Source organism: Rhododendron vialii, chromosome 2a (assembly GCF_030253575.1).
Source record: "Rhododendron vialii isolate Sample 1 chromosome 2a, ASM3025357v1".
Lineage (NCBI taxonomy): Eukaryota > Viridiplantae > Streptophyta > Magnoliopsida > Ericales > Ericaceae > Rhododendron > Rhododendron vialii.
Genome location: NC_080558.1, coordinates 1,600,433 through 1,740,038, shown reverse-complemented (window position 1 = coordinate 1,740,038; position 139,606 = coordinate 1,600,433). Strand labels below are relative to the sequence as shown.

General features: G+C 38.9%; 17 protein-coding genes, 2 long non-coding RNA genes and 1 pseudogene across 38 annotated transcripts in view; 11 read left to right on the top strand and 9 right to left on the bottom strand.

Moving 5' to 3' along the window:
* Positions 1–2,229, top strand: part of LOC131316251 (F-box/kelch-repeat protein At3g06240-like) — a 2,350-nt gene extending 121 nt beyond the window's left edge. Inside the window, exons 1-2 of the mRNA XM_058345560.1 lie at positions 1–289; positions 1,389–2,229. The exon at positions 1–289 is cut by the window's left edge and continues 121 nt beyond it. Of these exons, the coding sequence (XP_058201543.1) occupies positions 1–289; positions 1,389–2,229 (1,130 nt within the window). The remainder of the gene's footprint in view (positions 290–1,388) is intronic.
* A 19,451-nt stretch (positions 2,230–21,680) lies between these two features.
* On the top strand, positions 21,681–23,607 carry LOC131316250 (F-box/kelch-repeat protein At3g06240-like). Its single transcript, XM_058345559.1, has 3 exons — positions 21,681–22,005; positions 22,207–22,502; positions 23,515–23,607. The coding sequence occupies exons 1-3, from the start codon at positions 21,681–21,683 to the stop codon at positions 23,605–23,607; spliced, it is 714 nt and encodes a 237-aa protein (XP_058201542.1).
* Positions 23,608–25,031: 1,424 nt separating this feature from the next.
* On the top strand, positions 25,032–25,712 carry LOC131316249 (F-box/kelch-repeat protein At3g06240-like). Its single transcript, XM_058345558.1, has one exon. It carries the CDS (start codon positions 25,032–25,034, stop codon positions 25,710–25,712), a length of 681 nt encoding a protein of 226 aa, XP_058201541.1.
* Positions 25,713–26,382: 670 nt separating this feature from the next.
* On the bottom strand, positions 26,383–26,863 carry LOC131312455 (agamous-like MADS-box protein AGL80). Its single transcript, XM_058340210.1, has one exon. It carries the CDS (start codon positions 26,861–26,863, stop codon positions 26,405–26,407), a length of 459 nt encoding a protein of 152 aa, XP_058196193.1. The 3' UTR covers positions 26,383–26,404.
* Positions 26,864–29,232: 2,369 nt separating this feature from the next.
* LOC131316248 (receptor-like protein 7) lies at positions 29,233–35,077 on the top strand. Its single transcript, XM_058345557.1, has 4 exons — positions 29,233–29,376; positions 29,768–29,896; positions 31,723–31,926; positions 32,093–35,077. The coding sequence occupies exons 1-4, from the start codon at positions 29,233–29,235 to the stop codon at positions 35,012–35,014; spliced, it is 3,399 nt and encodes a 1,132-aa protein (XP_058201540.1). The 3' UTR covers positions 35,015–35,077.
* Positions 35,078–48,490: 13,413 nt separating this feature from the next.
* LOC131312369 (uncharacterized) lies at positions 48,491–54,010 on the bottom strand. 7 transcript variants are annotated; one of them, XM_058340080.1, is made up of 9 exons: positions 53,883–54,010; positions 53,670–53,745; positions 52,375–52,685; positions 52,058–52,283; positions 51,716–51,963; positions 51,296–51,517; positions 50,484–50,684; positions 50,291–50,397; positions 48,648–48,762 (listed from the first exon to the last, which is right to left on the bottom strand). In XM_058340080.1, exons 3-9 carry the CDS (start codon positions 52,678–52,680, stop codon positions 48,759–48,761), a joined length of 1,314 nt encoding a protein of 437 aa, XP_058196063.1. In that variant the 5' UTR covers positions 52,681–52,685; positions 53,670–53,745; positions 53,883–54,010; the 3' UTR covers positions 48,648–48,758. The 7 variants fall into 7 exon arrangements, with proteins under 7 accessions (XP_058196101.1, XP_058196063.1, XP_058196084.1 ...); XM_058340101.1 differs by lacking the exons at positions 48,648–48,762; positions 50,291–50,397; positions 50,484–50,684 and adding exons at positions 49,859–50,087; positions 50,755–50,939; XM_058340088.1 differs by lacking the exon at positions 48,648–48,762 and having other exon boundaries at positions 49,862–50,397; positions 51,716–51,915.
* Positions 54,011–58,547: 4,537 nt separating this feature from the next.
* LOC131316243 (receptor-like protein 6) lies at positions 58,548–61,571 on the top strand. Its single transcript, XM_058345543.1, has one exon. The coding sequence runs from the start codon at positions 58,548–58,550 to the stop codon at positions 61,569–61,571; it is 3,024 nt and encodes a 1,007-aa protein (XP_058201526.1).
* Positions 61,572–63,100: 1,529 nt separating this feature from the next.
* Positions 63,101–66,710, top strand: LOC131312442 (uncharacterized; annotated as a pseudogene).
* A 1,368-nt stretch (positions 66,711–68,078) lies between these two features.
* Positions 68,079–73,498, top strand: LOC131316239 (receptor-like protein 7). The gene is made up of 5 exons (XM_058345540.1): positions 68,079–68,306; positions 68,473–71,312; positions 72,712–72,812; positions 72,880–72,992; positions 73,277–73,498. The coding sequence occupies exons 1-5, from the start codon at positions 68,079–68,081 to the stop codon at positions 73,496–73,498; spliced, it is 3,504 nt and encodes a 1,167-aa protein (XP_058201523.1).
* A 3,215-nt stretch (positions 73,499–76,713) lies between these two features.
* Positions 76,714–77,823, top strand: LOC131316238 (F-box/kelch-repeat protein At3g06240-like). The gene has a single exon (XM_058345539.1). It carries the CDS (start codon positions 76,714–76,716, stop codon positions 77,821–77,823), a length of 1,110 nt encoding a protein of 369 aa, XP_058201522.1.
* A 573-nt stretch (positions 77,824–78,396) lies between these two features.
* LOC131312447 (agamous-like MADS-box protein AGL80) lies at positions 78,397–78,907 on the bottom strand. The gene has a single exon (XM_058340197.1). The coding sequence runs from the start codon at positions 78,905–78,907 to the stop codon at positions 78,449–78,451; it is 459 nt and encodes a 152-aa protein (XP_058196180.1). The 3' UTR covers positions 78,397–78,448.
* Positions 78,908–79,741: 834 nt separating this feature from the next.
* LOC131312464 (uncharacterized) lies at positions 79,742–81,593 on the bottom strand. Its single transcript, XR_009195881.1, has 3 exons — positions 81,290–81,593; positions 79,953–80,220; positions 79,742–79,857 (listed from the first exon to the last, which is right to left on the bottom strand). It is a non-coding gene; the product is annotated as an uncharacterized LOC131312464 (long non-coding RNA).
* Positions 81,594–82,957: 1,364 nt separating this feature from the next.
* LOC131312407 (uncharacterized) lies at positions 82,958–87,348 on the top strand. Of its 9 annotated transcripts, XR_009195868.1 has the most exons (5): positions 82,964–83,964; positions 84,174–84,295; positions 86,267–86,445; positions 86,589–86,712; positions 86,909–87,348. XR_009195868.1 is itself a non-coding variant. In XM_058340129.1 (4 exons), exons 2-4 carry the CDS (start codon positions 83,692–83,694, stop codon positions 86,529–86,531), a joined length of 660 nt encoding a protein of 219 aa, XP_058196112.1. In that variant the 5' UTR covers positions 82,958–83,067; positions 83,202–83,691; the 3' UTR covers positions 86,532–87,348. The 9 variants fall into 9 exon arrangements, 4 of the variants coding, with proteins under 4 accessions (XP_058196112.1, XP_058196145.1, XP_058196132.1 ...); XM_058340129.1 differs by having other exon boundaries at positions 82,958–83,067; positions 83,202–83,964; positions 86,267–87,348; XR_009195867.1 differs by having other exon boundaries at positions 86,267–86,712.
* Positions 87,349–88,631: 1,283 nt separating this feature from the next.
* LOC131316583 (uncharacterized) lies at positions 88,632–89,620 on the top strand. The gene is made up of 3 exons (XR_009197187.1): positions 88,632–89,106; positions 89,191–89,380; positions 89,481–89,620. It is a non-coding gene; the product is annotated as an uncharacterized LOC131316583 (long non-coding RNA).
* A 1,579-nt stretch (positions 89,621–91,199) lies between these two features.
* Positions 91,200–94,809, bottom strand: LOC131316582 (F-box/LRR-repeat protein At5g02910-like). 3 transcript variants are annotated; one of them, XM_058346001.1, is made up of 4 exons: positions 93,431–93,563; positions 91,912–93,239; positions 91,579–91,764; positions 91,200–91,500 (listed from the first exon to the last, which is right to left on the bottom strand). In XM_058346001.1, exons 1-4 carry the CDS (start codon positions 93,546–93,548, stop codon positions 91,255–91,257), a joined length of 1,878 nt encoding a protein of 625 aa, XP_058201984.1. In that variant the 5' UTR covers positions 93,549–93,563; the 3' UTR covers positions 91,200–91,254. The 3 variants fall into 3 exon arrangements, with proteins under 3 accessions (XP_058201984.1, XP_058201985.1, XP_058201983.1); XM_058346002.1 differs by lacking the exon at positions 93,431–93,563 and adding an exon at positions 94,585–94,809 and having other exon boundaries at positions 91,200–91,764; XM_058346000.1 differs by having other exon boundaries at positions 91,200–91,764.
* Positions 94,810–95,876: 1,067 nt separating this feature from the next.
* Positions 95,877–96,861, top strand: LOC131316229 (F-box/kelch-repeat protein At3g06240-like). Its single transcript, XM_058345533.1, has 3 exons — positions 95,877–96,387; positions 96,475–96,752; positions 96,826–96,861. Exons 1-3 carry the CDS (start codon positions 95,877–95,879, stop codon positions 96,859–96,861), a joined length of 825 nt encoding a protein of 274 aa, XP_058201516.1.
* A 14,807-nt stretch (positions 96,862–111,668) lies between these two features.
* Positions 111,669–118,938, bottom strand: LOC131315854 (protein FAR1-RELATED SEQUENCE 7-like). 3 transcript variants are annotated; one of them, XR_009196920.1, is made up of 4 exons: positions 118,490–118,936; positions 113,209–115,556; positions 112,280–112,347; positions 111,669–112,046 (listed from the first exon to the last, which is right to left on the bottom strand). XR_009196920.1 is itself a non-coding variant. In XM_058345069.1 (4 exons), exon 3 carries the CDS (start codon positions 115,546–115,548, stop codon positions 113,227–113,229), a length of 2,322 nt encoding a protein of 773 aa, XP_058201052.1. In that variant the 5' UTR covers positions 115,549–115,556; positions 115,837–115,964; positions 118,490–118,926; the 3' UTR covers positions 111,669–112,046; positions 113,209–113,226. The 3 variants fall into 3 exon arrangements, 2 of the variants coding, with proteins under 2 accessions (XP_058201052.1, XP_058201051.1); XM_058345069.1 differs by lacking the exon at positions 112,280–112,347 and adding an exon at positions 115,837–115,964 and having other exon boundaries at positions 118,490–118,926; XM_058345068.1 differs by lacking the exon at positions 112,280–112,347 and having other exon boundaries at positions 118,490–118,938.
* A 3,479-nt stretch (positions 118,939–122,417) lies between these two features.
* On the bottom strand, positions 122,418–124,215 carry LOC131316295 (uncharacterized). Its single transcript, XM_058345616.1, has one exon. It carries the CDS (start codon positions 124,011–124,013, stop codon positions 122,640–122,642), a length of 1,374 nt encoding a protein of 457 aa, XP_058201599.1. The 5' UTR covers positions 124,014–124,215; the 3' UTR covers positions 122,418–122,639.
* A 1,992-nt stretch (positions 124,216–126,207) lies between these two features.
* LOC131316203 (uncharacterized) lies at positions 126,208–134,076 on the bottom strand. The gene is made up of 11 exons (XM_058345503.1): positions 133,811–134,076; positions 131,241–131,405; positions 131,038–131,156; positions 130,192–130,266; positions 128,457–128,550; positions 128,286–128,345; positions 128,000–128,065; positions 127,816–127,914; positions 127,168–127,212; positions 126,725–126,827; positions 126,208–126,613 (listed from the first exon to the last, which is right to left on the bottom strand). Exons 1-11 carry the CDS (start codon positions 133,931–133,933, stop codon positions 126,528–126,530), a joined length of 1,035 nt encoding a protein of 344 aa, XP_058201486.1. The 5' UTR covers positions 133,934–134,076; the 3' UTR covers positions 126,208–126,527.
* A 2,299-nt stretch (positions 134,077–136,375) lies between these two features.
* On the bottom strand, positions 136,376–138,500 carry LOC131315899 (uncharacterized). Of its 2 annotated transcripts, none has more exons than XM_058345127.1 (4): positions 138,282–138,500; positions 137,327–137,542; positions 137,199–137,244; positions 136,376–136,610 (listed from the first exon to the last, which is right to left on the bottom strand). In XM_058345127.1, the coding sequence occupies exons 2-4, from the start codon at positions 137,486–137,488 to the stop codon at positions 136,555–136,557; spliced, it is 264 nt and encodes an 87-aa protein (XP_058201110.1). In that variant the 5' UTR covers positions 137,489–137,542; positions 138,282–138,500; the 3' UTR covers positions 136,376–136,554. The 2 variants fall into 2 exon arrangements, with proteins under 2 accessions (XP_058201110.1, XP_058201111.1); XM_058345128.1 differs by having other exon boundaries at positions 137,327–137,534.
* Positions 138,501–139,606: the final 1,106 nt, after the last annotated feature.

The following is a 139,606-nucleotide window of genomic DNA, read 5'->3' as shown; positions in this document are numbered from 1 at the left end:
GCAGAACCCTTCCCCAGGATCTCATCACAGACAATATACTCTCTCGACTATCCGTCAAATCTCTTTGCCGCTTCAAGTGTGTTTCTCCCTTATGGAAATCCATCATCTCCGACCCCCGTTTCGCCAAAACCCACCCCAATCGAACCAAGACCAAAAACTCTAATTATCCTGAACAAAAAATCATTTTCATTTTCCCTCCTGGCTATCTCACCTCGATGGATTACAACGATGTAAATCCGACCTTCACGAAACTTGAGTTTCCCACCGAGGAACAACACGACGCCAAGATGTCACTACAAGAAAAATTTCATTGGGTGACGAATGAAAATCGTCACAAATTGCATATTATTCGTCACATATAATATAGGTGACGAAAAAAAATTTGTCGACTAAAAGTTGTCGAGGATTCCTACCTGGTGACAAAATCTAGTTTTCGTCACCTATAGTGCCTTTTGATGACGAAATATTTTGTCACCAAAAAGTGAATAATTGGTGACGAAATTTTTTTCCTCGCTTATTGTGCTGTTTGACGACGAAAAAAATCATCACCGATGGGTCACATCGGTGACGAAAATTTTCGTCACCAATATAAGAAATCGGTGACGAAATTTTTCGTTGCAAAAAACGTTTTCATATGGGAAAAAAATCCTTCTTTCTTGCTCCTACTGGGTTTCGAACCTGAGTCCCTTGAGTTTTCCGCATAAGCCCCGACCAACTACACCACACACACTTTTCAGCAAATATTTGAAATATCTAATATATAACATATATGTTTAACATGAAAATATATTTCAAATGTAATTTTGAACCTTTAAACATTAAAATTAGCAATTTTGATAAACATGAAAGTTGTAGGTAATTGAGTTATTGTTCAAAACCAATTTGAATTATGTCAATCGGAGTTTTTAGTAAAAAGTTATGTCCAAAATATATTTAGTGACAAAGCGCAATTCATAAATTTCGTCACGAAAGGTACCCATTTAACGACGAAATATTTTTCGTCACTGAAAGCGTTAAAATGGTGATGAAATTATTTTTTGTCACCAAAGTTAAGCATTTGGCGACGAAAAAAATATTTCGTTACTAAATTGGTCTCATTTGCCGATATTTTGTCACCAAATGATTATCTTTGGTGACGAAAAATAATTTCATCACCTTTTTTAAGCTTTTGGTGACGAAAAATGTATTTCGTCACCAAATAGATACCCATTGGTGACGAAAATATTTTTTTTGTCGCTAAACAAGTATAATTGGTGACGAAATTATTTTGTCAAGGAAGTTGTTAAAACAGTGACAAATATATTTTTTCGTCGCCAAATATACTCATTTAGTGACGAAATTAAATTTTGTCGCCACTTTTTCTTCACCAATTTTCATTTTTCTTGTAGTGTGTTGTGGCTCCGGGTTTTGAGTTCTTGCGATGGTTTGCTTCTAGTTTACCGCTGTTACAAATCCATATTCTTGTTGAATCCATCAACTAGAGAATTGAAGAAACCGCCCGTATGTCTATTTGTCCAAAATTCGAATATGCATGTTGTGTACGGTGTGGGTTACGACTCATCGACAGATGATTACAAGGTTGTGATGCTCTCATCCTCATATTACGATCAGAGTGGCACTACGAGCGTGGCTATGTATTCACTAAAAACAAATGCTTGGAGGAGAAGTGAAGATTTCCAGGGTATTGTGAGAAACTCTGGTGGGGTTTTCTTAAATGGATGCCTCCATTTCCTTAGTTGGAACGGGAATGTTTTCAATAGGTTTATTACTGCTTTCGATTTATCAGGTGAGATTTTCAAGGAAATACCGCTGCCTACTTCGTTAGTTACATGCGAGTATAGGTATGATGACTACTATGATCTGTTGGTTCTTGGAGGTTCTCTTTGTTTGGTTAGTGCGAAGGAAAATAAGGTTTGCATGATGAAGGAGTACGGGGTAAGAGAGTCTTGGACTGAATTCACGATGTGTTCTGATTCTTCTGAATTGTTCTTATTGGATGGGGTGAGTATGTTGGCGGAAGACGAATTTTTGTTGTTTCACGTGAATTGCGTCTATGGAGAGAAGCAATTGGTTGTGTATTTGCAATTGGTTGTGTACAATCCACAAAAATTAACAAAGCGGGACATAGCGATTTGCGGCATTCCATGCGCTACAGTTAGATATGGGGGCACCTATGTCGAGAGCCTCGTCTCTCCTTTTCATGCAGGAGGAATTGGGAGGAAATTATGAATGAGAAGCTTCTTTCAGTTTTTTTTTTTTTATAGTTATTATTAGGATGTCCAGGGTGAGTTAATCTTTTGTATGAGTGATAGTTAAAAGGAGATCCATGTATTGTATATTGTGTCTTGTGTGGTCTTTATTGTCATGTTTTACTCTCTCTAGTTCTATTTATTTTTGCACTAAGGATTCACTCCTTTCAATACTTTTCTCTAATTATGATCCTTCTATGTTCCAAAATGGGGCATATCAACGTCCTCGTTTCATTAACTCGAGCCGCTTATTTAATTTGTTGATCACGTAAAAATGAAAATCATCTAACTAGAGGTAGCTACACAATTGATGCATCTACGTTTGTCATAAGAAAGAAAAAACTGTCAAAAACTAGAAAGCGGTTTGTGTCGTGAGCTAAACATTCAAATGTCATTCCTGTGAAATGGCAGTAAGGAAGAAAAACATAAAACTCATTATTATAGCGTTAATGTGGTGATCGAAAAACGACAATCCATCACTAACAATAAAAACAACAACAAAAAATTGTACTTAACGAAGCAATAAACGATAAAAGTCAGGAACCAACAACATTAAACATGTGTGATACTAAAATTGAAATAAATGAAGCTAAGACTCCTAGCACTCGCGCCTCACCGCCGGTGCCGCTTCCCATTTTACTCACCACCATTATGCTTTTATTCAAGAAATTAGATTCTCCTTTCAATAGCCCTTATGTTTTCGCTCAATAGAGAATTTAAATCGTTCAGATCAGACATGTTCAAATACTTGAACCCTTTGCCATTCAAGAACTCAAACATGACATTGGTCATCCCCTTGTGCCAAACTTCCCTATGTTGTTTAGCCACTTGCTCATTTACCCTTGTGAGTTGTTGGCTTACGAAATCTTTTTGATCTATCATTCTTCTGTTTTGCGATGATGAGTTGAACTTCCAATTGTGACGGCCAAACGTCTGGCTCAAGATCATAAGGGCAGAAAATGATTGCGCAAGCATCGACTGCGCACAGGATGCTAAGCTCCTCTGCCTTCTTCATCAAGCCTTTCTTTCTTCTTTTGAAGGTGGATTTCCTTTCAGCATCTTTTGCTATGTATTCAAGGTCCACTTTGGTTCTCGTTATTTCAGAAGGGTAATTTAGGTATAGTACTGAGGTGTAACGTTGTAAATTGTAATTCCAGGAATGAGGATTAAATAGCTGGACAACGTAATTGCATTTTAATTGGAAAAATGCATGTTTTTGACTTTTTTCCGAATTTAAATCAATAAGGCATACCTATATTTTGGATTGATTTAAAATCATTATTAAACTACTATATATGACAAATCCATCACTATCTTTTTACCTCATTTCTTTTTGTTAAGAAAAGGAATGTTACTTATTGTTCAGCTTTTCTATTACGACTTGAACGTGAAATTAGCCACGTTCATAAGACTAGTTAAGTTAAGAAGCTTGATTCGATTTAGGACCCCACATGTAAATTTCGAGCAACAATGCTACTCATATAATATAATGATCCAAACACAACAACTTACATAACATCTTACATACATGTGGGGCCCACACATATTAGTGTGTGTGGAGCCCACATGTATGTGAGAGATTGTGTTTGGTGTTGTGTTTGGATTGTTGTGTGAATATCACTTTTGAATTTCAAGATGATATTGAAGATTACGTACGGTGGCTTCTCGATGCATGGGTACATCCTCTGAGATTAAGAAACCCGGCCAAATCATATCCCATCGGTTTTTGGCAAATGAAATACTACTTCCTCCCTCCCAAGTTTCTTGTTCATTGATGGGTATGCATGCCATTTTTAAATTGTTCATACCTTTCAAACATTATAAAATGATTTTGACCCGAATGGCCAAATGAACATTTCGTTTTAGTGAACCAAGTACAACTCAATTTCTTTATCTACCGGTTTAACCCCAATTTCATACCTTGCCAGCAGCATTTATTTGTAAGTTTCGATGTGTTTATCTCTTATAAAAATAAGTCAATTGAAGAGGCTAATTAAGGGTTGCCTTGGTCAACCACCGCACTACGGCGGTGTTGTGCAGCTTGTTAGACTTTACAGAGGGTGTGCAACTTGTTAGACTTTACAGAGGGCACATCATCATTATGATTGAATTGTTCATTTTGTGACTCTCGATGAGTACATCGTACTTATAATGAAAATTAAGCTTATGGAACATTTGTAGTGCCTGATCGGTGTTAATTTATTTCACAATTATCTTTCTGAATCACTCTAACAATTCATTTCATGTTATCCAACCAGGCGGCCACAAATCTCTGATAAACTTAATTTTCTACAAAGATGATGTACTCAACTATTTTTGCAAAATCATCTGAACACAACACCAAACACAACCCTTCACATATACGCCCACATACATGTGAGGGGTTGTTTTCGGTGTTGTGTTCGGATGATTGTGCATATAGGCATTTTTTATTTCTGATTTAGAGGTGCCTCTTCTATTTTTTTATATAGCAGTATAAAAACGCTGAAGTAGACGACCAAGATGTCCGAAATTGGGACCGTCAACAACCCCATCAGCAGAGTGCAGACACCTTCCACCAGAGATCGTCGCCCACATACTCTATCTCCTACTGGTAAAGTCTCTCTGCCGATGTAAGTGCATGTGTTTCTCCCTCATAAAATTCCCTAATCTCTTCCCCCAACAAACCTCAAAATGTCCTTTTAATTTCTAGCCCTCCCGCTCTCTACTCCGTCGATTTCGCCTCCGCTGATCCGGCAGCAAAAAAGCTTGATTTTCCTCTGGTCGAGCACTCCTACCAGTGGATCGACGTTTCGGGCTCTTTCAACGGCTCGGTTCTAGTTTCTACTGAAGGTAATTCCAACTTCTTATTGAATCCATTGACTAGAGAATGTAAGAAACTTTCAGAATCGCCTTTTGATGACTCCTTTTCGCCTCTTGGGTCTGTTTACACCATAATTTCGTGAACTAGTCGATACTGATCGACTAGGTTAAACCATGACACGTGTTAACCAAACATGGATTAAATTTAAATAAATGTTAGACATATCAAGGAACTGAATGGACTGATCGAACCGATCGACGGTTGAAAGTTTTCTCAACTCGAGACACGTACCTAAATGACAAGTTACAAGTGGATTATGCACGAAGCTAGCAGTTAACAAAGGCTGTTGAAAGAAGCAAATGCAACGTGTGATCATGTGAAGTAATCACCTGCTCAAGAACGTGGAGAAAGAAGAGAGAGAAAATAAGTAACTGCTTGATTCAAGTCGAAGTCACAGCCTATAAATACAAGAACAGAAAATGATTACAACCCCCACTCAATCGCCCAAAGGCTTCTACTTTTTATCTGTACTTTACTTTCCTTGCACTAGGAGTGCTTGTAACGTAATCGTCCACTCGATTGTGTTCTCACAGTCGATTAACTTCTATCTCGAAGAATAATTAATAAAGTCCATTTGTTGTTCTTCTTTCATCTCCATTCACTTCATTAAATTTGCTTCTATAGAAGTCCTGAAATACGGCAAGAAACCAAACTGCACCACCACCACAAACATCCACATTTCCAGCACGCATAACAATTCTCAGTATATCATTGACTGCAAGTGAAAAATAGACAAACAGGGTCATACATTTTGCTACCTGGGTTGGATTATGAATTGTATACGGATGATTACAAGGTTGTGATGCTTTATAACGATCGTTTTGAATCTTACCTTCATTATGACTTTCATGGTGATGCTCGTATAACGTATGTTGCTGTCTATTCACTGAAAATTGATGCTTGGTCTCCAAGCATCAATTTTCAGTGAATAGACAGCAACATTGGAGGAGAATTCAAGAAACCCATTATATCCCTGTGGATGCTGCTACCGGGGTTCACTTTAATGAACGTCTCCATTGGCTGTGTCAGAGGACTGGTGGTTTGGATGGTTGTGTAGTTGTTGCTTTCAATTTATTGGATGAGATTTTCAGGGAAGTGCAGTGGCCTGCTTTGCTTGATGATCACGGGTTTGAGTTTCCTCGGATGGTAGTTCTTGGCGATTGTCTCAGTTTGGTTGTTAGGCAACCTAGTCAACTGGTTGATGTTTGGATGGTGAAGAAATACAGGGTAAGAGAGTCGTGGACCAAATTTACGATTGCTGGTCCTCGAATGAATATATTGGATTTTTCGTATTTGTCAGCAGAAGAAGAATTTGTATCCGAAATATATGGTTGATATTAGATGTTCACGAAGAATATATGCTTGTTGAATCTAACAGAGAGAAACTAGTTGTGTACAATCTGAGAAAAGAAACACTCAGGACAATGGTGGTTTCAGGCCTTCCAACACACTATACAGTCAGGCACAAATACATCGAGACTCTCATCTCGCCTAATCGTGGAGGACGGATTAGGAGATACTTTGAAGCTTCTTCAGGTGAAAGTTCGAAGAGTTATCAGGTATATTTCCAACGTAGAAAAGACTATGTCCCTTCTGTATTTGGTTAACAATTGTATGTATCGTGTATTAAGTGAGTTTCTATATTTTAGGGGTTTTGGAGGTTAGAAATCCTCATATCCCTTGTTGATACTCAGTATCCCTTGTTGATACTCACTCGCGCCAATATCGCTGCCAAGCCTCAAGGGGCCCCTCAGGTCCTGTCTAAAGGCCGTAGCAGACATAAGAGTCTGGGCAAATTATTTGTGTATCTTGGTTGAACCGCGTTATTGTCTCTATTAGATTGGGACCGCGCCAAGCATCCACCTAAATAAATGTAGTTCTCTCCTTAAGGGAGAAATATAGGCTCGCGACCCTTACATGGGTGTTGCAAAGCGATGGGTAGCGCGAGGCTCCCTCGCACAAGAGGCCACGTGTCGCGCGACTGAGGCACCATGTGGCAAACTAGGGTTCGTCGGTCAAATCGTCAACCCCGCAAAGACGAGTGCATGTGTCACATGCTCATTAGATAGTCAAACAGTAAACAATCGCTCCTATTGACCTTTCCTACAAGAGGTAGAGTTCATAGAGAGAAATTGGTCGTGTACAATTCAAAAAATGTCACGCCCTCGATTTTCAACATAATTAAGTAATACATTTCAATAAAAGAGAAACCTTGCATATCATATACGTTACCCAAATGAGTTTCCCTCCTGTTTAATTTACAAACAAGTCCTTAAGTTTAGAAAATTACAACTTTAGTCAAAAGAAAATTCAGTAATAATTAGTTACAAAACCACCTTTAACAAAATGAGATCTTCACAAAGATGACGAAATAACCAGTGATGTCAGCTTCCAAAAGTCTTTTACTGTCAAGCACACAATGCATGCAATCTATTGCTCGGCATCAGAACCTGAAAAGAAAGATTTGGTTGAGCTACACTAGCCCAGTAGAGAATTCTAAGCTCAAGCTATATGTAGTTTGAATGAATCATACACCGAGAATGAATGAACATGGACAGATACGCCTATAGTACAAGTGGCTACCAACAAACTGCAAATTATCGCCTAAGAGTCCTAGACTTCACATCAATGTCACTAGCCGTTTACTTCTTTAACTAGTTATGTTATTAAACTCACATCATTCCACATTTGTCTATAATCAAATCAAAACATCTTATTCTTCTTTGTACGGTAGTACAATCTTTCTCGTGTCCACATTGACCTTCATTAAATCCCTTTATTGCAAAACCTTTCTTTTCTTTTAATCTGGTATTTCCCATCAATCATCACTAGGGTCACCTCGGGTCTAGTTCCCTCAAGCGCATGGTCACCCCGAGTCTTTTTCCTTAACAATAATAATCAGTTGGGGTCACCTCGGGTCTAGTTCCCTCGAGCGTAGGGTCACCCCAAGTCTTTTCCTCCAATAATATGAATCAGTTGGGTCACCTCGGGTCTAGTTCCCTCGAGCGTAGGGTCACCCCGAGTCTTTTCCCTCAATAACGACCACTTGGGTCACCTTTCACACTTTTCACAATCGACATCATTTCATAATCAATTTCATCATCCCTTTGACGGTTATACCATTGAAATTTAATTAATCATTACGCGACTCCACAAATGTACATGTTCATGCCTCCTCTTTTGTTTACATACCCGCATCTTACATGACATACTAGGCCCATACATAAAATCCTACAATACTCTGTCCATTAGTTATTCACTTTCATTCCGCTTCCCATTTCACAAACATCCATTCATTCAATTGAATCCAAAGACCATTTAATCAATCACATGGTAATATAAGACTAACAATCTACCATATCGCATATACTCAAATACACACGTCTTCACCGTACCCCTAAGTACACCCCCGTACCATTACAAGCCACAAATTAACCCACGACTAGACTCTACGATGCCCGATTATCTAGTTTCTATACTCGGAGTCCGTAAAAGCATGTACTAAAGGAATCTAAGAATTTTACGAGTCGAGAGAGAGAACGGATTGCACTACTACTCGTCGAATCCCTAGACATGTTCACTCTAGTCCATTGAATGCCACTCTAAGTGAGAAACGAGTAATACTCACCAAAACACTTAGAAGGATGCGTAAACAAACCCATTAGAGTCAATGAAAAGCTTCGACATGCGAGTTGAAAGATATAAGGAAGCAGCTGAAAGATACTGCAGCAGCTCAAAAAAACAGCTGAAACTCCTGATCTCCTACCGGTAGGCAAGCAAGTCCTACCGGTAGAACTTGAAAATAGAAATGATCTCCTACCGGTAGGCAAGCAACTCCTACCGGTAGAACTTGAAAATAGAAACGCAACCTACCGGTAGGCAAGCAACTCCTACCTGTAGAACTTGAAAACAGAAAGGCCAACATTCAATTGCCTACCGGTAGAACTTGAAAATAGAAACGCAACCTATCGGTAGGCAAGCAACTCCTACCGGTAGAACTTGAAAACAGAAAGGCCAACATTCAAGTTCGTGCTTGACCTACCGGTAGGTAAGGAATTCCTACCGGTAGAAGATTGGTACGTTGAGCAGCTTTTGAGCTGCCGCTATACGTTTGAGCTGGTTGATGAAATTTTTCAAACGTTCTACCGGTAGGTGAAAAGTTCCTACCGGTAGGGAATCGATTTTCTGGTAAAGTAACAATGTTCTACCGGTAGAAAGGACGGGCCTACCGGTAGGAATCCAGGAAAAATAGACAATTCTGACAGCAACTACGAATTTTCAATCCAAACTTAAACACGACATTACAAGCACGATTCATGCACCAAATCACTCATAAAACATATAAAGAGAGGTAGAATTCCCTACCTCAAGTCGAGAAGCGAAAACCAAGTGTTTTGAACAAGCCCTAGCTTCCAGAACCTCAAAATCAGTTGAATACTCCTCTCCGAGCTAGACCCAACTGAATACACGCTCAAGACCACGTACGGAGGGTGGAATGGAGGTCAATCTTCATGAGTTTTGAGATTGGAGGTTGATTTGAGTTGATTTTGAGTGGGAGTGGAGGAGAGCCGAGAGAGGGATGTGTGAGAGTTAGAGAGAGAGCCGAGAGATAGAAATGAGAAAGAGGAAAGCATTCCTCTGGGAATTTTATTGGAAACCAAGGAGAATTTATCTCCTACTTTTCATACCACACTCTCTCACGTGCACCTCTCATACATTTAGCCTTATATCCTTCCACAAATACGTCATTCCATATATCCACACCGTTTATCTCGACAAGCCGTACAATTATATAAAAAAAAAATATAGGCCTAAAATACGGGTCTTTACACCCTACCCTCCTTAAAGAAATTTCGTCCTCGAAATTTGCTAAAACTAATCCAGCTATGCCAAGCAACATATCAACATACTCGAACTGTAGCACTATCCATCACACATTCAATAATTATCGAAGTCTACGTCTAGATTCATATCAAGCAAACCACAACAATCACGCGTATATCTTTCGAACTTCGTACCCCCATTTCCACGTAACCATGCACTAACAACATCGGCTTACCTTTCAACAATGGACTATGCGAATCTAAGGTACGCATCGATTTCTCATCATAGGACACTTGAGCTCCTAATTCAATTTCGGACCTCTCTAACGCATGCAATGGATTTATTTCATACCTCCTCAATTTCCGTATACATAATGCGTCATACATTTTGAAAAAGTTAGGCGGCAACGTCAAATGATTCACAGTTTCTAAACTTTTCTTTATTATACAAATCCTATACACAATTGTCTATCTCACCATAGAGATCTTACCTCCTAAGTATAACCAGATAATCCAATTGACTTTCCGAGACTTCCATCTAGAATGGGCGGTGATCAAGCGCCTCTTCCAAGTGGATTTCACCGGTTGTCGCCTGGGTATCCCAAAACACGCACATAGTGTCCGACACTTAAACTATCTTTTTGGTGAACGCTTCCTTTCTGCCCAAAACGAGACAAACCCCGACGCAACTATACTTTACGAAATTCATGATTTTCCTTCTTCAAATAACATTGGGTGACGTCGACGGTCAGCACAATCCTTTGGTCGGCCCTACGTGGTTGGTAATCTTTGATGATCTTCACCCTTCTCCTTTGAACTTCCAAAAATCGTCGGCGAATATATATACCATCGTACGTCTCGGTACTAAATCCAGTAAATCAACAACATAAGCCTATCCTTCTAAAAGTTGCACGAAATTTTCACTCTAGGTTGAGTAATTCTATATTACGAGAAGGATTCGATTTGTTATCTCAAACGAAATGAATAAGCTACAAAACTCAAGCAGCGTTAATCAAGAATTGGAAGAATGGTAACGAGGCATTTGAAATTTAGAGAGCACCTAGAATCTTTACGGCGGTTCGGCAACAAACTCGAAGTACCTATTTATGCTAACCCAAGAGATTTGAAGTGACAGATCATAAGTCTTTTATTGCTCTACAAGTCAGAGGAGTCAACGGATAACGTTTTTCAAACGAAAGATTTCGATATTAAGAATAAGTACCAGGTAATGAGACTGATCTCTCGCAAACCAATTGATCCAAAATAGGAAATTTCCCATACTAGAAATGAGTAGAACTTTCAACAATTTGAGACTAAGCATTACAAGATGAATCATGTGCCTCCAGAATTGAGGAACCACGACAGAGTAAAATACCACTGAAAGTAATTTCCACAATTGAATTTGTATTGAACGGTGTCAATGAATAGACATCAATAGATATGTCACCACAAGATTTGACTCCAACAATGGAAATTCGAACCAACCAAATAGGCAAGGGCAAACACATAGATACAAAGCAGATATGAGTTCAAACCATATGACTTCTTAGTCATGGGACCACAATGGATGATGGCCCAAGCAGGCAATAATGGGAACAGGGTCTAAATTTTGATAGTGCTAACGAATTTGTATTTCATACGGTACATAGCCAAAGGTTGGGTTCAATAGATTGATGTTGCAAATTAAATACTCATATGGAATAACGGTTACAAGCAAACGACGAAAATGATAATCGCATCAAGGAAATCTAAACTGACCAATGAAAATTTATCTCAAGCAGGATGATGTCAAAATAAGACCTTGAATAGGGAACGAGAAACACTTGTCAAATTTGATAGCAACAGTGTCATAAGATACTTCACTACAAGAATTTAAATATGCCCAAGAAAAGCTAGGAAGGGATCGCATGACAATTGACTCAAATACTAAGAATTATAACAGGTCATCTACACGCTGGATTTCACGGAAGAATAAATTTTGATACAATTCTAACAATATTCAGCTTGGCCAATGAAAGATGGTAATAAAAGAAACAACTCTTCTAAAATCACATTTGAGATGTCACCAATCATCATGGATACAACCAATCCCTGTCCAAATCAAATCAAATCTCGATGTAAGCAATTTAATGAGGTTGAAGGCAACACTTCAATATGGAATGATTAACCTCTAATCTCGGCAAATATGATCTATCGATATTTCTCAACACGCGTGGACCAAGATTTCTTATTTTCTATTCCAAACATGGACAAAAATAGGATTCTCAATGAGTGAAATGCTTCCAAATCAAAAGTATTGTAGAGAATGAGTAGAACAACTGGGAATAAATGATACCTCAAACAAGTGACGCTTCTAAGAGCTAGAGAATAGTACGAAGTGGTAGTTTAGCTACGGAACTGCATCTGTTGTTGTTTCGACGTATGTGTTTCCTGCTGCATTGAGCTTGACTCACCATGCACTCCCAATCCCCGAGGACAATTCCTTGCCATGTGACCACGTTCGCCGCAAGTATAACAAGATCCCCCACGCCATGGACATTGAGAACGAATATGACCAAACTGACGACATCGATAACACACAGTCTGACACTTGAGAAGAGCTCTTGGAGTCTCGATATAAAGAGGTGGCTTAAAGCCCTGCTGGTCCTGAATAAAGTGATCTGATACTCTAGGTTTCTTCCTTCCAGAACTCTCAACACTCTCTGAAGATGATCTTGTGCTAATGACTTGATGCCTAGTTTCTCCCACATTCACACCACCTTGCGCACCTTCCAGTGTCTCGACACCTTTCCCGCACTCAACAATCTCAGGAAACATCGCTTCATCCTTGGTACATTGACCCACTTCATTCTCCCCGTTTGCACTACAGCCCTGGTGCTCACGATCCCTGGTCTCACCACACCTATCTCCACGTCTCAAAGACATCCTACTATGAAAGCATAAGAAATGAAATCATCAACATTAGCCACCTAATTATGTGCTACAGGTCTCCAACCTTTCCAACCGAAGTCAACAATTTTGCGCCACTCTATTGTGATATATATATGCAATGTCACATCGATATACTGACTCTTCATGCAAGCACACATGTGATTTTGTAAAAAGATGCAGCAATTTTTTTTTTTTTTTTTGAACCCATGAGACCAAAAGTCTCCCCACGGTCTCAAGGTATTCTAAACTTACGCTCTGATACCAAGTTGTCACGCCCTCGATTTTCAACATAATTAAGTAATACATTTCAATAAAAGAGAAACCTCGCATATCATATACGTTACCCAAATGAGTTTCCCACCTGTTTAATTTACAAACAAGTCCTTAAGTTTAGAAAATTACAACTTTAGTCAAAAGAAAATTCAGTAATAATTAGTTACAAAACCACCTTTAACAAAATGAGATCTTCACAAAGATGACGAAATAACCAGTGATGTCAGCTTCCAAAAGTCTTTTACTGTCAAGCACACAATGCATGCAATCTATTGCTCGGCATCAGAACCTGAAAAGAAAGATTTGGTTGAGCTACACTAGCCCAGTAGAGAATTCTAAGCTCAAGCTATATGTAGTTTGAATGAATCATACACCGAGAATGAATGAACATGGACAGATACGCCTATAGTACAAGTGGCTACCAACAAACTGCAAATTATCGCCTAAGAGTCCTAGACTTCACATCAATGTCACTAGCCGTTTACTTCTTTAACTAGTTATGTTATTAAACTCACGTCATTCCACATTTGTCTATAATCAAATCAAAACATCTTATTCTTCTTTGTACGGTAGTACAATCTTTCTCGTGTCCACATTGACCTTCATTAAATCCCTTTATTGCAAAACCTTTCTTTTCTTTTAATCTGGTATTTTCCATCAATCATCACTAGGGTCACCTCAGGTCTAGTTCCCTCGAGCGCATGGTCACCCCGAGTCTTTTCCCTTAACAATAATAATCAGTTGGGGTCACCTCGGGTCTAGTTCCCTCGAGCGTAGGGTCACCCCAAGTCTTTTCCTCCAATAATATGAATCAGTTGGGTCACCTCGGGTCTAGTTCCCTCGAGCGTAGGGTCACCCCGAGTCTTTTCCCTCAATAACGACCACTTGGGTCACCTTTCACACTTTTCACAATCGACATCATTTCATAATCAATTTCATCATCCCTTTGACGGTTATACCATTGAAATTTAATTAATCATTACGCGACTCCACAAATGTACATGTTCATGCCTCCTCTTTTGTTTACATACCCGCATCTTACATGACGTACTAGGCCCATACATAAAATCCTACAATACTCTGTCCATTAGTTATTCACTTTCATTCCGCTTCCCATTTCACAAACATCCATTCATTCAATTGAATCCAAAGACCATTTAATCAATCACATGGTAATATAAGACTAACAATTTACCATATCGCATATACTCAAATACACACGTCTTCACCGTACCCCTAAGTACACCCCCGTACCTTTACAAGCCACAAATTAACCCACGACTAGACTCGGAGTCCGTAAAAGCATGTACTAAAGGAATCTAAGAATTTTACGAGTCGAGAGAGAGAACGGATTGCACTACTACTCGTCGAATCCCTAGACATGTTCACTCTAGTCCATTGAATGCCACTCTAAGTGAGAAACGAGTAATACTCACCAAAACACTTAGAAGGATGCGTACACAAACCCATTAGAGTCAATGAAAAGCTTCGACATGCGAGTTGAAAGATATAAGGAAGCAGCTGAAAGATACTGCAGCAGCTCAAAGAAGCAGCTGAAACTCCTGATCTCCTACCGGTAGGCAAGCAAGTCCTACCGGTAGAACTTGAAAATAGAAATGATCTCCTACCGGTAGGCAAGCAACTCCTACCGGTAGAACTTGAAAATAGAAACGCAACCTACCGGTAGGCAAGCAACTCCTACTGGTAGAACTTCAGCTCAAAGAAGCAGCTGAAACTCCTGATCTCCTACCGGTAGGCAAGCAAGTCCTACCGGTAGAACTTGAAAATAGAAATGATCTCCTACCGGTAGGCAAGCAACTCCTACCGGTAGAACTTGAAAATAGAAACGCAACCTACCGGTAGGCAAGCAACTCTTACCGGTAGAACTTGAAAACAGAAAGGCCAACATTCAAGTTCGTGCTTGACCTACCGGTAGGTAAGGAATTCCTACCGGTAGAAGATTGGTACGTTGAGCAGCTTTTGAGTTGCTGCTATACGTTTGAGCTGGTTGATGAAATTTTTCAAACGTTCTACCGGTAGGTAAAAGTTCCTACCGGTAGGGAATCGATTTTCTGGTAAAGTAACAATGTTCTACTGGTAGAAAGGACGGGCCTACCGGTAGGAATCCAGAAAAAACAGATAATTCTGACAGCAACTACGAATTTTCAATCCAAACTTAAACACGACATTACAAGCACGATTCATGCACCAAATCACTCATAAAACATATAAAGAGAGGTAGAATTCCCTACCTCAAGTCGAGAAGCGAAAACCAAGCGTTTTGAACAAGCCCTAGCTTTCAGAACCTCAAAATCAGTTGAATACTCCTCTCCGAGCTAGACCCAACTGAATACACGCTCAAGACCACGTACGGAGGGTGGAATGGAGGTCAATCTTCATGAGTTTTGAGATTGGAGGTTGATTTGAGTTGATTTTGAGTGGGAGTGGAGGAGAGCCGAGAGAGGGATATGTGAGAGTTAGAGAGAGAGCCGAGAGATAGAAATGAGAAAGAGGAAAGCATTCCTCTGGGAATTTTATTGGAAACCAAGGAGAATTTATCTCCTACTTTTCATACCACACTCTCTCACGTGCACCTCTCACACATTTACCCTTATATCCTTCCACAAATACGTCATTCCATATATCCACACCGTTTATCTCGACAAGCCGTACAATTATATAAAAAAAAATATAGGCCTAAAATACGGATCTTTACAAAAAAAGAAACAATGAGGGACGTGGTGGTTTGTGGCATTTCGACTAGATTTACAATTGGGGTCACCTATGTCGAGAGCCTCCTCTCACCTCATCATCAAGGAGGGATTGGGAGGCAATGAAAGAGAAGCTTCTACAAGTATTTTTCCTTTAATCTGTAACGAATAAACGGGTTTTTTTTTTTTTTTTTTTGGCAAATGTGAGATTTGTATTCAACTATGAGGCGAAAGCCTATATAACAGAGAGGGACCCCATGGAGGCAAATGGGCCTCAACAGACCGGACAAATCATTAAAGATGGCAATCATAGCACAATAAGTGTAGCCATATTTCAAAAGTCGCCTAGCGAGATCAGATTCACAGAAAATAAAATTAATATCAAGCATATTAATTAGTATTTGTCTTTAGTGTAGACTTCTCTTTATTTCTTTTTGGGCGCTGCTATTCGCAGCCCTCTATTTACTCTCATAGCTCGGTAAAAATTTTCAATTATACTTGACAGTTAGTTACCGAAATTAAGATATTTTCAGCATCCAATTACTGAAATATAATATTTTTTTCAACAAATGTTTACCGAAAATGCATGTTCGGCAGTTGTTTACCGAAAGTTGAACATATTTTCGATATGTAGTTACCGAAATATAATCTTGTTTTCAACAGCAATTTACCGAAATGTTATTTATGATTTTCAACAACCATTTACCGAAATATAGTGGGCTACGGGAGAAAATATAATCTTGCTTTCGATTTATCAGATGCGAGTATTGTGACTATTATAGCGTGGTGGTTCTTGGAGGTTCACTTTGTTTGGTTGGTGAGCGGGGATACAAGGTTTGCATGATGAAGGAGTACAAGGTAAGAGAGTCTTGGACCAAATTCACGATGTGTTCAGGATTGTCCGTGTTTGATGTGGTGGGTATGTTAGCGGAAGACGAATTCTTGTTGTTTGATACCTATGGAGAGAAGCACTTGGTTGTGTACAATACACAAAAATTCATAGAGCAGGACACAGTGATTTGCGGCATTCCGACTAAATTTAGATATGGGGGCACTTATGTCGAAAGCCTCGTCTCTCCTTTTCATGTAGGAGGAATTGAGAGGAAATTATGAACGAGAAGCTTCTTCAGTTGTTTTTTTTTTTTTAAATACAGATAACTGATAGTTATTAGGATGTCCACGTCTTGTATATTGTGTCTTGTGTGGTCTTTATTGTCATGTTTTACTCCTCTAGTTCTGTTATTTTGTAAATTAATTTGGCTTCTCTGAATGACAATACTTTTATTTCTGCCCAAGAAGATGTTCATGTTCACTTAGGTTATCTTTTTTAACACATCAATGATTTTTTCGAGCAAGCTCAAAAAGCTAGTAACAAGCTAGCTTGATGTTCAGGTTAATTTGGTTGGCTTTGGTATAGAAAATCAATGGAAATAGACCACCAAATCTGACCCCGTTTAAGGATTTAGAATTTTAGATTCTAGTCATTATCTTATTTCTCTCCAATCATTACTCTCTTTTTTTTTCTCTCTCTCCAATCATTATCTATATTTTCAATTATTATTCTATTTCTCTCTACACTTATTACAACAAATCCAAAATTTCAAAACGAACAGGGTTATCAGATGAGGTTGGTTAGGAATAAATTCAACTCTTGTTGAAAGGAAAATTTTGTCTGCTTAAGTATTTATTTTCTTGCACTAGGGATTCTCTCCTTTCAATACTTTTCTCTAATTATGATCCTTCTATGTTCTAAAATGGGGCATATCAACGTCCTTGTTTCTTTAACTCGAGCCTCTTATTTAATTTGTAGATTACGTAAAAACGAAAATCATTGAACTAGATCAAGGTAGCTACACAATTGATGCATCTAGCTACGTTAATCATAAGAAAGAAAAACAGTCAAAAACTAAAAAGCGGTTTGTGTCATGTGCTAGCTAAACATTCGAATGTCATTCATGTGAAATGGCAATAAGGACGAAAAAACGTAAAACTCATTATTATAGCATTAATGCGGTGATCGAAAAACGACAATCAATCACTAACAATAAAAACAACAATAAATTGTACATGTACTTAACGAAGCAAAGCCAATCCGATGGCAGCGGCCATGTTCAACGGCGGAATCCTTCCCCAAGATATCAGTAAATGCAAACTCTCTTTACTATCCGTCAAATCTCTTTACCACTTCAATTGTATATCTCCCCCGTGGAAATCCCTATTCTCCGAACCCCAATTCGCAAAACCCACCCCAATCGAACCAAGATCAAAAACTCTAACTACCCTGAACAGAAAATTATTATCAGTTCGCGCTGTGGCAACCTCTACTCGGTGGATCCCAACAACGTAAATCCGACCTCCACAAAACTTGAATTTCCTACAGTGGAAGCCGAGAAGTGGGTCCAGGTTTTGAGTTCTTGCGATGGTTTGCTTCTAGTTTCCCATATTGACAAATCCATATTCTTGTTGAATCCATCCACTAGAGAATGTAAGAAACTGCCCAAATGTCCATTTGTCCAAAGAAATTATTGGAATGACTGTGTCATGCTGGATATGTATGGTGTGGGTTACGACTCATCGACAGATGATTACAAGGTACTTTGGATGCTCTCATACTTTGATGAAGAGTGCACGGTTGAAGATGTCTATTCACTAAAAACTAATGCTTGGAGGAGAATTGAAGATTTCCAGTGTCGGTTTCTTGGGGGATACTCTGGTGGGGTTTTCTTAAATGGATGTCTCCATTACCTTTGTTGGGATGCAAAACGAAATTGTTCCAAAAGGATTATTGCTTTCGATTTATCAGATGAGGTTTTCAGAGAAGTGCCGCTGCCTGCTTCCGTAAATCACGTGCGCACGTACTATAGGTTGGAGGTTCTCGGGGATTGTCTCTGTTTGGTTAGGCAGCATAATGGCAAAGTTGTAGTTTGGATGAGGGAAGAACACGGGGTAAGAGAGTCGTGGACCAAACTTTCCCTACAATAGATATGCCCGGAATGTCTAGAGTGGAATTGTTGTGTTTGTTGGGGGAAAACGAATATTTGCTTAAAGCCAATGGGGTGATACAAGGTAGAGTTTATGAAGAGACACTGGTTGTGTACGATCCGAAAAAAGAAATGATGAGGGACATGGTGGTTTTTGGCATTCCAATTAAATTTAGATTTGGGGTCACGTGTATGTCGAGAGCCTCATCTCACCTCATCATGGAGGAGGGATTGGGAGGCAATGAAAGAGAAGCTTCTTCCCAGACTTTTGTGAAATAAAGATGACTGGTACATCTTTGGAGTATAATTGCACTGGCTAAGTTCATCTTTTGCTCATCGAAATTGTTAGGACTTGTTTTGGGGATCGGAAATCCTGCATGGCACTTCCTAAAAGGCACCCTGTAGGGCACAATCACAATCCCCGGATCCCCTTGTTTTGGGGCTGCTGTCGACTAATTCATGTTCTAAGAATGGTTTAGGAGCCTTTTTGTTTCAACGATAGGTGCGTATTAGGATGTCCATTTCTTCTACCTTGTGTGCTCTTTACCTAGCCTATACATCTTTGTTGTTATTTTACTCCTCCAATTCTGATATTTTGTACGTATGATTTATCTAAATTATAATAAATGAAGTTCTTTTTGTTTCTGCCAAAAAAAATATGTTCTTCTTTACTTTGTTTATCTTTTCGAGAACCACTGATTATTTGAGTGAATAGCTTAGTTCTTGCCATGTTCGAGCAATCATTTTTTTTTATTTTTTTTTTGAAAATGTCAATCCATTACGAAATGGAAAAGCCCGAAGGCAGACAGATTACATCGCAAAATACAGGATTGAACCAAAACTAACACAAGCTAGACACGAGTACATGCTAACCAAACACTACTACTCTAGGCACCCCTGCCGAAGTAGGCCTGCAACTCGGTTACCGGACTAGGAGCCCGTCTTCGAAAGTGATAGAGAAGTTTCGAGAGAGAAGTCTCGAGGGACAACAGTCCAACCCCAAACTACGCTCGTGATGCAATCTGGTCGGGGACGATATCCAGAAAGCGCTCAAAACACCGGCACACCCATATCTGAAAGCTCAGTGACATTGGCGAACCACCACTACTGACAACCCACTGACACGGGTAGACCACATCAATGCAAGCCTTGCTAACACTCTAAAAGCTCCGGTCAACAACAAACCCTAACCTAAAATTATTATCCCACCACCAACACCCACTGGATCTAAAAGCCTAGATCAGTATAGACCGGACCGAGGACACCGGCCGGTAGAAGACCAGGCCAAATGGCTGGTACAGAAGAAAATAAAAACAAAACCCTAACCCCAGAACTCACCTTATTGCCACATCAAACGCCCGCCGCTTGCCGGACAACCACTCACCACCTTCTAGCTCCGGTCCGAACCAGCATCGCCGGACAGCAAGGACAGAAAGCCCATCACGAGAGCCAGACCACCGGCCAGAAAAACGGAAGGAAGAGAAACAAAAGAGGGGGGGAAGCAGGGAGGAACGAAGACGGGAAAGCTGGGAGGTGGGGGGAGGGGAGAACGACGACGGGGGGAGGAGGGAGGAGGAGGAGGCGGCCCCCCTCCCCCGGATCTAGATCTGGTTAATATCCGATTGAACTGCTTGTCCATCTACTTATAAAAAATGAACGTGAATGATTTTTCAATCGTTTATAATAAATTTTCAATGGTTCATAATAGTAATTAAGTTAAGAAGATTGATTCAATTTACAACCCCACATGCAAATTGGGAAATGATTGAAGGTTACGGTGAGCCAAACCATATCCCATCGATTTCTGGCAAATAAGATACTACGGTAAGAATTAAATGAAAAACTATGTCTTGTTTTTTCGGTTTAAAATGGTACTCATTCCGTTCCTTTTTAAATGTTCACTACAGTTCTGCATGTCATTTTCATTTGTTTATATCCCTTAATGTATATTGTTAAAAATATACAATATGGATTTTGTTCGATACATCTCAATTACTTCTATAACACAATGATTTTAAAAAGGGATGCAAAATTTTAATGGACATTTAAAAATAGACGGAGGAAGAGATGCAGCTTTTTTCATATTTTATGGACCTCTCTCCTAAGAAATTTGAAATGACACTGTCCTCCCGTGTTAGACATATTTTCTATCGTTTTCCTTTCTTTTCACAACTTCTAGTCTTCGAGTGTACAGATTTCTTTAGATTGAGTTAGCTTGTCACCAACATACTTTGACTTGTTTGATTTTAAGACGGTAAATTAAAAAGATTTTTTTTTTTTCATTTTTGTTGGACCTCTATTTTAAGAAATTTGAAATGACAATGTCCTCGCATGCTAATAACCTTTTGATGAATGATTCAAGATGGCAGTCCTTGATGCTTTGTTTTGTTTGGATAACAAAAAAGAAAAGAAATTATCTTGATGAAATGAACCTAAAAGGGAAAAACATATGATCAAAATTACAGAAAAAAAGAAGAAGAAGAAGAAGAACAAAAACTCACTAATGATGAAAAAACTAAGAAACGGTTATCTTTAGTGATGAATGATAATCTCAAAAAGTTTTACAAAAAAGTAAGAAAATATAACTAAAACTAAATGATACCGACTGTCTTTTTTTTAGGCCATTGTGTTTATTGAGTGGTCATGAAATAATTTTTCGTCATCACTGTATTGCTTGCAGAACACGAAATAATTTCCCCACCTCAGCTGAGTTGACTCTCTCTAATCTTTTTTATTTTGGGTTTTGCTCATAACCATCTCCAATTAACGACTCACAATGCCTATAAAATGGATCTCTAACCACCAAGCTCTGGCACTTACCACCACCCTCAAATCCGAAGGCGGCAGCCATGTCCAGCGGCGGAACCCTTCCCCAAGATATCATCAAAGACATAGTCTCTCGACTACCTGTCAAATCTCTTCACCGCTTCAAGTGTACATCTCCCTCGTGGAAATCCCAAATTTCCGACTCCCAATTCGCCAAAACCAACCACAATCGAACCAAGATCAAAAACTCTAAATATGCTGAACAGAAAATTATTATCATTTCGGGCTGTGGCAATCTCTACTCGATGGATCCCAACGACGTAAATCCGACCTCCACAAAACTTGAGTTTCCTACGATGGAACAACACGACACCAAGAAGTGGGTCCAGGTTTTGAGTTCTTGCGAAGGTTTGCTTCTAGTTTCCCGTAGTGATAAATCCATATTCTTGTTGAACCCATCCACTAGAGAATGCACGAAACTGCCCATATGCCCATTTGTCCGAAGGGATTATTGAAATAATTGTGTATTGCTGGATAAGTATGGTGTGGGTTACGACTTATCGACTGATGATTACAAGGTACTTTGGATGCTCTCATACTGTTGTGAAGAGGGCGTAATTGATGACTTTGCGATCGTGGCTGTCTATTCACTAAAAACTAATGCTTGGAGGAGAGTTGAAGATTTCCAGTCTCGGTGTGTTGAGGGAAACTCTGGTGGGGTTTTCTTAAATGGATGTCTCCATTACCTTTGTTGTGATGCACGACATTTTTCCAAAAGGATTATTGCTTTCGATTTATCGGATGAGGTTTTCAGAGAAGTGCCGCGGCTGGCTTGTTTGGATGGTTCCACAAATCACGCGCATGCATACTATAGGTTGGAGATTCTCGGGGATTGTCTCTATTTGGTTTGTCAGCGTAATGGCAAATTTGAAGTTTGGATGAGCGGAGGAAAATATAAACGAAAATCAGTGTAATTTCAAAGCCACTTTTCATTATTTTTAGGAGTGTCTCCATCAATTTTTAGAGTTGTAATATCATTTTCCAAAATAAAAAGAACAAACATATACAACACTCTAAGATGTATACCAAACAAAAGGTCTGATTAATTGTAGTCCCAAGAGGAAATTAGGAGTTATATCTCAGTAACTATAATTATTACCCCACATAATTATATAATATAGCGATAATAGATACTTACTTGTGCAATTGAATAATATTAAAACTGACCTATAAGTTTGCAATGGTCAATGCTTTTTGGTTAACTAAAACCAGCTCTGTTCTAGCTCTTTCGTTTATATATATATATATATATATATATATATATATATATATATATATATATATATATATATATATATACACACACATATAGTCAGTCTCAAATGAGGGAGTCCGCATTTTAGTTAAAATGTGGACCTCCTCATTTCTCCCATTTTCCGATTGAATTTCGATGATCCGAGCCGTTCAATGTGTTCAAAACGTGATTTTAAGGATACCCGCGAGAAATCGGCAAAAAAAATTATCGGAAAGGGCTTCATCCGAGCAGTTTTTGTTTGAACCGTTCGATAAAAAATAAACAAAAATTGCTCGGATGAAGCCTTTCCCGATCATTTTTTTTTTTTGCCAATTTCTCGCGAGTACCCTTAAAATCACGTTCTGAACGCATTGAGCGGCTCGGATCATCGAAATTCGATCGGAAAAGGGAGGTCCGCATTTTATTAAAATGAGGTGGTCCTCATAAGAGCCGGACTCTATATATATATATATAATTTTATGAAGAAACTATCCCATAAATCATGGGTTCTCATAAACCAAAATTTGTTTAGTTGATTGGTTTAGCTAATTACAATAATCATGGGATCTCTTAAATGAAGATTTCGTTTGAGCTTTTCTTTTTATCCTATTTTTGACTTGTAGAACTTTGATACGTATGGAATCAGATTACGTAAGAGGAAGAAGGAGGGATTTAGGCATATTCCCATGTTTGTTGTTCGTAGAGCTGTATATTAGCTTTCCAAATTATATTTCCTTTGACTTTTAAATATTTAAAATTTACTCTACCAAATTAACTAAGATTGTAGTTAATATAATTTGGGAGGGATTGGGAGGCAATGAAAGAGAAGCTTCTTCATGTATTTTTCTTTTAATATATAACGAATAAATGGTTTTTTCACCTCTCTTTTTTGCAAATGTGAGAATTGTATTCAACTGTAAGGCAAAAGCCTACACAACAGAGAGGAACCCCATAAAGGCAAATGGGCCTCAACAGACCAAACAAACCATTAGAGATAACAATTAGAGCACAATAAGAGTAGCAAAATTTCAAAGTCGCCTAACAAGATCAGATTCGCAAAAAATATAATTAATACCAAGCATACTAATTACTCGTAGTATTTGTCTTTAGCGTAGACTTCTCTTTATTCCTTTTTTGTTTGGCCAATGTGATTATTAAATGAATTAATGGTCATGAGACATGGTCAACGCGAGAGAATCTTTGATTACCACGCATTTTACGTGGTCAGTACACTTAATCACGACATTCTGAAATTAAATTATTGGTAGTTTAAAATTTTAGTTTCCGGTCGCCACCGCATTGCTTGCGAAACATGAAATGAGAGAATAAATTATATATACCGGCCTCGGTATAAACTTTAATTTTTTTCAAATTAATTATATATATTACCCCACATCATCAAAACATTGGTTCTAATAAGTAAAACGTGACGACGTGACGCAACGTAATTGATTTGAAGAAATCAAATGCTTACCTATGTAATCTCCATGAAATAATTTTCCAACAGCACCTCTCACTGTAGCTGATCGAGTTGACCCTCTCCAGTCTTTTTTTATTTTGGGTTTTGATCGTAACCATCTCCCATCAACGACTTATTACAATGCTTATAAAAGCATCTCCACCACCAAGCTCTGCCACTTACCACCACCCTCCACAACCACCCAAAAAACTCCTCTCCCATCGATTTGAAACCCAATTGGCGGTCGCCATGTCGAACGGCGGAACCCTTCCCCAGGATCTCATCACAGACAATATACTCTCTCGACTGCCCGTCAAATCTCTTTACCGCTTCAAGTGTGTTTCTTCCTTATGGAAATCCCTCATCTCCGATCCCCGTTTCGCCAAAACCCACCTCAATCAAACCAAAACCAAAAACTCTAATTATCCTGAAAAAAAAATCGTTATCATTTCCCGCTTTGGCAATCTCAACTCGGTGGATTACAACGACGTAAATCCGACCTTCACGAAACTTGAGTTTCCCACCGTGGAACAACACGACGCCGAGTGGTGGGTCGAGGTTTTGAGTTCTTGCGATGGTTTGCTTCTAGTTTCCCGCACTGACAAATCCATATTCTTGTTGAATCCATCCACTAGAGAATGCAAGAAACTGCCCGTATGTCTATTTGTCCAAAAATCGAATATGTATGTTGTGGCGATTGTGTACGGTGTGGGTTACGACTCATCGACAGATGATTACAAGGTTTTGATGCTCTCATCCTCGTATGAAAATCAGTGTGGCACTACGACCGTGGCTGTGTATTCACTAAAAACAAATGCTTGGAGGAGAAGTGAAGATTTCCAGTATCGATCTATTGTGAGAAACTCTAGTGGGGTTTTCTTGAATGGATGCCTCCATTTCCTTAGTTGGAATGGGAATCGTTCCGAAAGGAATATAATAGCTGTCGATTTATCGGGTGAGATTTTCAAGGAAATGCCGCTGCCTACTTCGTTAGTTAGATGCGAGAGTAGGCATTATGACTATTATGATCTGTTGGTTCTTGGAGGTTCTCTTTGTTTGGTTAGTGCGAAGGGAAATAAGGTTTGCATGATGAAGGAGTACGGGGTAAGAGAGTCTTGGACTGAATTCACGATGTGTTCTGAATTGTTCGTATTGAATGGGGTGAGTATGTTGGCGGAAGACGAATTTTTGTTGTTTCACGTCTATGGAGAGAAGCACTTGGTTGTGTACAATCCACAAAAATTCAAAAAGCGGGACATTGCGATTTGCGGCATTCCGAGTGCTAAAGTTAGCTATGGAAGCATCTATGTCGAGAGCCTCGTCTCTCCTTTTCATGTAGGAGGAATTGGGAGAAAATTATGAACGAGAAGCTTCTTCAGTTTTTTTTTTTAAATACAGATGACTGATAGTTATTATTAGGATGTCCAGGGTGAGTTAATCTTTTTTATGAGTGATAGTTAAAAGGATGTCCATGTGTTGTATATTGTGTTTTGTGTGGTCTTTATTGTCATGTTTTACTCTCTCTAGTTCTATTTATTTTTGCACCAAGGATTCTCTCCTTTCAATACTTTTCTCTAATTATGATCCTTCTACATTCCAAAATGGGGCATATCAACGTCCTTGTTTCATTAACTCGAGCCGCTTATTTTTGTAGATCACATAAAAATGAAAATCATCTAACTAGAGGTAGCTACACAATTGATGCATCTACGTTTGTCATAAGAAATAAAAAAACTGTCAAAAACTAGAAAACAGTTTGTGTCGTGAGCTAAACATTCGAATGTCATTCATGTGAAATGGCAGTAAGGAAGAAAAACATAAAACTCATTATTATAGCATTAATGTGGTGATTGAAAAACGACAATCCATCTCTAACAATAACAACTTAACAAATTGTACTTAACGAAGTAATAAACGACAAAAGTCAAGAGCCAACAACATTAAACATGTGTGATACTAAAATTGAAATAAATGAAACTAAGACTCTCAGCACTCGCGCCTCACTGCCGCCGCTTCCCATTTTAGTCACCCCCATTATGCTTTTATTCAAGAAATTAGATTCTCCTTTCAATAGCCCTTATGTTTTGGCTCAACAGAGAATTTAAATCGTTCAGATCAGACATGTTCAAATACTCGAACCCTTTGCCATTCAAGCACTCAAACATGATATTGGTCATCTTCTTGTGCCGAACTTCCCTATGTTGTTTAGCCACTTGCTCATTTACCCTTGTGAGTTGTTGGCTTATGAAATCTTTTTGATCTATCATTCTTCTGTTTTGCCCTAACGGGGACATGTTCCTGAGCTTCGTGATGATGAGTTGAACTTCCAATTGTGACGGCCAAACGTCTGGCTCAAGATCATAAGGGCAGAAAATGATTGCGCAAGCATTGACTGCGCACAGGATGCTAAGCTCCTCCGCCTTCTTCATCAAGCCTTTCTTTCTTCTTTTGAAGGTGGATTTCCTTTCAGCATCTTTTGCTATGTATTCAATGTTCACTTTGGTTCTTGTCATTTCAGAAGGGTAATTTAGGGATATGGCCTGTAAGATAGGTTTATTAGATGGTGTTTATATCTTTCTTAACCCAGTGGCCTTTATATATAGGTATAGTACGTACTGAGGTGTAACGTTGTAAATTGTAATTCCAGGAATGAGGATTAATTAGCTGGACAACGTAATTGCATTTTAATTGGAAAAATGCCTGTTTTTTACTTTTTTCCGAATTTAAATCAATAAGGCATACCTATATTTTGGATTGATTTAAAATCATTATTAAACTACTATATTTGACAAATCCATCACTATCTTTTTACCTCATTTCTTTTTGTTAAGAAAAAGGATTGTTACTTATCGTTCAGCTTGTCTATCACGACTTCAACATGAAATTAGCCACGTTCATAAGACTAGTTAAGTTAAGAAGCTTGATTCGTTTTAGGACCCCACATGTAAATTTCGAGCAACAATGCTACTCATATAATATAATGATCCAAACACAACAACTTACACAACCTCTTACATATATGTGGAGCCCACACATATTAGTGTATGTGAAGCCCATATGTATGTGAGAGATTGTATTTGGTGTTGTGTTTGGATTGTTGTATGAGTATCACTTTTGAATTTCAAGATGATATTGAAGATTACGTATGGTGGCTTCTCGATGGGTACATCCTCTGAGATTAAGAAACCCGGCCAAATCATATCCCATCGGTTTCTGGCAAATGAAATACTACTTCCTCCCTCCCAAGTTTCTTGTTCATTGATGGGTATGCATGCCATTTTTAAATTGCTCATACCTTTCAAACATTATAAAATGATTTTGACCCGAATGGCCAAATGAACATTTCGTTTTAGTGAACCAAGTACAACCCAAGTTCTTTATCTACCGGTTTAACCTCAATTTCATACCTTGCCGGCAGCATTTATTTGTAAGTTTCGATGTGTTTATCTCTTATAAAAATAAGTCAATTGAAGAGGCTAATTAAGGGTTGCCTTGGTCAACCACCGCACTACGGCGGTGTTGTGCAGCTTGTTAGACTTTACAGAGGGTGTGCAACTTGTTAGACTTTACAGAGGGCACATCATCATTATGATTGAATTGTTCATTTTGTGACACTCGATGAGTACATCGTACTTATAATGAAAATTAAGCTTATGGAACATTTGTAGTGCCTGATCGGTGTTAATTTGTTTCTGCGCGACATTTGTTATGAAAATGTTATACCCCTACCTTTTTCCTTTTTCTTTTTCAAATTAGAAAAGCAACCCAGAAATGTAATGATGGTGTCTCCTTACTTCTGAGGGTAATAAGGAAAACCGGAAAATCAAACTATACGAAGCGCAACGATGATGCCCCTTAATAAGTTGAAATTCCCAAAAAAAGGACTAACAATTGGGGACCGAGGCCTTATATAATCAAGGCGAGGACTCAGGAAACTGGTGACATTATTCGCCGACTCAAAATGAAAGAAGAACATTAGTGGTCTTACTTCCAAGACCATGTCCCCTATTGCTAGTTTGGTAGTCCATAAAAGCATATGTTGATAATAAGAAAGTCTAGAGTTTGTCCCCTAGGAAACACAATATTTAACCTGTCAGAACATTCTACAACTTCCCGCGTTCAAAATTTAACCGCAGTCCAATATTAAGACATTCTCTATTCTAATATGAGATTTCACTTTCACAGTTATATAAACTTTTTTTTTTATAGGCAACACAAATTTTATTAAGAAATTTTGACAAAAGGTACATCAAAGTTCTAGAACCTTTGTCAGAGCATCTCCCAAGGTTTGTGCCAAAATGACAAAAGCCAAAGTCAGATTTTGGCATGCTACAATAGCAAAACGCCATAAGTTGGCAGTGTTGCTCCAATGATACAAAACCTCGTTAGGAGTCCAATCCACAAAGGTTCTCCTTGTGTGCGTGTAGACTCAATCCGTTGTGGAGTATCCACATAGTTCACACCATATTGCTTGGGCCCAATATACATTAAATGACTCAAGTTCATTTAAAAGGCTAAGTCTTGTAACTAGTGAGCCACCCAATTGTATATTAAGATCAAACCATTTTTCATTTTTATTTACTGTGGGACTCAAATCCTTCCCACATGTTTTTATATATGTAATTTCTTCTATCTTCCTTGCAGTCGGCTGAGCCAATTGATCGAACCACGAGGGAAGGTGGTTAGGTAGAACAAGATCTTTGGTGCGGACCAGGAGGCCTAGTGACCTAACCAACTGGGCCGGACCGACATGTGGGCTGAACCTGACGATTTAGCCTAGCAGCTTCCGGTTCCGATACGGTTTGCTGTACCGGACGTTACACCATATCGGATAAGGTTGTGGCGCGGACATTGTGACATCGGATAAGGTTGTTGCGTGGACATGGATCGTCAATGCCAGTTCACTCACGTGCAACAAACCGCCTGGCTCAATACGTCAGCCGAGGCGGTTACCGAACGTGCTTGGGCACTTGCTAGCTTGGAGAGCAAGTCTTGGAGGTCTATAAAAGGTACAGGGATAAACCATGTAAGGTACACTCTAGACATCTCACAAACCCTAAGCTCTGTACTTCCTCCTCCAGATGCTTAGTTGGAGTCCCTTTCCGGTCACCTCCGATCAGTAGGGCACTATGTGCAGGACTAGGACATCGAAGCTAGACTAGCCAGGAGATCACTCAAGAGGTTCAGCCAGGAGGAGACCAGATCTAAATGAGAACCCCACATTCCTATGCCTTCATGCAATAACCTTGTAAACAGCCTATACAGTTGCCCAAGTATCTGGTCTCCGACACAAATACTTTGTGTATTTTCAGGAGTCCATGAAAGGTAATATGCAAGGCAGAGAACGGATATATAGCATGCCCTCGTAAGGTCTTGTGAATTTTGAGTAAATGTTTTTTTAGCTTTGGGTGTGGCAGAGCGAAAATGTTCTCCATTGCCACTCGGGTGAAATGATGTTTCTTGCAATTACAATTTCCCGATTGAAGACGCCATTGCCATTCTCTGAATATCGTTTTGTTAGCTTAGTAGAAAATTTGCATCCACTGGTATGCGAATTTTGAGAATATGTGATTAGACAACAAAGTTAACAGCAATATTTTTTGATATTCCACAGGTGTTACGCTGTGGCATTGCTCGAGGACAGAAAGTACTCCACCTTAGCTCCATTTGGTGGTTTTGCATTTGTTGCTGCTTGGGCAAGCTTGCTTTTCTGAGATTTCAATTTGGAGAGTTGGATGAGTTCCATTTGAAAACTCATTTTAAGTGTGAAGAGAGAGCATATATTGTTGTGACCCTGAGAAATGGAACTCATGTAGTCATGTATAAACCTGCCCTTTTAATTCCTTCCTCTATTAACTGTTGCAATTTCTTGTTCAATGTTTTCTGATGTAAATCGCAATAAATTTGTAGCAAGTTTGTTACCCCTTTTGAAGATGTTTCGTGAAATTTATATTCTATTGACTATAGTTCCAATTCTATATATGAAAACTACTATCAATATCAATGGCAATGGGACCAACAACCCATTCTACCCCACTTGTTAAAGTTTTTTTTCACTCTCTAGCCCAGAGCTTCTCTCTTTAAGGGAAAAAAACCCTTGCCTTTTTTTCTCTTCCTTCCCCTCCCTACGCTAGGGTTTTCGCCACCCTTATGCGGCAGCGGGAGGGGAGGCTTTACCCATCATGGGTGTTTCCTTTCCCCGTAAATAATAGTCTCTTTTCTTGCTTTCAATAATCTCTCATGTCCAATGCAAGTCTTTCCTCTCTCGATCTCATATTTGAAAGTTTCTTTGCATTTTTTCTTTTTTTCATTTCTCTTGGCCTCTCCTTAATCATCAAGGTGTCGCTTTGGGTTCGATGGTGGTCTGATGAAAAATCAGATCGGTTGGATCGGCTTAGTTTCCAATCAATTACTCCCTCTGTCCCCTTTTTAAAGTTCAGTATTCCATTTTGGGTTGTCCCTTAGTAAGTGTCCATTTTGTAAAGTTAGAGGGTAAAAGTTGGTACATTTTTCATTTTGCCCCTAAAAGTAGATTCCATTTTGAAAAGTTAGTAAGTAAAAGTGTAATAATGATGTCTCCATAAGAGTTAAGTAGAGAAAGTAGAGGTAAAAGTTGAAATGAAAAATGTAATAATAATGTTTTCTTAATAAGTTGGAATTACGAAATGGGACACTTAAAAGGGGACGGAGGGAGTAATATTTTGGATTGCAAAAGATCTTGCACTATGGAAGTGGAAGTTGTCATCAAAGATATTCGCTGAGGAGTTGATCAGTTAGGATTTGTGATTTTCTTTTTGTTCATAGATCAGCCAATGTAGGTGCTCACACTTTGGCAACTTCATGTGTGCGAGGTTTTGGTATTCATATTTGGAAACTAGACCTCCTAATCCATTATTGGATCCTTTATGGAACGATAATCATCCTTTTCGATGCACTGTTATGCTTTTTTTTTATTAATGAAAGTTTCCTACCAGGTTGACAAAAACAAAAAAAAAAACCACCCACCCATTCTATTATAATTCTTTAGGCTACGGTTCCAGAATGAATTTTTGTGAGAATCAAGTCAAGATGTAATGAACAACACGGCCCAGAAAATTCCCACACTCTACGTGAATTGACTTTAACCCTTCTCCAGTGAACGACAACGAAGAAAAAAAAATGCATACTTAATTACAAGCGCAAAGACCGGGTCAACGCATATTTAGAGCGTTCAAAGAAGTTTATACCACTACAATCTATTTGGTCATGATGAGATTAGACCAACGCTCTACAAGCGTAAAAAGACCGGGTCAATGCACATTTAGAGCGTTCAATGAAGTTCAAACCATTACAATCTATTTGGTCATGATGAGATTAGACCAACGCTCTACAGCTAACGCGACTTGACCTAAAAAAGGTATTGGAGCAACTCCAACGTCGACACCGGGGGAGGGGTCCAACACAATCTCCTCTAGCACTTCAATTTCCTGGTGCTTTGTTCATCCAACAAGTTCAGTGGGTGCACTTGACTTCAAAAGCTAATGGACTTCAGGGGAGGGGTCCATTATTAGAGATATGCCTTTTGAGCACTAGGAGTGTATAAAAGCACATTAAGGGCATTAGCTTTCTCATCCAAGATTTGGTATCTCTTAAGATAGCTACTTATACACATGATGGATTCATCTTTGTTTCTTCACACGTTCCTGATCTTGTGTTGTTTTAATCTTAATAATGTTTTGACTAACTCTTACTCTTCTATGCAGCCACTATGCCATGAAGATGAGAGATCAGCCTTGCTGCAGTTCAAGCATGGCTTTGACATCAAGAAGTTTGCTTCTGGCAACCCTTCTGCTTATCCAAAGGTTGAGTCATGGAAGCTTGACGGAAATGCTAGCGATTGCGGCTCGTGGGATGGTGTGGAGTGTGACCATGACACCGGTCGTGTGATTGGTCTAGACCTCAGGAGTAGCTTCCTTCATGGTTCTATCAACTCCAATAGCAGACTCTTCAGCCTTGTTCACCTTCGGAGGCTGAACCTTGCTGACAATCACTTCAATTATTCTCAAATTCCGACCCGAATTGGAAATCTTTCGAGACTAAGGAGTCTCCAACTCTACAATTCTTGTTTTTCTGGTCAGATCCCCTCTGAGATCTCCTTGCTTTCCCGATTGACTTTCCTAGATTTGTCTGGATTTTTTGACCCATATTCTCCTGAACTTCTTTTGAAACTTGGAAAACCTAGTATGAGAGACCTAGTTCAAAACCTAACCCACCTGAAAGTACTTGACCTCAGTGGGGTGAACGTATCTTCTACAATTCCAGGTGCTTTATCAAATATGACGTCTCTAACAAGTCTTCATCTTCAGAGTTGTTTGCTGTATGGTGAATTCCCAATGGGCATTTTCCATCTACCAAACCTACGGCGTTTAGACCTTAAACTCAATGAAAACCTCATTGGTTACCTTCCTGAATTTCCACACGGTAGTCCGCTTGAGGTATTGATCATTTCGTACACAAGTTTTTCCGGAGTGCTTCCAACTTCAATTGGGAATCCTGATTCCTTAATTGTGTTAGAATTAGATTTCTGCAATTTGTATGGGACTCTTCCACCCTCGCTTGGCAATCTAGCCCAACTCACGTCTCTGTGTGTTTCTGGAAATAATTTTTGGGGACAGATTCCTTCATCAATCGCAAACTTATCAAAACTCACTGAATTAGGACTCGGCGGTGGTGCTTTTGATGCAGGAACCCTATCTTTCCTATTTGGAAAGCTATCAAAACTCACTGCGTTATACTTCATTGGTACAACATTAAATAATGTATTACCACAGTCTCTTGCAAACTTGACCCAGCTATCCGTCTTGGTTCTTAGCAACAATGAGTTACTTGGTGAAATCCCATCTTGGCTTCTGAACCTCACCCAATTAACCTATCTAGACTTTTCAGAAAATCAACTATCCGGCATGTTTCCTAGATCAATCTCTCAACTCAAGCATCTCGAAAGTCTTGATCTTTCTTCAAACAACTTGAGTGGTAAAGTCGAGCTAGACATCTTTCAAAATCTCCAAAACCTTGTTGTATTGCGATTGTCCGGAAATATATTGACGGTGCTAGCAACAAACAGTACAAATGCTACTCTACCAAAATTCATCCGTTTGGGATTGGCGTCATGCGGCTTGAAGGAGTTCCCTGATTTCTTGAGGTTCCAAGACAAATTAGAAGGGCTAAATTTGGCTGATAACGGTCTTCATGGCAAAATACCAACTTGGATGTGGAGCACAAGTAAAGAAACAATGACACATATCAACCTTCATGGAAACTTTCTTACAGGATTTGAGGAGCATCCATATGCCATTCCATGGATATCACTAGAATCCCTAGATTTCAGCTTTAACAAGCTGCAAGGACCACTCCCTCTTCCACCACCGTCTGTCCTTACTCATAGAGTCGCTGGTAATTTATTAACCGGAGAAGTCCCAACATCGTTCTGCCAAAATAGAGCTCTTTTTGCGCTTGACTTGTCAGATAATTACTTAAGTGGGGCCATTCCTCAATGCTTGGCTAGTTCTAGCAGCAATTCTCTGTTGCTGCTCAATCTGAGTAGCAACAATTTTCATGGTACTGTTCCCCATATGTCCATGAGGGAGATCAGGATGATTGACTTGAGTCAAAATCAATTGCATGGGGTGGTACCGCGTTCATTGGCTAATTGTACAATGCTTGAAGTTCTTGTTCTAGGAGATAATCAGATCAATGACACTTTTCCCTTTTGGTTGGGAACTCTCCCTGATTTACAAGTTCTTATTCTCAGATCTAACAGATTCCATGGTGCCATTGAGAATCCTAAGACTAATTTGAAGTTTCCGAAGCTGCGGATCATTGACCTCTCACACAATGGTTTCTCTGGTACATTGCCATCAGAGTACTTCCAGAATTGGAATGCAATGAAACTGGTCACGAAAGAGAATCCAGCATACATGCATGTGTATAAACCACTATTTGTAATCGTCAAAAACGTTATTTACAGATGGCGTTTTACCTATTCAGTAACAATTTCTATTAAAAGGACGAAAAGGTTTTATGAGAAGATCCAAAGTGTGTTTGTAGCTGTTGATCTTTCAAACAACAAATTCAGCGGAGAAATTCCAAAATCCCTTGGAAGTCTCGGTGGACTACAAGCACTAAACATTTCCAATAACAACCTCACTGGCACCATCCCGTCTTTCTTGGCAAATCTGATGGACCTGGAATCTTTGGACCTATCTCAAAACCTGCTCTCAGGACATATCCCTCAGCAGCTAACCAAACTCACTTTCCTCTCAGTCCTAGATGTTTCTCATAACCGTCTCACGGGCCCCATACCTCGAGGTAAACAATTTGATACATTTGATAATAGTTCATATGGTGGGAATATGGGATTGTGTGGTGTCCCCCTAACGATGTTGTGCGGGAATTCAGAAACGTCACCCCCACCACCACCGCGACACAGCTCGCAAGGCGATGGTTCAGAGTTTTCGAGGGGTATCTACTGGATGGTCATAATGATGGGATATGGGAGTGGGCTGATTGTTGGGTTGGTTATTGGGCACACGCTGACCACGAGGTATCATGAACGGTTTGTTGCGATCTTTGAAAGGGCAATGAAAACTCCAAAGAGGCCGAAAAGGAAGGGGCGAAGAAACTAAATCTATTATCAGTGCTTGTACTATACCGTTTGTCCGTGTGTGTTATTAGTTTTCAAGAAGTAATTTTCATTTTCAAGTTTTCTTTCAAGTGATACCTACAACATCGGTTGCATGGTTGTTTATTTAAGAACTACAGCTACTCTATTATTTAGTCTCTGTATTTCTCTTGCTAAGTGATACTAGAGAAATGATGCTGCTACCACCTTTCTGTTGTAGCCCTAGTAACGGAAGGCAATAACACAGAAAAACAAATACCATGAGCCGGTTGTTAACAAGTGTACTTGACAGTATGTGTGGTTAATTAATTGGATATGAATTAATGAGTGCTTAATTAATTCATCCCCAATTTTGGACTAAAAATTTTCAACTAAAAATTAGAATGAGGGATTGTCTGAAAAGTGTCGTAGCAGTGTCCATCGTGACACGCGTTAGTATTATCCACAAGTAAACTTCCTTAATTTCAACTGATATGAAATGCAAATTCAGAAAGATTGTATAGATGTACATGCGGCCATTTATTCTGTACAAAAAAAAAAACCACATCTATTTGCTACAGCAGCCTGGAAAGTCCAAGTGTAAAAAATTTTCGTCCCCTCTCTCACTTTTCTTCTTGGGGTACGAGATCACTGCTTATGTATTCGAAGTGCAATCTTCCATTTTTTAATGGCTCGGATCATCTAATTTTTGGAAGTTCGGATCAATCACTTACACACCCACCGCCCACCACCCACCGCTCCGCCCACCGCACGTTTGCTGGGCCCACTCCGGCCACCGGACGGCCGATCCGAACAGTCCAAAAATTCTATAAAAAAAAACCGAGTGGGCCCCTTCGTGAGAATAAATGGCATCCGACGTGTGTAAGTGCTCGATCCGAACTTCCAAAAATTAGATGATCCGAGCCATTAAAAAATGAAAGATTGGTTCGAGCACTTACACACTTCGGATGCCGTTGATTCTTACTTAGGCCCACTCAGTTTTTTTTTTTAGAATTTTTGAACGGTTCGGATCGGCCGTCCTATGGCCGGAGTGGGCTCGGCGAGCGTGCGGTGGGCGGAGCGGTGGTTGGTGGGCGGTGGGTGTATCATTTTTGTAAACGGACAATGATACACCCACCACCCACCGCTCCGCCCACCGCACGTTTGCCGGGCCCACTCCGGCCACCAGACGGCCGATCCGAACCGTCCAAAATTTCTAAAAAAAAAACCGAGTGGGCTTACGCTAGAATAAATGGCATCCGACGTGTGTAAGTGCTCGATCCGAACTTCCAAAAATTAGATGATCCGAGCCATTAAAAAATGAAAGATTGGTTCGAGCACTTACACACTTCGGATGCCGTTGATTCTTGCATAGACCCACTCGGTTTTTTTTTTTAGAATTTTTGAACGGTTCGGATCGGCTGTCCGGTGGCCGGAGTGGGCTCGGCGAGCGTGCAGTGGGCGGAGCGGTGGTTGGTGGGCGGTGGGTGTATCATTTTCGTTTGGACGATTTCTTCAAGTTGGATGGTCTTTTGTTTTTTATTAAAAATATAATGGCTGCTGATTTTGTCTCTCCTTTATTGTTAACGTCACTTCCCTGTAAGTGTATTTTTGCACCAAAAATATACTTGCAGGGGAATGGCGTTAACAAAAAAAGAAGTGGCAAAATCATTTCTCAATATAATTTATAAAACAGGGAATTAACAATTATGCAAAAGAATAGCAGTTAAGTCCGAGATCATCCACGAAAAGTAAAAAGCTGAATTACAGTACTTAAAATTAATTTTTAATTTAATTCAGAAAGCAAATGAAAATTAGATTTGTGATTGATTTGATTAAACTAATACTCCATCAATTTCGCCAATATAAATCCGATCGCCACAAAGCTTGATTTTCCTATGGGGGAACAACAGAGCACCCCCGAAAATCGAGTCGTTGTATGGAGCTCTTGCAATGGTTTGCTTCTAGTTTCCCATCGACATAGTTTCCGTCAAGGTACGGAACTCTTCTTGTTGAATCCAGCCGCTAGAGAATGTAAGAAACTTCCCACAATACCTTTTGCACTCAATCCGGGTGGTGGGTTCGCCACTACTGTGTGCGGTGTCGGTTACGATCCCTTTACAGATGATTACAAGGTTGTGATGCTTTCTTCCTATTACATTTCACCTAAATCTTCTCGCGATGAAAATACGATTGTTGTTGTCCGTTGATAATTGATTTTGTCACTCCTCTTTTTATTAATACCACTCTCACTCTCTCACAAAACAAATCATTTAAAAAAGACACAAAGAAGAGTGGCATTATCAAAAAGGAGGAGCGGCAAAATCACTCCATCCCCTTGTCTATTCTCTGAAAACTAAAGCTTGGAGGAGAATTGAAGATTCCCGTTATGTCCTGGTGGAAGGTTCTCGTGGGCTTTTCTTGAATGGGCGTCTCCATTGCCGCTGTTGGAGGGGTGATTCTGACCATTCCTTCACATTTGTTGCTTTTGATTTCTCCGACGAGGTTTTAAGGGAAGTGCCGCTGCCTACTTGGTTGGATGATACCGAGAATGACACGTACTATACGTTGGAGGTTCTCGGGGATCGTCTTTGTTTGGTTTTTAGCCACCGTCGCGGCCATGTTGAAGCTTGAATGATAGAGGAATACGGGATAAGAGAATCTTGGATCAAACTTACAATCGATATGCCTGGAATGTCTACAGTGAAATTGTTGTGTTTGTTGGGGGAAAAACGAATATTTGTTGAAAGGCAATGGAGTAATACGAGGTAGAGTTCATAGAGAGAAATTGGTCGTGTACAATTCAAAAAAAGAAACAATGAGGGAACGTGGTGGTTTGTGGCATTTCAACTAGATTTACATTTGGGGTCACCTACGTTGAAAGCCTCCTCTCACCTCATCTTCGAGGAGGGATTGGTTGCAATTAGAGATGGCAAATTGAACTCAGACCCATTAACAAATCCAGACCCATCAATTAGAAAATAGACCCAACCCAACCCATTTATTAGTTGGGTAAGAATGAGTTCAAACCCAACTAACCCATTATTAGTTGGGTCATAATTGGGCATCAATTGGGTCAACTTAAATGACCTAATGGGCAATGAAAGTAACCCACCAAATTCCATCTCTTAATTGGTCTCTTTTGCAATTGGGAAGTGGAGGAGTACCCCCCCCCCCCCCCCCCCCCCCTCTCTCTCTATCCTCTCCGCCCCCTCCCTCTCTCTCCTCTCCCAGGAGCATGGCCTTCTCTCTCTTTTTTATTCAATTGTTTTGTGCTAAATCACACGCGTCCAAAAATATTTTGAATGGTTCGAATTAAAAATCAATTGTGACCGGTAACAATTATTTTGACCAGTCAAAATTGAAAACACATCTCATCCATTAATTGCGCGAATGAACCCGTGAAATTGTGCTCCGCCGTGAATAAATTTCTCTCTTGGTAGTCCCGTAAAGGGTTTGGATTAAAAAATTGACTTATTTTTTTGTCCTTATTCAATTTTTTTTTGCATTTTTTTTGTTTTGTGTCATATTTTTGTGACTTATTAATTTGTTTTGATGAGAGGAATCGGAAAAATAAAAAAATTTGATCGAAACTTATAATTTTTTGAATAAAGACAAAAAAAAATCAATAAGACAAAAAAAATTACTTATTCTCGTCTTTTTGAAAAAATTTATGAGTTTCGATCATAATTTTTCTTTACTTTTCTAATTTTTCGATCATAATTTTTAGTATATATGTAATTGGGTTAATGGGCGGGTCGGGTTTGCTTTAAAATAAATGGGTCGGGTTGGGTATGGGTAATTAGACTCATAGTTAATGGGTCTAAATGGGTCAATGACTCATTAAAGACCTAACCCACTAACAACTTACCCAATTTGACCCAAACCCACCCGTTTGCCACCCCTAGTTGCAATGAAAGAGAAGCTTCTTCATGTATTTTACTATTTTTCCTTTAATCCGTAACAAATAAACGGTTTTTTTTTTTTTTTTTTTTTGCAAATGTGAGAATTGTATTCAATTATAAGGCGAAAGCCTACGCAACAGAAAGGAACCCATAGGGGCAAATGGGCCTCAACAGACCACACAAACCATTAAAGATGGCATGCAATCAGAGCAGCACAGTAAGTATAGCCATATTTCAAAGTCACCTAGCGAGATCAGATTCGCAAAAAATAAAACTAATACCAAACATATTAATTAGTAATTGTCTTTAGTGTAGACTTCTCTTTATTCCTTTTTTGTTTGGCTAATGTGATTATTAAATAATCATGAGACATGGTCAACGTGATAGTTTTTATCACCACGCATTTTACGTGGTCTGCACACTCACGACATTCTGAAATTAAATTACTAGTAGTTTAATATTTAAGTTTCCGTCGCCACCGCATTGCTTGCTGAACATGAAATGAGAGAATAAATTATTTATACCGGTCCCGGTATAAATTTTAATTTCTTTCAAATCAATTAAATTGCTCCATGTCATCAAAATAGTGGTTCGAATAAGTAGAACGTGGTGACGTGGCGCAACGTAATTGATTTGAAGAAAACAAATGCTTACCCGGCGATGTAAAATAATTTAATCTCCATGAAATAATTTTCCAACAGCACCTCTCACTGCAGCAGATCGAGTTGACTTGACCCTCTCCAATCTTTTTTTATTTTGGGTTTTGATCGTAACCATCTCCCATCAACGACTTATTACTATGCTTATAAAAGCATCTCCACCGCCAAGCTCTGCCACTTACCACCACCCTCCACAGAACCACCCAAAAAACTTCTCACCCATCGATTTGAAACCCCATCGGCGGTGGCCATGTCGAATGGCGGAACCCTTCCCCAGGATCTCATCACAGACAATATACTCTCTCGACTACTCGTCAAATCTCTTTACCGCTTCAAGTGTGTTTCTCCCTTATGGAAATCCCTCATCTCCGACCCCCATTTCGCCAAAACCCACCTCAATTGAACCAAGACCAAAAACTCTAAATATCCTGAACAAAAAATCATTATCATTTCCCGCTTTGGCAATCTCAACTCGGTGGATTACAACGACGTAAATCCGACCTCCACAAAACTTAAGGTTCCTTCCGTGGAACAACACAACGACGAGAAGTGGGTCCAGGTTTTGAGTTCTTGCGATGGTTTGCTTCTAGTTTCCCGTAGTGACAAATCCATATTTTTGTTGAATCCATCCACTAGAGAATGTAAGAAACTACCCGTACGTCCATTTGTCCAAAATTCGAATTCGTATGTTGTGCCGAATGTGTATGGACTGGGTTACGACTCATCGACAGATGATTACAAGGTAATTCTGATGCTCTCATCTTTTTATGAAAATCGGTGTAGCATTACGACCTTGGCTGTCTATTCACTAAAAACGAATGCTTGGAGGAGAAGAGAAGATTTTCATCGGTATATTGTGGGAAAATCTAGTGGGGTTTTCTTGAATGGATGCCTCCATTACCTTAGTTGGAATGGGAATGGTTCTAATTTTATTATTACTGAGTTTGATTTATCGGGTGAGATTTTCAAGGAAGTGCCGATGCCTACTTCGTTAGGTAGATGCGAGAGTGGGGATTATGACTATTATGACGTGGTGGTTCTTGGAGGTTCTCTTTGTTCGGTTAGTGAGCGGGGAAATAAGGTTTGCATGATGAAAGACTACGGGGTAAGAGAGCCTTGGACCAAATTCACGATGTGTTTTGGATTGTCCATATTTCATGTGGTGGGTATGTTGGCGGAAGACGAATTTTTGTTGTTTGATACCTATGGAGAGAAGCACTTGGTTGTGTACAATCCACAAAAATTCACAGAGAGGGACATAGTGATTTGCGGCATTCCGACTAAATTTAGATATGGGAGCACCTATGTCGAGAGCCTTGTCTCTCCTTTTCATGTAGGAGGAATTGAGAGGAAATTATGACGAGAAGCTTCTTCAGTTTTTTTTTTTTTTTAAATGTTGATGACTGATATTTATTATTAGGATGGCCAGGGTGAGTTAATCTTTTGTATGAGTGATAGTTAATAGGATGTCCATGTCTTGTATATTGTGTCTTGTGTGGTCTTTATTGTCATGTTTTACTCTCTAGTTCTATTTATTTTTGCACTAGGGATTCTCTCCTTCCAATATTTTTCTCTAATTATTATCCTTCTATGTTTCAAAATGGGGCATATCAATGTCTTCGTTTCATTAACTCGAGCCGCTTATTTAATTTGAAGATCACGTAAAAATGAAAATCATCTAACTAGAGGTAGCTACACAATTGATGCATCTACGTTTGTTATAAGAAAGAAAAAACAATCAAAAACTAGAAAGCGGTTTGTGTCATGTGCTAAACATTCGATTGTCATTCATGTGAAATGGCAGTAAGGAAGAAAAACATAAAACTCATTATTATAGTCGAAAAATGACAAAAGTCAGGAACCAACAACATTAAACATGTGTGATACTAAAATTGAAATAAATGAAACTAAGACTCCTAGCACTCGCGCCTCACTGCCGCCGCTTCCCATTTTACTCACCACCATTATGCTTTTATTCAAGAAATTATATTCTCCTTTCAATAGCCCTTATGTTTTGGCTCAACAGAGAAGTTAAATCGTTCAGGTCAGACATGTTCAAATACTCAAACCCTTTGTCGTTCAAGCACTCAAACATGATATATATTGGTCATCTCCTTGTGCCGAACTTCCCTATGTTGTTTAGCCACTTGCTCATTTACCCTTGTGAGTTGTTGGCTTATGAAATCTTTTTGATCCATCATTCTTCTGTTTCTCTCTAACGGGGACGTGTTCCTGAGCTTCGCGATGATCTGTTGAGCTTCCAATTGTGACGGCCAAACGTCTGGCTCAGGATCATAAGGGCAGAAAATGATTGCGCAAGCATCGACTGCGCACAGGATGCTAAGCTCCTCCACCTTCTTCATCGAGCCTTTCTTTCTTCTTTTGAAGGTGGATTTCCTTTCAGCATCTTTTGCTATGTATTCAAGGTTCACTTTGGTTCCTGTCATTTCAGAAGGGTAATTTAGGGATATGGCCTGTAAGATAGGTTTATTAGATGGTGTTTATATCTTTCTTAAACCCAGCGGCCTTTATATATAGGTATAGTACTGAGGTGTAACGTTGTAAATTGTAATTCCAGGAATGAGGATTAATTAGCTGGACAACGTAATTGCATTTAATTGGAAAAATGCATGTTTTTAACTTTTTTCGAATTTAAATCAATAAGGCATATTTTGAATTGATTTAAAATCATTAAACTACTATATATGATTCGATTTAGGACCCCACATGTAAATTTCGAGATGATATTGAAGATTACGTACGGTGGCTTCTCGATGGGTACATCCTCTGAGATTAAGAAACCCAGCCAAATCATATCCCATCGGTTTCTGGCAAATGAAATACTTCCTCCCTCCCAAATTTCTTGTTCATTGATGAATATGCGTGTCATTTTTAAATTGCTCATACCGTTCAAACATTGTAAAATGATTTTGACCCGAATGGCCAAATGAACATTTCGTTTTAGTGAACCAAGTACAAACAAGTTCTTTATCTACCGGTTTAATCTCAATTTCATACCTTGCCCGTGGCGTTTATTTGTAAGTTTCAATGTGTTTATCTCTTATAAAAATAAGTCAATTGAAGAGGCTCAAGGGTTGCCTTAGTCAGCCACCGCACTACGACAGTGTTGTGCAGCTTGTTAGACTTTACAGAGGGCACATCATCATTATGATTGAATTGTTCATTTTGTGACACTCAATGAGTACGACCCCAAATGTAAATCTAGTCGAAATGCCACAGACCACCATGTCCCTGATTGTTTGTTTTTTTGAATTGTACACTACTTGAGAGTAAGAATTGCGGAAAAAAATACAATATATTCATGCTCCCTTATACTCCATCTTCGATAACATTTATTCGTTAATGAAGGAAAACTACCACTTAAGGTGGTTAGCTTATGCGAATGAGTTGCGTGGCTTTAGGAAGTCTCATGGGTCGAGTTTCTGCAATCATTTTAAGTTAACTATAGTGAGAAGGGAGAGCCCAGAAAAGGGTTAAGTTAACTACAGTGATTATCTTACCTTCAGCGATGGGGATTGGTGGGCTCAATTCTAGTTGTTCAATAATTTTAGAATAAATTTTTGAGTAATCCGTAAATGGTTAGCTCGATCGGATAATTGTACATACTGATCAAATTATCAAACCTCCATTCAAAATTCATGATTCTAGATTCTCAATAAAAAGTTGAATAATTGGGTCAAACTTATATCTACACCGAACCTAATTTTCAAAAGGCTACATGATAAATTATCCTAAAATTAATGAACAGCTTGGATCAATCATATAGTCCTTAAAGTAGGTCTTGTAATTCTTTGCACCCTATAGGTACAACCTCCATCGATACCCATAATCGGACCCTTGTTGGGATAAACATCGAGCACACCATGATGATCCAAAATACTCATTTTGCAGAGATTTGCGGCCGCCTGGTTGGATAACATGAAATAAATTGTTAGAGTGATGATCGGAAAGATAATTGTGAAACAAATTAACACCGATCAAGCACTACAAATGTTCGATAAAGAGAAGTTTCTTCATGTATTTTTCTTTTAATCTGTAACGAATAAAATGGTTTTTTTTTTTTTTTGCAAATGTGAGAATTGTATTCAACTGTGAGGCGAAAGCTGACACAACAGAGAGGAATCTTATGGGGGCAAATGGTCCTCAACAGACCGGACAAACCATTAGAGATGGCAATCAGAGCACAGTAATTGTAGCCATATTTCAAAGTCGCCTAGCGAGATCGGATTCGCAGAAAATAAAACTAATACCAAGCATATTAATTAGTATTTGTCTTTAGTGTTAGACTTCTCTTTATTCCTTTTTTGTTCGGCCAATGTGATTATTAAATGAATTAAAGGTCATGAGACATCGTCAACGTGAGAGTTTTCATTACCATGCATTTTACGTGGTCTGTACGCATAAGTTTTGATTACCACGCATTTAATCACGACATTCTGAAATTAAATTACTAGTAGTTTAATATTTAAGTTTCCGTCGACACCACATTGCTTGCGGAACAAGAAATGAGAGAATAAATTATATATATCAGCTCTGGTATAAATTTTAATTTTTTTCAAATCAATTACATTGCCCCACGTTATCAAAACAGTGGTCCCAATAAATAGAACGTGGCGACGTGACGCAACGCAATTGATTTGAAAAAAACAAATACTTATCCAGCGATGTAAAATAATTTAATCTCCATTAAATAATTTTCCAATAGCTCCTCTCACTGCAGCTGGTCGAGTTGACTTGACCCTCTCCAGTCTTTTTTTATTTTGGGTTTTGATCGTAACCATCTCCCATCAACGACTTATTATGCTTATAAAAGCATCTCCCTGCCACTTACCACCACCCTCCACAACCACCCAAAAAACTCTCCTCTCCCATCAATTTGAAACCCCATCGGCGGTGGCCAAGTCGAACGGCGGATCCCTTCCCCAGGATCTCATCACAGACAATATACTCTCCCGATTACCCGTCAAATCTCTTTACCGCTTCAAGTGTGTTTCTCCCTTATGGAAATCCCTTCCCCAGGATCTCATCACAGACAATTTTTATTTGAGAAATGCTAAGTACAAAGAAAATGGGCAAATAATTGAGCCATTCATATACATGAACGGCTCAGATGCACTGCACACTGAATTGGAGCCATTCATGTACACTTTAAGGGTCAATTCTTTACCTATTTTCTTTGTCCCTAGCACTCCTCTTTTTATTTTGTTTCATATACGAGTTTATTTCTATGAATATTTTTGCTGACATGGGTGTGACATGATAGTGGTTTGAACAAGCAGTGGCATAACTCAAGACCGTTCAACTAGGATTAACACATCTTTGCTTTCGATCATTAGTCAATTGTCAAAAATGATTTCTTCGTTGTCTCTTTAATGTGCAGGAATATTTTCAGAGTCTTCCCGTTTGTCTTTTCCCTTTTTCCGTCTTCCCTGTTTTCCGGGGAAAATTGTTTTTAATAGATAAACGATCATGTCTTTTGAGGACACCATTTCGTGAAGGGTCATTCATGGATCTCTCTCTCTCTCTCTCACGATCATGTCTTTTGAGGACACCATTTCATGAAGGGTCATTCATGGATCTCTCTCTCTCTAGCTCTCTCTCTCTCTCTTGAGAGTGGTAGGGTTATGGCTATTGTAGACACCGATTTGTTTGGATGGGTCATGACTATTCAAAGGCATCCTTCTAATAAACATCCCTATCTAAATATAAATTTCTTTTCTTTTTTTTTTGAAATTCCGTAACTAGCTCACTTCTCCTTGAAGTTATCCCCAGGACTTAGAGCATCCGCATTGTAATAAGCAAATGAGTGTGGATAAGTAAATTTAACAATAATGCTCAAAAAATACTCCACATTGTAATAAGCAAAGTTACAAGTCTTTTAGCAAATAACCAAATTTCACTTATTCCATAATCAAACTTAACAACATTTACCAATAATCAAAACTCAATAATTAAACTCAAAATTCAATAATTCAAAAACACTCCACATTGGAATCGTCTCATCGAAACGAATAATTTAGTGTGGTCGGGTGCTTGATTGGAATTCGTTTGCGATTAGACATATGTGCATTGTGTATTGTGGGGGTTTGTTTTGTTGAGGATGCAAAATAACCAATGTGAAGGTAAAAGTTGTTAAATTTAATTATGAACTAAATGGATAATCAAATGCTGACATGACACATTTTGATTATTGGTTTTGATTATTCCCACTGCGGATGCTCTTAGGCACATACCACATACTAATGTAGATTAGATTTTTTGAAAAATAGTAATTTATTAGTATTTTATTTTACGGTTTTAGTTTTAGTATTTTGTTAGGAATCTTATAATTTAGGATTATTAAATAGAATTATTTAGTTTCTTAATTTAGGTTGAGTCAGTTTTCTATTTTATGTTTTCTTGTTTTACAAAAATTAGGGTTGCTTGCTAATATTTTTATTCCTTTTTAATTCTAGGGTAGCTACTAGTACTATATAATAAGATTGTAGCCATTAGGGCAACAGAGTTGTTTATTGATTAATGAAAAACAAGATTTATCTCATTATTGTGTATTCGTAGAGAAAGTACCTCTAGTTCATGCTTATTCGTGATTGTCTTTGTTGCGCGTTCTTCTATTCCAATTCGCCTCCCTGCATCACATATCACTTTCAAATTAACACATACCACATAAATGGGTATTATACTTATCTATTCACAATTCATGTGAAAAGATGTTGCAACCGTTCACAAAAACTTCTCTCAAGAGAAAAAAAATTCAAAAAAAAAAAAAACTAAATGAAAACCCATTTATTACTTATGTGTTTTGCACACATAAATTCTGGAAATATTATTATTGACTTGGTTGTGACATGAGAATGTTATCAAAACTGGTACGATAACCTTAAGACAGTTGATCTAGGATGGGTTAAGGTGGATCCGTGTCGGGTTGTTCTCCTACTTGTATCGAATAGAACATGCTGTACAAAAGTGATTTTTTCTATTAATTGGTCAAGATCGAGGAAAGAATACACCTAATTGAAATTTTCTAATTCGAAAAAAATGAGTAATTAAATAAAGTATACAAAGATTGATAAACGAAATTTTTGAAAATCTTTTAGAAATTTTCTATTTAGTTTCTAAAAATTAGAGAAATTGACGGATATTGGAATCCTTACTAGATTTCGGAAAAAAAAAACAAGAAGTTCAATTCATTGCATATTGTCACGACCTACGACATCCAGAAACAAGTAGCAGCAATGGCTGGTTTTCTTATGGGACAGTTCGTGACGTTCAAATACCCTATAAAGTTTGTCTATATGTCTATATCTTAAGGGCTCTAGATATGTTAGTTTTGCTAAGTGAACTCTTAGTTGATATATATATGAGGAGAATTACCTATTTCAAAATCCATCTTGTTGTGGATTTTAGCCTGATTAATCCGTTTAGACAATAAAAAAGATCTAGCCTAACCCATCTTTGCTTTTACTCATTAGTTAACTGTCGAAAATGATTTCCTCCTTGTCTCTTAAATGTGCAGGAATGTTTTCGAGTCTTCTCGTTTGTCTTTTCCGTTCTCCCGCATCTTCCCCGTTTCTTGAGAAATATTTGGTTGATTTTTCTGTAATGTGCCAACTCAATGAATGCTACATACTTGACTAAAAGAACCAAAAACCAATAGAACGATTTGGAGCCACTCTAACTAGTCAAGCATGTTACACCCTAGAATTTTCTTTATTTTAAATAGTTTCGTTGCCGTTTAGTATGTTTGTTTGGGTACTAATTATTTATTAAGTGCATGTTATAAATGTTCATGGCCTTATTGTAATTTTAGGAATCTTAAGGCTATGTATTGTAATTAATGCTCAATCCCTTTATTAGTTGCAAGCGGCTACGTGGGTTGGGTTATTGGTGGTTTTAGCCTATAAGTATATTGGAATAGGGTTTATTTGGAGATCACACCATTCGAGAGAGAGAGCCGCAGCAACGTGGGTTATCCGTGGTGATCTTGGAGCTTTTGTTTTCTCCCTTTGGTTCTTTAAGGTAAGATTAAATATTATTTTTTATCAATTCTATTTCCTTCATCTATGTCGTTTTATAGAGGAGAGGTTTAATTGGGTGGAAATTATTTTACGTTGTTTGGTGAGTGGCAGCTTGTGTTGTGTTGTGGGTTACTTGATGTGCGTGGCGGCGGTGATTGGTGGTAGTCAGATGGGGATTGCTAAAATACTGGACATTTGGGATATGTTTTGAATATACTAATACAAGTAGTGGAATTAAATGGGTTAGATGCCGTAGGCTGGATTTGATTCATGCGTGGATGAGTTGTCATATTGAAGGGAGTACAGGTGGGTTTTGGCACTTGGAGTTGGCACTACAAGAAAAAACACCATCGGTGACATGCAAAAATGTCACCAAATGTCCAAATTTTGTCACCTATTATCTTCGGTGACACAAGAAGAGGTGTCATTGTATCCATGACACTGAAAGTCAATGGTGACAAAATTGTGTAATTGTCACGGAATGTTGTCAACAGTGACAAGAATTTGGTGTCACCGAAAACAAATTTTCCGTGACACAGCTGTCACTGAAAGTAACAGTGACAACAATATGGTGTCACGAAAGAGAGACTTTCTGTGACAAAAGTGATTATGTCACAGACAATAACAATGACAGCATCATATTGTCACAGAAAAGAGATTATTTCGTGACAAAAATTGTCACTAAAAGTACCAACCATGACAACCGATTGTGTGTCACCAATAACCTATTGTAGTAGTATACACACAACAGTGACAATCTCTTTTTGTCACCAAAAATAAGACATTAGCAGAAATACAATTTATTCCATATATTGTTTTCACCTGCTTACAAAGTTTCAAATTTTTTTGTATCTTATAATTCAACTTAGCAAAACTTAAATTTGGAAGAAGCAAAACATCATTCAAATCAAATATCCATTAAGTCAACATTCATCATCCAACTTCAAAACTTTTCAAAACATTCATCCTCCAACAATAACCACTTCAAACTTAACAACATTACCGAAACTATTAAACATCCATATCCAAAAAGAACTTAGAACAAGTGTTCTATTTAACTACCAAAAAGTCTTCAACTCCATCTTGGTTAGCTTCCAAAAATAACTACCAAAAAGTCTTTCAACTCCATCTTGGTTAGCTTCCAAAAAGCAACTCCATCTCCTTATTTACCTATACAAAATTGCAAAAAAATAAGAAAGTAATTATAAATGTAACAATGTCAATCAAGCCTACGAAAGGTTCTAAAAAAAAAAAGATTTTGCTCCAAGTTGTTATATGACGAATTACGGCATGACTCATGAGTGACTAAGCAAGCTACCCAACCCAAATTTTGATGTCATTCTACATACATAATATCGATGACATGCAACCTACGTAGCAGCAAAACTTTGCCAGAGTCGAAGTATCGGTGTCGGAAACGTGTAAGACATGGACACGCTCCGGACACACTTCAGACACGTGTCCGACACATGAACAACATTAATTCAAGCTTTATCACACTTTTAAAGCCTGATACTGTGTGTCCTTATGAAGTTGGATAGACCAAAAATCTAAGCCGCAAACCATCATTGTTAGTTAAAACATATTTAAGCTTTGGGATGCATTTTCCATGTATATTTTTGCTATTTGTGCTTGCATCAAATCAATGAAGATTGAAGAATAATTGTTCCTTCGAAGTTCGTGGATATGGTCACCTATCTACTCCTTTCGACAGGTAGAAAGCTACACTACTAAGGCAACCATGGCAAGCAAGGAACTCTTACAGAAACAAAGGCTGCAGCTAACACAACTAGTTCACTTTCTCAGAAAAATCGAAAGTCAGGTCAATTCTAGCCAAGATGATAAACCTTGCAAACCATCAGGCCTCCATCAGACCATCAGAACATTGCATGTATAACTGCAGTTCACCAAGTCAAAGCAATGGCACCTTTCTCGCTGCACTTAAGCTTTTCAAAGCCACGTTTAATCGCATGGACGCTGCCCTTGGTTCAGTAGAGAGAGGCGTTGAAGATATGATGTATTAACTAGCTGAACAGATGTGTAATCCGATGGTTGAGTATGTGAAGGGCCTTAAGGTCGAAATGGTATAGTGAATGTTCTTCATAGAACCATCTATCCTCCAATTAACCTATTTAGTTGGAACATATTCTCGTGAATTTGTATTGGTATTTTCAAAAATTCAGAAGCTCCCAGAAAACCACACCCAGACTACTATAAAATGTTCATTGCATAGCATGTCAGATCTTAAACAAAATATTTTAGCTATATCTAGTATCACCGTGCTCTATCAATAAACATAATTTCAAGCAAACTGCAGTCATCAAGAAACAGAATTTGCAGAAATCTAATAAATATATAAATCCAAGATTGAGGGCTAATGAAGCGGAAGTTACTTACTGACAATTAGAGCCTGCCCCAATAGGATTTCCATGCATATAAGCGGACATAACAGCCTCGAAGCGCGCAAACTTTTCATCATATGCATTTATTTTCTCCTGTTGCATTTGGATTGTCTCTTTTTGCGTTTGGCACAAGTCCTTCAAAGTCTCAACCTGATCGTTTTGTTGTTTGCACACATCCTTGAGTGTCTCAACTTCATTCGTCAGAGCTCGCACCTCTTCATGTGATTGACCACTAGACCGCTTCGATGATGATGACTTCAAACTAACACCATATTCCTTCACATAAAACTTCTTACCAAGAACTTCTATCGGCATCTCCTCGTGGCATAGTGATTGGTAACCCAAGCGCGTCAGCCTCTTGGCAACGTGCATCATCCTCTTGCTGGCGTGCCTCAAGTAGTAGCTAGTACCAAAGGAAATATGGATTGAATAAATTTCATGAAAGAAAAAAAATAAAGTGTGGGATGCAACTTCTATTACAATGCTTACATGTAGTTGCTCACATATCGGAGCTACCCATTTCTTCTTCTTTTGATTATAATGGGTTGAACTGTAAAAATCTGCAATGTGGGGACGTTGACCCCGACGCTTATGTGTCTGAGCTGCCATAGCTGATGCGAAGGATTGTGACCCCATAGTATGGTTGAAAGGTACCTTTGATCGAGCTTTCTTCCTTTTTAGTACCAATACCTAAAGAGCAAAGCAAAGACAGCAGCAAAACAGAACAACAGCAACTGAACAGTTCAGTAGCCATAGTTACAGAACAGTTCAGTTCAGCAGCAAAACAGAACAGATCAGCAGCTAACTGCTGCCATTACAGCCATGGGATAACAGCAGCAACAGAACAGAACAGAACAGAGCTGTTATAAGGCACACAACAGAACAGCAGAACAGAACAGAACAGAACAGAGCCGGACCAAAACAGCAGAACAGAACAGAACAGAGCTGTCAGATAGCAGAACAAAACAGCAGAACAGAGTTGTTATACGGCACACAACAGAACAGCAGTAGCAGTCGTAGGATTCAGCAGCTTGCAGCCTTAGCATACACCATCCTAGTGAGCCGGACCAATAGCCATAACAAAGAACAATAATAGAACAGCAGCAACTATATGAACCAACTGCAGCCATGGGATAACAGCAGCAACAGCAAGATAAGTGATAAGTGATAAGTGATGCAGTAGCAGATAAGTGATGCAAATCTGGAACCCCCGACACAGTAGCAGAAATACAATAACAGTAGCACTTGTAAGGATTTCATTCAAATGAATTTCATTTTCTTAACTTGAAGTTGAATTTTACCTCTTTATCTTTATTAGCCCAGATGTTACCAATCACCCATGCCCAATCTTCACCACTAACTCCTTTATATGGATTGACATACGGATCCTTACCAGCTTCCACTAATGCTTCATAGTGGTCCTTCATATTGTGACGCCAGGTTCTATACAATTTTTTGCACTTGCGGTCGACGCCACGCCTCACATGCTCTTTCTCATCATATCCCACTATGTCAAATTTATCCTGCACTCATTCATATATTATAGAACTTTAGTATAAGCAAAAAGGAGTTAGATTGATAAGCCATGTATATCTTTTACTCTCAATTGTTTCTTTTAATATTCTTGATTGATAAACTATGTCTAAAAGTGCAGGAATTACAGGGGGAATATTGGAAAACACTGAACTTGCAATAAAATAATAACAGAAAGAAAACTTTACTCGTGTAGCCTGTATGATGGGCGCTTTAACATGAAAGGGAATATCATCCCACTTCTCCACATTCTTCAATGGTGCTGCCATCCTAATTTGTATACCAAGCCAAGTGGCGAACCTTGTGGCATTTTCACCTATGGGTGCTCCTACCTCCAAAGGAATCTCTACAACAAGTTTCTTGCCACTACCACTAGCAATTATGCGTTCTGTGTTAATTCCACGGTTAGCACCCCGGACACGCCTCGAGGTAGAAGCTGACAAGTTTAAAAAAAGTACTGTGTATGAATATTACAATTATAATATGGGAGAATTTCAGTTTCTTTCTTCTTTTTTTGTTGTAAAATATACCTCTAACCATCTGTTGTGGTAAAGAACTTGGTGTAGCAGACAAACCATCTTGTTCAACCGGTAACGCCTGGGTAGGAGTAGGAGTAGGAGTGGGAGCGACTGTAACTGGGGCAGGCCTTGAACCTTGGGCAAGGGAAAGAGCCATAGTAGACTCAATAGGAGGCAGCTGATCAGTTTGGAGAGTGGATGCAACAGCGTTCTTTTTTCGTGCGTTCATAGAATCAATCTGACACCATGTTATACAAAACTAATATAACTAACGACATAGTTGTAATCCTTCAATTCATAATACAATTCTGATAAAACTAATGACTTACCAATTCTTCATCATCGGTATAACTGCAAGTGTCCTCATCATCGTCCTCATCCTCAGGTGCATCCTCAGGTTGCTGATAATCCTCGTCAGACAAATTACCCCGGGCCCTCATATTTTTGGCCTCCATAGTATGTTTGGTCTTTCTCTTCTTATTTGAACCAAACAAAGCATTTGCCATCTTCTGATACCCTAATTCAGTCATTCTCATGCGGTTCAATTCCATTTTTTCACGCCTTTTCCTCTCATATTCAGGCACTTGTTGGGCCATGTCCCCGGGCTTGATATACTTTACCTTGTTATTTGTCATCTTTCCTATAAGAAAAAACATTTGGATTCCATTAACACACAGTAAAATAATGTAGCAGCACTACTTGGCACATACAACAATGTAGCAGCACTACTCTAAAATAAAGCAGACCAGTCTGCTTTATATGAAGTAATACAAGAAAAAATAAGTTTTTGAGTGCTGCAAAGCATAGGAACAAGATTTTTTTATTTTTCGTAAGGAACTCAAACGGAACCAACTTGGCACCATTTCTTCTCAAATGGTGGTTGAATTTGAGTCTTTATGCGCATTTCAACATACCATCCTGCCACCATAATTTTCAATGTCTTCTATGTTTTAAGACAAGAATGATAAGAACTATGCCAAATTGATGTGAAGCAAGATAACCAGAAATGGGCAAAATAGATATTGCACAAGTGCACTAGCGACCTTATGTACTCAGCTTTTGATTCCTCTCTCAATTATATTTTCGAGTAGTGTGAATGATTAGTTATATAGATTCCATAGCAATATTTCACAATTCTAAATGCTAGTGATATAAATAGATACCGATGTGGATTCACGCATTTCGATTAGACAGCAGGAAACTAAAAAACTATTCTAACATTATTTAAAAAAGGGGAATCATAATATTAAACTCCCTCTAAATTTCAGCTTTCAGCACTTAATAGTAAAATATAGGGAAAAAGATTTCGAAAGTGAGGAAAGTACAAAAGATTGGTGTAGGTATAGATTTTTTTATATCATCTTGCTATCACCATCGACAACAGGGTTAAACAACAACCAATCACGTTTCTGTTTGCAGATTAAAAAAAACAACCCTAGGACCAAAGCCTATTAGAAAATCGCCCACACTAAAAAAGCAACCAAAGACCAGATTTCGATCCCTCTGCAGAAACCCACGAGACTTGGAAGCTTCCGATTCGAACTTTAATCAACAAATTTGAATTAAAAACTCACATGCAAAACAAAAATCCAAGAAATCGAAAGATTGGAGAGTGGAGGAATACCAGACCTCACAGAGTGTGGTGGTGGTGCTGGCGAGTTCGGGCTGGTGAGGAACGGGGTGGAGATGAGGTGTGCTGCCTTCTCATTGAAGATAGAATCAAAAAAAAAAAAGAAAAATGTTACACGAAGTAAGAGAGAGATCGAGAGAGACAGAGACATTTTGTAATCGAGAGAGAAAATGACGAGGCGAGATATTGAGAGGAACAACAAAATACCTGGGCTGATCGGAGTTACGGCTGCCGATTTGTGGTCGGAGTCACCGTCGCCGTTGTTGCTGAAAGTCTTCGTTTTGGAATGGGGCTGTGTGGCTGCGGGAGTGGAGAGACGGAGTGGAGAGAGGCAGGGTAAAGTTGAGTAAAATTAGGGCTGGTTTTTCAGTAATGATTCCACACAAGTGTATGTGCACATATCATGCACATATATTTTTGTGGAGCCCGTATTGGCACTCCACAAAATAATCCGAATCGTTTATTTTTTTTTAAATATTTTTTGAAAGACTTTTGTAAAAAATCAATTCTAACAGATATTGGTAAGAGCTTTTTCAGAAATCGTAAGGCAAAACAGAATGATTCTTCTTATGATTTCTAAGAAAGTCCTCACCAATATCTGTTGGAGCTAATTTCTTATACGTACCCTCCTAAAAACATTTTCGAAAAAATTAACGGTTCAGATCATTTTGTGGAATCTCGATATGAGCCCCACAAAAATATATGCGCATAATATGTGAAAAACATCTGTACATGCTATGGTTGCTTGTTTTTGGTGACACGAAAAACTGACATGCTTTGAACGAGAAAAAATTTATTTAACTTTTTATTAGGGCGCCAAGTTTATTACCAGCCCGCGGAAATTCGGATCTTTCAGGGACAAGCCTACGCTTGTCACCGAAACTTGTCTGGGGTGACAAATTTTTAGACCTTTCAGTGACAACTTTACATTTGTCACCGAAACTTGTCTTCAGTGACAATTTTTTTGTCACCAAATCCCTTTATTATTTGGCGCCCCGAGAGCTGATTACCCGAAGGTTTTCAGTGACAAGCAGTAAAATTGTTTGTCACCATTGAGTATATTCTGTGTCAATACCATTTTTTTGTCACCAAATGGTGTCAAAAGGTGTCACCATTGGTGTTTTTTGTTGTAGTGTGGGTTCGTGTGTACGTGGAACTTGGACTTGGGAATTAGAGTTTTGGGTTTGCTAGTTTGGTGACTTGGGTAATTAGTCTAGGTTAATTAAACACTCTTTTAGGTAGTTAGTTCTACACCGGTAAGACTTGATATACAGTTAGTGATAATATTGCTAAATGATTCTTTGTCCAGGTTATGATCGTTTTGCGTTTCGATTGCATTACTTTTGGACCCAAGTGAGTGGTTAAGCATGCTACGTACTTTCGAACTTCCCCGCGTCCCTTAAATTATTGTTTAGAAAATTTATGATTGAAATCGGAAACACACAATTGTTTATGTTTGCTTATATTTAATTGGCATGCAGTTTTGTGAAATCGTTTATTGTTTGAATAAATCTTTTTGGTGAGAACTTTGTGGATATTGTTGGGAACATATTTTGGAAAGTCCAGGGAAATTAATCCTCTGTGTGCGGGTGACTCTGGCCATTAGAGAAGAGACTGGGTTAGGCCGGTGACTCTAATGCTCAACGGCTTTCTTTTGCCCGGTCGTTCTTCGGGAAAAGTTTCACGGGCTGCCTACTCGTGGTGACTCAAAGATACGATATTTGATCCAATTATGAGACATTTATACACTGGCATTTGGTTCTATCGATATTGGTTGTGGTTTCCCATTTTTGTTGGAGAATGGTTTGTGATCACCATTGAGATTTATTGGTAAATGATTTATGGCCAAAATTTGTTAGTTTAATGCACACCTTCGTATGCCAAAATACATTATCGTGATAATCTATTTTTAGCCATGTTTTAGAATTGTATTATTATGCATGCTTTACTACTCACTGAGCTCGTCAGCTGACGGATTTATTCCAACTTCTTTTTCAGGCAAGTTTGGGAATTAGGTAAGGACTCTGGCGGCTTCTCAGGGATTCCAGTTGTTAACCTCCTTAGGATGTCTCATCCTAGCTTAGTTTTAATTTTTATCGCTTCCGCATTAAAACATTTTATCAAACATTTGGATTCTTTTATTACTATTAGATCACTGGATTTTATATGGCTCATGGGATGTTTGTGCCCCATGTTTTTCGTGGAATTTATTGGTTGGGGATGTTCTGAATAAAAAAAAAATGGTTGACTGTTTGGTGGATCTTTGCTTGGGAGTTTTTATAAAATTTCTTTTTAGGCTGCATGTTCTATGAGCTTTGGTCTTGTGGTTCATGGCCGGTCACTTCTCATTTTGGGGTGTGACAAAGCATGAGATTGACCTCTGGATAACAATGCAACACAATTTTCCTCGAGGACACGGCTTTCTTGACATGGGGTTTTCAGAACCACGCCTTTCTCTCAGCACTGCTTTCAATAAGTTTTCTATCCGCTTATTACTCTCATCTCACTATCTATTTGTCTCAACTTATATTATCCCAACACTTCATTTTTTTTTCTATTTTTATTGACTTGGATGTGACATGAGAATGGTATCAACATGTGGTACGTACGATAACTTAAGGCTATTGATCTAGGATGGGATCAACACGTACATCTTTGCTTTCAATCATTTGTTGAAAATGATTTCCACCTGCCTCTTTAATGTTTAGGAATCTTTTTGAGTCTTCCTGTTTGTCTTTTCCTTTCTCCCTTCTTCCCCGTTTCCTAGGAAAATTAAGTTTGGTTGATTTTTCCTGCAATGTGCTAGCTCAATGAATGTTACATACTTAACCTGAAAAACCAAAAACAAATTAATGATTTGGAGCCACTCCAACTAGTAAAGCGAGAGACTGACCTTTGGATAACAACGCAACACAATTTTCCACACGGACGCGGTAGACACTTTTGTTTGTAGTAATACTTTGGTGACCACATTTTGGTACCGCATTTTATGTTCTTTTGGACATGACAAACTTACACTATCGTATTTCTTTTGGACATGGCAAAATTACACTATCCTATTTTAAGGGGTTAAGGAGGCAGCTGGGGAGGGGCTAGTACTGGATCCGATCGAGCACATGAGCTTGGAGCAACAGCTCTCCAACATTAATAACTCCGCCTTTTCGAATATGAACAACTTTATCTGATAAAATGTAGAATTTTAGCAGAACGCGATCTTTTACAGCTTGGGAAATTTTCGTTATAGATGGTAACTACTTTTGAGATACTACCAACGGAAAATCAATTCAAAAGTAAAGGCTTAACTTTTGAGATATTTTAAAGTTTCAGATCTGATTAAAGAGGTTGCACAAACTAATCTCGAGCAATGGGAAACAGAATTAAACCAATACTTTTTGATATAACATACTAATTGAAACCACTGATTTTGTTCATACAATGCTTTGCAATCCTTCTTTCGCTCGGCACGGAGCGTAGTCTTCTGTTCCTCCTTTAAAGCTATTTCAGCTTCTTTTGAGGCAGGTTCATCATAACCTTCTTCTACCACCTCCATAACATCTTGAGCACCGAGTAGTGCTCTCATTTGGATGGACCAATTATCATAATTGTCCTTGGTGAGTTTTGGAATGACGGCTTGGGATGTTCCGTTAGCCATCGAAACTTGAAAAACGATGGAAATACGTCTGACGAGGACTGAACTGTAATCTTTCAAACTTTAGGGACCAATTTGAAATTTCTCAAACTTCAGGAGTGGAACTTTGGGTCTTTGACTGGATAGCAAAAAATTGCAAGGGGTTGACTGTGATTTGATCCATTGTGGGCCTGTTTTTTTAAAATAGCTTGTGAAAATTAATGGGATCACAGACAAACAACCACTTCTTTGTTTTTTTTTTTCGGAAAAAAATGACCTCTTTGTGGACCACTACTATTTGTGAGAAATAGCTGGCAGACACTTTGAATCAGACAACCGACCACTACTTTTTCGAAAAGACAAGAGACTTAGCTTTAACTTTTCTATGTTTTCCACGATGGAATAAGACGAAGAATCTGTTTCTTCGATCTGCTGCCGCCGAGCCTTCAAGTGGCGGGTTGCAATGGAAGATGAACGGCGAGTGTTCTTTCACAGTCGGACGGCTTCGATTTTGGTGGGACTGAACTCGTCTTCGATTTTGGTGGGACTGAACTCGTCGACGTGAGACGATTCAGTTTATGGAATCGAAAAATTGAGTTTCCATCGCTTCTGTGAAAGGAATGTTCTTCAGATAGAATTTTTTTTTTTAAGAGCCTAAGACTCTGATACCAATTTGTAATTTATTAGGTGGAAGAGTATTGATCACACACTTATAATATATGAAACTCATAAGAGAATTACACAAATACGCTCACGATATATTGAACTCACTCAATTTGAAAATACGAGGACATTCTATTTCCCTCTCAATCTCTCTAATTCTCTTCTACTTCACTTATACTTTTACAATGAAATTACAAGTCTATATATAGGTATAACGATAAGAAAAAAACAAGAATGAGATAATTTCTCATTTATTGCAAATCTCAAAATATATCAAGGAAGCGTAAAAAGTCTTTATCCGCGTTTTTTCTTCTCCCAAATCTAATCGCAAGCCTCCAAAAGCACAGTTGACTCACGTTTTTTGTTCTCAAGATTATCTTTCAACAATTATCAACTCTCTCTTTAATTTCCTGGTGTCCAGTGGGTAGACTTGACTTAAAAAGGTATTGGAGTCCATTGTTAGCTGTTTTTTGAGCATTTTTAAAACACGAGGAGGCTGCACTTGTAGGGTATAAAACCGCAAGGAAGGCATAGCTTTCTCATCCAAGATTGGTAACTCTTAAGATAGCTACTTATAAATGATGGATTCAGCTTTGTATCTTCACATGTTTCTGATCTTCTGTTGTTTTAATCTTAATGTTTTGACTGACTCTTACTCTTCCACGCAGCCACTATGCCATGAAGACGAGAGAGCAGCCTTGCTGCAGTTCAAGCATAGCTTTGTCATCAAGAAGTTTGCTTCTGGCGACCCTTATGCTTATCCAAAGGTTGAGTCATGGAAGCTCGATGGAAATGCTAGCGATTGCTGCTCGTGGGATGGTGTGGAGTGTGACCATGACACCGGTCGTGTGACTGGTCTCGACCTCAATAGCCGTAGCAGCAGCAGCTTCCTCTATGGTTCTATCAACTCCAACAGTAGCCTCTTCACCCTTGTTCACCTTCGGAGGCTGAACCTTGCTTACAATCACTTCAATTATTCTCAAATTCCGACCAGAATCGGAAATCTTTCAAGACTAAGGGTTCTCATCCTCTACAATTCTTATTTTTCCGGTCAGATCCCTTCAGAGATCTCCTCTCTTTCCCAATTGACTTTTCTTGATCTGTCTAGCTACCTTGACCCATCTTCTAATGAATATCTTTTGAAACTTGAAAAACCCAGTTTGAGAGACCTAGTTCAAAACCTGACCAACCTGAAAGAACTTGACCTCAATATGGTGAATGTATCTTCTACGGTGCCAGGTGCTTTATCGAATATGACCTCTCTAACACGTCTTAATCTTTGGAATTGTTTGCTTTATGGTGAATTCCCAATGGGAATTTTCCATCTGCCAAACCTACGGCATTTAATCATTTCATATAATGAAAACCTCATTGGTTATCTTCCTGAATTTCCACACGGTAGTCTGCTCGAGGAATTGGCAATTGATGGGACAAGTTTTTCTGGATTGCTGCCAACTTCAATTGGGAATCTTGATTCCTTGATTTTTTTAGACTTAGGACCATCCAATTTTTATGGGACTCTTCCACCCTCAGTTGGCAATCTGACACAGCTCACGTATATGGACGTTACTGGAAACAATTTGTGGGGACAGATTCCATCATCAATAGCGAACTTATCGAAACTCACTTGCTTAGGACTCAGCAGTGGTACTTTTGATGCAGGAACCCTACCATTCCTACTTGGAAAGCTATCAGAACTCATTAGATTAGACCTTATTGGTACAAAATTAAAAGATGTATTACCACAGTCTCTTGCAAACTTGACCCAGCTATCCGTGTTGGTTCTTTGCAGGAATGAGTTACTTGGTGAAATCCCATCTTGGCTTCTGAACCTCACCCAATTAACCAATCTAGACTTTTCAGAAAATCAACTATCCGGCATGTTTCCCAGATCAATCTCTCAACTCAAGCATCTTGAAAGTCTTGATCTTTCTTCAAACAACTTGAGTGGTAAAGTCGAGCTAGACATCTTTCAAAATCTCCAAAACCTTGCTGTATTGCGATTGTCCGGAAACAAATTGACGGTGGTTGCAACAGACAGTACCAATGTTACTCTACCCAAATTCATTAGTATAGGATTGGCGTCATGCAACTTGAAGAAGTTCCCACATTTCTTGAGGTTCCAAGATGAATTACAATCGCTTAATTTGGCTGATAACAGTATTCATGGCAAGATTCCAACTTGGTTGTGGAACACAAGTAAAGAAAGAATGAGTGAAATCGAGCTTTATGGAAACTTTCTTACAGGATTTGAGGAGCATCCATATGCCATTCCATGGATATCACTACAACACCTAGATTTCAGCTTTAACAGGCTGCGAGGACCACTCTTACTTCCACCACCGTCTGTCCTTGTTTATATGATCGCTGGGAATTTACTAACCGGAGAAATCCCACCATCATTCTGCCAAAATAGGCTTCTTTTTGCGCTTGACTTGTCCGATAATTACTTAAGTGGGGCCATACCTGAATGCTTGACCAGTTCTAACAGTGATTCTCTGTCGCTGCTCAATTTGAGTGGCAATAATTTTCATGGTACTGTTCCTCCTATGTTTATGAGGGTTATCAAGATGATTGACTTGAGTCAAAATCAATTGCATGGGGGGTTACCACGTTCATTGGCTAATTGTACAATGCTTGAAATTCTTGTTCTAGGAGATAATCAGATCAAGGACACTTTTCCCTTTTGGTTGGCAACTCTCCCTGAGTTACAAGTTCTTATTCTCCGATCTAACAGATTCCATGGTGTCATTGAGAATCCTAAAACCAGTTTGAAGTTTCCAAAGCTGCGGATCATTGACCTCTCTCACAATGGTTTCTATGGTACATTGCCATCAAAATATTTTCAGAACTGGAATGCAATGAAAGTGGTCGCGAAAGGGCATTCAACATATATGCATGTGTTGAAACCCGAATTTATAAGTTTTGGAAACATTGGTTACAATTTGGATGTTATTTATTCAATAACAGTATCTACCAAAGGGAATATTCTGTTCTATCCGAGGATCCAAAGTGAATTTGCAGTTATGGATCTTTCAAGCAACAAATTCAGCGGCAAAATTCCAGAATCCCTTGGAAATCTCAATGGACTTCAAGTGCTAAACATTTCCAAAAACAACCTGATTGGCGTCTTCCCGTCATCCTTGGCAAATTTGACAAACCTGGAATCGTTGGACCTATCTCGGAACCTGCTCTCAGGAGAGATCCCTCAGCAGCTAACCAAACTCACTTTCCTCTCAGTCCTAAATGTTTCTCATAACCGTCTCACTGGCCCCATACCTCAAGGCAAACAATTCGATACATTTGATAATAGTTCATATGGTGGGAATATGGGATTGTGTGGCGTCCCTCTAACAAGGTTATGCAAGAATTCAGAAATGTCACCCCCACAACCACCGGCACACAACTCGCAAGGCGATGAGAGTTTAGAGTTTTCGAGGGGTATCTACTGGATGGTCATAATCATGGGATATGGGAGTGGGCTGATAGTTGGGTTGGTTATTGGGCAGATGCTGACGACAAGGTATCATGAACGGTTTGTTGCGATATTTGAAAGGGCAAAGAAAACTCAAAGGAGGCCGAAAAGGAAGGGGCGAAGAAACTAAATCTATTAGCAGTTCTTGTACAATACTGTGTGTCCATGTGTGTGCTCTTAGCTTTGAAGAAGTAATTTTCATGTCGTTTGTCAATTTTAAGTTTTCTTTCTAGTGATTCCTACTACATCTACTGTTTGTTCATCTGATGGTCGTTTATTTAGGAACTACAGCTACTTTCGTTGTTTAGTCTGCATCTCTTGCCAAGTAATTTTGATGAAGTATACAAACACAATCAACAGATGAAAGCGCTTTCTAACGATAGTGATATATATACTAGAGAAATGATGCTACCACCTTTCTGTTATAGTCCAACGATTCTTTTGTTAAAAAGTGTTTTTTTCGTAAAAAAACAATTTAGCTTAATCGGATATAAATAAGTGCTTGATTAATTCGTTCACAATTTTGGACTACGAATTTTGAACTGAATATTAAATCTATTGATCAAGCACTTTTCGATATTCGATTAAGCTGATTTTATGTTTAGCATATTAGAAAATTGTTCTCTACATAGTAAATGTCTTCGATTTCGGTTGTTCTGTACATAGTAAATCACACCATCAATTTTGAGCCTAACTTTTGTGGATAAGTTTTTTTTTTTTTTGCATTATCTTGGATATTTTAAAAAAATTTTGCCGAGCAAAAAAAAAAAAGTAATAATTTTTTATTTTTCCAATTTGTCTTGACTAAACGAATCAATAATCCAGAAAAATTAGGAGCAAAACTAACAAATGAAATTTTTTTTAATAAAGACAAAATAAGAAAAAGCCCAAAAATCCCTTGGTGGAACTTAACCATAATGTCTATCGTCTAGAAAAACAAAAAAAATGAAAGACTAAAGGAAATTGATTTTCACACTCTCCTTTAGTCCAAGTCCACTCCATTTTTTTCTTCATTCATGTAGACTTAGGAACAACATCAGGAATCAAAGTTGGAACAATCCAGGAGGAACTGGTGTTCTGGTAGTGTAAAACTAATTACCTTCGTACATTTTTCTATTCACACATAAAAAGAATAATCATATAATTTTACATCACTACAAAATAAAAAAAATTATTTGCATAAAAGAGAGGTGTGAAAATCAATTCCCAACCATTGTTGGTTAGTAGTGGTGGCAATTTCCGACATGACACGAGAACACGACACAAAATTAGCGGGTTATGGTCAGCTATTTCTGACATAAAACACTAATATGACACGACACGATAACACGAAAAGCTAAACAAATCGCGTTAGGGTTAGAGAATTCTGACACGAAAACGAGATGACACGACACGAACACGACACGACACGAAAATTTATGAAAGGACACGATAACAAAACACGAATCCGACACGAAGTTAGCGGATTAGGATTGGCTACCTGACACGAAATATGAATATTACACGACACAATAACACGAAAAGTTAAACATGTCAGGTTAAAGTTTAAAAGAATTCTGACACAAATACAAAATGACACGACACGATACGATATCCACGCCTGTTGGTTAGGCAACAACACGTCAGAAAAAATGCCCAACCCTGGAGAAAAGCATACGACGGCGTTGAGAACTGATAACCGCGTTGCTTGATTTGGGGCGTTCTCCATTCTTGGGAAAGTGGTTTAACCGGTGAAGAATGGATCCTCGTCTCTGGCACAAAGTTGCTGCTATTTCTGGTTTGCTCGCTCTCTCTCTCTCTCTCTCTCTCTCTCTCTAGATGCACACACATAGAGACACAACTAGATGTACCCACATGTAAATTTTATGTATCTGTTTGGTTTAAGTTGACAAAACCCTCTTTCTGTTTCAAAAAACTTGGAAACAGAAGTAGCTGCTCTTGGGTTGGGGACTTATGGTGCTCATGGATTCAAACCCCACTTACAAAGAGGTTTTGCATTCTTGCCTTCTTTTTCTTTTTACTTGGGATTCCTTCATCGATCTACATGTTTTGTTTACAACCTTTTTGTTGCTAATTCAATTTGAAAGGTTTGGCACACGGCATCTCTCTACCACTTGGTTCACACAGCTGCTTTGGTTGCTGCTCCTGTCACCAAACGCCCCAATATTGTGAGGCCCCCATTCTTCACTATTTTTCCCGTATATGCGTGCAAGCGTACAGATGATGATTGATAGATGAATGTAATTTCGTATCGTATTTGGTAGCAGTTTGGAGGCCTTTTGAGTTTTGACTACTGGAATTCTGGCATTCTCGGGGACGTAAGTGCTGCTATTTTTTTCTTGTTGTTCATAATGTTATAATGGTTTTCTTGCAATTGTACTAGCTAGTTCTCTAAATTGCAATTAATTGTTCATTTGAAGTTCGTACAGGAGGAGTATACTTCATGCTAATTGTTAGTCCCTTTGGATACTTTTTGCTGTCCCCGAAAATATGGTCCCTTTTGATAAGTCATTGGGTAAAAAATAATGACACGGTCTTTCATATTGCAAGTCCTGGTACTATGTTATCCATGCTTGACTAAGAGAAAAGGCAGGCCCTTTAGTTGCCTCTGCCATTAAGTGGGAGGAGTGGTCGTAGCTAATGAGATCGACTATTTCACGACACTTTGAAGAATCGTGACAGATTGATTCGGGAGGGGAAAGGCCCAAGTAGGCATGATTAATCTCGAGGAGGAGGTAATGATGACTACATCCTAGTGGTTTCACCTTGTAGTCTGTCTTCCAGGTACTTCCCAGTCGCAGCCTCCCTTACGTCCCCGAATAGCTTTATCGTTATTCCTTACACAGTACATCTCGAAGCTCAAATAAAACTCCTGTCCCGGGCTTTTGCCACTCAGCAACTAACATATACACATGCAGAATGAGCCCAATTTATTCATAAATTCGCCTTTGTCCGCGACATTTGTTGTGGAAATGTTATAACCTCGTCGTTGACTAGACTACCTTTTCCCTTTTCTTTTTCAAATTAGAAAAGCAAACCAGAAATGTAATGATGGTGTCTTCTTACTTTTGAGAGTAATAAGGAAAATCGGAAAATCAAAATTTATGAAGCGCAACGATGATGCCCCTTAATAAGTTAAAATTCCCAAAAAAGGGCTAACAATTGGGGACCGAGGCCGTATATAATCATGGCGAGGACTCAAGAAACTGGTGACATTATTCGCCGACTCAAAATGAAAGAAGAACATTAGTGGTCTTACTTCCAAGACCATGTCCCCTATTGCTTGTTTGGTAGTCCATAAAAGCATATGTTGATAATAAGAAAGTCTAGAGTTTGTCCCCTAGGAAACACAATATAGATTGCATTTCCCAAGAAAGAGACTCGAGTACCTTTGACCTGTCACAACAATCTACAACTTCCAGCGTTCAAAATTTAACCGCAGTCCAATATTAAGACATTCTCTATTCTAATACGAGATTTTGCTTTCAGAGTTATATAAACTTTTTTTTTTTTATAGGCAACACAAGTTTTATTGAGAAATTTAACAAATGGTACATCCAAATTCTAGTACCTTTGTCAGAGCATCTCCCAAGGTTTGTGCCAAAATGACAAAAGCCAAAGCCAGATTTTGGCATGCTACAATAGCAAAATGTCATATGTTGGCAGTGTTGCTCCAATGATACAAAACCTCGTTAGGAGTCCGATCCACAAAGGTTCTCCTTGTGTGCGTATAGGCTCAATCCGTTGTGGAGTATCCACATTGTTTAGGCCCAATATATATTGAATGACTCAAGTCCATTTAAAAGGCTAAGCCTTGTAACTAGTGAGTCACCCAATTGTATATTAAGATCAAACCATTTTTCCTTTTTATCTGTTGTGGGACTCAAATCCTTCCCACATGTTTTTATAGATGTAATTTCTTCTATCTTCCTTGCAATCGGCTGAGCCAATTGATTGAACCACGAGGGAAGGTGGTTAGGTCAAACAAGCTCTTTGGTGCGGACCAGGAGGCCTAGTGACCTAACCAACTGGGCCAAGCCAACATGTGGGCCGAACCTGATGGTTTAGCCTAGCAGCTTCCAGCTCCAATACGGTTTGCTGTACTGGACGTCACACCATAGCGGATAAGGTTGTTGCACGGACATTGTGACATCGGATAAGGTTGTTGCGCAGACATGAATCGTCAATGCCAGTTCACTCACGTGCAACCAACCGCCTGGCTCAATACGTCAGCCGAGGCGGTTACCGAACGTTCTGGGCACTTGCTAGCTTGGAGAGCAAGTCTTGGAGGTCTATAAAAGGTAGAGGGATAAACCATGTAAGGTACACGTACTCTAGACATCTCACAAACCCTAAGCTCTGTACTTCCTCCTCCAGATGCTTAGTTGGAGTGCCTTTCCGGTCACCTCCGATCAGTTGGGCACTATGTGCAGGACTAGGACATCGGAGCTAGACTAGCCAGGAGATCACTCAAGAGGTTCAGCTAGGAGGAGACCAGATCTAAATGAGAACCCCACATTCCTATGCCTTCATGCAATAACCTTGTAAACAGCCTATACAGTTGCCCAAGTATCTGGTCTCCGACACGAATACTTTGTGTATTTTCAAGAGTCCATGAAAGGTAATGTGCAAGGCAGAGAACGGATATATAGCATGCACTTGTAAGGTCTTGTGAATTTTGAGTTTTTTTTAGATTTAGGTGTGGCAGAGCGAAAATGTTCTCCATTGCCACTCGGGTGAAATGATGTTTCTTGCAATTACAATTTCCCGATTGAAGACGCCATTGCCATTCTCTGAATATCGTTTTGTTAGCTTAGTAGAAAATTTGCATCCACTGGTATGCGAATATTGAGCATATGTGATTAGACAACAAAGTTAACAGCAATATTTTTTGATATTCCACAGGTGTTACGCTGTGGCATTGCTCGAGGACAGAAAGTACTCCACCTTAGCTCCATTTGGTGGTTTTGCATTTGTTGCTGCTTGGGCAAGCTTGCTTTTCTGAGATTTCAATTTGGAGAGTTGGATGAGTTCCATTTGAAAACTCATTTTAAGTGTGAAGAGAGAGCATATATTGTTGTGACCCTGAGAAATGGAACTCATGTAGTCATGTATAAACCTGCCCTTTTAATTCCTTCCTCTATTAACTGTTGCAATTTCTTGTTCAATGTTTTCTGATGTAAATCGCAATAAATTTGTAGCAAGTTTGTTACCCCTTTTGAAGATGTTTCGTGAAATTTATATTCTATTGACTATAGTTCCAATTCTATATATGAAAACTACTATCAATATCAATGGCAATGGGACCAACAACCCATTCTACCCCACTTGTTAAAGTTTTTTTTCACTCTCTAGCCCAGAGCTTCTCTCTTTAAGGGAAAAAAAACCCTTGCCGTTTTTTCTCTTCCTTCCCCTCCCTCCACTAGGGTTTTCACCACCCTTATGCGGCAGCGGGAGGGGAGGCTTTACCCATCATGGGTGTTTCCTTTCCCCGTAAGTGATAGTCTGTTTTCTTGCTTTCAATAATCTCTCATGTCCAATGCATGTCTTTCCTCTCTCGATCTCAGATTTGAAAGTTTCTTTGCATTTTTTCTTCTTTTTCATTTCTCTTGGCCTCTCCTTAATCATCAAGGTGTCGCTTTGGGTTCGATGGTGGTCTAATGAAAAATCAGATTGGTTGGATCGGCTTAGTTTCCAATCAATTACTCCCTCTGTCCCCTTTTTAAAGTTCAGTATTCTATTTTGAGTTGTCCCTTAATAAGTGTCCATTTTGTAAAGTTAGAGGGTAAAAATTGGTGCATTTTTCATTTTGCCCCTAAAAGTAGATTCCATTTTGAAAAGTTAGTAAATAAAAGTATAATAATGATGTCTCCATAAGGGGTAAGTAGAGAAAATAGAGGTAAAAGTTGATGTGAAAGATGTAATAATGATGTTTTCTTAATAAGTTGGAGTTACGAAATGGGACACTTAAAAAGGGACAGAGGGAGTAATATTTTGGATTGCAAAAGATCTTGCCCTATGGAAGTGGAAGTTGTCATCGAAGATATTCGCTGAGGAGTTGATCAGTTAGGATTTGTGATTTTCTTTTTGTTCATAGATCAGCCAATGTAGGTGCTCACACTTTGGCAACTTCGTGTGTGCGAGGTTTTGGTATTCGTATTTGGAAACTAGACCTCCTAATCGGTTATTGGATCCTTTATGGAACGATAATCATCTTTTTCGATGCACTGTTATGCTTTTTTTTATTAATGAAAGTTTCCTACCAAGTTGACAAAAACGAAAAAAAAAAAACAACCCATTCTATTATAATTCTTTAGGCTACGGTTCCAGAATGAATTTTTGTGAGAATCAAGTCAAGATGTAATGAACAACACGGCCCAGAAAATTCCCACACTCTACGTGAATTGACTTTAACCCTTCTCCAGTGAACGACAACGAAGAAAAAAAAATGCATACTTAATTACAAGCGCAAAGACCGGGTCAATGCATATTTAGAGCGTTCAAAGAAGTTTATACCACTACAATCTATTTGGTCATGATGAGATTAGACCAACGCTCTACAAGCGTAAAAAGACCGGGTCAATGCATATTTAGAGCGTTTAATGAAGTTCAAACCATTACAATCTATTTGGTCATGATGAGATTAGACCAACGCTCTACAGCTAACGTGACTTTACCTAAAAAGGTGTTGGAGCAACTCCAACGTCGACACCGGGGAAGGGGTCCAACACCATCTCCTCTAGCACTTCAATTTCCTGGTGCTCTGTTCATCCAACAAGTTCAGTGGGTGCACTTGACTTCAAAAGCTAATGGACTTCAGGGGAGGGGTCCATTATTAGAGATATGCCTTTTGAGCACTAGGAGTGTATAAAAGCACATTAAGGGCATTAGCTTTCTCATCCAAGATTTGGTATCTCTTAAGATAGCTACTTATACACATGATGGATTCATCTTTGTTTCTTCACACGTTCCTGATCTTGTGTTGTTTTAATCTTAATAATGTTTTGACTAACTCTTACTCTTCTATGCAGCCACTATGCCATGAAGATGAGAGATCAGCCTTGCTGCAGTTCAAGCATGGCTTTGACATCAAGAAGTTTGCTTCTGGCAACCCTTCTGCTTATCCAAAGGTTGAGTCATGGAAGCTCGACGGAAATGCTAGCAATTGCTGCTCGTGGGATGGCGTGGAGTGTGACCATGACACCGGTCATGTGATTGGTCTAGACCTCAGGAGTAGCTTCCTTCATGGTTCTATCAACTCCAATAGCAGACTCTTCAGCCTTGTTCACCTTCGGAGGCTGAACCTTGCTGACAATCACTTCAATTATTCTCAAATTCCGACCCGAATTGGAAATCTTTCTAGACTAAGGAGTCTCCAACTCTACAATTCTTGTTTTTCTGGTCAGATCCCCTCTGAGATCTCCTTGCTTTCCCGATTGACTTTCCTAGATTTGTCTGGATTTTTTGACCCATATTCTCCTGAACTTCTTTTGAAACTTGGAAAACCTAGTATGAGAGACCTAGTTCAAAACCTAACCCACCTGAAAGTACTTGACCTCAGTGGGGTGAACATATCTTCTACAATTCCAAGTGCTTTATCAAATATGACGTCTCTAACAAGTCTTCATCTTCAGAGTTGTTTGCTGTATGGTGAATTCCCAATGGGCATTTTCCATCTACCAAACCTACGGCGTTTAGACCTTAAACTCAATGAAAACCTCATTGGTTACCTTCCTGAATTTCCACACGATAGTCCGCTTGAGGTATTGATCATTTCGTACACAAGTTTTTCCGGAGTGCTTCCAACTTCAATTGGGAATCCTGATTCCTTAATTGTGTTAGAATTAGATTTCTGCAATTTGTATGGGACTCTTCCACCCTCGCTTGGCAATCTAGCCCAGCTCACGTCTCTGTGTGTTTCTGGAAACAATTTTTGGGGACAGATTCCTTCATCAATCGCAAACTTATCAAAACCCACTGAATTAGGACTCGGCGGTGGTGCTTTTGATGCAGGAACCCTATCTTTCCTATTTGGAAAGCTATCAAAACTCACTGCGTTATACTTCATTGGTACAACATTAAATAATGTATTACCACAGTCTTTTGCAAACTTGACCCAGCTATCCGTCTTGGTTCTTAGCAACAATGAGTTACTTGGTGAAATCCCATCTTGGCTTCTGAACCTCACCCAATTAACCTATCTAGACTTTTCAGAAAATCAACTATCCGGCATGTTTCCTAGATCAATCTCTCAACTCAAGCATCTTGAAAGTCTTGATCTTTCTTCAAACAACTTGAGTGGTAAAGTCGAGCTAGACATCTTTCAAAATCTCCAAAACCTTGCTGTATTGCGATTGTCTGGAAATATATTGACGGTGCTAGCAACAAACAGTACAAATGCTACTCTACCAAAATTCATCCGTTTGGGATTGGCGTCATGCAACTTGAAGGAGTTCCCTGATTTCTTGAGGTTCCAGGACAAATTAGAAGGGCTAAATTTGGCTGATAACGATATTCATGGCAAAATACCAACTTGGTTGTGGAACACAAGTAAAGAAACAATGACACATATCAACCTTCATGGAAACTTTCTTACAGGATTTGAGGAGCATCCATATGCCATTCCATGGATATCACTAGAATCCCTAGATTTCAGCTTTAACAGGCTGCAAGGACCATTCTCTCTTCCACCACCGTCTGTCCTTACTTATAGAGTCGCTGGTAATTTATTAACCGGAGAAGTCCCAACATCGTTCTGCCAAAATAGAGCTCTTTTTGCGCTTGACTTGTCAGATAATTACTTAAGTGGGGCCATTCCTCAATGCTTGGCTAGTTCTAGCAGCGATTCTCTGTTGCTGCTCAATCTGAGTAGCAACAATTTTCATGGTACTGTTCCCCATATGTCCATGAGGGAGATCAAGATGATTGACTTGAGTCAAAATCAATTGCATGGGGTGGTACCGCGTTCATTGGCTAATTGTACAATGCTTGAAGTTCTTGTTCTAGAAGATAATCAGATCAATGACACTTTTCCCTTTTGGTTGGGAACTCTCCCTGATTTACAAGTTCTTATTCTCAGATCTAACAGATTCCATGGTGCCATTGAGAATCCTAAGACTAATTTGAAGTTTCCGAAGTTGCGGATCATTGACCTCTCACACAATGGTTTCTCTGGTACATTGCCATCAGAGTACTTCCAGAATTGGAATGCAATGAAAGTGGTCACGAAAGAGAATCCAGCATACATGCATGTGTATAAACCACTATTTGTAATCGTCAAAAACGTTATTTACAGATGGCGTTTTACCTATTCAGTAACAATTTCTATTAAAAGGACGAAAAGGTTTTATGAGAAGATCCAAAGTGTGTTTGTAGCTGTTGATCTTTCAAACAACAAATTCAACGGAGAAATTCCAAAATCCCTCGGAAGTCTCGGTGGACTTCAAGCACTAAACATTTCCAATAACAACCTCATTGGCACCATCCCGTCTTTCTTGGCAAATCTGATGGACCTGGAATCGTTGGACCTATCTCAAAACCTGCTCTCAGGACAGATCCCTCAGCAGCTAACCAAACTCACTTTCCTCTCAGTCCTAGATGTTTCTCATAACCGTCTCACGGGCCCCATACCTCGAGGTAAACAATTCGATACATTTGATAATAGTTCATATGGTGGGAATATGGGATTGTGTGGTGTCCCCCTAACGATGTTATGCGGGAATTCAGAAACGTCACCCCCACCACCACCGCGACACAGCTCGCAAGGCGATGGTTCAGAGTTTTCGAGGAGTATGTACTGGATGGTCATAATGATGGGATATGGGAGTGGGCTAATTGTTGGGTTGGTTATTGGGCACACGCTGACCACGAGGTATCATGAACGGTTCGTTGCGATCTTTGAAAGGGCAATGAAAACTCCAAAGAGGCCGAAAAGGAAGGGGCGAAGAAACTGAATCTATTATCAGTGCTTGTACTATACTGTTTGTCCGTGTGTGTTATATTAGTTTTTCAAGAAGTAATTTTCATTTTCAAGTTTTCTTTCAAGTGATACCTACAACATCGGGTGCATGGTTGTTTATTTAAGAACTACAGCTACTCTATTATTTAGTCTCTGTATTTCTCTTGCTAAGTGATACTAGAGAAATGATGCTGCTACCACCTTTCTGTTGTAGCCCTTGTAACGGAAGGCAATAACACAGAAAAACAAATACCATGAGCCGGTTGTTAACAAGTGTACTTGACAGTATGTGTGGTTAATTAATTGGATATGAATTAATGAGTGCTTAATTAATTCTTCCCCAATTTTGGACTAAAAATTTTCAACTAAAAATTAGAATGAGGGATTGTTTGAAAAGTGTCGTAGCAGTGTCCATCGTGACACGCGTTAGTACTATCCACAAGTAAACTTCCTTAATTTCAACTGATATGAAATGCAAATTCAGAAAGATTGTATAGATGTACATGCGGCCATTTATTCTGTACAAAAATAAAAAATAAAAACCCACATCTATTTGCTACAGCAGCCTGGAAAGTCCAAGTGTAAAAAATTTTCGTCCCCTCTCTCACTTTTCTTCTTGGGGTACGAGATCACTGCTTATGTTATGCATTCGAAGTGTAATAATTTGGTTTACTGATTCATAAAGTCTAGAAAGAAGAGCACGGATGTGACCTGACTGAAAAAACTGGGGATTTTGGACGATTTCTTCAAGTTGGATGGTGTTTAGTTTTTTATTAAAAATATAATGGCTGTTGATTTTGTCTCTTCCTTTTTTGTTAACGTCACTCCTCTGCAAGTGTGTTTTTGCATTTTTGCACCAAAAATACACTTACAGGAGAGTGGCGTTAACAAAAAAAAGAGTGGCAAAATCATTTCTCAATATAATTTACTCCCTCCGTCCCTAAATAAGTGTTCGGCGCGCAAACCTAAGCTTTCAAAAAGATGCATTTGTTTCGTTAAAAAAATCAAATTCTTTTCACAGATCAATAGATAGCAATAAATTCTATTAGATTGTGAAAAAAAATTAAATTTTTTAATGAAAAATATGCATATTTTGTAAGGCCTAATTTTGCGCGTCGGACACTTATTTAGGGACGGAAGGAGTATAAAACAAGGAATTAACAATTATGCCGAAGAATAGCAGTTAAGTCCAAGATCGTCTACGAAAAGTAAAAAACTGAATTACAATATTTTTAATTAATTTTTAATTTAATTCAAAAAGCAAATGAAAGTTAGATTTGTGATTGATTTGATTAAACTAATACTCCGTCAGTTTTGCCGATGTAAATCCGACCGCCACAAAGCTTGATTTTCCTATGGGGGAACAACATAGCACCCCCGAAAATTGGGTCGTTGTATGGAGCTCTTGCAGTGGTTTGCTTCTAGTTTCCCATCGACATAGTTTCCGTCAAGGTACGGAACTCTTCTTTGTTGAATCCAGCCGCTAGAGAATGTAAGAAACTTCCCACAATACCTTTTGTACTAAATCCGGGTGGTGGGTTCGCCACTACTGTGTGCGGTGTTGGTTACGATCCCTTTACAAATGATTACAAGGTTGTGATGCTCTCTTCCTATTACATTTTACCTAAATCTTCTCGCGATGAAAATACGATCGTTGTTGTCTATTGGGAATTAATTTTGTCACTCTTTTTTTTGTTAATGTCACTCTCTCTTTCTCACAAAATAAATCATCTAATAAAGACACAAAAGAAAATGACATTAACAAAAAAAAGAGTGGTAAAATCACTCCCCTTGTCTATTCTCTGAAAACCAAAGCTTGGAGGAGAATTGAAGATTCCCGTTATGTCCTGGTGGAAGGCTCTCGTGGGCTTTTCTAGAATGGGTGTCTCCATTGCCGTTGTTGGAGGGGTGATTCTGATCATTCCTTCACATTTGTTGCTTTCGATTTCTCCGACGAGGTTTTAAGGGAAGTGCCGTTGTCTGCTTGGTTGGATGATACCGAGAATGACACGTACTATACGTTGGAGGTTCTCGGGGATCGTCTTTGTTTGGTTTTTAGTCACCGTCACGGCCATGTTGAAGCTTGCATGATGGAGTAATACGGGATGAGAGAATCTTGGACCAAACTTACAATCGATATGCCTGGAATGTCTACAGTTGAATTGTTGTGTTTGTTGGGGGAAAACGACTATTTGTTGAAAGCTAGGCAACGGAGTGATACGAAGTAGAGTTCATAGAGAGAAATTGGTCGTGTACAATTCAAAAAAACGAAACAATGAGGGACGTGGTGATTTGTGGCATTTCGACTAGATTTACATTTGGGGTCATCTATGTTGAGAGCCTCCTCTCACCTCATCATCGAGGAGGGATTGGGAGGCAATGAAAGAGAAGCTTCTTCACGTATTTTACTATTTTTCCTTTAATTTGTAACGAATAAATGGTTTTTTTTTTTTTTTTGGCAAATATGAGAATTGTATTCAACTATAAGGCTTTCACAACAGAAAAGAACCCATGGAAGCAAATAGGCCTCAACAGACCAAACAAACCATTAAATATGGGATGCAATCAGAGCACAGTAAGTGTAGCCATATTTCAAAGACGCCTAGCGAGATCAGGGCCGGCCCTGAGTTTTCGAAAGCCTAAAGCCATAATGAAAAATGAGGCCTTTTACGAATTTTGAAGACAAACACAAAATAAACAAATCACATTTTCCAAAACAAAATAGCACTGAGCAATAAGAAAAAATCTCAAATAACTGATCATTTCAGTAATTCAAAAGCATTATCTAAGTATCAATAGTCCAAAAAAGTTACCGAATTTGTAATATACCTCGGAAGCTTAAAAAGAAAGAGAGGCTTACAAGTTACAAGTGGAAAATAGAAATCTGCAGTTGGAATGTGGGATCAAACATTCAAACCAAAGAACTCATAATCCAAGAGGACCCTAGTTCGTTCTTCACTGGTGGGTGTGGATTGGTGACGACGTGCCGACGGTGCCATGGTGATGTGAGCTGATTAATTTAGGGAAAAAAGAAAACCCTTGGTCTTCTTTCGATTTCAGAGCTCAGAGGCCCTCTCTGGCTTCAATTCATTTTCAGAAAAAAAGGTCAGAGCTTTTGGTTTTGCTTCTTTGAAAATGGACCATTTAGTTCTCTTTTTTACAAAACTGCCACCGAGTTTTTGTTTGGGCCCAGTTCTCATTGTATCCATGTGGGCTTTTTTAACTTGGAATGGGCCATTTTTTTGGGTATAGTATTATATAAGACTAGGAGACATTTTGAGGCCCTAAAAATTGGTATTTTTTGGAAGCCTAAAGCCATGGCACCTTGGGCTTTAGCCCAAGGCCGGCCCTGAGCGAGATCAGATTCGCAGAAAATAAAACTAATACCAAGCTGTTTACCACAAAAATGTACAAAACCAAATTGGCTAGAGTTGCAGGCGTGCCAGGACTGAATTGCAGTCCAAATTCGTATCAAGGCCTGAATGCCTCAGATCTAACTTCTAATAGAACGATTACGTACGACCTAAGGGGTGAGGCTGTATGTGGTTCGTAGTTTATCTTGTCGGAATAAGGACTTAGAATTTTTCAACCGTGTGAAAAATGAAAAGAAAAAAAAAATGACTGAACGATAAGATAAATGAATTTCATTAACGGTTTAACGAAGTTTAGGTATAAGGAAATGAAAGGAAATAAAATCTAGGCTGTGCTAGATTGGACTGAAAGATAAAATACTTTGCGGGAAAGTAAAGATAATTTACATAAGCGTTGGGCTTGTATAGTCGGGGACCTTTGCCAAGGCCTTCAATTCTGATATTTATAGCCAAAGGTTCCAGGCCTTGAACTGCTTTCGAATGCTCCAATGGGAAGCTGCCACCTGTCCAAGCATTGCTCTCCACTCCAAAAAAACAGCTGCAGGTTTGAAAAACTTCATTTTTGCCTAAAAACTAGTTAAAGCAAAAAGAATTTGCAGCAACACAGCATCCCTAGGCCCCTAGAGCTGCTTGTGAGCAGTTTGTGTGCATGAGATGCTTGTAAAAAGGGATATTTGGGTCCACCAAGGCCAAAAACGTGACCTTTATGTGCCTTTTGGCCATTCTAGATTCTTTCCCCACTTGCTATTTTAAGTATTTCCGTACATATACACATTTATATATGGAATAGGGAGATTTCATGGGACTTGTGCCCTACCACTTGCTCTCTTTAAGCTTTCATACAGCAGACCTGGTTGAGCTGCTTGTGTTGGCAACTTGCATGCATGCCACATGTTCTTGGCCTAACTGAGCTGCTTGGGCTACATGGGTTGCATGAATGCCATGTGGCCTTGCTTTATGCTGAAGGAAAATGGTTGCAGGCCTTAAGTTGCTTGTTAGAGAGAATCTTTTAGGCTTTTGAGCAGCTTGCTTCTCAAGTATGACTAAGCAACTTATAGCCTTTTTAACTTCTCTATTTTCAGGCCTGATTGGGCTAAATAGGCCAGAAAAACTAGTCTGAACATTGATTAGTTGGGCCAAGGCCTGAACTTAATCTGAGCTTTAACTCAATTGGGTCGAACAAGCCTAAGAATAGGCCCACTACATATTCGACCAAAAGTCTAAATCAATCGAGGCCTAATACAACCAATGCTCAAAATGTTATTTTGGGGCCACTAATTCATTAAAAAATTCTTTTTTAGAATTTGGTCATAAATGAGTGTAAACACAAGCATATTAATTAGTATTTGTCTTTAGTGTAGACTTCTCTTTATTCCTTTTTTGTTTGGCGAATGTGATTATTAAATAATCATGAGACATGGTCAACGTGAGAGTTTTGATCACCACGCATTTTACGTGGTCTGCACACTTAATCACGACATTCTGAAATTAAATTACTAGTGGTTTAATATTTAAGTTTCCGTCGCCACCGCATTGCTTGAGGAACATGAAATGAGAGAATAAATTATATATACCGGTCCCGGTATAAACTTTAATTTTTTTCAAATCAATTACATTGCCCATGTCATCAAAACAGTGATCCCAATAAGCAGAACGTGGCGACGTAGCGCAACGTAATTGATTTGAAAAAAACAAATACTTAACCGGCGATGTAAAATAATTTAATCTCCATGAAATAATTTTCCAACAGCACCTCTCACTGTAGCTGGTCAAGTTGACTTGACCCTCTCCAGTCTTTTTTTATTTTGGGTTTTGATCGTAACCATCTCCCATCAACGACTTATTACTATGCTTATAAAAGCATCTCCACCACCAAGCTCTACCACTTACCACCACCCAAACAGCTCCTCTCCCATCGATTTGAAACCCCATCGACGGTGGCCATGTCAAACGACAGAACCATTCCCCAGGATCTCATCACATACAATATACTCTCTCGACTACCCGTCAAATCTCTTTACCGCTTCAAGTGCGTTTCTCCCTTGTGGAAATCCCTTATCTCCGACCCCCATTTCGTCAAAACCCACCTCAATCAAACCAAGACCAAAAACTCTAATTATCCTGAACAAAAAATTGTTATCCTTTCGCGCTTTGGCAATCTCAACTCGGTGGATTACAACGACGTAAATCCGACCTCCACAAAACTTGAGTTTCCTTCAGTGGAACAACACGACACCGAGAAGTGGGTCAAGGTTTTGAGTTCTTGCGATGGTTTGCTTCTAGTTTCCCGTAGTGACAAATCCATATTCTTGTTGAATCCATCCACTAGAGAATGTAAGAAACTGCTTGTATGTCCATTTGTCCAAAATTCGAATTCGTATGGTGTGCCGAATGTGTATGGACTGGGTTACGACTCATCGACAGATGATTACAAGGTAGTTCTGACGCTCTCATCCTTTTATGAAAATGGGTGTAGCATTACGACCTTGGCTGTCTATTCACTAAAAACGAATGCTTGGAGGAGAAGAGAAGATTTCCATCGGTATATTGTGGGAAACTCTGGTGGGGTTTTCTTGAATGGATGCCTCCATTACCTTAGTTGGAATGGGAATGGTTCCAATTTTATTATTACTGCTTTCGATTTATCGGGTGAGATTTTCAAGGAAGTGCCGATGCCTACTCCGTTAGGTAGATGCGAGAGTGGGGATTATGACTATTATGACGTGGTGGTTCTTGGAGGTTCTCTTTGTTTGGTTAGCGAGCGGGGAAATAAGGTTTGCATGATGAAGGAGTACGGGGTAAGAGAGTCTTGGACCAAATTCACTATGTGTTCTGGATTGTCCGTATTTGATGTGGTGGGTATGTTAGCGAAAGACGAATTCTTGTTGTTTGATACCTATGGAGAGAAGCACTTGGTTGTGTACAATCCACAAAAATTCACAGAGAGGGACATAGTGATTTGCGGCATTCCGACTAAATTTAGATATGGGGGCACCTATGTCGAGAGCCTCATCTCTCCTTTTCATGTAGGAGGAATTGGGAGGAAATTATGAACGAGAAGCTTCTTCAATTTTTTTTTTTATAAATACAGATGACTGATATTTATTATTAGGATGTCCAGGGTGAGTTAATCTTCTGTATGAGTGATAGTTAATAGGATGTCCATGTCTTGTATATGTGTCTTGTGTGGTCTTTATTGTCATGTTTTACTCTCTCTAGTTCTATTTATTTTTGCACTGGGGATTCTCTCCTTTCAATATTTTTCTCTAATTATTATCCTTCTATGTTTCAAAATTGGGCATATCAACGTCCTCGTTTCATTAACTCGAGCCGCTTATTTAATTTGTAGATCACGTAAAAATGAAAATCATCTAACTAGAGGTAGCTACACAATTGATGCATCTACGTTTGTTATAAGAAAGAGAAAAAACAGTCAAAAACTAGAAAGCGGTTTGTGTCGTGTGCTAAACATTCGAATGTCATTCATGTGAAATGGCAGTAAGGAAGAAAAACATAAAACTCATTATTATAGTCGAAAAATGACAAAATCAAGAACCAACAACATTAAACATGTGTGATACTAAAATTGAAATAAATGAAACTAAGACTCCCAGCGCTTGCGCCTCACTGCCGCCGCTTCCCATTTTACTCACCACCATTATGCTTTTATTCAAGAAATTATATTCTCCTTTCAATAGCCCTTATGTTTTGGCTCAACAGAGAATTTAAATCGTTCAGGTCAGACATGTTCAAATACTCAAACCCTTTGCCGTTCAAGCACTCAAACATGATATTGGTCATCTCCTTGTGCCGAACTTCCCTATGTTGTTTAGCCACTAGCTCATTTACCCTTGTGAGCTGTTGGCTTATGAAATCTTTTTGATCTATCATTCTTCTGTTTTGCCCGAACAGGGACATGTTCCTGAGCTTCGCGATGATGGGTTGAGCTTCCAATTGTGACGGCCAAACGTCTGGCTCAAGATCATAAGGGCAGAAAATGATTGCGCAAGCATCGACTTCGCACAGGATGCTAAGCTCCTCCGCCTTCTTCATCAAGCCTTTCTTTCTTCTTTTGAAGGTGGATTTCCTTTCAGCATCTTTTGCTATGTATTCAAGGTTCACTTTGGTTCTTGTCATTTCAGAAGGGTAATTTAGGGATATGGCCTGTAAGATAGGTTTATTAGATGGTGTTTATATCTTTCTTAAACCCAGTGGCCTTTATATATAGGTATAGTACTGAGGTGTAACATTGTAAATTGTAATTCCCGGAATGGGGATTAATTAGCTGGACAACGTAATTGCATTTAATTGGAAAAATGCCTGTTTTTAACTTTTTTCGAATTTAAATCAATAAGGCATATTTTGAATTGATTTAAAATCATTAAACTACTATATATGATTCGATTTAGGATCCCAAATGTAAATTTCGAGATGATATTGAAGATTACGTACGGTGGCTTCTCGATGGGTACATCCTCTAAGATTAAGAAACCCCGCCAAATCATATCCCATCGGTTTCTGGCAAATGAAATACTTCCTCCCACCCAAATTTCTTGTTCATTGATGGGTATGCGTGCCAATTTTTAATTGCTCATACCTTTCAAACATTACAAGGTGTGGGCTAAGTGGTAGTTTTTTCTTTTTGACCTCCTTGTTTTCCATAATGTCTAACCTATTTTGGAGTTCATTATCAGTATCGTAGAAGTATAGTTGGAAGTAACAAGGAGAAGTAGCTGATGGAATCAAATATGGCAATTCATGGTAAATTTGCCCTTGTGCATGAAATGTGTAAACTCCTCCTGTTGAATTAGCAAGTCCTTTGTCTAATGTGATGCCAATGGATGTGAAACCAAAAATGCTATTATAGGCACGGATGTGTTTGCGAAATTCCAAAGCTTCAACAGTTTGAGAAGTGAACAAATTACGTAGACTCGATGGGACAGATGGGCTTGTCAGAACTACTTCTCCGTTGTAGCAGCAAAAAGTTGGAGGCTCGTATTGGAACCTTTTACCCTAACAAAATCGGCAATTTGCCATGGTCCACAATTCATGTGGTTGGGAAAGATGGACTTCCTGTAGTTATTGTCCTATTAATTGCATATTCACAAATAAAGGGTAAGGCCTCTGGGGAAAGTATATACTATTAAGGTTTAAATCAAATAACTTGTGTTAAAGGACTAACCATTTGTTTCTGACTCCATTAGGTTGTCCTCCATAGGGGAATTCGGCGATGGATTTTGTGTTTTCCCATCTGAGAATTCACAACAATGATTTGTGCTTGGAGGAGTATAATGTGCATTGCGTTTCCTCTTCCTATTTTCCATTGACTTCTGAATATATTCTGCTCTTTGTGTAGGTGTAAACCTAGCATATCTCTTCCTTTAACGACAGCGGCACCGGCAGATTTCATCTTGATGAAGGCAATCCAAACCTTGTGTCTCGTCCATTTTCTTCAATAACAAAGAACAAGAATGGGAAAAATCAAACGTCATGTCATAATGTATGAAGTACGTGTAATTTTGTAGGGAAAGGGAATAAAGAGGTAGTTCATGATTAACACTTGAAGTGGATGGCATTTGTTTAGGATCTGATGTGAAAACCAATACTAAATGACACGAGATCATATGTTGTTTTTTCAAAAATAAATTGGAATTGAATAACTGATACGAAGCATCTCCTTAGCATAAACTCATAGTCGGTCATGTCTTCGCAATGGTTCGAGGAATTTTGGAAAGGTTTTAAGTTCGAAACCAGCTTTTTTTTTTTTTGGAAACGTTGACGTAATTTTGTTGACTTCTGAGTTTGAAGTTTGCGATATATAATCAGCCGAATGTTATAGCAATTCAATCGGTGGTGGCTTAAACACATGATGTAGAGTACTTTATTTTTAGGGGATTTGTTGTTTTCTAAAGACCCGCTTTGTTTTCAACTATTTCTTCCATTTCTGATTGATTTTATAGCGTTGGTATTCATGTCATGTGTGTGTTCAAGTTACGGTGCCTTATACGCGGCAACAAAATTTTGTCGCAGAAAGGGAAAATAGGAATTTAATTGATATATGGTTGATGCAAAACAGAGAGAGGTTTTTTGTTAAAAACCTTGCTGATGATTGTGGGCAAAAAAAAGGGGTTTTTTTTTAAAAGCTTGCTAGTTTTAAATTTTGTATAAAGGTAAAGGGAAATCTCTTATGGCTACTTTTAATTTCAAAAATTCACAAAATAGAACAACAACAAATTCAACAAGACAGATGAGAACAATTGCCTTTCTAGGCATATTCAAGCAAACAGTTGGTGTGCGTAATTATGGTGTATAGAGTTGTTGACGTTGGTGCAATCAAAGGCAGGGGGAAAGTGGATTACATGCCTTACAAAGAACTCAAAGGTGCATTTTGTCAAACAGTTTGCATGTGGAATTTTTTTCTACAAATTTGTCGACATTGGTGGATGATGTCTTTGAAAGGGGGAGAAGGAGAGAGTGTTTGCAATCAAAGGTAGGGGGAAAGTTGAATGCATGGGTTACCTGTGTTGGACTTCTGTTGGAATGGTCTTGAGTTCAGTCCGGTATGTTGTTGGAGTTGGAGGCTTGGTCGTCGGCAGTGGAGTCAAGCGGTTGAGGAATATGGGCAGACGGAGGGAGGCGTTGAAGGCTTGGACGTCAGTCGGCAGTGGAGGCAAGCGGTTGGGGAGTATGGGCAAACGGAGGAAAGCGGTAAAGTTGGTTTGGGAGACCGTTGTTGGTTTATATCATGATTTCGTTGGAGTGTTGCATCGGTTCGGTTGGGAAGAGGTGTGGGGTGGGGCAGTCATTAGTTGCAATTGCCAGGGCTATTTGTGGGAAAGTAAGCGTAGAAAACAACTTTGTACATTTAAAAGAGTAGTATAGATAGATAAAATGATTTTGACCCGAATGGCGAAATGAACATTTTGTTTTAGTGAACCAAGTACAACCAAGATCTTTATCTACCGGTTTAACCTCAATTTCATACCTAGCCGGCGGCGTTTATTTGTAAGTTTCGATGTGTTTATCTCTTATAAAAATAAGTCAATTGAAGAGGCTCAAGGATTGCCTTCGTCAGCCACCGCACTACGGTGGTGTTGTGCAGCTTGATAGACTTTACAGGGCAACATCATCATTATGATTGAATTATTCATTTTGTGACACTCAATGATGTGACACTCGATGAGTACATCGATCGTACTTAAATGAAAATTAAGCTTATCGAATATTTGTATTGCCTGATCGGTGTTAGTTTGTTTCACAATTATCTTTCTGATCATCACTCTAACAATTCATTTCATGTTATCTAATCAGGCGGCCGTAAATCTCTTATAGACATAATTTTCTACAAAGATGATGTACTCAACTATTTTTGCAAAATGAGTATTTCGGATCATCATGGTGTCCTCGATGTTTAGCCCAACGAGGGTCCGATTATGGATATCGATGGAGGTTGTACCGATAGGGTACAAAGAATTACAAGACCTACTTTAGGGTCCATATAATTGATTCAAGTTGTTCATTAATTTTAGAATAATTTATCAAGCAGCCTCCTGAAAATTAAGTTCGGTGTAGATAAAAGTTTGAACCAATCATTCAACTTTTTATTCAGAATTTAGAATCGTGAATTTTGAATGGAAGTTTGATAATTTGATCAGTATGTACAATTATCCGATCCAGCTAACCATTTATGGATTACTCAAAAATTTATTCTAAAATTATTGAACAACTAGAATCGAGCCCACCAATCTCCATTGCTACACATAGTTTTTAGGGCCCGTTTGGATGCGGAATAAGGATTAGGGGTGTTAGTTACGAAAAGGATAAGATAGTAGGGGATATTATATAAGAAGAGTGGGCCCACATTGATGTGACGGGGGATTAAATAGTACTTGATTTGAATGAGAATAAAATAGGGGAATAAGATTGTTTTGCAGTTGAAATGGAAGAGAGAGAAGTATTATCCATGGATATTATGTAATAACACCTCAGAACCTCCCTATAAATAATCCCCGCCCGGGGGTATTAGGGGTACAAGAGAATTTGGGGTTTAGCTAATACCCGGCAAAATATGTTCCTAAAACATGACTTAACCATGGACCCACGGTTTTAGGAGGGAGTATTACTAATACCCCTTGATAGCGCCCATACAAACAGGCCCTTACTGCTAAATCAGAAATTTCCCGAAGTCTAAAAGCTGAAGAAAACGACCAAGATGTCCGAAATTGGGACCATCGACAGCCCCATCAGCAGACACCTTTCCACCGGAGATCGTCGCCCACATACACTATCTCCTACCGGTAAAGTCTCTCTGCCGATTAAAGTGTGTTTCTCCCTCGTGGAATTCCCTAATCTTTTCCCCCCAATTCTCCAAAACCCACCTTCATATAACCAATACTACCAACAAACCTCAAAATGTCCTTTTAATTTCTAGCCCTCCCGCTCTCTACTCCGTCGATTTCGCCTCCGCAAATCCGAAGGCAAAAAAGCTTGATTTTCCTCCGGTCGAGCACTCCTACCAGTGGTTCGACGTTTCGGGCTCTTGCAATGGCTTGGTTCTAGTTTCTACTGAAGGTAATTCCAACTTCTTATTGAATCCATTGACTCGAGAATGTAAGAAACTGCCAGAATCGCCTTTGATGACTCCTTTTCGCCTCTTGGGTCATACATTTTGCAACCTGGGTTGGGTTATGAATCGTATACGGATGATTACAACGTTGTGATGCTTTATAACGATCGTTTTAAATCTTACCTTCATTATGACTTTCATGGTGATGCTAGTATAACGTATGTTGCTGTCTATTCACTGAAAACTGATGCTTGGAGTCACTGAAAACTGATGCTTGGAGGCTCCAAGCATCAGTTCTCGGTGAATTGACAGCAACATTGGAGGAGAATTCAAGAAACCCATTATATCCCTGTGGATGCTGCTACCGGGGTTCACTTTAGTGAACCTCTCCATTGGCTTTGTCAGAGGACTGGTCCATTGGCTTTGTCAGAGGACTGGTGGTTTGGATGGTTGTGTAGTTGTTGCTTTCAATTTATTGGATGAGATTTTCAGGGAAGTGCTGTGGCCTGCTTTGCTTGATGATCACGAGTTTGAGTTTCCTCATATTGTAGTTCTTGGCAGTTGTCTCAGTTTGGTTCTTAGGCAGCCTAGTCAACTGGTTGATGTTTGGATGATGAAGAAATACAGGGTAAGAGAGTCGTGGACCAAATTTACAATTGCTGATCCTCGGATGAATATATTGGATTTTTCGTATTTGTCAGCAGAAGAAGAATTTGTATCCGAAATATATGGTATGATATTAGATGTTCACGAAGAATATATGCTAGATGAATCTAACAGAGAAACTAGTTGTGTACAATCGAAGTAAAGAAACACTCAGGACAATGGTGGTTTCAGGCCTTCCAAGACACTATACAGTCAGGCACAAATACATTGAGACCCTCGTCTCACCTAATCGTGGAGGATGGATTAGGAGATACTATGAAGCTTCTTCAGGTGAAAGTTCAAAGAGTTATCAGGTATATTTCCAACGTAGAAAAGACTATGTCCCTTCTGTATTTGGTTAATAATTGTATGTATCGTGTATTAAGTGAGTTTCTATATTTTAATGTTTTTGGAGGTTAGAAATCCGCATATCCCTTGTTGATACTTGTATGTATTGTGTAGTCTGAGTTGTAGGGCATTGATTAGTGATGTTTGCTGAATTTAGATTATATCCTTGATCTGTTGATCATACACAAGTGGCGAAGGCGACCTATGAAGCATGACTGCATGAGTGCTTAATTTTCTTTATTCTTGAAGTATTGGATACTTGTTGAATACTCTTACATCACATATCCGCACTTTTATAAAATAGAAAACATGGCATTTCTCATGCAACATCAAAGTACAGCCATTAGCAGTGAATGCATGTGTAATTTTCCAATACTTTGTACTTATTAGAGAAAGAGAAAACAGTGAGATTCAACTAGTGTCATCCACTCTAGGGGATAAGCAATTTGAATATGTTTGGACGTATGGGTTCCAGGTAAGATTGTTGATTGGCATTTGGCGGTGACGATATCAAAATCTCCACTCTTTAACAATCTTCCCCTCTGGACTTAATTGGAAGGAACGCATGCGACCTATCTCTTTCCTATTGTTTTGGTTTGGCGATAATTTTTGCATCCCTAGCCTCAATCCTCTCTATCTCATTGCTAATCCTGCAAAGCCAGCTAAATCATTGAGGCTTTCATTACAGCTGCACTAAACTAATAAGTCTGGATACAGACATTTGCATCAAGAGAACTCGCTACCTCGTTGTCCTTAGGTTTGGCAACCCATTGGACATAACATCTGGGTTTTTTTTTTATGGAATGCAACTTCTTAGAAGCTGATTCATACTCGAAGAATGAATTTTTTTTTTTTTGTGACTGGTATTAGACTGTTGTCTTGTAGATAATGTGTGGTCTTGACCTAGTCTTTACATCCTCTATTTGGTTTTTGACATTGTTTAGTTCTTTGGTTCTAAGTTTCCCCGTCAATTGTGGTGTTAATGTTCTAAATATGACTTCTTTTAATGATAAATGAAGTTATTTTGTTGTGTCAAAAAAGTAATAAGTTTAACTTTGTTTAACTTTTTTAGTTGGTCTCAGATAAGCTTTAATCTAATCAATGACCATTTGAGTGAGAAACTTAGTTTATTTCATGTTCGAGCAAGCCCAAGAAGCTAGTAACAAGCTTGATGTTCCGGTTGGCTTTGTTAAAGCCCATTCTCTATAGAATTGTTTGTTTATTTGTGAATTGATCTTGAATGGGTTTTAAATGCCTAAAATAAGAGGAAGCAGAAGAAATACCAAAGTTGAACATGCAAAGGTCTTGAATTTGGCTCTTCTAAGGAAGTGCAGATATTTTACTATGCATATGCGGCTAGCTTTGGCCTAAAAGTCTGGATTGGTCAGTTGTTCCGTTTGAAACATGACGGTTCAATTACCTCTAGAAGATTTTTGTGCTCCAAGGAAGGGCATCGACACCCTTCAAGAGTAGGTTGTGGTGCATTCATGAGGATACAGAGGCAATACACAGGAAGATGGGTAGTTGACCGGCTTCAAAAAGAACACAAATCATGATCTTGATTCTCCAATGGATCCTAGTAGGCTAATTGCCGCCGCTCCAAAGGGATTTAGGGAGGAACTAAGTAGTGGGTTGGAAAATTTGGATTTAGTTGGAACAAATGGTGGCTTCAACCTTGTCAAAGTACTCTTGGAAGCGATTGGTTCCCAGTGCTTCAGGAGTATTTTCAGTCTCGTCAAGCAGAAGATTCTGGATTCTTTAATGCAGTGAAAGTTGATGAAGGCAAATGCAGGAGCATTTTCTTGTGCCGGTCTATATTTTGTGCACTCAATTTGTGGATGCCATTGTTTTTGATACCTCGTACAGAAGCAGTAGTTATATGGTGCCAATTGCTTCATTTTTTGAAATTAACCAAAATACGCAACCGGTTCTTTCAGGTGTGCTTTGATCGCTGATGAATTCGATGATTCTTGTACTTGGGTTTTTCAGACATGGCATAGGGCATTGTCAGGTCGCCTTCCGTTGTCAATAGTCACTGACCAATACAAGGCCATGAGTCCAACATTCAATTGCAGAAGTATTTCTAAGTATGGTATTCTACGGGATGTTGATACAGGTGGGTCCCAAGATTTCAGGGCCTTGATGCTAATGGACTTTAAGAGAAAAAACCCCGTAACTACATTGAGGCAGGGACAGCATTGAGGCAGGGACAGCATCTCTAGCCCCTTACATTTCTGATTACTTTCTTGTTTTGGTCAGGGTTAAAACTAAGATTAAGATTGGCAATGGAGTGATGGTCGCTTCAGAAGAAAAACTAAAAATCTCTTAAGCCTGTTCTATTGAGTCCACAACTTTGAAATCACGTGCCACCTTTTAAGAACAGGTGGACACGACAAAATACTCATGGTTTGGCACTATGTCTCCTTTCTATCTGGTCATTTACGTCTCTCTACCCTCATTTTCCCATTTGATGTTGATGAACGCTCGTTTCAAAGAATTGGCATATTTTGTATGTGTGGAGCTTTTAAGTCAGTTACTTTCTTCATTTTTCTCCTTGATCAAAACACTCTTTTGGATAGGTTTCCGAGAACGCTAGATGAAGCCAGGAGCGGTCAATCTTCCGAAAAGGAAGAAAGTTATGAGGTGGAACCGAGTTCAGACTTAGACAACTCCAAGGCTTCGAGTTGAAGCGGATACTTTTTCAACATGTAAGATGCTTGGATTTCCTCCGAGTTGGTCCAGATTGTGGAAGGTCGAGGCTATGAGAAGGCCTCGAGGATGTTTGAGGATCAATATTGGAGGAAATTGTTCATCAAGATGCCTGATGATAGGAAGAGGTTTTAATTTTGGTGCAGATCCTGTAGTGATTAGCTATGGTTCATGTCGATTTTTGGTTGATTATTGGCATGTTGTCGTACTTCTTTTCATGCCATGACCTATCAAACAGTTGACTCTTAAAATTAATGTTCCTTTCACATGTTAGATGGCTTCTTATTGTTTTGTTTGTGGTAAGATTTCGAATGATGCTGTATTTCCCCCCCTCCCTTTTAACTATGCATATGTGCATCTACATTTAGGCTCCATTTGTTTCGATGTAAAATGTTTTACAATCTAAAATATTTTTTTAGAATTGCAATAAAAGGCAGCGGGTTGATTTCGAAAAATAACTTATCGAAGATTTAAGGATAAGTTATTTTCATCCAATTAATGGAAAATATTTACACCCAAACAAACGGAGCCTTAATTTCCTATATCCGACTAATTTTGATTTCCAACAAGAGTTTATCATGTACGGGTAATTTCTGGAGGAGTGCTGTAGGCAATGGTAATGCACTACTAGTGAGATACTGAGATTACATATTTTTTCTCTATTAGTTCTATCAATCAAAACCCAAAAACTCTTAATGTGCCTTTTGGAGAATCTTAATTTTACTATGTCACCATGGCCTCAATTTCCCCGGCCCATGAGTACATGGTAAGTCCAACAAAATAAAAATTTATATATAATTATGTGGCTCGTGGGCAATCCTCATTTTGGAAGAATTAGTAAATCTCTCGAGAAATTGGGCCATCATTTTTTAACATAATTCAGTCCTTCATTTCATAAACTTTGGAATATAAAGTTATCCAAAAATATATTTGGTATAATGTTGACTTATTTCTAGTTGCATCATATTTGTTTCGACAAAATTGGACTGTCAAGGTAAGTTTGGCCATACTAAATTATTAGACTATTTTTCATAAAATTTTCACATCAGATAAATATTTGTTAGTTTGCATCAAAAAAAAATTGCATTATATTAATTTGTTTCGACTGAAAAAATCTAAATTTGTAAATCAGGACTCAAAGAGAATTGAAACTTTGCATCTTAAATCTTTTTTTAAAATGTAAGCATAGTTTGTTGGTGTTATTAGATGTATCTACTTTTTAATTGTATATTAAATATGACTAACGTTGTTGAAGTATAAACTAAATTTAATATTTTGACACAAGAAAGTTAAGTCCAAACAAATCCAATTGACAAAACCCAAAGATGAAAGATATTAATTGAAGAATATATAAATATTTAGTTTTTAGAAACTCTAAATTATCTATCGCTCTAGAATATTCTTGTGAAATATCTTGAGTTTTTTTTGTGAGAATTAGTCACATGAATAATTCTAGAATTACCACAGTTTATCTTGTATGAAAATATCTTTGTACTAGAGTCTTCCATACATTAGTATAAATAGGGATAGATTCTAGCTATTTTGTATCAAGCCCAAAAAAAATTCTCAGGTCAAATGTAATACAGATACTCTCCTCCCCTGTCTTTAGTATTCTTCCTCTTCCAAAAATCTTGTCTAATTAAACAATGGAAACTCTAATTCTTCCAACAAACGTATTCTATGATACGCAATACTTATCTTGATATAATCTATACAATTGAGGTTAGCTCATGGCAGAATTAATTCCTAGTTTCGCCCTTGTTCACACAAACGGATACCGACCCGGCCTTTTATGTCTCCCTTTGGATGGCAGTGAACTGAAAGTGATAGTTGTTCGACTACAGGGGAGCGAGCAATTCGCTTTGGAAACATTATTTTGCATGGGGTGCAAACAGGTGGCAACCTTGAAACGGTTTGCCATGATAAGATTGAACAAACATCAACATTAGACTTTTATATCCTGAATGAGGAGACGGCATCAGATTGGTACGATACGTTTTTGTCGTTTGGGTTGTCAAGCCTTTCCCGAGGGGTTGAAACTCTTACTTTGCTCGTCCTCTCTGATAAGGTATGTAGTCAAATTCTCTCATACTACAATTCTAGTCATTTTTGTTCACTCACTTATTTTTTGTTTTTTAAATTAATTCACTAGGAAAATAGTGGTTCCATACGAACAAGAAGGTGTGCTTTTTGATTTGAAGACCTTAATCATTGAGGTGATCGAGGCTATGTAAGAGAATATATTAATTGGTATTGCCTTCTATGCACTTAGAAGATGCCCACACATTAGCGCCCTACATATTGTGTCTACGGGTGACCCCAATAGGAGAAAGTCTTTCCAGGTAAAAAACACTTGAGTGCTATTTGAAAGCATGAAACTTTTCGTGTGTATAGTTAGTTTTAGCATCATTAACCATCAAGTTTTTTTTTTTTTTTTTGCAGTTTCAATACAAGTTTAATAGTGTAGAGAATCATCAGTTATGCTGTGCTGTCGTGAAGGCGAAGAGAAAAATCTGCAAAAAGTCATTTGTAGCAAACTCACCGAAATGGAAGAAAATCACTTGATAATGGGCTTGCATTTTCTATTGGGAAAAGGTTAAGTTGTATGCTACAGGAGAAGAGTTGGGGGACTAGCCTGGAACATGATGCAGAGATGCTTCTCTAGTTTTGTTTTTTCCCTCTTTTTTTATTTTTTTGATACTTCAGATGTTCATTCAAACAATACGAAAAACAAAGATAAATAAGTCTAAATTGCCCAATACCCTGGCCATCTTCCATAACTGGAAGGCAAATGGATTGGGGAGCTTCCTAGCTCCATCATCCCCAGAGCCTCCTGTTGTTCTACCCCTAATAGGCTAATAACATGACTCTCAAGTTAGAGCCAGTGGGATTCAATAAGTTCTTAGCGTCATGATTAGAGCATGATGAGGATGACTCTCGTTTGGGCCTTCTGTAATGAGGATGACTCTCATTCAAGGGGCTCGCTCAAATCAATTTACACACAAACACGAGCATAGCTGGCCCGAAGTGATTCCTTCGTTTTGTTGTCCAGTTTCAATGGTTTTTCTTAGTTTCCGTGCAATTCTGAGAATGATTTCCTCGTAATAGTATTCAATGGGAAGCAAAGGAAAACGTAACCAAGCCGGAGTCTTAATCGTTGTAGCTTTGTCCGCTTTGAAATCTGGATACTATTTCCTAACCATGAGGTAGTGGTTCTGAACTATCCAATGACCCCTGTGTAGACCTTGTTATAATCAGATAGACCTTGTTATAATCAGATTTGGATTCAAACTTAATGAACTAAAAACCCAAACCCAGATCAACTGGAGTGAACATCTCTTCTAGATTCCAAAGGCGATTAACTCTATCCATAATTACTTTGAAACCAATTTAACGCCCAATATTACACTACACAAGGATCCACCAAGGAGAGTCTCATGGCTCCGGTGCAATCACAATTCAACTTTGAAGCCCCAACACCATTACCTTTTCTTAATAACTCCGTATTCGGCCAATGTCCATTGGCCGAAAAATTCGAAAAATTCAAAAGACCAATCTCACCATCCACTAGTAGGTGGCCCAATCAAACTAGACGCAAAAGCCCCATATCCCAAAGCAAGAATTGATAGAATACATGTGGAAGTGGAACCCCAGACCAAAAGCTTCCCAAGACCTCTGATTGCAGCAAGCAATCCCTCCTGGAGTTGCCCAACTACCATTACTTAGCTAGGCCTACTTATTGCAACTACTCTTCTGTAAATATATGCAAGGAAAAAAAGGCGGGAAAACAATCACTTATTCAAACTAGAAATTGTCACTCGGATAAATTATTTTTCGGTACAAATTGAAATCTAAAAAATCACACGTGAACCTTTCCACACATCTTCAAGCATTTCCATTCTAAAAATTCAAAACACCAGTCTCACCATCCACTAGTAGAAAGCCCAATCAAACTAGACACAAAAGCCCCATATCCCAAAGCAAGAATTGATAGAATACATGTGGAATTGGAACCCCAGACCAAAAGCTTCCCAAGACCTCCGATTGCACCGAGCAATCCCTCCCTGGAGTTGCCCAACTACCATTACTTAGCTAAGCCTACTTATTGCAACTACTCTCCTGTAAATATATGCAAGGAAAAAAAGGGGGGAAAACAATCACTTATTCAAACTGGAATTGTCACTCAGATAAATTATTTTTTGGTACAAATTGAAAACTAAAACATCACACGTGAAACTTTCCACTCAATGTTCAAGCATTTCCATTCTAACCTAAGTGCAACCACCTGGTATGGAACACTTGAATATGACTTTAAGAAATCTCTCCACGGGGATGTCCTCTTCTCTTTGGTGCCTTCAAGATTCTCGATCTCAAATCCACCAAGAAAGTGCCTCCAGTTTCTTCTTCTACCTCCATAACGTTCACTGTTTTCTTCTTGCTCCACTATTGTGTGATATAACAACTGTAAATTGAATGAATAAACAAGTATAGTGCACAAATTTATCAGATTTAGCAAAATATTTGCAATATTAAGAAATACCTCGAGATCTTTGCTGCATGAGCACATTGATATAAGAGATAAAGTATCATGGTGGCATGCGTAAAATATACGATTTAATACTTCTGTAAAAGCCCTTGAAGAAATAATAATTTGAGGATTCAGATCCTTGAGGTTATAGAGTGGCGGAAGAAAGAATTCTCTTAACTTATCATGAATACTGACATTCTGCAAAATACCATTAGCAAACAAACGAATGAATCTTTTCAATTGGTCAAATCAAATAATGCAGGATCAGCGATAGTTTTATGGGGTAAGAACTAAAAACAAACAAAAAGAAAAGAAAAGAAAAAGAGAAAAATTGAAATTAAAAACCTTGGAGCAGACAACTACCGCTCTGAAATTTTCAGAGTAAGGGAAGCTTGTGAGAAAGTCCTTCAGTTTAGTGAACCAACCAATGTGATGACTTGCAAGTTCGGATTCCAAGTAAACTTCCCGGAGATGTGAGGTGTTGATGTAATTGATGCACAGGTACCTTCGATAGCAAGTATGTTCAACCGACACTAGGTTTGGAGTGTCAATTTCAGTAACCAACGACTTCTTGCAGTCTTTCAGAACTAGTCGCTTTAGCTTTTGACTTGAAATCTTGAGTCTTGAGAATCGTTTAAGGTAGCTTAACTCCATAAACTCGACATTAGGAGTGACAGACATTAGACTTTGGAATTCCTCCTCTGTCAATGTATCGATGAGTAGTGATAACTTCCTAAGAGACTTGCCGCAAGCAACCATGTTGATCTTGCTTGTAATATCAGATGAATTTTTAAAAAAGTAATCACGAGACTTGCCGCAAGCAAACATGCTGATCTTCCATGCAATATCAGATGATTTTTGAAAAATGTAATCAACGAGATTAGGCACCTCTATCTGCACAGTTTTAAGCCAATGGCAATTTCTCAGCACAACCTTATTGAGTTGAAGTAGGCTTGAAGGCAGGCAAAGACAATCCAGCCCAATGCAGAGACTCAATTCCAAAATCTCTATCAAAGGACAAGAAGAGGTGAAAGTTTGGATCATCCATTGATTGATGTGCATTTTTCCGAGATGCAACTCTCGCAATTGAGAAAATTTGCTGATACCAGCAGCTAAGGTAAGATGTAAATCACATCTCGACAACTTTAGCACTGTTATAGATTTAGCACCAAGTACAAACGGAGGCACACTGTAAAGTCCATTAGTCTCATGACGGGGGACTTCTAGTTCCAACTCTTTCACATTCCTCCCAATAATGATGGCAAGCCAGCGGTCCATCCAAGGGGTCAAATGTTCCAAATTTGAGAAGCTCATTGACATCCGAAATTTATGAATACTGAACTTGTGCAGAAGCCTTCGATTCAGAGATTCCTCTACAAAACTCAGAAACTCATCTTTTGATGCCTCAGCTTCACAATCTTTGATACCGTGCTTAGCTAAGTATGAATACTCATCTAACTGAAAATCAAAAACAGGGAAGGTGCACCACATGCCACGCCACCGCTTTGACAGTATACTCGTACAAACTGCATCTTCTGTGTGGAGGAAAGAAAGGATGTGGTGAATGATTGGTTCCGGCAGTTGAGAAATCCTGTCAACCTTACAATTGCAACGATTCATCAAACATTCTCTCTTGCACAGATTCCATTTTCCAATGACAGTGATATTGTTCCCTGGAGGAATCCAAACGAAAAAATCATATACCGCACAAAAAAGTTAAATAAGCAAACAGAGACAAATAAAAAATAGAATATCCTTCTTGCAAATTTTCCAACAGATTGCATTCCAGCCAATTAATTTCATTTACTTCAAAAGTTTGGATGACAGTTATCCCTTGATAGGATTCTAATTATCCCTCACTCACTTGTTTCAAATCTCCGATTCCTAATGCAAACTCGAGTGCAATTTTGTTCAAGAGGGTGAACATTACTCTCTCTCTTATTGATTGAAATAATGTGGATCCAACTACAAAGTGATGTCATGCTTACTATGCAATACACTTTTTGGTAAGCATGACATCACTTAGTGATGGGATCCACATCATTTCAACCAATAGGAAGAAGGGTAATGTTCACCCTCTTAAGTGGAGGGTGAACAAAACTCAACTTTGCCAGCTCATAGGATGCACCAACTAAGTTCACCAAGTCACTCTATAAATCGAAATAAACTGTACTCCCTCTGAACAGGTGAGGGTTTCAAACTCCACCATTCAAATCCCCTTCCTCTTAGATTATTAATAGAATTAGATTTGCCTTATCACAAAAAAAAAAACCTGGCATCCTTGCTTAACAGTCCCCCCATCCCCACTTTCCTACTGCCAAATATGGCCGTCCGGTGCGGATCAGCGTAACATCAGAGGCCCTTGTATATAGTGACTAGTGAATAAGAACAAACAAAGCACTAGAGATGCTTTGATACCCAAGTTGGTAGGGGACCATGGTCCTTCCTCGTTTGCCATATACAGCTAAAACCACCGATTAGGTGCCCGCCAATTAGTCAATGATCTCAAACCTAACTCTTCATTTTAATTGCGAAAAAGCTAAGGAAACCGAAGGGAGGAACCGACGGTGGGAACTGACGGACACGCAGTGCCCACTCCGGGTATGATCCAAGCCATTCAAGATATTTTTTCCTTTTTTAAAAAGAATGGGCGAGTGAAAAATCAGTTCAATCCAATACGTATAGGAGCTCGATCCAATCTTCCATGTGTTGGCCCAGATACTCAAATTCCTTTTTTTTTTTAGTTTCACTTTTGTCTAACGATTTACACATTTGCAGGCTACGTGATTGTGAAAATCTACGGAATGAAAAAACAAAGCACCAGAGGTGAATCACTAGAGGCAACAGATGAGTTCTCGAATTGAACAGCAGCAGCCAAAAAACAAAAACAAAAACTCAAATAGTGAATCGCAAGCCGCAACAATCAATCGATATTGGCCAAATTTTCAACGTCTAGAAGTTCATTGCATGACTGAATACGAAAGAGAGAGACTAGAGAGAGAAGAGAGATAGAGATACCTTCACCGCCAGAATCCGATTGCCTTGTAATCATCATTTTGCTTAAATACCACCGGAGAAACACTGAATCGAATCGGTCTAAATGAAAAACAAGTCGTCAGGTCAGGGTTTTATCAAATGAAACCCTAAAAAGCCATGATATACGCACACGGCACACCTCTACATATAAGAAAGGGAACCTTTTGGCGCCAAAAGATTAGGGTAGGATTAGCGGGAAATCCTCCAAAAACGATTTTTTTTCACTGTTTAAAAGATTTTAATGAGATCTGTCAAATAAGATCTATATTGCTAAGAAAAATATTTGCGTAAACACATAATTTTTTAGCATGAAATTGCCTTCTTAAGAAATAAATACTTATTTGGATTTCTGGAACGGAGCCCGTACTTGTTTGGTTGGCCTTGTAATCTAACGATATTTTCTTATATTTATGAGGTCCATTATGGGTTTTACAAGGATAATTCAAACCATAATGTAGTCTTAAAATGTTTTTTTATGACCTTCTGGAAGAAAAATTAGTATAATTTGATATTTGTAAAGGCTGTTTTAAGAATTCGTAGGTGTTTTAGAAATCTGTAGTTACGATTTTTTTGGTTTTTGCATGACCCATTACTAGTCCCACAGAGATAATTCAAAATTCAAGGTATTTTTAAAATATTTTTTTAAAATATTGATTCTCGGATCGTGGTAATTTTTTTAAGGAAGTCATAAAAAAATATTTTAAGAATACATTGAGGTTTAAAACATTTTTTGTGGGACCCATAATGTGCCCACACAAAAATCAAAAAAAATAATTATTACTCTAGTACCACACTCAAATTTACACTCACACATACAAGTGTGTGGACTCCACACATATTAGAGTGTGCAATATGTGCAGAGCCCATGTACTTGTGTATTTTAAATTGGTGCATGTGGACCGTTAGTGTGGTGTGATCAATCAAAAAATGACCAAAAGCCCAAATAAAAGGGGAAAATGGCGGGGCCAATAACGTATTTTGATAATTAATATTCACTAAGAATATTTTCAGCATTAACAAATATTTTCAGTATAACCTTGATGGATATTAATTATCAAAATACGTCATGAACATTATTTTCCCAAAAAAAATATGGGTGCATTTTGACAGCATAATGTGCCCACACAAAAATCAAAAAAATAATTATTATTATTCTGCCACCGCACCCAAATTTACATTCACACATAAAAGTGTGTGAACTCTACATATACTAGAGTGTGCAGTATGTGTAGAGCCCACGTACTTGTGTATTTGGATATTTAAAGTCAACGAAGATGAAGAAGAAGACGACTACTGCATCCAACAGCGACACCATCATTTACCCCATCTGGAGGAACCTTCCATCGAAGATCATCGCCGAAGTACTTTCTCGACTACCCATCAAGTCTCTCTGTCGATTCAGGTGTGTTTCTCCCAAGACCCACCTTCATATAACCAATACTGCCAACAAACCTCAAAAAACCCTTCTTATTTCCACCTCTTGCAAGCTCTTCTCCGTAGACTTCACCGACGAAAGCCCGACCGCGAAAAGGCTTGGTTCGGGGCCCTCGGGCTCAGGAAACTGGGTCCAAGTTTTTGGCTCTTGCAATGGCTTGGTTCTAGTTTGTGGTGAAGGTATTGATTCCTACTTCTTGTCGAATCCATTCACTGGAGAATGTAAGAAACTGCTCGAACCACCTTTTCTTGACATCTCTTCGTCTGACCAGTCCCCGTTTTTCCTGGCTGGTTTGGGTTATGAATCATCTACGGATGATTACAAGGTTGTGATGCTCCTTGGATTTGACGGTTTTGAAGCCCAAGTGAAGGTTGTTACTTATATTACTGATGTGGCTGTCTATTCATTAAAAACTGATGTTTGAAGGAGAATTGAAGGTTTACATTTTTATATCCTTGGTGAACATCTTCATGGGAGTTACTTTAATGAGCGTCTCCATTGGCTTTGTTCGAGCACTGGTGATTTCGATGGTCCTAAAGTTATTGTTGCTTTTGATTTGTGCGATGAGATTTTCAAGGAAGTGCAGCTGCCTGCTCCGTTTGATAATGATGGGTATAGCTATTACCAGTTGGTGGTTCTCAGGGGTTGTCTCTGTTTGGTTGTTTGGCCTTTTATTGACTATGGAATTGAAGTTTGGATAATGAAGAAGTATGGGGTAACAGAGTCGTGGACCAAATTTAACATTGATATTCCTGGGATTTCTATAGAAAATGTGTTGTATTTGTCAGCGGAAGACAAATTTGTATTGGGAACATTTGGCATGATAGAAGAAATTTGCGGAGTAAGGATATGATAGATGAATCTGGCCAACATAAACTAGTTTTGTACAATCTGAAAAATGGAACGCTGAGGGACATGTTGGTTCCTGGCATTCCTATGAACTTTAGAGTTGGGGACAACTACATCAAGACCCTCGTCTCTCCTAATCATGGAGGACGGATCAAGAGACAATGTGAAGCTTCTTTAGGTGAACGTTCAAATAGTCATCAGGTAACTGTCCAACATAGAAATGATAATGTCCCTTCTTTTGTTGATTAATAGTTGTATTTATTTTTCTATTACATGCACTTCTATATTTAAGGTTTTTGTAGGTTGTAAATCTACATATCCCTTAGTGATACTTATATAGATTTGGTAGTCTGAGTTGTGTAGGGCATTGGTTAGTGACTATGTTGATTTTGGTTTATACTTTATATGCTTGATCATACACTTGTGAGGCTAGGCTAAATTCCTCACTAAGCTTATATTATATCTGGCCTTTGTGTTGAATTGCTTTATGTTGGTACTGGCATTGATAGGTACAAGTTTTTTTATGCATGTGTCTAAGTTCTGATGTCTCATGATTCAAAGGAACCTTACTCCAAAAGCTATCTTGATTAGAGTTAACTTAAATGAGATCACTGTGCTCACCATATTCCTTCATTTTCATAGGAATATGATATGCCCATTTGACTGTAAAATTGTCCTCGCTTCTTTGAAGAATGCCAGAGCAACACTTGATTTGGTGTATCCTAGGGAATGGGATTGTGGCATAGTATCTCAGCTTCAACAGGATATATGAACAAGTCTCGTATAAGGTCGTTATTCCACACCTTTTGGTCGATGTGATTGGAGACAACCGCATCAGAACATAAACCTCGAGGAGGAGACAAAATTCATCTTTTCATCCTTGAATCCTGTTCCATACGCTTTCCTTTGGTTTATTGTCTACTTCTTGACTAAACTCTTGTAGTTGATAATGGAAATGTTAGACTGTACATCCTAGAATCCTTGACATCATTATTTCAATCGCTTTACAATTTCAGCTTTAACTATAACATGAATGTACGGGACTAGCCTCAAATGTGAGTATTTTTGGGCCAACATGTTTGACTTTAAGTATGTATAAGTTTATTCGCCAGAGTTTGAAATGAGTATTTTGGGGCATATTCAGCTTTGTTATGTAATTGATATGTAATGTACTTGCATTCAACCAGGATGGTGAGAGACGAACAAGCAGCGTTGAGCATGTACCAGACGTCACCAATTCTCTCAAGCAGATTGAAGAGCAAGTGGACGACTCTGGGGCTTGAAATTTGACTGATACTTTGGCTAATGGACTGATACTCTGGCTTGTCGTTTCAGACTTGGATGAATGAATAGACTTAGCATGATTTATGGTGGTGATGTTTTTTATTCTACACCAACTTTCTAAGCTAGTTCTATCACTACGTCACTTGAACTTTGTACTAGGTGAAGCTGCTGCTGCTGCTGCTTCTTTTTGTTTTGGAAATCAGGTGATATATGAAGCTATATATATGTTGTAGACTTGTTCCTGGATGATGTGTTTTGGGCCTTGAAACATGGTTTTGATGGGTTCTTGGTTATGTATCATGTTCTTTTGATGTGTGACAAGATTTATTTTTTGAATTTTTGAAATTTTTTTTTTTTTTTTGATGAATATTGAGGTCATGTAAACAAAAAATTAAGTTGCGTGCGCTGCTGCGATTCTTTAACGGTGGTTTTTTGTTTTGTCGTTCTACACTGCGAATTCTAATTGTGGCATTTTTACCTCTATTAGAAGCACTTTTTCTCCGGCATTTAAAAGCAACCTTTGGCATACTGGAATTCGAAGGCTTGAATTAATATTTGAGTTTCAGCTTTTCTAGTTCTTCCAACTACGTACTTGAGGGCTAAGGAAGGCTATAGTCAGGTCACTTTCAGAAAAACGGGAAAAAAAAAATTATATGTAAAAATTCAGCCCAGATAATTTTAACCCAATTTATTTTTTTCTTTTAGCCCAACTCAGCCCTCTCAGCCTCTCTATTAACGGCTATTCTCTCCCTCTCTCCAACGTTCTTTCTTTTCTCTGTTAATGGACATTCTCTCCCTCTCTCCTACGTTCTTTCTTTTCTGCGTTCTCTGTCGTTCTCTCCCTCTCTACTACCGTCAAGGGAACCCAGTTAAATCAACTCAAGGTATTTCATGAAACCTCAGGTGCATCTTCTGATTCGGATGTCACTGGAAAAGCCCTAATAATCAACTTCAAGCTACCCATTGGTCAAGATGTCGATCAAGAAGCGGAACCAAAAATGCATTAATCTAAGCAGTTTGATCCAATTATGGCATCTTTCAAACCATATGATAGAAATTCAACATTAATGTAAGACTTGTATAGAAGAGAGAATCATACTTCGATTGTATTTTGCATGACTTTTCTTTCCCTAACAAATGGAACAGAAAGCCTTAATGTAATAGGCCCCAGTTTGAAATTTTGCATCTTAATTTTTTTTAATGTAAGCATAGTTTGTTGGTGTTATTAGATGTATCTACTTTTTTAATTGTATATTAATTATGATTAACATAGTTGTAGTATAAACTAAATTTAGTATTTTGGCACAAAAAAGTTAAGTCCAAACAAGTCCAATTGACAAAACCCAAAGATAGAAGATAATATTAAAGAAAATATAAATATCTAATTTTTAGAAACTCTAAAATATCTAACTTCGGAAGTTCTAGAATATCCTTGTGAATCGAGTTTTTTGGGAGAATTATTCACATAAGTAATTCTAGAATTAGCTCAAAATTTATCTTGTATGAAAATATCTTTGTACTAGAACCTTTCATGGAGTAGTATAACTAGAACCTTTCATGGAGTAGTATAAATAGAGATAGGTTCTAGCAATTTTGTACCAAACCAAAAAAAAAAGTTCAAAAATATAATACAAATACTTCCCCGCTCGTCTTTAGTATTCTCCCTCTTCCAAAAATCTTGTCCAATTAAATAATAGAAACTCCAACTCTTTCAACAAAGGTATACACAATTCATACCCTGATACTATATACAATTGAGGTTAGCCCAAGGCAGAATTAATTCCTAATTCCGCTTTTGTTTCCACAGACGGATACCAACCCGATCTTTTGTGTCTCCCTTTGGATGGGAGTGAATTGACAGTGATAGTTGTTCAACTACAGGGGAGCGAGCAATTCTCTTTGGAAACATCAGTACATCTGCGTACTAGCAACGAGTGCGTTTCTGTTATGGTAAGTAGTAATTTGATTATACATAATGATTCTGATAGTCGAAGTACCAAACTTTCGATTAATTTTCAGAAGTAAAATGTTCTCTTCGTATTTTTTCCCTTCCCCTTTTACTGAAGTAAACTAACCTCAGTAGTCTGTACTATTTGTAACATTACCTTTTACTATATTTTATTATCGCTTGTTGTTTTAGAAGCAATTAAACTTCTAGTACAGGAATCTCATCAAGACGTTCCAGCTTACAAATGATTGGTTTCGCATCCCACCGCCCACATGAGAGGATCCAGATTATGGCTTCCAATTTGATCTGGCCGACTGGAAGAATGAAGACCGACCAGATATTGTTGTGAGTGGTAGGGTAGTAGCAGCACATCACTAGAATGATGACCCACGCCCTGTCCTTGCGAGATCGGATCCTCCGCGGATCAACGTAAGAGATTGGTTTAAGGTAAATTATTGTTAGTATTTTATTTGTTCTTCTTAGTTTCGATGTTTAATTTGTGTCTCTCTCTTTTATTTACTATTTGTTTTTCATATGTTTTATTAGGATGAACTTCCATTTACGGAATTCAAAGAATTCAGGGGTAGTCATATTCGAGTCAAAACGATCGATTCGATTTATGACACAGTAAAAATATTATGTTTCAATCAATGTACCCTGGACATTGAGACATTGGAGCATTTATGTAGAGATCCGAAAATTTTCCATTTTATTTTAATATTTGTAGTAAAAGAAAATAAAAGAAAAGAAAAGGACGAAAATGGTTTAATTATGAATGTGGGGGTCTTTTGTGTAAGGAGTTGAAAGTTATGGGGTGTTGGTGTAATTTGTGCATGTGTGCACGTGTATACCAGGGAAATGTTTTCTTTTTTTTTACTTTCATTTTCCATTTCTTATCTTAGCTCTCTCCCGATCTCTCTCACTCTCTCACCCAACCACCCAAAAATCCATACCAATCAACTCCCAAACCATCTTTAATTTGCATATTCGAGCTTGTATCGTGTTGGACAAAGTTTGGTTCGGAGTATTTTCGCTTGATTTGAATTCCGGAAGCTAGGGTTTGCATAATCTCTTTGATTCCGGTTTGGATACTCGAGGTAGGGAATTCTACCTTTCCTTATATGTTATTTGGGTTCTCTTATGTCTTGTTTGAGTATTTCCATGCTTTGTTTGAGCTGATATTGATTGTTGTTTGGTCTGGATCAAAATCTGTTATCTGATGAAAAATCGTCAAATTCTGGATTCCTACCGGTAGGCCCGTCCGTTATACCGGTAGAACGCTGTTGTGTTGCTAGAAAAATTAGCTTCCTACCGGTAGAACTTTTCTCCTACCGGTAGCCTGTCTCAGATTTTTCCTCGTGCAAAAATGGTGGCCTTTCTGTTTTGCATTTGTACCGGTAGGACTTATTCCCTACCGGTAGGATTGTTAATTTTTTTCCCACCTACCGGTAGTATTTTTATCTCTACCGGTAGAACTCTTACCAGCTGAAACTTGCACCCACTGTTTACAATTCCTACCGGTAGCTCCATGTTCCCTACCGGTAGACCACCAGTGAAAAGCAAAACTTCTCCTGTACCGTTCCACTTTTCTTTTCCAAGCCTAAATGCCTTTCCAGGGGCTACAATGATTTGTTTACTATATATGATGATGGCTTGGGTAAATGCATGGTACCATGATCATTGAGACATCCAACTTGGTTTTGTCCGAAAATGTAAATTCTTTTGTTGAAATGTTAAGGATGAGCTTCGAATTGCGCAATGTTTTACGAACGATACACTTGAACTTGCAAATGACGCGCGAACATTCAGGGCCCATCGACGGGTGGGTGCCTGGCAGGGGATTTCAGGGTCCCATAATTAGCCTGGCAGGAGCTTATGCTCATAATAATTTTTCAAGGCCTAACCTTCAAGGTGGGTGCTTGGCAGGGGATATCGGGGTCCCAAAATTAGCCCGGCAGGAGCTTCGGCTCAGACACATAAATGACACGACATGTTGAGACACGATTTGAACGGATATGATTTATGGGTTGAATAAAAGAAAATTTGGAGATTTTGGGACACTTGTTCATGAAAGTTGTGCTTCCTCCGTTGTCTTGTGATCTTTTATCATTTGTTCATTCGTCTCGCTCATTTGCATATAGAGTTTGCGTAGACTTTTCTACTGGGCTAGTGTAGCTCAAGCCTTATATTATTTTCAGGTGCTAACCCGGGACCATAGCTTGCATTGCTTGGCGTGCTTGGAGTGTGGTCATTATTTTTGAAAGCTAACCGAAGGAGTTACTTATTCATCTTTGTAAATTTATTTTGAAAGATGTATTCGTAACTTAAATTGTAATTCTTTTGATTTGGAATATTGTAACCCTTAATCCTCTTTCGACATTTGATACTTATGTTGATTTGGGGCCGTTGAGCCTATATTGTAATATTTTGGAAACTTTGTGAATTTGGAAGCTTAACTAAGGAAATGAGAACACAGTGATCTTTTGGGTACCGTACGGATATTTGTGAGTATTTTTATTATGTAAATCATTTATAATTATGTTCAAAATCGAGGACGTGACAACTTGGTATCAGAGCATAGGTTTAGAACACCTAGAGACCGTGGGGAGACGTTTTGTCTCATGGGTTCAAAATGTCGCGCCTTCTAACATAACTTGTGCATGCTTGTGTGACTAACATTCATGTGATTACGTGGCATTGCATTTTTTCATTATCGTAGAGTGGTGTAGAGCTATTAACCCGTGTTGCGAAGTTGAGGGCTTCAACCCCGTAGTTTTAATGTTGTGGTTAATAGTTTCTTTTGTATATCATGTAGTAAGATGCCTCCGAAGACGCGTGTCAGACGAGTTGGGGCTGGGACCCGGGGTGGTCGAGGCCGTGGTCGTGGCCGTGGGGTACCTCTTGAGGACGAGGTTAGTCAGCATGGGGAGAACCCAGGTGGGAACCCGGGGGCTGGGGCCGGTCGAGGTGCAGGTGTACCTCCTGCTCAGAACCAATTCGCTAGGGACCTCGTCGCAGCACTTACAGCTGCAAATCTTCTAAACCAAGCACCTAGAGAGAATGTCGAGGATCGAGCTATGGTGGCGATGCGGGAGTTTAGCCGTAGAAACCCTCCAGTGTTCGATGGGACTAGTAGCGACCCTTTGGTAGCGGACCATTGGCTAGCCCAAATCCGTAAGCTTTTTAGAGCTCTCAATATCACCGAAGATAACATTAGGGTAGGTATCGTGGCGGTGCAACTAGTTGGGGAGGCCGGTGAATGGTGGGAATCCGTTCTTGAAAGTAGGAAAGATGCAAGGAGAGCGGCAAGGACCGCAGCTCAAATAGATGAGCCAGATGTTGAGAATTTGACATGGGCTGAATTTGAGGCGTTATTTGAGGAGCAGTATTTTCCAGAAACTAGCCGTGAGCAATTGAGGGACCAATTTGAGAAGTTAGAGCAAGGAAGCATGACCGTGTCGGAGTACGCACAGAAATTTCAATCCTTATCTCGTTTTGCGCCAGAGTTGGTGGCGACGGAAGAGAGGAAATGTAGACGCTTTGAGAAAGGACTGCATAATACCGTGAGGAGGATGGTAATGGTGCAACGCAAGACAAAATACGCCGAGGTAGTTGAGTGTGCGAGAAGTATTGAGATACCGAAAGAGGCACAAAGGAATAGAGGGGTTTGGGAACCGCGACAACCAACCGTGAACACGAGTTCTTCATCGGGGAGCTTTGGAAGCCAAGGGAGGAAAAGGACAAGGGAACCATCTCAGACACCGCAGGGTAGTTCGTCGAACTTTAGGCCGCCTTCTTCTTTGGGGACTCGGGCTGCTTTGTCTAGACCTTCAACCGTGTGCTATAAGTGTAATCAACCTGGACACGTTCGTGCTCAGTGTCCACGCCTCGGGGAAACTTGTTATATTTGTGGTAAAACGGATCATTTCGCAAGGAGTTGTCCTCAAGGGTCGGGAGCGCGCAGTGAGTCAGGTTCTGTGCAGCAGCCGGGAACGGGGCGTAATGTGGGCCAGCCGTTTAGGGGTACTCAGAGGCAGCAGCAGCCTTACTTTCGTCAGACTACGTCAGCTCAGAGTTCCGGGGTTGACAAGGGAGCGAGTTCTTCCGCGCCTGCTCAGGGTTCTGGTCAGAGAGGGGGTTTTGTGCAGGGTCAGGGTACCCAGGGGCGAGTTTTCAACATCACTTCTGCTATCCCACCTACCACTTCTCAGGTTCCGGAAACTTCTGTTGTGAGGGGTACTTTTCTTTTGTTCAACTCATTTGCTAAAGTACTCTTTGATTCTGGAGCATCGCATTCTTTCATTGCTGCATCATTTGTGTGTACTTTGGAATTGGAATCGGAAACTATTAGTCCTCCTTTGTTTGTCGAAACACCTCTAGGGGGTAGAACACCTCTTGACCGTATTTGTCGAGATTGTGAGTTGGTTATCCGTGATTGTCGTTTCATGTTCGACTTCATCGTTTTAGGAATGTCGGGGTTTGATCTTATCTTGGGAATGGATTGGCTATCCAAATTTCATGCTACCATCGATTGTTTTAAGCGTCGAGTTCGTATTTGTCCACCCGAAGGTCCTTGTTTTGAATTCTTTGGGGAGCGTCGAGAACCATTGGAACCTTATTTATGTGGGCCTCGTGAGCTAGGGTCGGTTTATTCATTGTTGGCGAGTTTGACGCTAGATGAGGATGCCTTCATGCGTGGGGAGTTACCCTTAGTGGTTTGCGACTTTCCGGATGTATTCCCGGAAGAGTTACCTGGTTTACCTCCCAAGCGAGAGATTGAGTTCACCATTGATCTACTTCCCGGTACCGCTCCTATTTCCGTACCTCCATATCGTTTCGCACCCGCCGAATTGAGAGAGCTAAAGACTCAGTTACAAGAACTGGAGAACCTAGGATTCATTCGTCCAAGTACGTCTCCGTGGGGAGCACCGGCTCTTTTTGCGCAAAAGAAGGATGGTTCACTCCGTTTGTGTATTGACTACCGTAAGCTAAACCGAGTCACCATTAAGAACAAGTATCCCATGCCTAGAATCGATGATTTGTTCGACCAACTTCGGGGTGCCACTTGTTTTTCTAAAATCGACTTGAGGTCCGGTTATCACCAATTGAGGGTTCGTAGAGAGGACATCCCTAAAACCGCTTTCCGCACTCGTTATGGCCATTATGAGTTCGTTGTTATGCCTTTCGGACTAACGAACGCTCCAGCTACATTCATGGACTTGATGAATCGTATTTTCCGTGCTTATCTTGATCGCTTCGTCGTCGTCTTTGTGGATGATATTTTGATCTATTCGCCTACGGAGGAGGAACACCAAGCCCATCTCACCATCGTTCTTGAACTCTTGAGAGAGCACCAGCTATACGCTAAACTTAGTAAGTGTGAGTTTTGGTTATCCGAAGTTAAATTCTTAGGCCACGTGGTTTCGAAGGGTGGAGTGTCTGTTGATCCCGGAAAGATAGAGTCGATTATGAATTGGCAGCGACCAAAGAACGTATTCGAGATTCGAAGCTTCTTGGGTTTGGCTGGGTACTACCGCCGTTTCGTTTTAGACTTCTCTCGTTTAGCGGCACCAATGACTAGATTGACACGTAAGGGGACCCGATTCGTTTGGAGTGACTCGTGTGAGACAGCCTTTGAGGAGTTAAAGAAGCGATTGACTACCGCGCCGGTTTTGATTGTGCCCGACCGTGGAGTTGGCTACTCTGTGTATTGTGACGCGTCTAAGGAAGGGTTGGGATGCGTGTTGATGCAGGCGGGACGAGTGGTAGCGTATGGGTCACGACAGTTGAAAACACATGAGCGGAATTACCCGACACACGATCTAGAACTTGCAGCCGTCGTATTTGCTTTGAAAAGTTGGCGTCATTACTTGTATGGTGAGAAGTTTGAAGTCTTTTCCGATCATAAAAGTTTGAAATACTTATTCTCTCAAAAGGAACTTAACCTTCGTCAACGCCGTTGGATGGAGCATTTGGAGGATTATGACTTCGAATTACAATACCACCCGGGGAAAGCGAACGTTGTGGCTGACGCATTGAGTAGAAAACCGACACATCTAGCGAGCCTAGCGATTCATGAGTGGAAAGCAATGAACGATTTGGGCTCCTATGCCATACACTTTGAGGAAGTTCGGGAAGGGGTCACGTTATGCAACTTGACGGTACAATCGACTTTATCGACGAGAGTGATTGAGGCCCAGCAACATGATGAGGAAGCAGAGGAACTCCGTACTAGATTCCTTAGTGGAAACGCTCAAGAAGGGTGGATGATTCACGCCGACCGAAGCTTGCGCTATCAAGGAAAGTTGTTCGTACCCATTTCGTGTCGGGAAGAAATCTTACGAGAGTTTCATCATTCTCCGTTAGCCGTTCACCCGGGAGGAACGAAAATGTATCATGATTTGCGTAGACAATTTTGGTGGTTCGGAATGAAGAGGGACGTTGTGATTTTCGTGTCCAAGTGTCTCACGTGCCAACAAGTGAAAGCCGAACATCAACGACCCGCGGGGGAATTGCAACCATTACCAGTGGCCGAGTGGAAGTGGGAGCATGTGACCATGGATTTCGTTACGGGTTTACCGAGATCGCCGAGGGGGCATGATGCTATTTGGGTAGTTGTGGACCGTTTGACTAAAACCGCTCATTTCTTACCCATTCAGGTCACCGATTCCGTTGATGCGCTTAGTCGTTTGTATATTCGAGAGATCATTCGACTTCATGGGATTCCCGTATCCATCGTGTCCGATCGAGATCCGAGGTTTACCGCGCGTTTTTGGCAGAGTTTGCAAGCTGCTTTGGGCACTAATCTTCTATTTAGCACCGCGTATCATCCTCAAACCGATGGGCAATCCGAGAGAACGATTCAGATTTTGGAAGACATGCTTCGGGCTTGTGTGATGGATTTCCGGGGTAGTTGGGAGGACCACTTGCCGTTAGTCGAGTTCGCGTACAACAATAGCTATCAATCTAGTATCGAAATGGCACCGTATGAGGCTTTGTATGGAAGACCGTGTCGATCGCCTGTGTGTTGGACCGAATTGGGAGAGGCTACACTTGTAGGACCGGATATGGTTAAGGAGACCTCCGAGAGCTTGAAAGTAATTCGTCAACGCCTTAAGGAAGCTCAAGAGAGAACGACCGAACAAGTGAAGGTGATTCGCCAAAGATTGTTAACCGCGCAAAGCCGACAAAAGAATTATGCCGATCGTCGTCGTCGCCCGTTGTCATTTGAAGAGGGGGATCATGTATTCCTCAAAGTATCGCCGCGTAGAGGTTTATCTCGTTTTGGGAAAAAGGGAAAGCTTTCGCCGCGTTATATCGGGCCGTTCGACATTATTGAGAAGATCGGGGAGGTTGCATATCGTTTGGCCCTGCCACCGAGGCTGTCGGGTATACATGATGTCTTTCACGTGTCTATGTTGAGGAAGTACGAACCGGATCCATCGCATGTGTTAGAGTGGTCCGAACTCGAGTTAGAGGCCGATGCGTCTTATGGGGAAGAACCGGTCCGTATCCTAGATTCGCGCGATCAAGTGTTGAGGGGTAAGACGATACCATTGGTGCGAGTCTTATGGAGAAGTCAGGATAGCGAGGATCAAACTTGGGAACGAGAAGATGAGGTTAGAGAAAAGTATCCGCATTTATTCCCGGAGTAACCCAAAGTGAGTACTTAAGATTGAAGTATTTTGATGATTTAGCATGTTGCATAATATTTATGATTGAGGTTTTGCGTGCATAGGTGATATGTGTGTTAGCTAGTTTTGGCTTGAAAAATTTCGAGGACGAAATTCTTTTAAGGAGGGTAGGATGTAGAGATCCGAAAATTTTCCATTTTATTTTAATATTTGTAGTAAAAGAAAATAAAAGAAAAGAAAAGAACGAAAATGGTTTAATTATGAATGTGGGGGTCTTTTGTGTAAGGAGTTGAAAGTTATGGGGTGTTGGTGTAATTTGTGCATGTGTGCACGTGTATACCAGGGAAATGTTTTCTTTTTTTTACTTTCATTTTCCATTTCTTATCTTAGCTCTCTCCCGATCTCTCTCACTCTCTCACCCAACCACCCAAAAATCCATACCAATCAACTCCCAAACCATCTTTAATTTGCATATTCGAGCTTGTATCGTGTTGGACAAAGTTTGGTTCGGAGTATTTTCGCTTGATTTGAATTCCGGAAGCTAGGGTTTGCATAATCTCTTTGATTCCGGTTTGGATACTCGAGGTAGGGAATTCTACCTTTCCTTATATGTTATTTGGGTTCTCTTATGTCTTGTTTGAGTATTTCCATGCTTTGTTTGAGCTGATATTGATTGTTGTTTGGTCTGGATCAAAATCTGTTATCTGATGAAAAATCGTCAAATTCTGGATTCCTACCGGTAGGCCCGTCCGTTATACCGGTAGAACGCTGTTGTGTTGCTAGAAAAATTAGCTTCCTACCGGTAGAACTTTTCTCCTACCGGTAGCCTGTCTCAGATTTTTCCTCGTGCAAAAATGGTGGCCTTTCTGTTTTGCATTTGTACCGGTAGGACTTATTCCCTACCGGTAGGATTGTTAATTTTTTTCCCACCTACCGGTAGTATTTTTATCTCTACCGGTAGAACTCTTACCAGCTGAAACTTGCACCCACTGTTTACAATTCCTACCGGTAGCTCCATGTTCCCTACCGGTAGACCACCAGTGAAAAGCAAAACTTCTCCTGTACCGTTCCACTTTTCTTTTCCAAGCCTAAATGCCTTTCCAGGGGCTACAATGATTTGTTTACTATATATGATGATGGCTTGGGTAAATGCATGGTACCATGATCATTGAGACATCCAACTTGGTTTTGTCCGAAAATGTAAATTCTTTTGTTGAAATGTTAAGGATGAGCTTCGAATTGCGCAATGTTTTACGAACGATACACTTGAACTTGCAAATGACGCGCGAACATTCAGGGCCCATCGACGGGTGGGTGCCTGGCAGGGGATTTCAGGGTCCCATAATTAGCCTGGCAGGAGCTTATGCTCATAATAATTTTTCAAGGCCTAACCTTCAAGGTGGGTGCTTGGCAGGGGATATCGGGGTCCCAAAATTAGCCCGGCAGGAGCTTCGGCTCAGACACATAAATGACACGACATGTTGAGACACGATTTGAACGGATATGATTTATGGGTTGAATAAAAGAAAATTTGGAGATTTTGGGACACTTGTTCATGAAAGTTGTGCTTCCTCCGTTGTCTTGTGATCTTTTATCATTTGTTCATTCGTCTCGCTCATTTGCATATAGAGTTTGCGTAGACTTTTCTACTGGGCTAGTGTAGCTCAAGCCTTATATTATTTTCAGGTGCTAACCCGGGACCATAGCTTGCATTGCTTGGCGTGCTTGGAGTGTGGTCATTATTTTTGAAAGCTAACCGAAGGAGTTACTTATTCATCTTTGTAAATTTATTTTGAAAGATGTATTCGTAACTTAAATTGTAATTCTTTTGATTTGGAATATTGTAACCCTTAATCCTCTTTCGACATTTGATACTTATGTTGATTTGGGGCCGTTGAGCCTATATTGTAATATTTTGGAAACTTTGTGAATTTGGAAGCTTAACTAAGGAAATGAGAACACAGTGATCTTTTGGGTACCGTACGGATATTTGTGAGTATTTTTATTATGTAAATCATTTATAATTATGTTCAAAATCGAGGACGTGACAATTTAACAGTCCGGCTTCACGATCTTCAAGAATTGAAGCTCCCAGTATCATTTAGAATTGTCGTGGTCTATTTCAAATACCAGCTTAAAGATGCTGTCGGTCGAGCTTTGCCCTGGTGTTTGTCGTATGCTTGAAGACGTGCCATCGTCAAGACACTGGTTGATAAGATTGAACAAGCTTGAAGACTATGCTAAATAAGGTAGTTCGAAGATTGTGGCTTGGTTTAAGAGGAGAATCAACATTGGACTTTTATATCCTGAATGAGGAGATGACATCGAGTTGTATTTGGTACAAACTCAATAAAATGATTCTCTTTTATTAATCATTTTGGAGAGAAAAATAGCATTGAGATCGGAGTACTTTTCTATCAGACGATTAGTTAGTCACGTCTCACTCTCTTTAGACAAAGTTTTCTTTTTTTTTTCTTTTTTTTTTTGTACAAAGTTATTTAAAATACTCCGTAAATTGGTAGATTGGCCAAACGACTTTAGTATAGTTGCAACTTGAGTGATAGCGAAGTGGCAAACATCATGTATTCTCATTCATTGGACATGGATTCAAACCTCATTAATTACAATTAATAATGTTGTTTGTTACCATTGCAACTAAAAAGTCGATGCCATATAGCATTTATATGAAATAAATTGAATAACCACTAATTTATCGACATGAGTTTTTAATACTCTCTCTCTCTCTCTCTCTCTCTCTCTCTCTCTCTCTCATTTTGTTGTCTATTTTCTTTTTGACGCCTCATAAAAGATTATTTATAACTCACAATCTATGATATTTTTTATGATTTCAAAAATTTTGTTTAAAAGAATTAATTGAGATCTATCAAATAAGATTCATATTTGATCTATAAATTATTAGAAATTAAGAAATATAGATAATTTTTTGAGACATCCAAAAAGAAAACAGGCACAACAAAGTGGGACGGAGGGAGTACAATACATGGATAAGATTAATTCCGAATCCACTCAGAAATAGTACAAGAGAAGGATCCGGCTTCTCAGAAGCGCGTGTGGTTCAATCTGAACCGTTCATCTTGATAATCAATGGTTCAGATTCGCTAAAACTCTTACCGGTAAAAGTATATTCTTACCGGTAAGAAAATCAAAATAAATCTGGACCATTAAAAATACCATCCGACAGTTGCGATTAACTGTACTGCACCTCTACAGTGCAAAACTAGACTGCAGACAAGCCAGATTCCAAGAGAGAGGGATTTTCAGAAGTGCCCTGACATTTAGGTCCACCCCTGGGCACAAGCAACATGGATTCGAGGGTTACCTGATAAAGGAAAAAATAAGAAGAGCAGAGAATGATACCTCGATGTGGAATGGGAGAAGCTTTCCCTGTAGAGCGGTGTACCGATCCGGCCGCTCATCTCGGCAATCGACGACTCGAATCTTAACCGACCAATGAACGGTTCAAAGTTGTATGCGCTTAGATTCAATCTAAGCCGTACGTGCCGACATGAACGGCTGGATCAGCCGCTCGGCAAGGAGCTCCTTGACAACATCCCCGGGTCCCCTCAATGTTCATAACATCTTTCTTCAGCAACATTATAGATACTATTGTCCGAATATTGCCTTCTGCGGTTCGATTTTGGTTACCGAGTTGATAGGTGAGGAAACAAAACCCTCAAACCCCTTCGCTGTGAAACAATAAGGTCGAATTGCTTTAAATGAGACTCGCCTTACTGTTTTAACAATCACGGGACGAGGCATTTGTTCACCCACTGTAAAGCGAAAATAATCTCCGGTACCAGACCATCCATGGAGAATAAACCAGACACCATTATATATACATATATCTCTCAATATATGCATGATTTCCACATCTCTATATCTGTGCACTCGGAAGTGATTGAAATCGGCACAAAACCAAAACAAATCACTAATGTTTAGTCTGGAAACCAGTTAAAAGCATCACTGTACAACCATCCTACCTGACTGACATCCAACCTAATACAACTGCTGCTCAATCCTTTGAACATCGAATATATATTCATTTACTGAAAATATTTAACCAAGTTAACAAGCGATGAACAGGGGAGAATTCCAGTCGTCTTGTTCAAATGAAAAAAGAAACAGGATAAGGACCTTGACGAAGGACAGCTGGGTTCCGACAAAACACTCTCTTGCTTTGAAAAGAAGCTGCAAAGCAAAATCCACCTAGATAGTCGCATGAGTCCTCGAGCAGTCTCCACCCGTCAAACATCGCATAAGCTCTCTTTGTTGCCTAGAAAATAAGTTAAAATGAAAAAGTTAACCAAAGATGATAAATTGAGTAAACTGCATAAAGCCAACTAAAGAGAAAAGAGTGTTGGGAAAATAGTTTCCACCGATCCTACAGTACCTCATCTTGGTTGACATTTTATGGTAACAAGATTATAAAGCAATATCAAATAAGACCTCTTGTTCCACACTACAATGGAAATGCTATTCTCCTCTTTATAGTGGACCAAAACTTACGATTTCCACCACCCACAGCCTTCATTGTCAATGTCGTTTGCAAGTCCAAAACCCTTTTTGGATAGTGTCTACATCATGAAATATAAGGGGTTAATTTCTTTTTCCTTTGTCACTGTCTCATTACTCATAACTCAGTTCAACTTGGTGAAGAAAAAAAGAGAAATACATCTCATATAACCTAATCTCAGGAAAACACAACCATATACATGGCACCTAGGGGACATGGCCTATAATAAACGTGTTTATCTTGGTTACATGGCTTCTACTAAACGAAAATACATACCTCACATTCAACACTTGGATAAATATATGGGATCCGTGTTGAAACATATTCAGTTGGAAAATTCAACAAGAGAGCATAGTAGTAGCTTGAATTTACTACTTAAAACGCTTAAACTCCTATAATATGCATGAAATTCCTTTAGGCAGCTTGTAAACACCGTTCATCCTAGAAAACAACAGAACTATGCTTAGGAAAACGCATATTTGGCCAGTACAGTACCCTTCCAAATAGATATGAGATAAATCCTAGACTTAAAAACGCATACTCACACCCAGCACCCAAACAGTCTATGTACCGGAAAAAGGCACTTTGATAAATTGCAAAGAAGGTCCATTGTCAGGACCCATAAAAGTAGAGTATTTTAGTCACAGAACTAAAGCGTTCGCAGAAAATCCTGTAATAGCTGTTGTCAAGAATACTGTAATAAAAAGCCCTTCCCACTTGAGTGAAGTTTTGAGATTTGAAACAGTATATAAGGTATAAGTATCCATAGCAAGTAAAGAACAATAATAACAACACAAATGCAGTCCAAACAACGCAATTCAGCATTAAAGAGATGCCAGAGTCCATAAGAGATGCCAGAGTCCATACCTAAGTATCAATGGCCAATAAATTAAACACACACACAAAAAAAGAGATGCCTGACCTTAGTCTACAATACTTCTTAGTTTTGCCAACAAAGGTTTCTTCTACCCTCTTGCATAATCTCAAAAGCCAGTTTGTATCTTTCTATAGATGCTGCCCCTGCCTCAATGTAGTTACGGGCTTCTTCTCTTAAAGTCCACAGCATCAAGGCCCTGAAATCTTGGGACCCACCACCTGAATCAACATCCCGTAGAATACCATACTTGGCACTTTTTGTCCACCGGTGCAAAATATAGCGAGATGGAAGTTCTGTTTTGTTCATTATCTGGAAGACTTTTAATGCATGCCTACAAAGCACCCCTTCAAATTCAAACATTTTACAACTACAACTGACATTTTGATTAGATGTGTTGAAGGCAACAGTATTCCTCTCATCCCCTCCATTACCACACTTCTGCACCAAATACCGACTGATAACACCTTCCACATTAATCTTTATGCCGACGTAACCGTAACAATCCAAAAGCTCTTTCTGGAATGTTTTGAACATTGTGACTGTGTAAAGCCTTCTGCCTTGATCTTCAATCGGGTCTTTTGTGTGCAGAACAACTTGCAAGTTAAATGAGTTAAAATCTTCCTTTCTTTCCTCCTCGCGACGTTGCTCAACAGCTTTTTCATATCGTAAAACAAATTCATTCAGAGGTGTATGGGAATTCAAAAACGTACCGAAAAATGATTTCATGCTTCCATCAATAGGGATACCAGCAAAGAATGTACTCCTTATATACAATGGAACCCAACTTTTGCGAGTTCTGTACATTTCCTTCAACCAAGCATTCTCGTTCAAGTCATATTTGTTTAGAAGCACATTCCATGCGGAATCAAATTCGTTAGGTGTTTGACTCTGACAAACGCAAGCCTCGTACTCATATTTGAACCCGGCATCCATTGAAAGAAATGCACCCAAATACTGCTGTTCCTTTGCCTTAATTTGCCATGTTGAAAAACGATGATGTGTACCGGGAAAAACTTGTGCAATTGACTGTTGGATGGCCTTGTCTTGGTCAGCTACTATCGACAAAGGACGACGACCTGACATTGCCCTAAGCCATGCCTGAAAAACCCAAGTAAAAGATTCCTCGGATTCCTCAGCAATCAAAGCACACCCAAGAAGAACAGGTTGCCTATGGTGGTTAATTCCAATAAACGAAGCAAATGGAACCAAATAACTACTGCTTCTGTACGAGGTATCAAAAACAATGGCATCACCGAATTGCGCGCAAGAAAATCTAGACCGGCCATCAGCCCAGAAAATGCTCATGCATTTGCCATCATCAACCTGCACTGCATTAAAGAATCCTGTATCTTCTGCTTGACGAGACTGAAAATACTCCTGAAGCACCGGGTACCAATCACTTCCAACATTACTTTGATGGACTATTTTGACAAGGTTGAAGCCACCATTTGTTTCAACTAAATCCAAATTTTCCAACCCACTACTTACTTCCTCTTTAAAACCCTTTGGAGGGGCAGCAATTAGCCTACTAGCGTCCATTGGAGAATCAAGATCATGATTGTGTTCTTTTTGAAGCCGATCAACTACCCATCTTCCTGTGTCTTGCCTCTGTATCCTCATGAATGCACCACAACCTACTCTTGAAGGGTGTTGATGCCCTTCCTTGGAGCACACAAATCTTCTAGAGGTAATTGATCCGTCATGTTTCGAACGGAACAACTGACCAATCCGGACTTTGAAGCCAAAGCTAGCCGCATATGCATAGTAAAATTTGTAGGCTTCATTAGCAGAACCAAATTCAAGACCTTTGCATGGTTCGACTTTGGGTATTTCTTCAGCTTCTTCTGTTTTGAGGCGTTTGACATCAATGGCACCTGATGGGCTAGGACGCCCATCCTCCTCTTCTAGTGATCTTATCCCAGTCCTAGTGGACACAGCAATTGAAGATCTTGGAGCTGGAAGGGCTTTCCTTTGTATATGGGGTGGGCGAATCTCCCCTGGGTGTCCAAGCTCGTGATTGTGCTCAACCTTGATATTGGCAAGGACCCACTTCCCAGAATCACTTTTTTGTACCCTTATGAAGGCTGGACAACCCGTTCTAGAATTGGTTTGGAAACCCTCTTTCGAACACACAAATCGTCGAGAAATAACTGTTCCATCCACTCTGGACCGGTACAACTGACCAATCCTAATTCGGAATCCCGCTTGCGTTGCATATAAATTATAAAACTCCTGGGCTTCTTCAGCTGAATCAAATTCTAGCCCCACTTGGGGTTCAAGCTTGGACTCCCCTTCATCCTCTCTGTGACCATTGTTTTTCACAAGCAGCGTACCTGTTGGTTTTGCTCTCACAGTCATAATATTCCCAAACTCTTCTCGATTCATATCAGAATCTGAGCAATGCATCAAAAGATAATAACAATTAGAAAGTAAAAGTCAGATGACAATTGAAAGAATAGCCTGTACAACAGTTTCAAAATGTGTTCTCAAAATTGGTATTGACATCAAAAACTTGAAGCAACACATACAACAAAGAAATATTACAATCAACACAGCTACATGAGAGAATAAGATACGCTAAAGGTAAAATGGAAAGAATGGCACAATGGCATGCAAGCACAAAATAAAAAGTTAGAAATAAAGAAAAGGAAGATAGGAGAACTAAACTCATACTTTCATTATCTACTTGCGCTTCTACACATCATGCACCATTTAGGACGAAGAATGCGATTGGGTCTCCTTCTGTAGTGTCCCACCTTCTTTAGATTTGTCATGTCCCCATATCCACATTGGTGTATCCACTGAATCGAAAAAAATCCCAGAATGCAAGCATTTAAGTGAATACACACACAGTCCCTTATACTTATCCCATCATAAATTCAGTTTCAAACCTCGAAAATACAATCTCTAACAGAAGAGAGCTATTTCATTATGACCGGCCCTAGAGCATATAACCTACACTTAATCATTCACTCACTAGCCATGTAGCACGGACACTTCGTCGGAGGCGACGTACCGATATCGGCAACTTTGTCGGACGTGACGTGTTGGTGACGGGCAATTGGCAGGCACCAAATCTCTCCTGACACTCCGGACAAGTGTCCGACACTCAAAATCCAAGTCCTATTATTTCTCAATGCTTACCAATCTGATACTTGGGACATTTTAAAAAATGCTACAGACAACTCTCGGGACACTCGCTAGACACGTAGGGGGTATTAGACGTAATAGTAAACTCTAGTTATAAAATCTTTCTTTTTGTGTGACAGATGATGGTTCATTGACTACAAAGACACATAGATGATGAAATGCTTTTTGTTGGAGTACTTTTGTGACAGGCGTAATGATCGATAATATTTACAGTAACTATGGTGTTAAGCATTTAATATTCTTGCCTTATGTTTTATATTTCATCCATATAATAAAAAACAAAAATATTTTTTTTAAAACGTGTGGCTCTAATCTTTTGAAATTTGCATGTCAGCGTGTAGGTGTTATATAGAGTTCGGGCAATTCGAAAATTGGACAGCCCAAATAACTCATTTAAGCATCATAAGAACTCGGTGATGAAAATAATACTAATGTTTTATGTTCAAATTCTAGCAGTTGCAAATCCAAGAGGGCCATGGCATCTAAACAATGTTACCAAAACATCGCTGCTATTAATTGTATTATTTAAACTTGGCAATTAAAGAGGAACCTGAAAGGAATTTTTCTGGTTTTATAAAACATTAACCAGAAGTCAACGTGTATTCATGGAATTACCAGAATCTGGCAGACACTACAATAAATAGCTCACTTAAAACATAATGTTCCCAAAGTTTGTGACATCTTTCTCATAGGTGCGCAGTGAAAAAGTCTAGACCCAACCAACCTTGCTTGGAAGGTTAAAAACAAATAGGGGCCTTCGCAGTAAAGAATAACATGAAAGTCAAAATGTCATTTGCAGCACTAATACACAAATCTAAAAAAGATAATCCAACCAAAACTTTTGAAAGAGAAAGTAGTTTTATTCTTATAACTTAACCCATCAAAGCATGTGATTGCTTTCTTATTTCTTCCATTCTTCCTATTGTAGCTATTCTTACACATTAGGTAGTTCAATTGTCATCACTTTATAACTCCTGCATGTATGGGGATTGCTTGATTCATTCCGCACATGAGCTATGAGCATTACACAGCAGCATACAGAGAAGTTGGAAAACTATAATCAACAAACATTAAATGATAGGAATAACTTAATGGTTTTTCATGAGAGGGGCATGGAATAAAGAGAAGAAGAGAGACCAAGAAACATGTGATGTGTGATACCAAAAAAAGGCAAATAGCATGTTTCACTTCTAGAATGAACCACCTAACCAAATGGGTATTCCAAATACATTCTTGGTTGGTTGTCCTCTACAAAACCAATGTTGAATAACCATTAACACAAACATGTTCGGTTGACAGTTAAAAAGGATAGCAGGAAGAGCTTCCTGTTTTGTTAATGAAGTTGATTGAGATATAGAAAAGCAACATGTGGAGAGGAGATGGCCAAAAAGAGTCATACGTTAAGAGCAACTCCAGTCATACTAGGTATTATGCCTAACCAAAGTACGCAAAAAAGTACCATCTTAATTCACCCACCCACTTTTCACGTCCATAACCCCTATTCCCCCGTTTAGCTATTGAATGAAACTTAGCATGGTAGGTGAATAACGCATTATTCTTAAATGGCTGACCTAATGGCTAGCTAAATGCAAAAAGTCAAATTGACAAAAGGTAAAAAGCCTAGTCCATTGCCTAGTAATACATATCTCAGGTGTCCGGGCTAGCTTACGCACACCTCGACTAATCCAACCACATCTCAATCCAACCACATCTCAGGGTGTCTGGGCCAACTTAAGCGCATCTCGACTAATCCAACCACATCTCCAGGTGTCCTGTCCAGACCAGTTTACGCGCACCTCGACTAATCCGACCACACATGCCTGGCCCCTCAGGCTCTTACAAACTACAATGGGTGATTCTAACCAAATGGTAGCTCAAAGTCAGCATTTCGTTTAATCCATTAAGAATTTCGAAAAATGATTTTCGCAATCCGCTTTCTTTGTTGTAAATGCACTCCAAGATTTATGTTTCAGTGCTTGTGTCGTGTGTAGTCTTAACGACAAAAAGATAAAAAATTTAGTGCATTTATAAGGCAAAAATCACCACCTTTTTAAGAATGTCCAATTAGGCAAAAAAACAAGTACCCATAAAATCTGAACAATAACTGAATAAAAAATAAAACCAAATGCATCAAAGCAATCAGAAGACTGGTTATGACGGGAATAAGAGTTTTTACCTTTGCATATCGGCCCACAGACGAGTTTAGGGTTTTGTGCCCGAACAGAGAGAGCAAAAATGAGGTGGTTGAAGCTGAAATCGAAAAGGTTGAGATATTTCTAGGGCTGGAAATCCCATGCATTGGGGCCGAAAATGGGTACAATTAATTTTTGGCGGGTAGGATCCATTCGGTTTGTTTTGGCTGCTGCAAAAACAGAGTGATTTTGGATTGGCAAGGAGAAAGATCGAGAGCGAGTTGTTTGTTGATAAGATTGTGTGTGATTAGGAATCACACTACTCAGAGCTCATCTCCTCCTTCTCTCTCTCTCTCTCTCTCCTCTCTCTCTCTCTCTCTCTCTCTCTCTCTCTCTCTCCTCTCTCTCTCTCTCTATCTCTCTGGTTTGCGGAGTGAGTCGCTATCGAGTACGGGGGGATGGGTTGCTATGGCCTATGGGGAATGTGATTTCTCTCCCGGGTGCGGTTTCACGGTTTAGGCTTTGTTTGGAACTTTAGGCTCTGTTTGGAACTTAAGGCCCTGTTTGGAACTTAAGGAAAGGAAAGGAAAAGAAAAGAAAGGAAAAAGTTTTCCCTCCTATTGTTTGATTGAGAGAGAAAGAGAGAAGAAAATAACAATTTTAAGTTTTGAGAATAGTAAATTTTCCCTTCCTTTTTCCTCTCATTTTCGTCCCATTTTATTTTCTTTTCCTTTCTTTTCTTTTCCACAAGTTCCAAACAGAGCCTTAGAAAAGAAAGAAAAATTAAAAACAATTCTCTTCCATTGTTTTGTAAATTGGGTGGAAGAAAAAAAGACAAGAAAATAAAGATTTGAATTTTACTAATGAATAGTAAATTTTTTTCTTCCATTTTCCTCTCATTTTCTTTTCTCTTCTTTTCCTTTCTTTTTTTTTCTTTTCCTTTCCTTAAGTTCCAAACGGAGCCTAAGGGGAAAGTAAGAGAAAATAAAGGAAAGTTAAAAAATTTCCTTCTAATTGTTTGGATTGGAGAGAGATATAAGAGAAAATAAAAATAAAAATTTCAAGTTTATGAATAGTAAAATTTTCCTCTTATTTTTTTCTCATTTTCTTTTCCATCATTTTCCCCAAGTTTCACACAACTCTCACTAGGGTGGGTGTTACATACATAAATGATTTTCTCACCTTCTTTTTTATAACCACACCTTCTTTTCTGTTTGATGTGAATTTATAAAATTAGTTTTTTTATTTTTTTACAACTTTCTAAAGAAAATTAATTTTCATTTGTACACTCTTTCACACTTAGATAAGCAACATTGTAGATTCATAGTACAAGAATAATAATAATAAAGTGTAGTTTTAAAAAAAAATAGAATGAAAAATGAACTATCCTTACAGCTATCAGTTTAAATAGAAATTTATACAACAATATGTAAAGATGTGCAGATATACACATAAGTACATTAAATTTTTTGTAAAATAATATTCATACTCTCCTTTCTATGTTTTGCACTTTTTTTTTGTGCACGTGGAATATCAATTTGCGCAAATATGTAAAATCATTTTCTTAATTTTTGTCTTTTATATAGAAGAATTTAGCTCAGATTCGTATGAAAAATAATGCACTCACGTGAGAGGTGTGATGTGGGCCACCTCATATCAGCAATTTGCACCGTTGATGGCCCAGTGTAAAAAAAGTGTCAGATTTGGAAACCAAGTACTAATAATTGACACAAGCATCACTTTCCTTTGGAAGATTTTTTCCCTTTTTGGGGTTTACTGCTCAAGATTTTGATCAACATCAAATTTCTAAAAACAATGGATTGTCCACTGGATTGAAAGGTGGGTCTATTTGTTCATTTTTAGTGGGATTCACTAATACCAGGAGAAGGGTGCTATTTAGTCAGCCTCCCTTCCCCAAACTATGTCCATCTTCATTTAAAGAGAAAAATAATATGCATCATTTTTATCTCGTATTCATCCCACTCTAACCAAACGCAATACAACCAATCACATCTATTATGGCCGGCCCTTCAGGTGGGTGTCTAGGTGATACTGATCCATGGAGTTTGTGTTTTGGCTACTAGAAGTGTTTCTTTGCTCGCTTGCAACGTCTCGACTCGAGTTCCCTTTAGTCTTATCCTCTTGTTACCGAACAATGATCATCCTGTGGACCCTGTTTGTCTCCTCTATCACCATCCGATGGGTTTCTTTGTCTAGTGTTCGTCCGGCGTTGAGCCTGGAAGGCTATGTTTCAATATTGAATTTGTTTATAAGAGAGAAGCAAAATGTAAGGAAATTAAAATTGCTGCTACATAAAATGAGAGTCCTGACAAATAACATGCATGCTCTTATTTCGATGACCAAAAATGTCACCATTTTGTAAAAATTGATTTGAAAGCACACCACAATTTTTTTGACTCAATCCGATATCAGGGAGTACTTGTTAAAGAAATCTGATTACGCTTCTTACAAAATAAACGATTCAGATCATGAAAGTGAAACCCGCCAATGCCTCCTTAAATACCAACACAAAAATGCGAGGGCGAACAAATTTACTCTCATCCAAACACAGGCTACAAGAGTTTTCCAAAGGCAGTTGTGCAGTCCACATGGTCCACTACATTGGACAGGCTGATCATGAACTAGATAGAAAATTCGAAGGCTTCTGCAGTGTTAACCAGCCCATCGGGGTTTGCTCCAAATGGGAATCCATTTCCTGTAAATTTCACTCATTCACTGTGCAGTGTGCACCTCATTGGCTTGACAGGGGACTCACTCAATTCAAATGCAAAAAATAATAATAATCCCCCTTGTGAAGCTTGTAAACCACCTGCTTATTCCTAGTCTATTTTACAGGGAACCAAAATGGTTTTGGATGAACCTAACCTGAATGCTCCACAATTCGAAGACAATGGAGGCAGTGTCTGAGATCCTACGTTGTTCGGAAATGATTTAGGGAAACGGATTTGTAGAAACAGTACGACATAAACCTCCATTGGCGTTGGCTTCAGCAGCAAACATTTTCCGTATTCTCTGGTATTCTGTGGTGAGACAGCAAACATTCTCCGTATTCTCTGGTATTCTGTGGTGCGACGGAGGAGTTGTTAAATTGGCTGAAAGTATCTTCCACTTTTTAAAGATGGAAACCAAACCAAACCAGTACACCACCAACCTATCATACCACCAAAACCTCTATACCCCACCGCCCACTGCCGCCAACCAATATCACTACCATAGCCACGAAACTGATAACTAGATGAAACCTGAAAGGCTGTAGATCTGTTCGAGAACCAGACATTCACATACATAGCAACAATGAGTGGAGAAATGCGACCCTGAACCAAAGATGGAATGCTTAAGCAGATACATAAATAACCAAAAATCTGACTCCCCATTTCAGGAGGAGAATGGAGATCTCTATTAGATGATCACCGCAGTGGTCCAGTGGAAGAGAAATAAATAAGCAACAAGAGTTTAAGAAAGGTTTTAGAACTCACGTGAACGTGCCACTATATACAGGATCGACTTGCAGAAACAGAACAACATTGTTGATATAATCAGTTGGACTTGTAAGGGGAAACATAACCTTTGGTATGTGAAGCAAATCACCCTGTTGGAATGAGCAATTCAAGAGATTCCTAACATGAAGAGCGTGATTTCGATTTTCACAGTCAAGTGATCAAGATTCGAAAACATCTGAAGTTGAAGTGAGCAAAAACCACTTGCCATTTATTATATAAAATCAGAGAATTGAGGATCATGATATGCAGAATCGCAGATAAATGCTCGGTGTCACAGACAAGGGGAAAAAAACGGAAGCGTGATATGATCCTGAAGTGAACACATATCGCGGGAGATTTAGAATCTTTATCAATCGAGAAGTGAACAAATGCATGAGACAAACTCAATGAAAACCAAAGCCCATGCAAATAAACGGAGACATGCCAATGAAATTCAAGTGGAAGACAATAATTAAATCTGATCCGTGAACTTCTTAAATTGGAATTATAACAATGACAATGTCACTTGAATTGTTTAGAAGATAAAAAGACATATTTACACTTTATAGTGAATAAAAGCACCCAACGTCACTGAACATACCATGAACATAGTAGTACTTCACAAGACATCAAATTGGAGGCAATAGTTCAATAACTAAATCATAACATTTATCATCTTTGGATGTCATTCGGATCACGACTTAACAGGCTCATCATCATCTTCAATATCCCAACCAAGATCTTCTTCGTCCATAGCACTCAACCTCTTTCGCAAATCAGATCTGTTTGGACTCCCACTTGTTGTGGCCTTAATCTCATCAGTGTTCCCAGTATCTTCAATCTCATCCCACCCAAGATCTTCTTCCTCGGGCATTGATGGTTGGCTTGAGACAATAGAGAAGTCATCTTTGCACGATCCGCCATTCTCAGTCTTCCCATCCGAACCCAATTTCTCATCAGATTTTCCCTCCAACTTGTCGCCACTCGATTCACCCCCATCCAAATCCACTCTCTCATCACCCCCATCGTCACTTTTCGCTTCAAAAACCACCTCCTTTTCATCATCATTTTCACCATTATTTTCACTCCTTAAACTCTTCTCCTCACTTGCAGCCTCAAACCCATCATCAACTTTTCCCAAAGAACCTCTCTCTTCAATCTTCATTTCCAAATCCTCAACCTTCGACTTAGATCCACTGCTCTCCTCATAATCATCATCATCAACATCCCAACTCAAAACCTCCTCCTCTTCTCCCGCTATCGCCCTCTTCACAAGCTTAGCTCTCGCCTCTTCCGCCTTCTTCACCTTATAAACCCTATAAAAATACCTCCCCCAAAACGTCTCCTCGTCAACCACACCCGGAACAACCTCGTTAAAAATCTCCTCGATCGACTCATTCTCTTCGATCAAATCCCCAATCTCCCCACCCTTCTCACCCAACTTAAACCCTAGTTTCCACTCCTCAAACTCCTCCACATCCTCTACTTCCTTAACGTAAGTATTCATGTCGCATTGAATAGCACGAATCTGAGCATCAATCCTACTATACGGCTTCGAATTCAAGTTGCTACTATTCTGGTCATTCTCAAGTTGGTGCTCGCCATCAGAATAAGTATAACCATCATCAAGCAAAGAGTCCTTACCGTGAGATATGATCTCAACCACTGATACCCCAAGATTGTCTATCACCTGGCCCACCGACTCGAGGGACTCCTGGGCCGCGGCTGCCCCGGCCTCGAGCGAGGTGGGGAGGTCCATCACCGCTCTCCCGGCGACCTCTCGGATCACCGCGGTCTCCTTCTTCAGCCCGGAGCCGAACTCCTCGAGGTCGCGGCGGTAGGTCTCGAGGACCGACTCGGATTTGGAGGCTAGGGTTTTGATCATGCCGCCGAAGGACCAGGCGGCGGTGAGGGAGGAGATTGAGGGGGTCGGGGCGGGAGGAAAATTAGGATTTGGATCGGGTTGCTGGTGTGGGGATTGTTGTGAATTGGAGGGGGAGGTAGGGGCAGTTTGGGGATCGGAGTGTTCTGGATCATCGTCGGTGAAGACGGATTTGAAGAAATTCATGGCGGAAAGAATGGAGGAGGGAGACGAAGAGGAGGAGGGTTTGCTGAAGAGTTTTGGAGGAGTGCAGGTGTGAGAGAATTGACGCCCTTTCAAGTCTTGTTCAAGCTATGTTTGAGGAGAGAGAAAATCTTTTGAGAGACAGAGAGAGAAAGAGAGAGAGAGAGTTTCAGTTTTTTTTTTTGAGAGTGAAGGGGAGAGAGAGTTTCAGTTTGGTCACCGTAATTGTGATTAATGATGGTTATTTCCCTCTAGCTCCGACAATGTTTTACTCTTTCCATCCTAATTTAATTCTCTATCGTTCCATTCTAACATGTTAAAAAATTAGTTATATTTTTAAATTCATAATAAATTTCATATCGAATATGATCTTATTTGATAGATTTTGATTATTTTTATGATATAATGTTTTCAAAAATAAAAAATATTATAAATTACAATATATAATCAATTGAAAAATAGCACAAACTCTCAAAAAGGACAATTTAATTGGAACGGAGGGAGTACTAACTTGTTTCCTTCCTCTGCTTTTTTATTTAATTTCGCTATAGAAGATGGAAAAATTCAGGCTCTTGAGCCGAGCATTAGAATGACATTAGAATGTCCAAGGTCGTTATTTCCAAATGAGAGAAAGAGAGAGAGTGGTATTTGTTGTTACGGTGATTATTGCCCTTTTAGCTCGGACAATGTTTTAATAACAAGCATTTTTACTCTCTTTTGTTTTGAGTTTCGCTGTGGAAGATGGAAAATTCTTGACCTCCCCTTACGTTATCTCAAAACTGACCTAGTAAATTAAAATTTTGAGATTAAGAACTAAAATATAAAGAAAATAATGCTCACATTCTCATAAATGAACTAAAATAGAATGTTTCGTTCCTATGATCGGATCTTTCTGACAAAAGCTATCAGTTCTAGCAGCAGCGGTGATGGTTATAGCAGTTCAGCTGCTTCACTACTTGAATGAGCAGTGATAATTTTTTACCGGGAAGAGAAGGAAAATTCGAATAAAATCTAGATCTAGCTAGATTATTCTATTATTAGTACTAACAAGTAAACCCATCTCTAGCCAACCTTCTTGCAAGAGCTCTTTTCTCAACATCAAACGTGTTGGACAAAAATGTATTTTGGAATCTCTATAAAATTGGAAAATTCTTTTGCTTTAGGAGTGGCACTGATTTCGTTGTTAACAATATTTTAATTATCAATTGAATGTTTTGAATCTTATTACGAGGAAAAATAAAAAAGGAAAAATGAAGGCTATGAAAAAGTAATGGAGTAGCTAAATTCCTGATTTCTGTTTGATTAGATAGATAATGAAAAAGTAAATAAACGAGTAGCTCTCAAAATTCACGTCTGCTTTCATTTTCTATCATCAAACCGCTAATTTGAATTGAAACGACAAAGAAGTGATATTTATGGTTTTAAAAAAACAGAATGCAAATATTTTCGAAACAATAAACTACAAGAAAAATGATTTTATAGTTGCGCCGTCGTGACCAGTGACAATACAGCCCGGGCAAAATTAAAATTTCGACAAAATATGTTGGGTTTTAAGTCGAATTGAATTCAAAATCGATTTGTAAATGAGCAAAATCTTATAGTGCATAGAATTCCATCCTTCTATTATGGTGAAAGTAAGAAGCGAAGAAGCTAAAGGGTTTTCTTCCTCTTTTTCCCAATGGGAGAAGAAGCTAAGGTTGGACAGTCTCCATCAGAGTATTGCAGTTGTAGTGTCATTTTCCTTCCTTAGGTACCAAAAAAAGGAAAATTCTAAAATCAGGGGCTGACAATAGTAAGTGTATGAATATGTATTAAAGGGTGTATAAAGTATAAAAAATATGTGTTTTCCTTGACTTTCAGTGTGTTTATTGTTAGCCCAGTGGACTGACAACAGCAAGACAACCCAAAAAATTCAGAGACTACAACATGAGACTGAACTAAAATGTCATGGGATTGCAGCGCCAGCGCTTCGGCGCAACTACCGATACAGGAATACATTTCCACCGGAGGACTAATTTCGCAACACAAAACATGGGACATGCAAAATGGATATGCAAATGCCGAATTCTCCAAACCGAATAGTCCAATATAATTGTTCATCCTATGGAATTCTGATCGAGTGGGATTCCTTCATTATCAGTCTCAACAATCAAACATGGCCTGAAGAGCCAAAACCAAAACGGAAGAAGTCGGAGTCTAAATCCCAGTTTAGGATTCAACATTCAAACCCATTGGATTTCACTTTTCTTTCTTGGAATCTATATGCTCCTCAACATTAAGAAGGGTTTCAACCAATGAAACAAGAAGTAATGTTTTTTTCCTTTTCCTCCAAATAAAGGCTTGGATTGCCATATGATATAGAGACATAGCTAAAAAATCCTGTCACCCCAGTTACCAAAGCCCTCCGACACAATTTTCCATTCGATATGAAAATCCTTCCAAGCATAGTTCATTACAGCACAAATTTACAGGATTGGGGTACGAACAGAATTCAACAACAATGGGAAGGTATACCTATCATTCAAGGTTTGGCAGCCGAGATACTCTTTCAATCTCCTTAATGATCAGTTCCTTTTCTTCTTCAAATTGATCATCATCGGCACCTGCCATACAGTGAAGTAGAAAACAAAGCTAAGGAAGGGAGAAAATACAGCTAAACATAATTCAGTAAAACAATAATTGGCAGCAAAAGACATGATCAAGGGTGGACTTGCCTTTTCCGGGAGAGAGATTGTGAAGCAAGGCCAGCAATCGCTCGTGATTTTTAGCCAGGATAACTTTTATATCTCGAGGCTTGCTAGGGTTGGCCACAAAAACCTACAGTTCAAATAAGTAAAGTAATAAAACTAGATCTGAAAAAGTAACTTACTGATAAAAGGGAAGGGAAGGCCACTATATAAGCCAAATGCAGCACACAGGCTCTTTAGGAACTTTCACTGAACTCTAATAGATTCTGATGGTCAAGTTTTAGCACAGTAAATTGCCTCCCCTTCTTTCTCCAAAAACAAAAAGAGAAAAAAAAAAAAAAAACCAATATGTCTGTCCCACTTTCTTCTTCATTTGAGTTTCATTTTTATTTCAAATGAGAGGAAGAAGTGCTAGTAAAAGTATAGAATTTGACTAACGAAAGGCAGAGATCCAAAAAAAAATTCAGCACCTTAAAAATGTGGAAAGCAGAGATCTGGATGTTTTTGCTTGAATCCTGCTCAAAAGCAAATTTGGGAAACAAAAGCTTGTAAGAGAATGGGAAAGGTACAGAGTTTGTGTCAAACATTTCGTAATTCCCTAAATATCCTCATGATTGAGACAATAAATTAATCTACTGTAGCTGGGAAAAAACTAGACAATCCATTCCTTTATTGACCCGGTAAGTAAGACAGAAAAATAAAGGCTTCCCTTCTAAGGAACATACTCAAGCAGGTTAGGTTGGCTGAGCCGGGGGAAGAGTGAAGAGGCTTCAGCAAATTAGAAAGGAAAACTTTTAGATAAGTACATCACCTGTCACTTTTTTGTGTGAGTGTACTAGTCCTGTGGAATTACAGGCTATGAACTGGTTGCATCACAAAACACACAACAAAACAGAACAAACGTGACCTCAAAAGAAGCCAAGTAAAATGCAGTTAAATTACCGACAACCTGGAATAAGAAAACACTTCAAAAAATGAATGTATTTTCTTGGGTGAAAATTGAAATACGCAGGCATCTCCAACAGCCAGATGCTGCTGATTTTTCTAGCACTATCAATTCATCATGCAAACAGAAGAATACTAAGAGCATCTATCGAGGAAAATACAAAATTCAATACCTTCAGCAATGTCATCATAACTTTCAAGTATCGGACTTCAACAATGTAGCGCTTCATTATATGTGAATTTGGAGTCTCCAAAAGAAATTCCGAGAGAAGCTAGAAACCATTAACATCCTAAGGTCAACAAATCTTATAAAATAGATACTCAGAACAAATCCAACACCTCAGAGGAATGACTAACCTTCAAAGATTGTCTTCTTGTCACATAGTTAGAGGAGCTCAAGAGTTTTTCATATTCCTCGAAGAACTGGATAAAAGCCGCAGATTAGATAAGCCTACAGAATCAATCAAGAGGAAATAACCAAGATAAAAAAAAAAAAAAAGGTGGATATTCCAAATGGCCAAGACGGTCTCAAACATTCAGGTAAACAGGACTCCTATTCAATCCACTTTCACGGTGTCAACCAATAACCGAAGGTTGCCATATTTTTTCAGAACCTTTTTCTAACAAAGCTGAAGCAGCAAACCTCATCATAATGAGCAGTGAGGTATTCAGAGACTGCATCTTCATGTTTAGTAAGCAGATCCTGTAAACATTTCACTAGTACTATGTCAAAAAGCGGCACGCCATCTAAGTCTAGAAACAAAAATAAGTAGGAAGTCAAAGTTAAGCAGGACTAGAAACTAATATATCTGACCTTAAAGGTAGAAAATGCATCAGAGGCGATGTCAAAGTTCGGCAGCTCCACGTATTTGAAAAACAACTCAAAGCTTGGAGACTCTAGTATATATCTGAATAGCACCATAAAAGTGTGAAATACTGCAAAACTTGTATTTCCGAAGACAGCAAAGGCCGCAATGCAAACTCTTTGACTCATATGCAGAGAATACTAGTCCGTAGTAAAGAAAGAAGTAGCAATCGCTAACAAGTAGAAGATGACAATCACAAGGGAAGGATTTCCCATGTAGAATTTGCAGAACTACACTGATTGGTCCAGCTGCAAATGCTCTAGAATTCACTGGGTTTGAATGGGTAGCAGAATGTTTTGTCTTCAAGAAATGGAAGAATTAGCTTTTTTTAATTAAATTACAGTTGCCAAACCCCTCTCATGGAACCGGGGCACATGGCCCAACAGTTGTGTAGCTGCACTTAAAGTGCAGTGAGTCCTGCAGAGAGGAAGTTGATATTCTTGTTGGTGGGTTGAGAAGGGGATTGGGATAGTATAAATTCTTCCACTTATGAGCCAACAAAAAACCCTCTCATGGTATCTATAAAGGGCCATTTTCCTAATCCCAACCCACACAATGTTCTTTGCGGACAAGGAAACCACAAAATGCCGCATTACGGGACATAGATTCTTGATCGCCATGACAAGGTCAAAAAGACCATTCTGCCATTCATTCAGTGCGCGTTTTTATGCTTGTAATCCAAATCAAATGGAAACAGCTCATGACACAAATTTCAAGCATTTCAAGTTTCCAGCATCCCTAGTTCCTGAATTCATTCCATGGCAATAAATCGACCACTAGCTTGACAATCATTGACATTTGGGGCTTTGCAGCCTTTGCTCAAAGCCTGTAACCAATTCTCTGTTTCACCCAATCCACCATCTGGCCAGTTCAACAAAGTAGAAACTAAATTGACAACAAGAAAAAGAAAACTTCTGTTTCTTGAGTTACACAGCATTATAGCATTGTTTTATGGTAAAAAAATTCATTTATTTCTGTTATTTCACAAAAAAAAAAGGAAGAAAACCAGGGATCTGTTGAATTTCAAGTATTCCGTTTTACCAATAAGATACGAAGACTTTCCTTACCTCTGGAATTGCACAAAAAAGACTATTTATCTCAGAGAGGTCTGACATTCCATTTGTTTGAGACATTTTGTATGGAGAACTAAGGAAGGTTTCAAGTTTCAACTAGTACTCACTCCATGTCCATGGTAGAAGATCTTCTTATGCCTGAGCCACTTAAATGATATCCAGTGAACACAGATACCAAATTGGCATAGTCAATCACCCATAAGATGACCTTGGACAGCGCCGCATCGATGATAGAGGACATCCCAATTACAATTGTATAAAATTTGCGAAAAGACCAAACCTATCCCAGAGAATACAGCAAAGGCACTAAAACTAAAGGAACAAAGCTGAAATAACATAGATAAAGAGCATAATAAAACCATAAACTGGCAATTATTCAGTTTTTATCAGTTGCAACTATTGCAAATAAATCAAACAGATCTGCACAACAGAAAAGGACTTTCCATCCTCCCAAACTCTTAATTATGTAGTATAGAGTCTATAGACCTTCCACTATTCCTTTCTCTGTTAAATAGTACCAACAGGATTGCTGATACAAACATCAAGTTTAGCAAGAACACAAGGACCTTGAAAAGACAAAAGGGATAAACAAAAAGCATGAGAATCTTACTTTGCCAGGGTAGGTATTTTGATGCATTCCCTTAAAATGTTTCCACAATTCAAGGCAATTTCCTTGTTATCATAGCTGCTTGAACAACATCATAATAAGTAGCGAGCAGTCCATACCACTTTATCGGGAAAATAGAAACAAAAAACCACGGTGCAATTAAACAAAAACCCTATATGAGGTAGATCGTCTAGGCTTAAGGATAGTTGGGCATTATTGCCATTACAAACTGATGTAAGACTGAGATCTGAGCAAGGATTCACCATTATCAAAATGATATTTTGCCACGTATGATAATGGATATTATTATTTGGAAAGAGCGAACAGCTGCCCAATATTTCTTAGGTAAAGCAACAGGTATCCATCCCTTCCAACAAAAGCCGTAACCATCATATGAGTACTAACTAAGAAGTAACGACAACATTAAAAACTAAAGTAGCAATGAAACACGTTTTGCCTTGTTGCCAAAAATAGAAAACTTCGCTTCTCAATTGTTTGGGTAGATTTGATAGGTTTAAGATGACTAAAACTTCGATTATGCTTTCCTAATAACTGGTAGTCTCATTGGCTCACTCGCGAGCAAGACTGTTATGTTATATGTTTTCTTTATCCATTTCTAGTAGCACAAAGCAACTTGACATCTAAGGTCTATAAATTCCACCAGCAGTTTCTTCCCTTCCCTCATGGAAGGGCTTACACTGGCTACAAAATAGGACCACAAGGAGGTGCGGAGAAGAACTCATTCATCCACAGAATTACCGTAATGCAGACCTACACTGCATGAAAGCCAAAGAGAAGAAAAGGCACTTCCACAATAATCTATAGACGAAATGCATCAGAGAACCTTACCACACAACGAGAAAGTCTAATAACTCCAAATGATTCTCTATGTATTCGACGCAGCAACAAGTAGAGCCAACCTGTTGCTTCAACAGCATGGACCAACAGTGAACTAAATCCTTTCTCGCCTGTGTCAAACTTTTATTATCACTGTGCAAGTAAATAAGCTAATATATGAGAGTGACAAAATGTTATGAATTATGATAACTCACTTCCCATCCCAAAATGGGTAACTTGTGAATGAAAAGAGCAAGAACATCTTCTTTACAGATTTCAAGTGCTAGCTGTGACACCTGATCCAAGTTTGGTTCAACCTCCCCATCACCACAAAGCATAACTCTCATTGCCAAAAAATTCTTCTCAACTTCTTCCAAAGCCTGCAAACTTGAAATAAGGAAACTGGTGAAAAATACAAATACACAATGACTATTTCTTACATAGTAGTTGGTGGCCTAAAATTTAAACTATCTGTCTGTGTATTTCCACCCGAGTTGGGTTTTTTTTCTTTGCTTCCTTTTTTTGCTGACATAGAGCTGCAGCAACTAGTACTAATTTATCAACAAAATGCACTCTTTACATTCCCTTTCCAGTTTTAGAACTACATATAAAAATAAACATAATATCATGGTTTACCAGTAGTTGGAAACATGTATTTAAGCAGTTACCATGATTTTGAAGGAAAAGAAAAAGCAAGAGATTACGATAAGCAAGGTGCTACCGCATGGAAAGAAGCAAGGCTTGGAAACAAATAGTAAGTAGCCTAAAACATGGAATTCTCACAACCTGTGACTGTGAGGATGGGAACCAAAAACAACAGAAAAGCTCAGCAAAGAAATGGACTGAGAATAACGCTGCAAAGCATAGCCCAAAGCAGGATACAGTGGCAAAAGAACAGAATCAACAAAGCTGACTCAAACATCAGAATGCTTAAAAAGAAAAAAAGAAAAAAAAACTCAAACATCACAATGACAGATCCAATGGTGGATGTCGAACATCCCACATACGAGCTCCAAACAACTCAAAACACCATTGCTATTACAAATCCCACAACGCTCAAAACAGAACCAGTGGTAACTACCACCATTACGACTCCTACACAGAGCGCTGTGACGATAAAACAAAGCTACGCCCGGCCTCCCACACATCAATCATCAGCTACCTACCTATGGAGGACAAGAAGGAGCCCATTTAAAAAATCCATTTAAGTGCAACAGGCAATCGACTACTCTCAGTTTTAGTAATTCAACGCCATGTCTCTAGCAGGGTAACCTTAGGGTATCAGGTAAGCATCTCGCATCGTCATAGCTGTGACCACCATTGTCACTGTTTGAAGCTACGACAGAGGAAAAGTATGAACCATGCGGCCATGCCAACACCAGAATAAGTCACATGAAGGTAGTCCACAACCCACCAACCTAGAGCCCTTAAACAGCAAAATTCTTCCATCTCCAATAGTGCAGTTATGCTTAAATAACCACAAACACATAAATACTCATGCATATCACAATGTAGCAGTCAATCTTCCTCCCTTTAAAACATTCATCTTAGAGCCCTTTAATAGTCAAAGGTATTCTCCTTACCAGCGTGAAGGTGAAATAGTACAAGCAAACCAGCGGTGAACTATCACCTAACTCACCACCTCAATAAATGGAGCTCAATTAACATTTCTATTCATCAATAGTATTGTTTGTTGTGCGGAGAGCCATCAGAGACTCAACACACTGTGAAGTGTGAACAATTAAAGTTATGAATATTAACCGAAGAACAAAACAAATATACAAAGCAATACCAAACAAAAGAGAGAGAAAATCAAATCAAGAGAAAAAATGATTTTGCATGGCTCAACTAACGTTGGGTGTAAACCTACTCCACGGGCAATCGATCAATGACTTCCTAGGCAACCGAATGCTAAAGAGAGCCACAATGAGAGCTTCTGCAGCAACCCGCTCTCAAAGCCTCACCGAACCCAAAATAAAGTACTCTCTCCCAAACCTTAATTTAGACTCTTGTGTTTTTCTCTCACGTGCAAATAATGAAACTCAATACAACTATTTATACTAAGAGCGTCATTGCCAAAATAGGTTTTAGCTTCTCAAAACTCTAAAAAAAAAGAAAAAAGAAAAAAGAAAATTCTGAGTTTTGGCACGTTCAGATGAACTTAACAAGAGCCACAACCAAAAAAACAGAAACTTCGGAGGAAAAACTGCCGACAAGCGTAGGAAGGCCGTGACCTCTGTCCAGACGGAGGTATACAAATTGAACCGGATCCCACATTCTTCCGTACACCAATATAGCGAAATGCATCAAGAAGAATCTTGATTTTGGTTATATAAAGACACGCAGACTCATTGTACACGCTCTCGACTCCAGTCTGCCATTGACTTACATTGAGCAAAATCCACGTACATGACGGAGGTAGACAAATTCCTACGTCGTTTCGTACACCAATAGAGAGAAATGCATCAAGGAGACCTCAATTCTGTGCGCGAGCACACACGGAGCACACACTCTCGAGTCTAGTCTGCAATTGATTTACATTAAGCCGAATTGGCCAATTCACTTAACATTTTCCATAAATGAAAAGTACACCAACATAATCAAAACAAAAAATGTAAATTATGTTTAAAAAAAGATGAAATTCACAGCCAAGGAATGCTGTTCTGAGACTAATTCCAGCAGATCAACGACAATCGGATAAAAGCGCACCTATAAAAACTCAATTTTGAACATAAATACGTATGCGTGAATACATATAGTACAAAGAACGATACAGGTACAGTACCTTCTTGAGGGCTTGGACCTCGGCGACGGTTTTGGTGTCGAGAGCCAGGAGACTGTCCTTGATCGCTCTGACGAGCTCTTGTGGTGTTTTGGGCCTCGACGGCTTGAAGAACGAGAACGACATCGTCAATTGATCACTCTCTCTCTCTCTCTCTCTCTCTTCAGAGTGGACTGTTAAGAAGTACAACCTGATCCTGGCAATCTGCCATTGTAGGTTTGCTAAGACCAAATGCCGTATCAATTTTTTAAGGGAGATTTTCACACTCCCTACTACAATCCCCAATTTCTTTTTTTTCTTTTAACAATCCACAATTTTTTTTTTCTTTATCAACGTAAATTAATTTTCAATGGTACCCTTAGAAAAGTGTATGGTAAAATGGGCAAGATAATAAATTTACATGATTAAAAACAAAAACGGGAGTGTGGATTGTAAAAAAAAAAAAAGTGTGAAATCACTTCATTTTTTTAATTAGCTAATCAATTTTCAATATATCTGATAAAAACTATTTGATTTTTAATATATTTTTGTACTAAGGTAATTGATTTTCATATTTTGTTTTCAACATAACCGTGTCCTCTTGCGATGTTAATTTAAAAAATTAACCTTCCAATTCCATACTCCTTCACACTGACAGTACAACATTGTAATTCACATTATTGAAAGAAAAAAAAGAAGCGAGGTTATAAAATAAAATAAAAAAGAGTGAAAATCACAATTGAATTCTTTTGCTTAGAACATCATTATCCCAAATTGTTTTTTGCACTTCGCCTTTTGTTACTCATATATTTTTGGTTTTAGGCTTATAGATTCTAATTATTCTCGCTTGATATAGGATGTACTCAATGAAACGAAGCTCCCGCATATGCAGGGACTAGAGAAGAGTTGATGTACGCAACCTTACTCTGCAAGCAAAGAGGAAGTTTTTTTTTAGAATTGAACCCGCGACCAGGAAGTTTTTCCCATAAGTTTTCTTCTATTATTTTTTGGGTAGTCATAATGTAAAAAAAAGGTTTTCGTTAATGCCAAATTGCAGCGCATAAAAGACTTGTACCGTGTTCAGGATACAAGACGTTTATGCACTTAAGTTTTGACACTAACAAAAACATAAAAAAAAATAAAAAAAACAGTTTGGTATTATCATTTTCCTTTCAAAATACTTGTATTGTGGCCTATTTGTGGGTTTGGGCCTTGATCTTTGGGTCCCGAGCCTCAGTCTGGTTCCGCTTTGGTGACACTGAGTTCTGGATCAAAATGATGGGCCTGATCATAGGCCCATATTTTGTAAATTGCTTTTTGGTCCATCGTATATTCATGATTGGATGAATGGGCCCTCAGTAGATAGATAGCACCCCCGCTACAAAACCAACTTTGTAAGTTTTGTTTATGGAGCGAATGGTTGGCTGTCTCGGTGGTAAGGCCTTCTGCCCTCATGCATTTAGACAGAGTTCGATTCTCGTAACCCACATTACCCTCCCCTAAGTCCCCTAGAATAACATAGATTAGGTTCTGGCAAAAAAAAGAAAAAAAAAGAGGAAATGTTTTGTTTTGGGAATTGATTTTTACACTCGTTTTTTGTTCAAGTGCACTTTTTTTTTTCTTTTTGCACGTGAAATTACAAAACTACCCTACATACATTTTTTTCCTCACACTTAGGGTAATCATATAATTCCACATGAATTCGGAAAAATAATCATATAATTCCACATGAATTCGGAAAAAAAAGAAAGAAAGAAGAGAGGAGTGCATGTGAATAAAAGGCGAGTGTAAAAACCAATTCCCTTTGTATTTTTTCTCGATTATATAGAAAGGGGAAAGGGTCACCACTTGCCAAGGCTGAAATATGAAGTGCAACACTTCAATTTTCTCTGCTGACTCGAAATCACTCACAGTCACACGTGATGTTTTTGAATCTTCGAGTCCTCAAAAGACAAAATCAAAACGAAATGGTGTTTTTTGATGCTCGTTTATTCATCTTCTTACTGTCATAACAAATCGATCTTGAATGAAATAGAAACAAACAGGAGCTCGAACTCGGCTAATTTGATTCTTTACCAACCTTAAAATGGATGATTCCTTGATGCCTCAAACAGCCTTCTCGCCGTCTTTGTTGACAAAACATGACATATAGTCGAACAAACTGCTTTACGTACACGCTTACCGGATGCGAATTCAAAAGGATTTGCGTGGGGGGCGCAATCGTTTAAAAGGTTTGTCCAGATCTGTGTTCGATAGCCGCGCATCTCTTTCCCGAAGCCCTCTATTTGTCTGTGTTTGTTTGTGGGATTAGAATTTTTGTTTCCCAAATCCACTTTTCACGTATCCAAATGGTATGTTTTCTAATGTATACGCAAACTATTCAGTTGTCATTCTCTTATCCTCAAAGAATCCAGTCACAAAGGAAGTATTCAAGACGAATAAGCTACCACCAAAACAGGGCAATGCGGCATGCTATCACTTTGGCAAACTAAAATTCTCCTCAATCCAAATCAAACTTTATGGAGGGAGAGCAAACCTGTATGAAGATTGGAGAGAGAGAAAAAACTTTATGGAGAGAGAGAGAGAGTGTGTCCCGGAAAAGCCTATGCATAAATTCTTCAATGGTCCAATTGGAACCGTAAAATTCTTCATCGAAAGCTTGTCATTATGTAATTGAAATGGCAAACAACTTCAATAGGAGACCTGGCCTTTTTTCCCATTGGCTTTGGTACAAGTATCACAGACTTGGCGTAATTCCTCAAAATTTATCACTTTCTCTTGTCATTGTTCCTCTTCTCATTGCATGCCTTCAATGCTTGTACTTCTGCAAGAAAATATGGTCCATCACCAAATGAAAAAGTTCCACACAAACAAGAAGCTCGCCCATCGTTCACCAAATAACCAATCCAAATCGAACTTATCAATCCGAATTAGCTACATGAACCTCTAATCGAATTTGGTTGAAAAAGGACACAACACAATATGAAGTCAACCCCAACCAATGTTCTAAGAACCGCTAGGGACTAGTCGGGCGGAAAAAGGGCGCCGAGGCACTGATTAGTCGGCCGCCTAGCACCTAGGCGGGGACTACACGCCGACTAGTCAGCTGCCTTGGGCGTTGGACCACCGCTTATCGCTTAGGTGCCTAGGTGGGGACTAGTCGACCTAGGCGGCCGGTGTTTAGAACACCTGACTCCAACCATTAACCTCTGATCGAATTTGGTTGAAAAAGGATCCAACAAAATATGAACTCCAACCATTTCATCAAATTGTTCAGTATCAAGCAAGAACCAAATTTTCCAACGAAGGTTAAGAAGATTTGATGATAACATATAAATCCATTAAGTGATTTTTTAAAATTTATTTTGAGAGAGAGAGAGAGAGAGAGAGAGAGAGAGAGAGAGAGAGAGACCCTTTTGGCAAGATTTCCAATTCCTGTTGGTATTCACAAGACAATCCTGCAATATGCAAAGAAATCGTATCTGGGTTTAGGGTTTTAGAGGGAATGAAGAGGGATATGACAGGAGTAATTTCAAATACCTGCAATGACAAGTACACAGAAGAGCATTCATTGAGTTGCTTCACGCTGTCGTCCTCCTCGTCTGCGTCGCTCTGATGAAGCGGCGGCTGCCCCGACGGCGGCGACGGGACCGTTGGCGGTGGTGGTTGGGATATTGCGTTTGGGTTTGCTTTTGGGTCCATTTTACTTTGGGGAGTCCGCGTTCGTTTGGGCTATTTGTTAGCCCTCCTGCGGCCCTAACACATAGGTGACTTTTCTCTCACTTACAAAAATGGGAAAATTAAGGCTGGTCAATGACGTGTGTTGATAATTAACTAGCGTTTAACCCGTTCTATACACGGGTAAAACTAACACAACGCTAGAACCAAAATTAACTAGCATTTCATCATTTGTGGTTTCTTCATTTCTCTCTCAAGCTAGAACCAAAATTAACAAAGGAGATTTTACACTTTTCCCATCTGCGAGGGGCAGTCGAGTGTCTCTCACAATCTAATGGTCAGTTTTGTAGAAAAGTAATGACAACATCTTATCTAGTGAGGAAAATCGTTAACTATATTTATCTTCGTGGCATTCCAGACAATTACAGTCTTATAAAGTTACGGCCAGTTATGTTAAACTCAATCCCTTCTGTTAAACTATACTGGGATCCTAATTGAAGCATTCCATCGAACACGTGGAAGCCACTGGAGCATTATGTTTTTTAAGCCAAATTTTCCAATTACAGTTGGAGATTTTATCAAATACTTGGAAAGCAATTGAGGGAAGAATAAGAACCTAATTGAAGCATTCCATCGAACACGTGGAAGCCACTGAAGCATTATGTTTTTTAAGCCAAATTTTCCAATTACAGTTGGAAAGCAAAGAGGGTAAACAGATTTTTATTAAATGCAGTAAAGAGGGTAAACAGATTTTTATTAGGATCAAAGTAACGTCAAAAAATAAGGAAGATTATTAGGGCGAGAATGAATGGTTTACCTATTTAAATCGTGGGCAGCGTCCTTGTGGTCGCTGGGGTTTTCGGAAATGGCGTTGACAACGGCTGGAGGGTGGTCGCTGGGTTGGGTGGTGGTGTGGCAACAGGAGCGAACAGGAGAGAGGAGTGGGAGAGAGAGAGAGAGGAAGGGGAGAGGGAGGGAGGGAGAGAGCGGGAGAGTAACTTTGGAGGAAGAGTGGAAGACAGGAAACACGGTGGAGAGAGGAAGCACGATGGAGAAAAATACATTGATCGTAATCGGTTTTTCAATCTAACGATCGTAACCTATTGAATTTGCGATCCAACGGCTGGAGGGGTGCTTATGTTTGTATGAGTAGACAAAAGTCTGCTCTGTTTTATAATATAGATACCCGTCAAGAATATTTTCAGTATTAACAAATGTTCTTAGCTTGTCCTTGACGGGTATTAATTATCAAAACACATACTGGGCTTTCATTTTCCCTAGAAAAATTTGCTGAATCTTGGTTTAACTTTTATATATTCAATAAGATAAGATGAATCAAAAAAATACTCAACCAAAAAAAAATTTGAAATTAAAAAATTCACTAAAGAGGATAAAAAAGACACCAAAAAACTTTATATCCTCAAAAGCCTGTCCTTTAGTGTCTTTTTGTCGTCTTATATAAGTTCGACTTTGGTGTGTGTGTATATATATTTTAAATTTTTGCCGATTTCTCTTATTGAGACGATTGATGTGATGTAAAAATTATACTCATATTTAATAAAAATTAAAATAAAATATTTTATATGTCTATAATACAAGGTCATGCATCTCTTTTTTAACAAGCGCTCACATTGTCAACAACTTTGAATTGTTGCTTTCTTGCTAGATGGCCAACTTTTAAATCTCTCAATTTTTTGTTACATACATAGATATATGAACACAACAACTCGGGTTTGATTTGACTTATGAGATTTTGTATTGTTTTTATTTCTGTCTTTTTGGGATCGAAAAAAGGTTGATAATCCACAAGCAAATATATCATCTTGTGCCGCAATCTTACAAATGATTGATTTTTATACAAAATTATTTTGTTTCCTTTTTACCATTAAAATGGTGAATAATTAGCTCACAATAGCCGCAATAGCATCATTAGCATCGAACACCAATATTTTAGGGCTCAATGCAAAATTCAACGGTGACTTCAATAGCCGCAATAGCATCATTAGCATCGAACGCCAATATTTTAGGGCTCAATGCAAAATTCAACGGTGACTTCAATAGCCGCAATAGCATCATTACCATCGAACGCCAATATTTTAGGGCTCAATGCAAAATTCAACGGTGACTTTAATTGTGTGTTAT

Bases quoted from the DNA above. Each gene is read 5' to 3' on its own strand.
- LOC131316250 (XM_058345559.1), top strand. From the start codon at position 21,681: ATGTCCAGCGGCGGAACCCTTCCCCAAGATATCATCAAAGACATAGTC. The intron at 22,006-22,206 runs GTTTGCTTCTAG...ACTGTTGTGAAG, and splicing joins GGTTTTGAGTTCTTGCGAAG to AGGGCGTAATTGATGACTTT. The intron at 22,503-23,514 runs GTTTGTCAGCGT...TTTGACTTGTAG, and splicing joins TCGGGGATTGTCTCTATTTG to AACTTTGATACGTATGGAAT.
- LOC131316249 (XM_058345558.1), top strand. From the start codon at position 25,032: ATGTATGTTGTGGCGATTGTGTACGGTGTGGGTTACGACTCATCGACA.
- LOC131312455 (XM_058340210.1), bottom strand. From the start codon at position 26,863: ATGACAAGAACCAAAGTGAACATTGAATACATAGCAAAAGATGCTGAA.
- LOC131316248 (XM_058345557.1), top strand. From the start codon at position 29,233: ATGGATCGTCAATGCCAGTTCACTCACGTGCAACAAACCGCCTGGCTC. The intron at 29,377-29,767 runs GTAAGGTACACT...TGGGTGTGGCAG, and splicing joins AAGGTACAGGGATAAACCAT to AGCGAAAATGTTCTCCATTG. The intron at 29,897-31,722 runs GTATGCGAATTT...AACGCTCTACAG, and splicing joins TAGAAAATTTGCATCCACTG to CTAACGCGACTTGACCTAAA.
- LOC131312369 (XM_058340080.1), bottom strand. From the start codon at position 52,680: ATGACAAATAACAAGGTAAAGTATATCAAGCCCGGGGACATGGCCCAA. The intron at 51,518-51,715 runs GTAAAGTTTTCT...GAATGAGTGCAG, and splicing joins CCATCATACAGGCTACACGA to GATAAATTTGACATAGTGGG. The intron at 50,685-51,295 runs GTAAAATTCAAC...TTTGCTCTTTAG, and splicing joins GGGCTAATAAAGATAAAGAG to GTATTGGTACTAAAAAGGAA.
- LOC131316243 (XM_058345543.1), top strand. From the start codon at position 58,548: ATGGATTCAGCTTTGTATCTTCACATGTTTCTGATCTTCTGTTGTTTT.
- LOC131316239 (XM_058345540.1), top strand. From the start codon at position 68,079: ATGAGATTAGACCAACGCTCTACAGCTAACGTGACTTTACCTAAAAAG. The intron at 71,313-72,711 runs GTATCATGAACG...ATACTCCGTCAG, and splicing joins GGGCACACGCTGACCACGAG to TTTTGCCGATGTAAATCCGA. The intron at 72,993-73,276 runs GTTGTGATGCTC...GGGCTTTTCTAG, and splicing joins CCTTTACAAATGATTACAAG to AATGGGTGTCTCCATTGCCG.
- LOC131316238 (XM_058345539.1), top strand. From the start codon at position 76,714: ATGTCAAACGACAGAACCATTCCCCAGGATCTCATCACATACAATATA.
- LOC131312447 (XM_058340197.1), bottom strand. From the start codon at position 78,907: ATGACAAGAACCAAAGTGAACCTTGAATACATAGCAAAAGATGCTGAA.
- LOC131312407 (XM_058340129.1), top strand. From the start codon at position 83,692: ATGCTGCTACCGGGGTTCACTTTAGTGAACCTCTCCATTGGCTTTGTC. The intron at 83,965-84,173 runs GTAAGAGAGTCG...TGGTGGTTTCAG, and splicing joins GGATGATGAAGAAATACAGG to GCCTTCCAAGACACTATACA. The intron at 84,296-86,266 runs GTATATTTCCAA...CGGTTCTTTCAG, and splicing joins AAAGTTCAAAGAGTTATCAG to GTGTGCTTTGATCGCTGATG.
- LOC131316582 (XM_058346000.1), bottom strand. From the start codon at position 93,548: ATGACATCACTTTGTAGTTGGATCCACATTATTTCAATCAATAAGAGA. The intron at 93,240-93,430 runs GTGAGTGAGGGA...GGATTCCTCCAG, and splicing joins GAATCGGAGATTTGAAACAA to GGAACAATATCACTGTCATT. The intron at 91,765-91,911 runs GTTTTTAATTTC...GGTATTTTGCAG, and splicing joins CGGTAGTTGTCTGCTCCAAG to AATGTCAGTATTCATGATAA.
- LOC131316229 (XM_058345533.1), top strand. From the start codon at position 95,877: ATGAAGAAGAAGACGACTACTGCATCCAACAGCGACACCATCATTTAC. The intron at 96,388-96,474 runs GTTTTGAAGCCC...GGAGAATTGAAG, and splicing joins GATGCTCCTTGGATTTGACG to GTTTACATTTTTATATCCTT. The intron at 96,753-96,825 runs GTAACAGAGTCG...TGTATTTGTCAG, and splicing joins GGATAATGAAGAAGTATGGG to CGGAAGACAAATTTGTATTG.
- LOC131315854 (XM_058345068.1), bottom strand. From the start codon at position 115,548: ATGAATCGAGAAGAGTTTGGGAATATTATGACTGTGAGAGCAAAACCA.
- LOC131316295 (XM_058345616.1), bottom strand. From the start codon at position 124,013: ATGAATTTCTTCAAATCCGTCTTCACCGACGATGATCCAGAACACTCC.
- LOC131316203 (XM_058345503.1), bottom strand. From the start codon at position 133,933: ATGTCGTTCTCGTTCTTCAAGCCGTCGAGGCCCAAAACACCACAAGAG. The intron at 131,406-133,810 runs GTACTGTACCTG...TCAAGTTTGCAG, and splicing joins AGGTCCAAGCCCTCAAGAAG to GCTTTGGAAGAAGTTGAGAA. The intron at 128,066-128,285 runs GTTTGCTGCTTC...GCTTTTATCCAG, and splicing joins TCACTGCTCATTATGATGAG to TTCTTCGAGGAATATGAAAA.
- LOC131315899 (XM_058345127.1), bottom strand. From the start codon at position 137,488: ATGGACCCAAAAGCAAACCCAAACGCAATATCCCAACCACCACCGCCA. The intron at 137,245-137,326 runs GTATTTGAAATT...TGCATATTGCAG, and splicing joins CTGTGTACTTGTCATTGCAG to GATTGTCTTGTGAATACCAA. The intron at 136,611-137,198 runs GTCTCTCTCTCT...ATTTTCTTGCAG, and splicing joins TTGGAAATCTTGCCAAAAGG to AAGTACAAGCATTGAAGGCA.